Source organism: Talpa occidentalis, unplaced genomic scaffold (genome assembly GCF_014898055.3).
Source record: "Talpa occidentalis isolate TD23 unplaced genomic scaffold, MPIMG_talOcc4v2.1 talOcc4.13, whole genome shotgun sequence".
NCBI lineage: Eukaryota > Metazoa > Chordata > Mammalia > Eulipotyphla > Talpidae > Talpa > Talpa occidentalis.
In genome coordinates this window covers 69,410,566-69,550,585 of record NW_023601322.1, presented here as the reverse complement: position 1 = coordinate 69,550,585, position 140,020 = coordinate 69,410,566, and the positions used below count along the sequence as shown (strand labels likewise).

The 140,020-nt window shown below is 43.1% G+C and overlaps 5 protein-coding genes across 15 annotated transcripts in view; 3 read left to right on the top strand and 2 right to left on the bottom strand.

Annotated features, from left to right (window-relative positions):
- GFRA3 (GDNF family receptor alpha 3) overlaps positions 1-11,535 on the bottom strand; it is a 16,568-nt gene extending 5,033 nt beyond the window's left edge. Inside the window, exons 1-4 of the mRNA XM_037508231.2 lie at positions 11,451-11,535; positions 6,505-6,792; positions 2,560-2,652; positions 1,070-1,382 (exon numbers count right to left, since the gene is read on the bottom strand). Coding sequence (XP_037364128.1) covers positions 1,070-1,382; positions 2,560-2,652; positions 6,505-6,792; positions 11,451-11,529 — 773 coding nt within the window. The 5' untranslated portion in view covers positions 11,530-11,535. The remainder of the gene's footprint in view (positions 1-1,069; positions 1,383-2,559; positions 2,653-6,504; positions 6,793-11,450) is intronic.
- Positions 11,536-17,577: 6,042 nt separating this feature from the next.
- CDC25C (cell division cycle 25C) lies at positions 17,578-51,203 on the bottom strand. 7 transcript variants are annotated; one of them, XM_054694349.1, is made up of 17 exons: positions 50,994-51,203; positions 49,218-49,376; positions 48,807-49,016; positions 46,932-47,026; positions 45,885-45,930; positions 45,639-45,672; positions 45,137-45,226; positions 43,790-43,888; positions 42,319-42,471; positions 24,218-24,370; positions 22,222-22,323; positions 21,282-21,344; positions 19,906-20,004; positions 19,076-19,209; positions 18,579-18,690; positions 18,244-18,381; positions 17,578-17,833 (listed from the first exon to the last, which is right to left on the bottom strand). In XM_054694349.1, the coding sequence occupies exons 3-17, from the start codon at positions 48,998-49,000 to the stop codon at positions 17,801-17,803; spliced, it is 1,545 nt and encodes a 514-aa protein (XP_054550324.1). In that variant the 5' UTR covers positions 49,001-49,016; positions 49,218-49,376; positions 50,994-51,203; the 3' UTR covers positions 17,578-17,800. The 7 variants fall into 7 exon arrangements, with proteins under 7 accessions (XP_054550324.1, XP_054550323.1, XP_054550325.1 ...); XM_054694348.1 differs by lacking the exon at positions 49,218-49,376; XM_054694350.1 differs by lacking the exon at positions 49,218-49,376 and having other exon boundaries at positions 45,639-45,669.
- A 5,448-nt stretch (positions 51,204-56,651) lies between these two features.
- Positions 56,652-68,688, top strand: FAM53C (family with sequence similarity 53 member C). 2 transcript variants are annotated; one of them, XM_037509221.2, is made up of 5 exons: positions 56,652-56,950; positions 60,256-60,485; positions 60,867-60,924; positions 63,686-64,470; positions 65,376-68,688. In XM_037509221.2, the coding sequence occupies exons 2-5, from the start codon at positions 60,408-60,410 to the stop codon at positions 65,631-65,633; spliced, it is 1,179 nt and encodes a 392-aa protein (XP_037365118.1). In that variant the 5' UTR covers positions 56,652-56,950; positions 60,256-60,407; the 3' UTR covers positions 65,634-68,688. The 2 variants fall into 2 exon arrangements, with proteins under 2 accessions (XP_037365118.1, XP_037365117.1); XM_037509220.2 differs by lacking the exon at positions 56,652-56,950 and adding an exon at positions 57,364-57,405.
- Positions 68,689-71,487: 2,799 nt separating this feature from the next.
- On the top strand, positions 71,488-131,733 carry KDM3B (lysine demethylase 3B). The gene is made up of 24 exons (XM_037509212.1): positions 71,488-71,881; positions 87,072-87,239; positions 90,407-90,520; positions 91,947-92,052; positions 93,845-93,969; positions 95,735-95,809; positions 98,418-99,017; positions 103,128-104,364; positions 105,718-105,919; positions 108,915-109,129; positions 109,873-110,025; positions 112,456-112,563; positions 113,650-113,777; positions 115,481-115,760; positions 116,469-116,725; positions 119,847-120,113; positions 122,476-122,647; positions 123,061-123,151; positions 123,284-123,414; positions 124,073-124,192; positions 125,454-125,593; positions 125,846-126,022; positions 127,336-127,470; positions 130,323-131,733. The coding sequence occupies exons 1-24, from the start codon at positions 71,681-71,683 to the stop codon at positions 130,401-130,403; spliced, it is 5,283 nt and encodes a 1,760-aa protein (XP_037365109.1). The 5' UTR covers positions 71,488-71,680; the 3' UTR covers positions 130,404-131,733.
- A 1,690-nt stretch (positions 131,734-133,423) lies between these two features.
- REEP2 (receptor accessory protein 2) lies at positions 133,424-139,648 on the top strand. 4 transcript variants are annotated; one of them, XM_037509209.2, is made up of 8 exons: positions 133,424-133,605; positions 135,447-135,519; positions 135,816-135,892; positions 137,063-137,183; positions 137,418-137,531; positions 137,867-138,014; positions 138,111-138,241; positions 138,330-139,648. In XM_037509209.2, the coding sequence occupies exons 1-8, from the start codon at positions 133,574-133,576 to the stop codon at positions 138,396-138,398; spliced, it is 765 nt and encodes a 254-aa protein (XP_037365106.1). In that variant the 5' UTR covers positions 133,424-133,573; the 3' UTR covers positions 138,399-139,648. The 4 variants fall into 4 exon arrangements, with proteins under 4 accessions (XP_037365106.1, XP_037365107.1, XP_037365105.1 ...); XM_037509210.2 differs by having other exon boundaries at positions 133,428-133,605; positions 137,873-138,014; XM_037509208.2 differs by lacking the exon at positions 133,424-133,605 and adding an exon at positions 133,680-133,779 and having other exon boundaries at positions 137,873-138,014.
- Positions 139,649-140,020: the final 372 nt, after the last annotated feature.

Sequence of the window (140,020 nt, the reverse complement as noted above, 5' to 3'; positions counted from 1 at the left end):
CCCCTTAAGTTTCTATTTTTTTAAATTCACATCAGAGCCCATCCTACCTCCATGGAAATATGCTCATGGGATATGTACTAAGTCACAAGCCATCCTGGTGGCGCAGGCGGTTGGGCGGAGCGCCGTGAAGCTGTCTGCAGCCTCTGCAGTGCGGGTTCGATCCTGGCCAGCTGGGGAGAAATCCACATGGCATGGCAGAACTCTCCTGTCTCCCCCACTGCTCCCCTCAGCAGTGTATTTCAGTCAATCTGCCTGTTCTGTTCCCCGCTCTGTCTCTGGTGAATCCTCTCACGCTCCCACACATCTGGCCTGTATGCTGGTTCTCCTATGCATGAATAAATAAATCTTTAAAATTTTTTTTTTAAAGTAAGATACAAATATATTCACTGAATGTCTAACTTTGTTCATCTGTGTATTAAAAAGGCTGGAAGGATGGGGCCTCCCCGGTGGCGCAGCGGTTGAGCGCTGGGTTGCAAAGCTGCCCGCGGTTGAGCGCTGGGTTGCAAAGCTGCCCGCGGCCTATGCTGGCTACGGTTCGATCCCCTGCTGCTCCCCGGCCACCGGAGGAGGGTCCCACATGGCGCGCAGACCTCTCCTGCCGCCCGCTGCTCCCCTCAGCAGTGTATTTCGGTCCTTCTGCCTGCTCTGCTCCCTGCTCTGGCTCTGGTGAATTCTCTCACCCTCCCACGCTTCTGACTGTACCCAGTGTATGTATAAACAAAACAAACAAACAAATAAATAAATAAATAAAACATGCCTCTATTAAAAAAATTTTTTTAAAAAAATAAATAAAAAGGCTGGAAGGAAATTAGCCCCCAAATATGATAGATGATCTTCAGGGGATGGGTTCTGAGTGGCATTTTTTCATACAGTTTTATATTTTCTGAAATTTTAAACAAAGGAAAGAAACTATAATTTTTGAGAAGTTTCAGAAAATATTAGAGTTGCTATGTAGAGAAGTCAGTCCATGATCCTGGGAGTGGAGGAGATCTGACCCAGGAAGGTAGTCTGGAAGGAGTGCTGCGCACTACCCCTGCCCACCCCTGCCGCCCACACCCAGCTCTGGCACCTGCACAGTGAGTCAGAGAGGCAGAGGCCACGCAGATCTAGGCAGTTGGGGACGCTGGAGGGTAGCGCGCAGCCGGGGGCGATGGTGTTGCGCCGGCGCTGGCCGCAGCTCTGGTCTGCAGGCACACAAGGGCACAGCAGTAGCCCCTCTGCGAGATGCTCCGGGGCCTTTTCAAAGAAGGTGCGTAACTGTCGCAAGCAGGAGTGGCGCTGACAGCGGGACCCGGAACACGCCTCTGCATAGGCCTTGCGCAGCCGGTCACATTTGTCATTAAGAGTGCATAGCATGGCGAACTTGAGGCAAAGATCCGAGTCTGAAGGGAGAGGGGCACCAAGTCACCAATCCTCTCTGCGAACTGGAGCCCAGTTTCCCCAGGAACCCTCTAATTTAAGGATTGTGATGGGTGGGAACCTTCCTGTCTTTCATTGACTGATGCATGCATAAAAATTTCCCATACTTAGTCTTGTGAAATTACAGTGTTATTCCTATTACAGAATATTACATTAGTCAGAACAATGGAGTAACTAGAACAGCCTATTCACCTATTCCTTGAAATTATGAGTTTGTTTGTAACGATTTCTATTGTTCTTCTCTCAAAATTCTAACATATAGGGCCTCCCCTGGTGGGGCAGTGGTTGAGCACTGAGCTGCAAAGCTGCCCGCAGCCTCTGCAGCGCCAGTTCGATGCCCGGCCTCAGGGGAGGGTCCCACATGGCACGCAGACCTCTCCTGCTGCCCGCTGCTCCCCTCAGTAGTGTGTTTCATCAGTCTGCCTGTTCTGTTCCCCACTCTGGCTCTGGTGAATTCTCTCACCCTTCCATGCTTCTGACTGTGTCCAGTGCTTTTATAAATAAATAAATAAATCTTAAAAAAAATTCTAATATATAGAGCTCAAAGCTCACATCATTCTCAAAAAATGTTTGTGTGTTTGTGTTTGTGTGTGTGTGTGTTCCTTTCTAACTAATGCAATAGCCTTACTTTCCTGAAGAACATGCATCAAGGTCCTTGCCAGACAGATGGCTCCCTGCCCTGAGTCACCCCTGAGGACTTATATTCTCTTCCCATATTCCCCGCCCAATACCTCACCCATCTCATTAGAATCCCTGAAAACAAGCAATTTCCTAGTCTTCAGGGACAAAAAGCTATTTTCTTAGCTGCCTTGAACAAGGCTAAATGCTCCATTTTGGCACTTTTTTTTTTTTTTCTGGAACTGCAGCCACTCCCATCCATGCCTTTATAGAGACCCACCTTTTGGACCTGGGAGTCCTACTTAGCCCTGTTAGAGTGGCTTCCTAACAATCTTGCTCCTTGCTGACTTGTGAGACAGACCATGTTCACAGCTCAGACTCTCATCCTGACCCAGCACAACTTTAGTTACCTGATAGGCAAGAACTCTTCCCCCAAATCTCCCACTTGTGTTCCCTTGCAGCCACCCTCCCTCAGGACCCAGCCCCAACCCCCACTTCCCAGCCGCAGCCAGCCCTCCACACCTGGTTTGAGCATATTCAATTTGCTGAGGTTCATTTTCCAGGGTTTTCTGGTCACTGTATCTTCATAGGGGGAGATATCCAGTTCATAGTCACCTAGGGACAAGGTGGAGAGCACTAGAATCCTGAGGACCAAGCTAAGGGTGGGAGCAAGATGAGCTGAAGCTGCTGGGCAGACCTCAAACCCCATGAAGAAAAGCAAAAACCATAATCTCTACCTGCAAGCTGTGCAAAGGTAAAAGAAGCTGGAACATAAGAGTACTTAGGCTTGGCTTGGGCTTAATGATAAGAATAACAAAGCTACCCTTTACCATTTGTGAGCATACTGCTATGCTAGGCAATATGGTATAACTGAAGTAATTGGGAAAAAACCCTCTATATATACACATATATTTCACATATATATTACCAACCTCATTTAATGATGGGCACTACGGAATAAGTGAATTAATTTTAAAAATACAAATACATAGGGCCTTCCCGGTGGCATAGCAGTTGAGCACCATGCTGCGAAGCTGTCTGCAGAGGTTCGATTCCCCGCTGACCAGGGAGAACCCCACATGATGCAGCAGACTTCTCCTGCCTCGCCCGCTGCTCCCCTCAGCAGTGTCTTCGCTCCATCTGCCTGTTCTGCAACCTGATCTGGCTCTGATGAATTCTCTCACCCTCCTGCACTTCTGACTGTACCCAGTGCTTGTATAAATAAATAAATCTAAAAAAAAAATACATATACATATATGTGTGTATGTGTGTGTGTGTGTGTGTGTCCCCAATCTCATTTAATCCTGCTAAAAGCCTTTGGATAAAAAAGAAGAAACACAGGATAAGTGAAGTTACTTGCTCAGGTTCACATAAGCTAACAAGAAGTAGAGCTGGGATTTAAAACCTGAACTATTATCCCAGTCTCTGCTCCTCGCCACTTAGACATATTGCCTGTGAGGACATAAGCAGGCAAGAGGATGCTATCTTGTTTCCTCTTGCTCTTGAGGAAAGGGCCGTGGTGGACTCTGCTCTAGTGGAAATGAGGTCAGATCCCAAACTGGACCTGACTGAGAAAAGCAGAGACAGAAAAGAGACAATGACATAAAAGGAAACACATCTCTCAGTTACCCCATAGGGTATGGGCTCCTACAAGACTCACGTGGTCTTATAAATTCACTGCATAGTTCACACAAAGTAGGTGCTTATTGGTTGTTGGTTGATAAGTCTTGAGAAAAATAGAGGCAAGACACGTGAGCTTGTAGATTTGCAACCCAGTAAGCCTTTGTGAATATATCTTTAGGAGGGAAGGAATATGGATGATATCAGGCAAACAGGAGAGGGTGGTTTATATATTTGGGAAGACCTGGAAGCTCCCAAAGTGAGTGGGGGCCGGGGGAAGAGGAGCCAGGAAGATACCTCAGGGGAAGTTCTAAAAGAAAAGCAATTAGGATGAAGTGTTAGCAGGGGACAAGGTGTATATTAAATTGCATTACTGTTTCCAATTATTTGCTAGCTACCCTGCTGGAGGGTTATACAGCCCCCCTGTTGCCATTGACTCTTACGCTCTCTGAAAGCAGTGTGCTTTCCCACACATGTCAGACTCAGTCATGTAACACAAATCACAACTGAGCAGATGCTTTAAGTACCATCACAGGATTCTGCTGTAGCTCTTTTACCACTACCAGTCCAGATCCCTAGTTGAAGAGGACAGGTACAGTAAAGACAAAGCCAACTACTGAAAGCCAGCAGTAGATGTGTAACAGGAGCAAGAATATATTTTCTTTTATGAAAGTCAGAGCATGCGGGTTGGGTTGTTGTTACTGCAGCACATTCTTATTAGAACCTAGCAAATTCTTATTTTGAAATGCAATCATATTTACAAGTGGAGCAGCAGGCTGAAAAGCAAGAAAACAATCTACAATGTATAGTATTGGCTTTGGGACTAAGCAGTAGGTGGTAAATAAGCTGTTACTGGGGGCTGAAAAGCAGCTTTCATTATGCAGTGGCAAAACATTTGGTAAAATTGTTGCCTGTAATTATTTGGAAGTGAGATGATGTACTGAATGAATTGTGCCTTAGGGAGAAGAATCTGAGAAGCAGGCTACTAGTTTCTCTTGACCATTCCTGGCTGCATTTGGCAAAGTACTACCAAAAAGACGAAAGCTCAGAGAATTGGTCAGCTCGCAAATCAGAAGGAAACAGAAAAGGGAATTCTGAAACTTCAGCACTTGCAGGATTAAAAGATGCAACTACTTCTCATACTCAAATGGCAAAAGATAAAAATGAAAAATTCTTTGATAAATAAAGTCAATACAACTCAGCCTCAGAGCAAAGACCAAATCAAGTATGTGGCTCTTGTGCCCTTTGTGGAAATCTCTCATTGATTAAGATGGTATCTAATAAATCCTGCCTGTTGGACAAAAGTGCTCAGGGGGGAAAAAGACTGTGACTTAAGACTGAAAATGCTCCAATATTCCTTAAGTAGGTGGGAAGCAAGCTGAGGATGCTGCTCAATTCCTAAGGAGATTACATTCTTACAGCCCTTTCCAGACAGAGCCAAAGAAATGAATGGGAAAGGAAGGCTCCTCCAGAGGGATGGGCTTAGATCCTGGAGAACAACGTATAGAGTACTGATTCTCATGGAGCCAACACTGGGTCTTATTAAAGAACAATCCTTGCTTAGGGAAAATGGCCCTTTTCCCCCTTGCAACATTTGTGAAGCGGGACTTCAAAATTGCTATCAGTCTGCTGGGTGCCTCCCCTTTCTACCTTGATCATGTTGTATTTCTCTTGTCCCTATTCCATTAAGGTTTATTGAGTATGCATGGGAGGCAGAGGACTTGTCATTCTAGTCCATCAGTTTCTAGATCAAGAGGATTTCTGTATCCAGACCTGACAGAGAAATTATCATAAGATCCTAGAGTTGGAACCTGATGTCATCACGGATATAACTCCGAGGGCTTCTTTCTTGGAAAATGGGTAGGGGTATTTTGCTTATGACAGAGAGGAAAATGAATGTTTTGACCAAGGGGGGGACTATACTAGTTGTATTATCATTTTCAATGAGTCTATATCCTTACTTACTGCCATGTACTTTTCAATGTCTCCCGTGGGAGCGGCACACACTCCCTGCCAACACCATTACCAGGCTTGACCAGTGATTTGCTTTGTCAATGAAATGTGAGCAAAAGCCTCATATATCATATCTCAGGAAAAGCTTTTGAAGTCATCAGGTATATGGTACTGCTATTGTACCCTTTGCCATGAGAAGGAAACATCCCAGAAAGAGACTTCACTCTCAGCCTGGATCCATGAATGAAGAAGACATATGAAACAGCCAATATGGAACATGAGCAAGAAGGAAACCTTTGTTTTATAAGTTACTGTTTAGTTACTGCAGCATGGCCCAGTGAAAGCTGGTTAATAGAGGCAGTTTTCTATAGCAAGAGTCAAAGGAAGCTCCTCTCTTTGGCTCTTGGCGCTCTCTCTCTCTCTCTCTCTCTCTCTCTCTCTCTCTCTCTCTCTCTCACCATCTTTTGTCTGATTAATGAATTTCCTTTCTGTTACAGGCTGGACTGGAATGTCACTGCCCAATTTCTCAGAACTTAAAGATTACACAGTACTTGGAACTTTTTCTACAGGTTCAGATGCTTTCCTCCATCTCCTCTCCATACCCTTCTGTTCAGAAACTCCCCAGGTTGGGTCTCAACTTGGCTTAGAGCTTTGCCAGGAGAAAGCCACATGTTTTTAGGTATGAAAGTTGAATGTCAGGAGAAGTGAGGGTACTGTTATAGGGGCCCAAAAGGATCCTGCCATTTTTTTCCCCACTTCTTACTGATGTCAAATGCAAAGTTTCATTATCACTCCTGTCAGAATTTACCATGTGGTCCATATCCTGCAAGATTAGAATATAACCCCTAGAAGTCATCTTCCCCAACTTAGTCCTCTCTAGGATGGGGGCCTCACCAACGCTGCGGGCATGGTGAACAGTCCAATAGATGTCCAGGCAGACAGCTTGATTCTTCATGCGCCGGTGACATGTGCAGCTCATCAGAGAGCTATTCCTGATGCGCTGTGCTGTCTCTAGGCAGTCTGCAGGGACAGACGGCTCCTCTGGGGACAATGGGGTGCTGTTATTAGAGATGCAGGAATTCAGATGGTGGTAGGCAGCTCCACAAGTGGTATCAGCCTGGCACTTCTTCCTGGCCTGGATACAGCTGTTCATGAACCGGCCCTCTGTGGGGAGGGGATCCCCTGTAGCAATAGAGAGACCAGGTGAGTCTCATTAAGATCAGGGTAGCTGTCTAGGAGTACCAAGTATGAACAGGGTGGGGGAATTCCTGATTAAACTTTGGGCAGCAAGGTTTTGGGGTGGCAGAAAAGATCTTTAGGAAAAAGTATGAACAGAAAGAACCTAGCTAGACTTGGAGAGTCTACAGTTGTGATAATCTGGACAGAACAGATTCACCATGGTGTACAACCATCACTTCTATATCACTCCAATACATTTTTATCATTCCCAGAACCCCAGACCCACTAAACAGTCACTTCCCATTCTCTCCTCCCCCTAGACTCTGTAAATCACTAATCTGCTTTCTGTATGTATAGATTTATTTATTCTAAATATTTCATATAAAAGGAATCATAAAATTTCTCTTTTGTATCTGGTTTCTTTAGCCTAACATACTATTTATGAGGTTCATTCATGTTGTAGCACGGTTTTTGTGGATGAAAATTTCATTGTTTATCTATACATCAGTTAATGAACATTTGCATGTTTCCGTCTTTTGGTTATGTGACTAGTACTGCTATGAACATTCATGTACAGGTATTTGCTTACATACTTCAATTATTTTTGGTTGTATATCTGAGAGTGGCATCCCTGGAGCATATGGTAATTCTACTTTTAACTTTTGTCCAATTGATTTCCACAGTGGCTGCACCAACAATGGACAAATATCTAATTTCTCTTCATCCTTACCAACTCTTGTTATTTCCCATTATATTATTATTATTATTATTATTATTATTATATTATAGCTATCCTCATGGGTATGAAGTGGTACCTCATTTGTAGTTTTCATTTACTTGGTAGCCATTTGTATGTAATTTTTGGCAATAAAGATTTTATTAAAGTATAACATACAGAAAACTTCATGCCAACAAAGATTTACAGTTGAATGAATTTCACAGATTGAAATTCATGAAACCAGACACTGTAACCAGGCTCCAGATAAAAGGACCCAAATATTACTAGCTCCCCAGATCCTGCCTCTAATCACCATCATCCCAAGGAAATCAGTATCTTGATTTCTAACATGACAGATTGGTTTTGCCTGGTTTCCAACTGTTCATGTGTTTTTGGTGCCTTGGCTTCTTTTGCTCACCATTGTGTTTACTAAATTTACACAGTTAAGTGAAATTGTAGGGCCTCCCCGGTGGCGCAGCGGTTGAGCGCTGGGTTACGAAGCTGCCCGCGGCCTCTGCGGCGCCGGTTCGATCCCCGGCTGCTCCCCGGCCACCGGAGGAGGGTCCCACATGGCGCGCAGACCTCTCCTGCCGCCCGCTGCTCCCCTCAGCAGTGTACTTCGGTCCTTCTGCCTGCTCTGCTCCCCGCTCTGGCTCTGGTGAATTCTCTCACCCTCCCGCGCTTCTGACTGTACCCAGTGCATGTGTAAACAGAACAAACAAACAAAACAAATAAATAAAGAAATAAACATGCCTCTATAAAAAAAAAAAAAAAATATATATTAAGTGAAATTGTAAAAAGCTTATTTTCATTGCTATATGTATGACATTCCATCTGTGATTATAACATAATTTGAATGCTGACTGGCACTATATAGGGTCATCTCTTAAAGAGTTGTAAATCAGTGCCTCCCCTGGTGGCGCAAGGGGTTAAGCACTGAACTATGAAGCTAACCTCAGCTACCACAGCACAAGTTTGATCCCCGGCCAGGGAGCAACACACAGGGTACAGCAGACCTCTCCTGACTCTCCCACTGCTCCCCTCAGCCATATATTTCAGTCAACCTGCCTGTTCTGTTCCCCACTCTGTCTCTGGTGGATCCTCTCAATGTCCGCACGTCTGGCCTGTACCCCAGTTCTCATATGCATAAATAAATAAATCTTTTTTTAAAAAAAAGAGTTGCAGGGCCTCCCCGGTGGCGCAGCGGTTGAGCGCTGGGTTGCGAAGCTGCCCGCGGCCTCTGCGGCGCCGGTTCGATCCCCGGCTGCTCCCCGGCCACCGGCGGAGAATCCCACATGGCGCGCAGACCTCTCCTGCCGCCCGCTGCTCCCCTCAGCAGTGTACTTCGGTCCTTCTGCCTGCTCTGCTCCCCGCTCTGGCTCTGGTGAATTCTCTCACCCTCCCGCGCTTCTGACTGTACCCAGTGCATGTATAAACAAAAAACAAACAAACTAAATAAATAAATAAATAAACATGCCTCTATAAAAAAAAAAAAAAAGATTTAAAAAAAAAAAAAAAAAAAAAGAGTTGTAAAACAGATCATCTCATTTCTCTGTTTAAATCCCTCCTGAGGGTTTTGCCCCAGCCTTTCTTTCTGCTAGGAATGCTCTTCCCTCTGCTCTTCACATGGCCAGCCTCTTTTGGTAATTCAGTTTGAAGTTTAAATGTCATTTCAGAAAGGCCATGCCCAACTAACTAATGTGGCCCTCTAGTCACTAACACATTATTGCTCTAATGGGACTCTGTCATCACTTCAAGTTTTTTTTAACTTGATTTATTGATCATCTTCCTCTCTAGATTTCTATGTCTGTTGCCAGTACCTAGAAAAGCACTTATTCATTGTGAATTTTAAGAAATAAACAGATAGCAAAAGACATTCTGTGAGGCACCTCTAAAGTTTTCCTGGGCCCCATCCCTGTAGCTGCAATCAAAGAGTCCCAGAAATAGGAGGGGACTCAGGGCTTAATTGGTCCAGCCCCCTCTTCCAAACACACAATAACAACTAGATTATTTACTAAAGTGCATGTTTCTAAACCCCATCTCAGAACTACTGAATCAGATAAAGATTCTGGTGACAAAGACTGGGAATCTGAATTTTAGCAAGTTCGCTGGAGATTATTTTGCAGCCTAAAGTTTGAAAATTGGTGCCATCTCGAATGCATAATCAACAGTACTACTGATTTTTCCTTTTACTTCAGGCTTCAATAAGCCTCAACATGACATTGCTGCTCTTTTTATTTAAAATTTGGATAGTTTATTCATAATGCATTTTTACATTAATTTTTATTTTTTAAAAAATGACATAAAATTATCACACTAAAATATTTATCTTGACTACTGAGTTTCTCGGCACCCCCTTCACTCACTTCACCTAAGTCCCAGCCCCAAGCGGAACAATTTATTTCACTTTCTGGATCATAGTTTCCTCAAATGTAAGATGAGAATATTGAATTAAACCAGAGTTTCTCGATGGAGGGGATGGAGAAGAAACAGGTTAGGCCCTTTGAGGGGTATATCAGACTTTCCAAAGGGAATGTATAGTTCAAAAAAGCACATTTGTTAATTTTATATATGGAAGATGGAAAAAATAAGCTTTTGAAATTTGAAAAATATGTAACAGGTGTACTTCTCATTGTTCTCACTGAGCTAAATGTTGAGTCATAAAAATTTTGGAAAATAAACCTCTCTATTTCTTATCCTATAGTTCACCAAGTCTGAGCAGCAGTGGATCTAGGGGCATTTCATCTCAACAAAAGAAGTTGGTGGACAATTAAATTTCATCATAACTAAGTAGAACTTGTTCCACTAAATTAGTTAATGAGGAAGGTATTTAATGTTTACCACCAATTCTAACATGCAGATACACCTTTAAGGTTAGTGAAATTTCCTGGGCAGTCAGACCAGGATGTGGTATCAGATGTGATGCCTTACTCCCTGGTTTACTCTTGGAGTCAGTCTGGACGACCACTCCTTTCCCTCCTTCCTTCCACATTTGTCTGACAGCCAAGACTGCTTTTTCTGCAATACCACCAGTTGGACCAAGGTATTCTGTGGCTCAGGATTCTCAGGCTCTGGGCAGGAAATCCACAGTGAGATTCAGGCACCCACACCACTTTCAAAGGCCATGGATGTTTTCCCTGAGTTCATGGATTCCAGGATGCCCATCCTTGGAAGAATGGCTGGGTTCTAAAACCAGACCTTGAACAATAAATGCTACAAAATACCTATCTACAGGCATCTACAATAGGACAAGTCACAGTACTGGGCAGCTTGCACAGAAAGCCCATCTTGCCCAATAGCCAATTTTCTGCTCCAGTTAAAATAATAAAGTATATCCTGAAAAGTGTGTGTTTGTGTGCGTGTGTAGCTTGGTGTGAGCAACATTCTCAATAATACAACCAAATAACTATGGCAGCAGATTTTGGGCAGCAGTTTACAACACAAATTTGTAATAGGTCAGTTCTGACAAATACTTATCTTTCTTCATCTGTACTCAGAGTCCGTTTCCCTAGTCCTTAAAGCAGACAGAAGAGTTAAAGTCCACATGGGGCAAATGGCAGTCTGGCTTCTTATTCTCCCTGCTTCCTAGAGATGCTGTACTTTAGTGGCTTAGCTGTGGGTTCCTCTGTGACTGTGCAGGCACACCTCAAAAGAGGTAGAAGAGGGAGTCCTGAGTGATGAAATGCTTAGATGCCCTGACCATTGCTGGTACTCAAAAGCTACAACATTTCAAACAGATTTAGGCATGGAACCCAACCCCTCCCTGGCACCCTGGGCTTCTTCCTCCAGCTCCTCAGACTCGGAAGCCCAGGATCTGGAGCCTGTACTGTGTCTCAGCTCTCTGGGCAGCGGTGACCTGGACACCACCTACGCAATCCCGTTCTGTCTAACCCCGGGCAGGAGCAGAGCTGAGCGGACCTGCGACTGCACAGGGGACACTCACCCGCTCCAAGCAACAGTGGCAGCAGCAACAGCAGGAGGAACACAGGCAGCGCAGGTCGTGGGCTCCGGGGGCGAGCCATGGCTGGATGAGGGTGCCGGGGGTCCGCCCCCAGGGGCTCTCTGCCTGTGCTGGGGCACTGTTTGCTTCCCGAGAGGGAGCTCTGCAGGAGGCTCCTCTGCCTACGCCTCCCACCACCGCCTCTGCCCCTCCTCTGTGCAGCGCTGACACTCACCCACCAGGGTCCTGGGCACCGCCCTCCAACTCTGAAGCCAACACCCGCACCACCCAGCTTCTACTGGACAGAGAAAGTGGTAGGGGAAGGGGAGGGAGAGGGAAAGCACCGCAGGAGCCACAGGAGCCGCTGGGCTTGGGCACAGAATAGGGTGCCCTGCTGAGCCAGCCCACAGGCAGTCAAATACCAAATTGGCTTAAAGAAGAAATTCTGCCCTAGACATTACAGAAACTGCCAGTGGATACTATCTCATTTCCTAGGACCCATATGCCCACAGCCTATCCCACCATGAGATCTTGTAACAAAACTTGACCAAAGCAGCCCAAGGGCACTTGCATTTCTAATATTTTCACTTCTTAGAATTTACCCATATGTGATTTCATTTTCGCCAAATAAGAATCTTCAAGAGTAAGATTCAATGGTGTTTATTAATCACAGGATTCTGCAAAGATAGTTTGGATAGGTGAAAATGGTCTTGCTGGGAGCAGACCTGGGACCAGATCCCAGGACCTTTGCTAAAATCAGAGTCCTCCAAAATTCAGTCCCTTTAGCCCCATCCTCATGAGGGATGATGGTAGAATGAAAGCCCCCCTCAGACTAATCATCAGAGATTTTCCTGGAAGAAAGGTAAGTTCACTGAGGAAGATGAATGGAAAGACCATTTGGAAACCTCATCATTTTCAGGGGGGCCAATTACTCTACCAATATTAAACAGCAATGTAGAACACCGTGCCCAGAAACCAGGATCTCTATTCATACAGGACAGCATATTTATTGGGTCTAGAGATGATTTCCACCCACTCCCAGGGTAAAGCTAGAATGATTTGGAAGAATGAGAACTAAGCAATGCTTAGAAAATGAGAGGCGGGTGAAGAAAGGGAATGGAGTGTTTTACCCCCACCCCTCCACCCCAACCGTCCAACTCAAGTCCTTTCCTTGCTTACACAGCCTGCCTGGCGGAGGGCCAGGAGGGAGGGGATAAAAAAGTACAATATAAACCTCTGAGATTTATTGGCTGCTGCTTGTGAATATGGCCATCCTGCTGTGGCCTCTGGAGGGCATTTGCCGATGTAATCAGCCCAGAAAGAGAGTCATTCTGGCCAGGGGTGTAAATCACCCTTCACAAAGCTGGGACAGAGACATGTGCCCCTAGATAAGGAGACTGATGTGGCCTCTTGTGCCCTTTCCTCCCTTTTCCTGCCCAGGGGGAACTGGTTCCTGAGCTGTAATGCACTTTAAATGGAGTTTCTGCTTCGTTTTAATCTATATCTGCCTTGCCAGTTTTACAGGAGAGCTGTGAAAGCGAACATCTTTCTACTCAGCTTTTGTAGAGGGTCTGTGTCCCCTAGCTCCTCCTTACCTCATGTACATTTCTCAAGCCTTCCCTTCCAGTAAATTTAGGAAACCTGTGGCTGGGGAGCAGATCACCCCCACTTTCCATTCCACCCTGGCAGTAGTTTCAGAATAGGATTTACAAAACAAAAGAACCATTTCAGAGGGTTGGGGTGTTAGGAAAAGGCTGAGACCTGGAAGGAATCCACAAAGATGTGGGGCGATCAGAGTGGGGTGATCATAGATCACCTCTGATCTCCTCTTTCAGCCACCAAGCCATCTCAAGTTTTGAGAAGGGTAGGCTAGGGAAAGGCATTTGACCAGTGACTAGTCAAAGTGTCTACTCAGTGCTACCCCTAAGGAATGGACCAGGAGGGTAGGAACAAGATCAAACTGATAGGCTGAGATCAATGTCCAATTCCACCTGTAAGAGGCCAGCCTTTTTGAGAGAGTAATGAGACAGACGCCTGGAAACATATTTCTGTCTGGACACTGGGTGGAGAGCTATCACTGGGCCTTTAATGAGGATTGGTAACCAAGGCCAGGGAAGGGTTGAGATAGCCTCTACAAATAAATATGATTCCAAGACTAATATTGACAGCTCCTCCAGTACACCCTCTCCCCACCAACCATGTCCTCTGTGACTGCCAACACCTGCTAGATAAGCAGCATTGCTGTTGGGAACCTTGTGGATAATAACAATGAGCCAAGCCTTGCTACAAAGATGATGTTACTCGGCCATCATTCAATTCAGTAATGTCTTTTGAGAATGATTGTGGGTACAGCTTTGTGCCAGGTGCAAAAATGATGAGTAACAAACCCTGCCCTGGAAGAGTCTTGCAATCTGTCGATACTTATCAGGGCTCACAGATCCAAAGACCCTCTAGCTTACTCTACTTTCATTTGAAATCTTAGTTCTCTGTCTTCTATCAAGTGCCCTCTCACTATTGAGCTTTATTTCTCATTGCTTTCTTGATCCAGGATTTTAACAGTGTAATGGTGATAGGTAAGAGCACAAACTTTACAAGCTGCCTAGGTTCAAATGCTATTTCCAACACATGCTGAGTCACCTTGGGCATGCCATTTAATTTTTGTGTTTCGGGTTTTTGTTTTTGTTTTAATGTGCTTCAGTTTCTTCATCTGTAAAATTAATGCTAGTAGTAGTGATATCATCTGCACCAAAGGGCAGTTGGGAGGATAAACAAGTAAATTTTGAATTTAGCATAGTGCCCAGCACATAGGAAGCACTGAATAAATGGTCTCATCCCAGATGACTTGCAGAAGTTAATTGTTCTATGAACTTGGCCATCCCTTACCACCAGACATGCTGCTTTAGAGCTAAGGCTATAGTACTTCCTGCTTTTGTTTAATATAATAGTGGGCCAGAGTATTTGTAGGGTTGGGAACAAAGAGAATAATATTTTACTGTGTCAGTTTCTTGAGGGCAATGACTGTGTCATATTTCATTGTGGAACTTAGAATTGACAACCCCAGGTGTATTTAAAAGAATTGGTGTTTCCCTAACATTTACCTGAACTGGATGGAGAAACAGAATCTTCCAGATCCCCCTCCTTATACTCCTGATAGAGAAATGCTTCTTCCCTCTCTAAGACAAAGTTTGGCCAGATCCTGGGTTGAGACTGATAACCAGAAAGGATTTTTAGAGCAAAAGGTTTCGATTGTTTATTATTTGACTTCATGATGAACAAATATCAGTGAGTACAAGGATACTCGTGCAGAGCTACACCCTTTGGCGCAGGGCTATTGGGGGTCAGCTCTGCACTCGTATCGCTATACTGACTAGAATCTTCCTGCCTAGGATCTTAGCCCCTTAGCCTTAACTGCCAAACCCAAGCAACCAGATGGCCCTGACTTCTCCAGAACCTACAACTGAGGCCCTTACATAATTAATATTCAGTAAAGTGTCAAATTTAGAAACTAATGAGGACTGAGTAACAGCAAAGCTCAATAAGGATACAGATTCTGGAGCTACTACCCAGGTTCAAATCCAGCTACACCACTTAGTAGTTGTGTGATCTTAAACAAGTTACTTGATCCCGCTGTAGCTCATTTTTCATCTGAAAAACATGCATAATAATGAATACCTGCCTTAATCCCTATTTTCCTCAATTTCTTCATCATAAAACTTGCATAATTAGTACCTGCCTTACAGGATTGTTGTGAAAATTAAATTAGGTTATATATATAAACTTAATTAATAAAAAGCCTTGCATGCAGCAGGACCTAAGAAGTATTACCTACTATTATTATTGTTTCAAAAATAACGTGAATCAAAATCACATGGTACCTATACAGTGGAAGGCTATTACAAGAATTTCTATGAAAAAAAAATGTTGCCTCTTAGGCAAATATAATTTTTCACAACGTAGATAACTAATTAAGCCCTAGGGGTTTTGTTTTGCTGTTTTTTGCAACTCAGAACTTCCAGTTAAATAAGATTAGTGAGATGTGAACACATGTATACCAATCTCTTCCTAGCTGGTGGCCTGATTCTCTTTTTGGGGCGAATTATCAGGAAATGACCCAGGAGGCTAAGCCTGTGGGTCAGGGACCCCTCCTCACATGTGGAAGTGAAGGCGTTTCAGGTAGTTTCCTCTTCAGGCTACTATCAGTTTGGGCTTGCTAGGAATGTGTGGGTGAGAGAGGAACAGCATCTTTCCCTCAGCCATGTCCACGTAACGAAGCAGCAGCTTTTCTTTATCCCCCCCGAATTCCTTCTGAGCTTTGAGCTCAGGAGCCAGAGACAGGTCAGAGAGGTAGCTTCCCTCTCAACAGACAGGCAGGAGCTAAGAGATTCCAGCAACCAGCTTAAAGAATACAGCAGTGCCCTCTGCTGAAAGGCCTGCATGCAGCATCCAAAACAGCACTTGCAAACCTTATAATTATAGTTGGGCAAGCAGGTTCAGGGATACTAAACTCCTCCCTCCCACTCATTTTCAAAAACCCTCCCTGCTCCAGAATCTGGGAAAATGTCAAATTCTATTCTATTTCAGCCTAGGCTTCAGAGTCCTCTGTCCTTTTTTAGTTCTGGGCTATCACTACAACTAGGTTAATGCCAGAGAATGACAATGTTGAGCCAACTCCACCGCCACCTGGGTCAAGCAGGGCTGTATTTCACTATACAAACCCACGCCTACTCATCTTAAAGTGCTCCAAGAAAGGAAAGACAGGGGGCCTCCCCAGTGGCTCAGCAGGTTGAGCACAGCGCTGTGAAGCTATCCGCAGCCTACGCAGCGCAGGTTCGATTCCCGGCCGGCCCAGGAGATTGCCACATGGCATGGCAGACCTCTCCTGTCACGCCCATTGTTCCCCTCAGCAGTGCTTTTGGTCCGTCTGCTTGAAGCTGCCCGCAGTCTCTGCAGCGCCAGTTCGATCCCCGGCCAGGGTCCCACATGGTGCACAGACCTCTCCTGCTGCCTGCTGCTCCCCTCAGCAGTGTAATTTCATCAGTCTGCCTGTTCTGTTCCCCACTCTGGCTCTGGTGAATTCTCTCACCCTCCCATGCTTCTGACTGTACCCAGTGCTTGTATAAATAAATAAATCTTAAAAAAAAAGAAAGAAAAGAAAAGAAAGTCAGGGAAAATGCAGTTTGAGAGGTCTTCCTTAAGTCTAATTGATCTTATTTGATACCTTCATTTTCTTTTATTTCTGTCTACACATATTACAAATTTCTATTTTTAACCATTCTAAATGCTAATTTGTCTTTGTGAGACATGGAATGAAGAAAAGGGGGGAAGTCAAAACCCCATTGAGAATATAGAGAAGGAACATTTTGAGCTTAACTCAGACCTATTACCTGCCTTAGAGTTGCCAATTACCTTGGTTTCTAAGCCTAGATACCATAGTGCTGAGTCTGGGTCTCAGCACCAACAAAGGTCTTCTTTAAGTCCAGAGCAGTGGTTCTCAAGCTATGGCATGCATCAAAATCAACAGAATGGGGACCTCCTTGGTGGCCTTGGGGTTAAGTCTCAGCACCAGCACTGAACCTCTACAGCGTGAGTTTAATCCCCGGCCAGGGAGCTAACCCACATAAGGCAGCAGACCTCTTCTGTTTTGCCCACTGCTCCCCTTAACAGTGTATTTCAGTAGATACACCTGTTCTGCTCCCCACTCTGTCTCTGGTGAATCCTCTCACCGCTCCCCCACCCCCGTTCTTCTATGAAAAGTAAATAAAATAAATGAAAATCTTGGACCTCCCTGGTGGTGCAAGGGGTTAAGACACACCCTATGAAGCTCTCCAGAGCCACTGCAGCACAAGTTCTATCCCCGGCCTGCCAAGGAGCAACCCACATGGCACAAACCTCTCCTGACTCACCTGCTGCTCCCCTCAGCAGTGTACTTCAGTCAGTCTGCCTGTTCTGTTCTCCACTCTGTCTCTGGTGAATCCTCTCATCCTCCACACCTCTGGCCTGTACCCCAGTTCTTATATGCATAAATAAATAAATCTTTTTTTAAAATAAATCAAAATCTTATAATAAAGGAATAATTCTTTTAAAAGATCAATAGAAAGGGAGATTTTAAACCACAGGATCTCTGAGCCCTAATAATTTGAGGTTCTGATTTATTAGTTCTGGGATTAAGACTCAACTTTTGCATTTCAAACAAGTTTGGATGATGCTGATGGTCCAGGGTCAAACTTTCAGAACCAGTGGTCTACAGAAAAGCACACTGGCCTCAGTTATGAATGGAGATGGCGACAATGGAAGGAGTCAATTGGTGATCACTTCATTTATACAGATCTTCTAGGAGCAGACTAGGTTCACAATCATGAATCTTTTGTTCTGCAATGTTTATTTTCCTATTTTAAAAAGAGAGAGGGAAATAAAGATGAACAATATAGAAAAAGGAGGGCAACTCTCTTGCACATCCAGAAGCCCAGGGAGAAAAAGGGCTGGCTGCTTCATGAGAAGATACAAGAAGTTGGGAAGAGATATACAACCACTCCCTGAAGCAACACAGATCTCTGCAAGCCAAAGTGCAACCTTATCAAGCCAGCTCCAGGACTTTACTATCAGGTAGCAGCTCTAGTGAAACCTAACCAACCAACCCCAGGCCCAGGATTTCAGTGGTTTGGCCTGCTGGTATGCAGATATCTTTGAACAATCTTAGGTTTAGCCACCCAGAAGATGGCCTCTCTCTGCTCAGGGTTTCTACATGTCTTTGGTGTCTACTAAGCTGCCATTGGCTGATCCATGATCACGGGCTCACATCCTTCACCAGTAAGGCAATCTGCTCCTGCAGTTGCCGCTCCCCTTTCCAGGCTTTGCTCCGGCTTCGACACTTCAGCAGTTCAGCCTTATGGTCCTGGTGATGCATAGGGCAGTAGCTCTGTGGTTCACACAGCTCCTGAAAGGGAGAGATAGAGTAAAGGATCCTCTAGACTGTTGAATTCTGCCTACTAAATATAATAGAAATGCTGCCTGTAGTGGCTAAGAACGAGTAGCAGCTTCTTCTGAGAGGACTTTCTAAGCCCTGAACTTACATGCTAAAGCTGACTCCCCCACATCTGGGCTTCCCCTTTATTTACATACCACCTACTTTACCATATATTCTGGGAAGAAGTCTCTGTAGCCTCCTTTGAGGATATACAGCTCTGGGTAATACAAGGCAGGATACTGGTTCAGAGCCCTGTCCTCCTCTCTCAGAGAGCGGCACCTTTTGAGAAAACCCAGAGGTGAGTGGAGTGGAAAGAAGCAAGTTCAGGATTCCATGGGACATTCACTGGGCAGAGGAGAACACACTAGTTGACCCACAAAAAGGGCCATCTGATCTTACTGCCTTAACAAAACAAGGTCCAAGAAGCACCTCGCTTATTCCTTTCTTCCACTGGTACCTCATTCCCAATTCTTTTGTCCTTCACTGCTTCAAACTTTTGAGTTGTAGAAACCCCTTCCACTTACCTCCCTAAGCATTCTTCAAACTGCATTGAAGAGCATTCTTTCAATCAATCAGTCTCTGTCTGCTTCAGAAAGTTCCCCTAGTTTACATCCCAGCTCAAGATCTAGTTCCATAACCCACCTTACCCTCTGTAGTCACTCACATTCGAGGACCCCTCTCTGAGGAGAATTCACAGTGAAACACGATGATTATTCTTTTCTGAGTGTCCAAAGGGACAATGGGCTTCTTCAAGAAGAAGTTATACAGTTCTTCCTGACTGTACATGTTTAAGGCTCCCTGTAAAAATATTTCTTTAAGGGCTTGTGGACACCACCAACACTTAGAAATAATTAGGATACCATCTTGGAATACTTGGGCGAGGAAGGCTAGACTATAAGCATTTTCAGGGCAGAGACTTAATTATATTTCTGTATCTACCCCCAGGTCCTGGCACAGAGCATGGTATGTAGTAAGTGCTCATTAAATGTTTATAGAATTGAACTGCCTGATGTGTAAGGGATCATTGTGCAAGACTGTCTAAGAACACTAAGTGTTTACAAAGTACTTCTCTGTTCTTGAATTAATGTTTCTATTTCTAAAAAGGAGTCTTTGCCTCCTATAGAAAAGAGGGAGATAGATCAAGAAGGGACAGGAAAAGTTAACTGTTCAAGTTTACAGTACTAGGCCTCCCTGGTGGCACAGTGGGTTGAGCGCCGCATTGTGAATCTGTCTGCAGCCTCTGCAGTGTGGGTTTGATTCCTGGCTGGCCAGGGAGAAACCAACATGGCGTGGCATGCCTTTCCTGTCTCGCCCACTGCTCCCCTCAGCAGTGTATTTCAGTCGGTCTGCCTGTTCTGTTGCCCACTCTGTCTCTGGTGAATCCTCTCACCCTCCTGCACCTCTGACCTGTGCCCCAGTTCTTGTATAAATAAATAATCTTTAAAAAAAAAATCTTCAACCCCTCTCCTGCTAGTGAACCCAATGTAACCTCACCTGGATATGTCCTCCAAGGTACTCATATGGATAGCGGCAATCAATAATATAAAACTTCTCAATCAAACTCTGAAACTTCCCCGACAGTAAGGCAGCCACCTGCACAGAAACCATTGAGTGAATATCCAGCTCACTGTCACTCACAGTGAGAGTGACAGAAGAACCAGTCACATAGCTCCTGCTTTGCACTCCCTTTAGTTACCCAGAAGTCCACTGCAAGCCCAAGCTGGATTTGAAATGTACAATAGTTCACCCTACCACCCCACATAAGTGGATGAAAAAGGAAATGGCCTTTTTGAAGAAACAAAATAGCTGTATTGCCAGGACACCAGAAGAACAATATTCAGGCTACTCCTCTGGACACAGGCATGACTCGACTCAGACTCTCAGAATACACCCAAGGTCTTTTGTGGTGGCACAGGTTGCAGCCAGAGATCCCAACTTTGCAAGAAATGATGGGGGAAGTTTCCTACCCTCCATTATAAAAGAAGAAAATAAATCTTTTCAGAAAAGGGTATGGAAAGAAAAGGTTGATAAATACCCAGAGGAGGAAACTGAAGTTACCTGTAGGAGTGTGTAAATTGGTTCAACTTTTCTGGAGAGAACTTTATAAATACTTATAAACACAAATGCAATTATGTTTGACTCAGCAATTTTTTTAACATCTTAAGTAAACAAAAAAGTACACAGAAAGGTTGCACAATAATAATAATCTCAGCATTGTTTGAGGCTATCAAAATATTACAAGTAACTAAAGTAATCAAAAATAGGGGCTTTGGGAAAATAAAGTATACATGTCAGTATATTAGGATGTTATATATAGCCACTAAAAGGAAAATATAGGTATCTTTTCACTGATATAGATGTTTACAATGTCTTACTAAGCTAACTGCGTGTTCATCATGATCCTGTTTCCAAAAAAACATGCCAGAATAAAATCTGGATGGGCACAAGGAAAATATTACTAGTGGTCATATCTGGTGGTAAGATTACAAGAAGGACCACTAAATAATTATTGCACAAACTGGAATACTTTTGAGAGTGAAAGAGAACACTATAATACTTACACTGCAATAATAGGGGTAAATGGGATTTTAACATGTAAAGCAGGATGTAGGGCCACCCTAATTGAGCAACTTTTCCTCTTGAGGTCTTTGCCTTTTCCCTTCCTTCCATAACAATTTTATAATACCTTTTTAGTTAAAAACAAAAGCAACGGAAGAATGGGATAAAAGGTGATATCCTTTAATACAGCTTCAGTTGAACAAGGAGTCTATCTGAGTGTAAGAAATAGAAATGGAAGTGGGAATTTTAGGGACAGAACAGACCAGATGGTAGCTTATGTAACCAGTTACCATGTCCAGAAATCTGCTTACCGTTTCTGGGTTGACATACTTCAGATCTTGGTGTCTTCCTGACACGGTTGGCAGCACACATACCTAGAAATACCCAAGAGCTTAACTAACAGAGTTTCCTATACCCAAATTTGAGCTCAAAGATCAATGTATTGTCTTTTTTTCCAAATGACCTTTCAAACCCTGGATACCTTCAAAAATCAATGGTCTATATTATGTGCATTTATAGCAATCCATTTCTAAGAACTGATCCTAAGGAACTAATTAAGGACATGTGCAAAGCTTTAGATATAGCTACAAATATGTTAATCCTGGAATAGTTCATAAGAAAAAACTGTAACAATAAATATCTTACAAGATAGTATTTATCAAGAAATTATGGACAGCCAAAAAAAAAATCCTTGGTTCTGTTAAAAATGATGAAATGGCAAAGCAGAACTGTTTCTTGACATGAAAAGATAGTGATACATTAAATAAGGGAAAAATCCCCAACAGATTACCAAACTGTCTAAAACATTTTTGAGGAAAAACTAAAATGTATTTGTATATGTGCGTATGTGTTTGTAAAAATACATGGAAAAAAGTCTGGAGGAATATATGCCAAGTTTTTTATAGCAATAACATTCTTGATTGTGAAGATTTGAGGTAGATTTCACTTTCTACCTTTTCTGTAATGACGAGGTATTATTTACATAATTTTATAAGATTTTCTTTAAAAGCAAAAATGTTAAAAGCCTCACACTTACCCCACTGCTTTGGATTTTCCCAGAATGAATAAGGAATATTTTCTCATTGGGAAGAATTAGGGTCTAGATCTACCACTACAACATCTTCAGGTTATTAAAAGAGTATTTGGTAAGGCTGCATAATTATACTTAGTGTTCTCTGCAAGCAGAGAAGAAAAAAACTGAGATTCAAAAAATAACTCATTGAAATAAGGAAAGGGTATAACCAAACTTACCTTGGAGAAATCACCTATCAGATGTCCCTGGTTAGAATCTTCCTCCAGCATATGAATAATATTAATGTCAGAGAGAGAGACTGTCTTCTTTAGAGCTGAACTCTGAAGATGACAAGATTACACCCAGTGGTAATCCTCATGTTAAAGATTTAAAAACTAGGAGATAGAGTCAGACTCATTAAAAACACACAGGCCCTTTGATCTAATATTTCCACTTGTTTTCTCAAGGAAATAAAAAAATACGCACAAAGAGGCTATAAGGATGAATATCCAGGATGTTTACAATAGAGAAAATTTAAATCAATTAAATGTTCAATAACTGGGCCTTGGTTAAGCAAATCATATTGTATATATTACAAATTACTATTATGCAATTAAAAATATGATGTAGATTAATTGCATTGACATGAAAATAAATTTATGATAACATTACATAGGTTAGAAAACATGTACTCTATAATACTACTTTAATAAAAGAAAAAACTTATAGCTCATAGAAAAATGCCAGGAAGAATATATATTGAGTGTTTATAGTAATTATCTCTGGTCTGTAGGATGTGGACCTTTTGCAAAGATTTCTTTTTGCTTATATGCATCTTCTATTTTTTCTACCATATCATACACTGATTTTGTAAAATAGCCAAATGCATTCTGATTATTTTTATTTTTTTTATTTTTTTTTGTTTTTTTTTTTTGTTTTTTTTGTTTTTTTTTTTTTATAGAGGCATGCTTTATTTATTTATTTATTTGTTTGTTTGTTTTGTTTATACATGCACTGGGTACAGTCAGAAGCGCGGGAGGGTGAGAGAATTCACCAGAGCCAGAGCGGGGAGCAGAGCAGGCAGAAGGACCGAAGTACACTGCTGAGGGGAGCAGCGGGCGGCAGGAGAGGTCTGCGCGCCATGTGGGACCCTCCTCCAGTGGCCGGGGAGCAGCCGGGGATCGAACCGGCGCCACAGAGGCTGCGGGCAGCTTCGCAACCCAGTGCTCAACCGCTGCGCCACCGGGGAGGCCCCATTCTGATTATTTTTAAAGGAGGGGTAGAGGAAGAGGGCTAAGTCTTTCAGAAGGTGCTTTCACCAATCCAATGTGCTATTTGATATTGTTTCTGTTAGAATGCATGTAGAACAGCAATTAGTCTCCTTGCCAATAAAAGCTCCCTTGTATCTCCTTAGATATTAAAAAAAAATAACACAGAGGGCCTCTCCAGTGGTACAGCAGGTTAAGCGCAGTGCTGTGAAGCTGTCCCCAGCCTCTGCAGTGCCGTTTCGATTCCCGGCTGGCCAGGGACATTCCCACATGGTGTAGCAGACCTCTCCGGTTTCGCCCGCTGCTCCCCTCAGCAGTGTATTTCAGTCCTTCTGCCTGTTCTGCTCCCTACTCTGTCTCTGGTGAATTCACTCACCCTCCAGCGCCTCTGGCTTGTAACCTAGTGCTTGTATAAATAAATAAATCTATGGGCCTCCCAGGTGGCGCAGCGATTGAGTGCTGGGTTGCGAAGCTGCCGGCAGCCTCTGCAGCGCCGGTTCAATCCCCGGCTGCTCCCCGGCCACCGGAGGAGGGTCCCACATGGTGCGCAGACCTCTCCTGCTGCCCGCTGCTCCCCCCAGCAGTGTCCTTCGGTCCTTCTGCCTGTTCTGCTCCCCGCTCTGGCTCTGGTGAATTCTCTCACCCTCCCGCGCTTCTGACTGTACCCAGTGCTTCTATAAATAAATAAATAAATCTTAAAAAAAAAAAAAAAAAAAAAAAAGGAAAAAAATAAATAAATAAATAAATAAATCTTTAAAAAATATATATATATTAAAAAAACACAGATATTTATTGTTAATATTTTATATGTGGATACAGATGAAGAAAAGACAAAAGCTGGAAAGAACAGAGATAAAAATAAAAGTAATGAAGAAAAAAAGATATACCCAAGAAATCCTTATACCAGCAAAGCAGAGAAGACAATGAGATAGAAGATTAAACAGATTTTATTTTTAAAAGGTCTTACCTTCCTGAGTTTTTTGTGGTTAGAACAGTATTTCTTTTTTACTTTATCTGGTATTGGGTTGTCCTTGAATTTTACCACCTGCTCCAGTCTTGGCCTATTTAAGTCCTCTGGCAATGAAGGGGAGCGATACAGACAGCTTCTGTTCGGAGAAGTCTGTTGAGGAATATCAACATGCTGGATTCTTAGTCCTCAAGATGTGTCTGCAGGTCAGCAGCATGAACATCTGAGAGCTTGTTAGAAATGTCGAATCCCAGTTGTTAGGACTCACCCCAGAATTCAAATATGCATTTTAACAAGATGCCCAAGTGATTCCTAGGAACACTTATGTTTGAGAAGCAATGTTCTAAGTGAGCATCCTGTCTACCTCTCTTCATTAACATCTTTCTTTTCAGACTGCATGATATTCCATCTCACCCAGATGTTTTTACTCTAGCAAACCAGTCTCCACCTGACTGTCTTGTATATACAAATTCCTGTAGGAGAAAGCAAACACAAAATTGGTTCCTCTGGTTGCGTTATTAAAACAAACAAACAAACAAAAAATAAACCCTAAGTTGAGTTTCTCTACAGAATCCAAAGATAGTAATAATTGAGATTTAAGGACCCCAACAAAATTAAAGATAACAAGCCAAAAGGTTTACCTGGATGAAAAAAAGCAGCTAGAGTATATGTTACTTTTTTTATTAGTAGTTTAAGTGAGAAAGAAAAAAAATCATTAAGCCTCTTTAAAGGGGGTTGTTAACAAAGAAGAAAAAACAGCAAAATAGGCTTTATGCATGGGAAAAAGAAAACACTAGAAATAAGAAATCAATATTTTATTTTATAATAGCTGTATCAATTATAGTATTTGCCAGACCCAAGTTCCCCTCTAAGGAAAATTCCATTACTCATGGTACCAGATTAGATATAGATCACATCTTATATACCAATATTCTATACCTCTCTTTTCCCTCGGGCCCATGACCAGTCATCTCCCTATGTTTCTACCCACCCTATTCAAGCTACTGATGACTTGACCATATTACTGGTTGAACATACATATTTAGCCATCTAGAACATGTAAAAATAATCTGGGTCAATCAAAGTTCTCTCTCCTGGGTGTCTAACTTGGAAAATGACAAAATAATTGGGTAGCAACAGAAGACAAAGCTTAAAGGGAAGAAGTCAACAGATAGAGTGAAGATCACGTAACACACAAGGTCAGTGATAAGTGGAAGGCTAAACCAAAGGTATCGTGAAGGACTGAGAAGCAAGCTACCAAGGTCCATGACAGACTTGCCTTCATATAACGTCAATTTTGCTCTGAGAGGAAGGCAGGTGAAAGTCCTATGAGAATTTCAAATCTGTTGGACTTAGTGAATCTCTGTTTCTTGTAACCAAGAGCCTCTCTAAACACACCATAATTTTAAGCTAAAAATTCTCTTTAAAGAGTTTTGAATTAATTAGATAATGTGAAATATGTTCTTAGAATTATAGTTAAGTAATCTTTTGCCTAATCCAAGGTCACAAAAATGTTTCTCTTACGTTTTTCTGTTCAGAGTTTTATACCTTGAGATTTTATATTTAGATCTATGATACATTTTGTGCTAATATCGATCCATGGTATGAGGTATAGATTGAGATTTTTGTTTTTCATATGGATTTTCAATTACTCCAACATATGTTGAAAAAATTATGCTTTCTCCATTTGATTGCTTTTGTATCTTGGTCTAATTATCAATTGACTATATATGCATGGATCTGCTTCTCGAACTCTATTCAGTTGCATTAAAGGTTTAGATTTTTAGTAGTTATTACTATGGTGATAATGAAGGGTAATAAATATCTTTTTGGGCTTTAGACAGGCCAAGGGAAAGAAGTCAGAAATCAAAGACAGCCAAAAAATACTTTAACAAACAGAAACAGCAGCCACTGCTCTCACAGATTTTTTTTTTAAGCCAAGTGAAAAATTTAATTGGAGCAAAGATGAGAGTTAAAGGATGTCTACATGAATTATATTTTCTAAAAAAAAGAAAAATAAAGGCAGAGATAAATAAGGGGAGGAAGGAGAAAGGAAGAGGGAAAGAAAAGAAATGCTAACATTTATGGAGCACATGGCTGAATAATACATATTTAGATTGTGAAATCTCTTGGCAACTTTACATCAAACTAGTCGATTAGAGGGGCCTCCCTGGTGGCGCAGGCAGTTGAGCGCCGTACTGTGAAGCTGTCCACAGCCTCTGCAGCGCTGGTTTGATCGCGGCTGGCCGGCAGAATCCCACATGGCGAAGCAGACCTCTTCTGTCTCACCCGCTGCTCCCCTCAGCAGTGTATTTCTTCAGTCTGCCTGTTTTGTTCCCCGCTCTGTCTCTGGTGAATCCTCTCACCCTCCCGTGCATCTGGCTTGTACCCCGGTTCTTGTATAAAAAATAAATAAATCTTAAAAAAAAAAAAACCTAGCCAATTAGATACAACTACCAACCCCATATAAGCAATGACAAAAGCAAAGTCAAAGGGTCAGCAGTGAGTAAAGAAGGGGACTCAAAGGAAAACCAGTCTGTAGAGCCCTCAGCGTCCTCCAACCCAGTTCTAACATCTGTGCTGAAATAAGCCTCCCTGCTTCAGGATGAAATAGGCACCAGCTATGCCCTGGCCTTTGCTTTCCTTGATATGGGTAAAGGATCCATTTTTTCTAGTGTACTTCCTCCATATGCTTTTAGAGTAGAGTCTACTTCCCATAACAGAAGCGGTCAGTCAGGAACTGGAGCAGTCTTCTTCCCTTCCTCTGATTGCCCTTTGGGGTCACTGCACTGCTCAGGCCACCATGCCCCTGGTATCCCCTTCCATATTGGGACCCCCTATGTGCAGGGATGCCTTGGGCACCATGTTGTTGCTAAGACTACTGACAGATTCTTTCTAATATGTTTATATGAAAACAAATGGCAACTTATTGTAAAGAGTATAAATGCTAAGTCATGGAGGGATAATGATGATGTTACTTTAGCTTTGGTCTTGCTAGTAAGAAGTTTCCCAATTCCCAGAAACTGGTGTGGAGAGTTCCCAAGAAAAGTTGGCTTAGATTGCACCCACCCAACATCTACCCATTAGAACTTTTCATTCTTTAAGGAGTCATCTGACAGTTTCCAAATGAGGGAGTTTTAAGCACTGAAAAGGTCAGAAAAAAAGGAAAGGAATTTGCTAAGCTTGATTCTACCCCTTCAGGTAGAATTATTAAAAGATTTAATTGAATAATTAAATTTATTAAAAGATTTAATTGAGTAACTGAGGAAACATTACCATTTCCTCATGGCCTATACACACAGGCCTGTTTTCTATCTGTACTGTTCTTGTCAAGTTTATCAACAATGGGCCTCCCTGGTGGCGCAGCAGTTGCGTGCTGGGCTGCGAAGCTGCCCGCAGCCTCCGCAGCGCCGGTTCAATCCCTGGCCGCTGGTGAGGGTCCCACATGGCGCGCAGACCTCTCCTGCTGTGCACGCTGCTCCCCTCAGCAGTGTACTACGTCAGTCTGCCTGTTCTGCTCCCCACTCTGGCTCTGGTGAATTCTCTCACCCTCCTGTGCTTCTGACTGTACCCAGTGCTTGTATAAATAAATAAATATTAAAAAAAAAAAAAACGATTATCAACCATCTTCATGTTACCACATCTCAGTAACGCCTTTAATCTTATCTCTATGGATCTCAAAGTGGCTTCAACTAAGTTGGCAACTCCCTTCTTCCTTGGCTTCAATGGCACTGCCTACTTTGTTAGTATAGTTCTAGTATAAGCAACACCTATACTAAAAAAACTGTGATGCTTCCATCTCTCTGTTGCTTCTTCTCAATCTTTTTTGTCTGGTGTCTTCACCTATCAAACCTCTAGTAAATGTTGGATTCATCAAGAGAAAAGGGTCCTGGGGCCTTCCTGGTGGCACAGGCCATTGAGCGCAGCGCTGTGAAGCTGTCCGTAACCTCGGCAGTGCCAGTTCAATCCCCGCTGGCCTCGGAGCAACCCACATGGTGAGTAGACCTCTTCAGTGTCACCCGCTGCACCCCTCAGCATGTATTTCATCAGTCTGCCTATTCTGTTCCCCTTCTGTCTCTGGTGAATCCTCACCCTTCCGCACATCTGGCCTATACCCCAGTTCTTGTATAAATAAAATAAATCTTTAAAAAAAGAGAGAGAGAAAAGTGTCCTGGCCCTTTTTTCTTTTATCCTTCTCCAGACGTGATTTTTATGCCTATGAATTAAATTGTTCCTCTATGCTGATGATTCTCAAATTTCTATGTGGTCAAGACCTCTGCTCTTCCCTCTGAATTTCCATAACCACATATCTGCTTGACACTTTTTGAGTACTTACTAAATGGCACAGCAATGAATAAAAGAGTGAAAGAAAAAAAATGGGAGAAAAAATAAAATAAATATATTCTAATAGTAAATGCTATAAGTAAAAAAAAAAAAAAAGAAGAAGAAAAGGTAGGGAAATTATTGGGATTGGAAGTTTGTCAGAAAAGGCCTTTATGATAAGGTGACATAGGTGGAGAGATGAGACTGACCTGAGGGAAAGGATTGTGTATTACCTAGGACAAAAGTGTTTCAAACTCAAGGAACAAATGCAAAGACATTGTTGAGAATAATATGGTCAGTGATAGTCATATTGAATATAATACAATTTTTAGGAATATCAAAAACTAATTGAAGGAATACTATAAACCACCTATACCTAACAGACATCTAAAAAATACTGTACCCAACAACAGAATATACATTCTTCTCAAATATGCATGAAATATTCTCCAGGATACACTATATATCAGTTTATTAAACAAGCCTCAATAAATTTAAAAGTACTAAATCACACAAAATATATTTTCTGACAAGAACGGAGTAATAAGAAATTTATAACAAAAAAATCTGAAAAATTTACAAATATGTGGAAATTGAACAACACATTCCTAAATAACCAGTGTGTCAACAGGGAACACAGGGGAAATTAGAAAATACTTGAGATGAATGAAAATAACAATACAACATAACAGAATTTATGGGATGCAACCAAGCAGTACTTAGTTAAAAATTTATATCTCTAAACACTTCTAGTAAAAAAGAAAGAGTGTAAGTCAATAACCTAAAAGAAAACTACATGAGAAGAAGGAAATATGAAAAATTAGAATAAAACTTTAAAGTAGAGAATTTAAAAATTGAGAGTAATGACGAAAACAAAACTTGTTTCTTTGAAAAAATCAACAAAACTGACAAACCTGGGCCTCCCTTGTGGTGCAAGGAGTTAAGACGCAACCTATGAAGCTATGCAGCCACTGCAGCATGAGTTCAATCGCTGGCCAGGAAACAACACACATGGGGCAGCAGACCTCTCCTGCCTCGCCTGCTGCTTCCCTCAGCAGCATACTTCTGTCAATCTGCCTGTTCTGTGCCCCACTCTGTCTCTGGTGAATCCTCTCACCCCCCACACCTCTGGCCTGTACCCCAGCTCTTGTATGCATAAACAAATCTAAAAAAACCAAAAACTGACAAACCTGTAGCTAAACCAAGAAAGAGAGAAGACTCAAATTGATAAAATCAGGAATGAAAGAGGGGCCATTACTACCAATTTTATAGAAATAACACAAAACCGGGCCTCCCTGGTGGCGCAGCAGTTGAGCGCTGGGTTGCGAAGCTGCCCGCAGCCTCTGCTGCGCCGATTCAATCCCCGGCCACTGGGGGAGGGTCCCACGTGGCGCGCAGACCTCTCCTGCCACCGGCTGCTCCCCTCAGCAGTGTACTTCGTCAGTCTGCCTGCTCTGCTCTCCTCTCTGACTCTGGTGAATTTTCTCACCCTCCCGCGCTTCTGACTGTACCCAGTGTTGTATAAATAAATAAATAAATCTTTAAAAAACAAAAAAAAGAAATAACACAAAACCTACTGCAAGTGACTCAAGAAGAAATAGAAAATCTGATAAGATTTATGAAGAGTAAAGAGATTAATTAGTAATTGAAAAAACTTTCCACAAGTAGGTGGTGCAGGGGTTAAATACAAGGGGCCATCAAGTGATTGCCAGACATTGCAATATGAATTCAATTTCCAGCCAGGGGCATAACCCATCTGGCGCAGCAGACCTCTCCTCTCTCCCACTGCTCCCCCTGGCAATACGTTTCAGTGGATCTACCTGTTCTGCTCCCCACTCTGTCTCTGGTGAATCCTCTCATTGCCCCCCACCTCGTACCTCTGGCCCAGACCCCAGTGCTTACATGCATAAATAAATAAAATAAATCTTAAAAAAAAAAAAACAAACTCACCAAACCAGTCAATGAAACCAAAAGATGGTTCTTTGGAGTGCCCAATATTGATTAATCTCTAGCCAAACTTATCAGGAGCAAAAGAGAGAAGACACAAATAAACAATATCATGAAAGAAAGACATCATTGTGCATTGAACAGATATTAAAGGACACCTAAAGGAATATTATGAACAACTTTATGCCAAAAATTTGACAATTTAGATTAAATTGACAAACTCAGACACAAACTAAATGAAAAGGAAATAGACAAATTCAACAGCTCCATGTCTATAAAAGAAATTAAATTAGGGGCCTCCCTGGTGGCACAAGGGGTAAGCACCACACTACAAAGCAAACCACAGCCTCTGCAGCATGAGTTCGATCCCCAGTGGGCCAGGGAGCAACCCACATGGCGCAGCAGACCTCTCCTGACTCACTCACTGCTCCCCTCAGCAGTGTATTTCAGTCAGTCTGCCTGTTCTGTTCCCCACTCTCTCTGGTGAATCCTCTCACCCCCTGCATCTCTGGCCTGTACCCGGTTCTTGTATGCATAAATAAATAGATCTTTAAAAAAAAAAGTTTAAAAAAAAAGAGAAATTAAATTTGTTTAAAAAATAAAAACCTCCCACAAAGAAAACTCCAGGTCTAGATAACTTCATTCATGAATTCTTTCAAACAGCTAAAAAAATAAATAAACAAAACTAATTCTACACAAAATCCTCCAGAAAACTGAAAAAGAAGGAATTCTATCCAACACTTGATTGATGACAGCATTATACTGATATAGATACCAGACAGTTCAAGAAAAACAAAACACTAAGGATCAGTATCATTAGCAGAGATGCAAAATTCCTCAACAAAATTTTGCAAATCAGGGTCTCTCTGGTGGCTCAAGAGGTTAAGACACAGCACTATGAAGCTGTCTGCAGCCACTGCAGCACGAGTTCGATCCCCAGTCAGGGAGGTGGCCCGCATGGCTCAGCTGACTTCTCCTGTCTCTCTCGATGCTCCCCTTAGCACTGTGTTTCAGTGAGTCTGCCTGTTCTGCTCCCCACTGTCTCTGGTGAGCCCCCTTCCCCGCATCTCTGGCCTGCACCCCAGCTCTTGTATGTATAAACAAATAAATCTTTAAAAAATTTTTTGCAAATCAAACCCAGCAATCTATTACAAAGAATAATGTATCATAACCATGTCTGAAAATTAATCAGTGCAATTCACCATATTAAAAGGTTAAGAAAGCTCATATGATCATCTCAACAAATGCAGAGAAAACATCTAACAAAACTGGTTATATTATTATAATTAGTCTTTTTCCTGGTCCCTCATTTAGGTTTTCTAAATTCCTGCTATGAGTGAGACCATCCGGTATTTTTCTTTTTCTTTCTGGCTTATTTCGCTGAGCATGATCCCTTCCAGCGCCATCCATGTTGCTAAAGAAAAAATCAAAATCAACAAGCAACTATAAACCAGAGACACACTAGGGAGGGGAGGGGGGCAGAGGAGAGGTGGGATGGGAATTGTATGGGGAATATAACCAACATGAAAATGCATACATTGTGCAAAAATGAAAAATGATGTAAGAATTATATAAAATAAAATATATAAAATTTTTTTAAAAAAACATACTGGCAAATCACTGAAAAAAAGAACCAAAAAAACCTGGTTATCAGGGCCTCCCCTGGTGGCACAGGCGGTTGACCACCGCGCTGTGAAGGCCAGCCGGGGAGATACCCACATGGGGCAGCAGACCAATCCTGTCTCGCCTGCTGCTCCCCTCAGCAGTGTATTTTAGTCAGTCTGCCTGTTCTGTTCCCCACTCTGTCTCTGGTGAATCCTCTCACCCTCCCACACATCTGGCCTGTACCCCGGTTCTTGTATGCATGAATAAATAAATCTTTAAAAAAAAAAAAAACTGGTTATCAGTTTCTGCTAAAATCTCTCAGCAAACTAGGAACAGAAGGGAACTTCTTCAACCTGATAAAGGACATCTCAAGAACCCATAGTTAACATTGTACACAGTAGAGTAAAACTGATTGCTTTTCTGGTAAGATTAGATACAAAGCAAGGGATTCTCAGTAATTTTTAAGATTTAAAGGAGTCTTGATACTAAAAATTTTGAGACCTACCATTCTAGGAGAAAGGAGAAAATTAATGATACAGGGGGGAGAGAGAGGGAGAGAGAGAAAGAGAGAGAGAGAAAAAGAGAGAGAAAAGGAATACTGCATAGCAGACTAGAAATGCCTTCATCTGGCTCAGAGTTTTTACAGTCTTTACAATGACCTACAAGACCCAACATGATACACGCTCCTGCTATCTACTCTCTGTGCCCTCATCTACCTTCTGCCACTGCTTACTTTGCTCCAACTACACCGCTTTCTTGCTCTTTCATGAACATTCCAAGCATGCTTTCACCTCAGGGATACTGCACTTGGTTTTCCTTCTGCATGGAATAACCCATTTCTCCTGATAACTATTTGTTCGGCTCCCTTACTACTTCAGATCTCTGCTCATTCTCAAAATGTCTTCTCTGACTCAGGAAACCTAACAAAAGTATCGATTCCCAATCTACTCTACCTCAATCCAAATACTCCATATTCCCCTTGCCCTGCTTTTTTACCATAGTAATTTTATCACCTGCCGTATTATAAAGGTTTCAGTTTCTCTCCTCCTAACTACAATGTACACTCCACTAGAGCAGGGGCCTTGTTGTGTTCACTACTGTATCCTCAGCGTTACTGAATGAATAAATGCAAAATGAAGGGTAAGGTGAGGATTTATATAGGAGTAGGGGTACTTCATTCAGTATAACAAGAAAGATGGTAGATTATAACGAGTACAGGCAGACAAGTTGCTAAAATTGATAAGAAGTGTTGCTTCTGATGTGTTTTCTCTTTGAAACTAACACTTCAAGGGCCTCCCTGATGGCGCAGCGGTTGAGCGCTGGGTTGCGAAGCTGCCCGCAACCTCTGTGGCGCTGGTTCGATCCCCGGCTGCTCCCCGGCCACCGGAGGAGGGACCCGCATGGCGCGCAGACCTCTCCTGCCGCACACTGCTCCCCTCAGCAGTGTACTTCGGTCCTTCTGCCTGCTTTGCTCCCAGGTCTGGCTCTGGTGAATTAATTCTCTCACCCTCCTGCTCATTCATCAAATAAAATAAATTTTATTTATAAAATTTATTTATGTATAAATAAATATTTATTTATACAAGCACTGGGTACAGTCAGAAACGTGGGAGAGTGAGAGAATTCACCAGAGCCAGAGCGGGGAGCAGAACAGGCAGACTGACAAAATACACTGCTGAGGGGAGCAGTGGGCACGGCAGGAGAGGTCTGCGTGCCATGTGGGACCCTGGCCGGCTAGCCGGGGATTGAACCAGTGCTGCAGACGCTGCAGGCAGCTTCGCAGCCCAGTGCTCAACTGTTGTGCCAGTGGGGAGGCCCCCCTGTTGATTCTTTTTTTTTTTTTTTAAATAGAAGCATTTTTTTTTTTTATTTGTTTGTTTTGTTTTGTTTTGTTTATACACGCACTGGGTACAGTCAGAAGCGTGGGAGGGTGAGAGAATTCACCAGAGCCAGAGCGGGGATCAGAACAGGCAGAAAGACCGAAGTACACTGCTGAGGGGAGCAGCGGGCGGCAGGAGAGGTCTGCGCGCCATGTGGGACCCTCCTCCGGTGGCCAGGGAGCAGCCGGGGATTGAACCGGTGCCGCAAAGGCTGCGGGCAGCTTTGCAACCCAGCGCTCTACCGCTGCGCCACCGGGGAGGCCCCCCCCTGTTGATTCTTGATCCAAATACATTTTTAATTCATGCATTTCCCTCTGTCTCCACAGCCACCAACTTCGCCCACGCTATTGTGCCAGGACTGTTGTAGTAGCTTCCTGTGTTTATCTACTTTCAACTCTTTATTTTTCCTTTTCTTCCATTTCTTGATGTTTTCTAAACCATTCCTCATCCAGCAACAAGAGCTGTCATCATAAAACATATCCCATCATATATATCTGCTTAAAACCTTGCAAGAGCTTCTCAATACACTTGGAATAAAATCACTCATATAGCCAAAAGACCCTGCATGATCTGTCTGCTGCTCACATCTTCCTTCCCACCGTATGTAATGGTCCGCCTCACTTACATTGACTTCTCTGATTCATGAACATGCCAAGATCTTTGCAACTTTGGGACCTCTGCACCTACAGTATTTCCTTTTTTTTTTTTATTTTTTAAGATTTATTTATTTATGCATACAAAAGCTGGGGTACAGGCCAGAAGTGTGGGGGATGAGAGGATTCACCAGAGACAGAGTGGGGAACAGAACAGACAGATTGACCGAAGTACACTGCTGAGGGGAGGAGCAGGTGAGTCAGAAGAGATCTGCTGCACCATGTGGATTGCTCCCTGGCTGGCCAGGGGATCGAACTTGTGCTGCAGTGGCTGCGGACTGCTTCATAGGTTGCGTCTTAACCCCTTGAGGCACCAGGGAGGCCCTACAGTATTTCCTCCTCATGGAATGCTCTTGCTTCTACTCTTGTCCTTCACAACTAGAGTAACCAAGCTATTCCAGTTTGCCCAGGACTTTTCCAGGTTAGCATTGAAAGTCCTAGGAACCTCCTCAGTAATAGGCAAACCAGACAGTTCATTAATCTGTTCTCAACAAAATATCTGCTGTTTAATGAGACCTTTCCAATTATTCGCATTTAAGGTTTCCTTCTATTAGTAGCATCCCAAGCACCATGTTCTCATAGTAGTATTTTGGCAGGGCCTTACCTTGTATTTCAACCTTTCTGGTAACTCTCTGAGTTCCTTAATACCCTACAGAAAATCCCATTTCTGCTATAGGTAACTAGAATCAGTTTGTTTATATCAGTTTATATGCAAAAAAAGAACTCTAACCAGACAACTATTAACTTGATAAACATGTATTTTTTGGTTTTTGATGTCTCCCTGATAAGAATATAAACTCCAAGAGGGCATAAATCTAGTCTGTTTTGTTCACTATTATATCATCCATGTCCTGCACAGTGTTTAACATAAAACAGGCACTCAATAGTTTTTAAATGAAAGAATCAGAAATTAAAAAGGTTACACTAAGCTCCAGTAGGAGTTCATGCTTCAAAAGCTATCTGTTTTCATTTAGCAAAGAGTTAAGCCAGTCAAAAGAAAAAAAGTCTCCTAGTCCTTTTCCAATCTAAAACCTACTAATATACAAATTCTTATACAGTAGACCCTCAACTGAAAATGACTTTATAAGTCACAACCCAAGAAAATCAGACCATAAATAAATGTAATGCTTTTTATTTATTTATTTTTTTTTAATTTTATTTATTTGAAGATTTATTTATTTATTTATACAAGCACTGGGTACAGTCAGAAGCGCGGGAGGGTGAGAGAATTCACCAGAGCCAGAGCGGGGAGCAGAGCAGGCAGAAGGACGAAAGTACACTGCTGAGGGGAGCAGCGGGCGGCAGAAGAGGTCTGCGCGCCATGTGGGATCCTCCTCCGGTGATCAGGAGCAGCCGGGGATCGAACTGGCACTGCAGAGGCTGCGGGCAGCTTCGCAACCCAGCGCTCAACCGCTGCGCCACCGGGGAGGCCCTGTAATGCTTTTTAAAGACCATCAAAATAAATACCTAGCAACCATATGTTATTCTTCCATACAAATAAACAAAACTTCTAGAGTATTTTCTGGGGATAGTGGTGTGTGTGTATGTGTGTCATTCTATTTTAAATCTATTCACCTGTACAATTATCATACAATTCAGAACAATGCTTCTGACTATGAAAGACCTTCAATCAGCAAAGATTCAATTGTGTTCACTGTACTGTATTTATACCTTCATAAAAACAGACTAACACACTTTAGACAAATTTTCAACAGTAAAATTGAAAATAAAAGGTTTTTCTTTTTTTTAATTTATTTATGCATACAAGAACTGTGGTCTAGGCCAGAGGTTGGGGGAGCAGAACAGGCAGATCTACTGAAATACACTGCTAAGGGGAGCAGCAAGAGAGACACAGGAGAGGTCTGCCTTGCCAGGTGGGTTAGCATCTCAGCCAGGGATTGAACTCCTGCTGCAATGGTTGGTGATAGCTTGATAGTGCTGAGACTTAACCCCTTGCACCATCAGGGAGGTCTTAAAAGGATTTTCTTTTTAATCAATATTAAATTCAATTGACTCAGTTAATACCACTTGATTTTGACTGTATTAACAATATTTTACAAATATGAACAATATATATTTATAAAAACAACATTAAATGTTCATTTTGTATTGTTTTTTTCCCCCAAAAGGTCTAGCAACTGCTTCCCCATGCTAACTACCCTAAACTTGCTATTTTTCCACAAATCTACTCTCCATTATCAGAAACTGCTCAAAAACATTTGTTTCAAGAAGACTGCTATCAATTCACCCAATACCCATTGTGTCTCTTTCAGATTATATTCTGGTTCTGTTTTCCCACAAACCAGTAAAATTAAGAGCAAACAGGGTTTAATACTATTTTTTTAAGCTTTATTTATTTATGCATACAAAACTGGAGTACAGGCCAGAGGTGTGGAGGAGGGCTGGTGAGAGGATTCACCAGAGACAGAGTGGGGAGAAGAGCAGGCAGATGTACTGAAATACACTGCTTAGGGGAGCAGCAGGCAAGACAGGAGAGGTCTGCTGTGCCATGTGGGTTGCTCCCTGGCCGGCCGGGGATTGAACTCATGCTGCAGACGCTGTGGATAGCTTCATAGCACTGTGCTTAACCCTGTGTGCCACCAGGGAGGCCCCGGGTTTAATACTGTTTTACAGAGTACTGGCTTTCAAACTTTAATGTTTGAAAGGGATTGTTAAAACACAGACGGTCTGGGGTGATGCCCATAAATTTGCATTTCTAAGTAGTTTCTGCTTGATTCTGATACTGGTGTTCCAGGCACCATACTTCATAGAGGGTTCCAAATCTGCACTACCCATTATAGTAACACTAGCCACACTTGACTATTTGCATTAATTAAATTAAAAAATAAAGATTCAGTTCCTTAGTAGTACTAGTGACATTTTAAGTGCTCAGTAGCCACATGTAACTATTGTATTGCACAGACAAAATATTCTCATCATCTCACAAAGTTTTACTGAACAGAATTTACCATCTTCCTTAACAGTATTTCATTCAAGCTCTGGCTATTCAACTTTATCAATGCTACACAAAACATTATATGTCTCTAGAATGATTTTACCCCCCAGGTGTATTTTGCAGGAGACACTACTACTAAAAACAGACTCTGGCATCAGGCAGATCTTTTTTAAATTCTGGCTGTGCCACTTGCTAACTTTGTGACCTTGGATAAGAGACTTTACCTCAGGGCCTAATGTTATTCTCTTAAAAGGGGATAATACTCATCTTTCATGATTGATATGAGAATTAAATGTGATGATGAATGTAAACTCTTCAGCACTCATAGAAAACCTAATACGTTATAAACAATCCATAAAGGGAAGCTGTTCTTATTACCTGGCTCTCATTTTTCCTTTCCTCTACAGTCACTCCTGTTATCTTCAACACAGTAGTCCATACTACCATACCACACTCACACAATGGTCACTAACAACCCTTTGAAGAGTGTGGCTTCACAATTCCTCAAATACTTGGCATCAAATTTCTCTGTGCTGCACATTAAACTAGGATTAAAAAAAAAATCATCCTCTATTAGGCTACCACCAAGAGTTGAAATTTGTCATGTTTTCAAATTGATTAAAACCTCTTCTGGTTCACAAAACTTTCTAAATCAGATAGTTTATGCCCTCTCAGTAACTTTGAATCACATTACTTTTCTTACTTTACTGAGTCTACCCAATGATTTCTGGTTCCTTATCCAAACTTTGATCAATCATCATTTACTTCTCTGCTGCCTACACTGTAACCTAGGCTTCCCTGACCCCTTTTTTATCTATCATTGGCACCCTTTAACCTTTGCTTAATCACCCTTGGAGTTTCAGGGTCTCCTATTTTCCTTCCCGGAGATCATTCTTGTACAAAGACACTATGCCACACAGGTCTATCCCATAGGACCTTACAAATATTATTTTATTTTTTTTTACAAATATTATTTTATTAGTCTTGTAGTAGTTACCTTCCTCAGTTTCCAAATGATTATAATCTTTTCCACATCGGGACTCCCTGGTGGCGCAAAGGGTTAAGACACAACCTATGAAGCTAACCATAGCCACTGCAAGCATGAGTTTGATCCCTGGCCAAGGAGAAACCCACATGGCGCAGCAGGCCTCTCCTGCCTTGCCCACTGCTCCCCTCAGCAGTGTATTTCAGTCAGTCTGCCTGTTCTGTTCCCCACTCTGTTTCTGGTGAATCCTCTCACCATCAACCCCCGTACCTCTGGCCTGTACCCCAGTTCTTGTATGCATAAACATAATAAAATAATAATAAAAAATAATCTTTTCCACATACTTCAAGATCACCTAACGATTTCTCTCAGTCATCAGATTATTTAAACTTTCACTTTGCTGAGAACATCAAGACCTTCATCTATTAACATTCTTCATAACTTCACATGTTTCAGTCCTTATATTATAATAATTAAGCACTATTAATTTACAAGTACTGTTCTAAATGCTTTATGTGTAATTAACTCATTTGCTCATCATATCAACCCTTTAAATATTATTAAAACTATTTCTTTTTTTGAGGCATAGGGAGAGCATGTCTCACCCATAGTGACAAGAGTGGCAGGGCCAAGCTATGAATCCAGGCAGTCTAGTTCCACAGTCTGCACTTTCTATACCACTGTGCTCCATTGATTCCCATGCTGTTGACTTTTCCCTCTAATTCCAGATAATCTCAAGTTCCCCCTTTACTCAGGGTCAGAAATGGTGGTCAGATAGGGTTAGCTGGTTTTAGTGATTAGGTTTTAAAGTATAACATGTGAAAGGGGCCTCCCTGGTGGCTCAAGGGGTTAAGCACAGCACTTTGAAGCTATCGGCAGCCTCTGCAGCATGAGTTGGATCCCAGGCCAGCCAGGTAGCTACTCACATGGCACAGCAGACCTCTCCTGTCTCGCCCACTGCTCCCCTCAGCAGTGTATTTCAGTCAGGCTGCCTGTTCTGTTCCCCACTCTGTCTCTGGTGAATCCTCTCACCCCCCACATCTCTAGCCTGAACCCCAGTTCTTGTGTGCATAAATAAATAAATCTTTTTTTTAAAAAAAGTATAACACATGAAAAGAATATACAAAATTACTTATTACAAAGATGTTTTTTCAAAAATACTAGTTTAATGAAAAATACAGGTACTGGTATAAAAAAAAGACACATAGGTGCTTCCAGAATAAAGTCCAGAAATAAACCCTCACATACATGGTCTAGTGATTTTCCACATGGGTTCCAAGACTATTCAATGAGGAAAAGATAAAACTTTTAACAAATGATGCTGGGAAAACTGGATATCCACATACAAGGGAATGAAACTGGACCCTGGCCTTATATCACATACAAAAATTCAAAATAAATGTAAGAGGGGCCTCCCTGGTGGTGCAAGGGGTTAAGTCTCAATGCTATGAAGCTATTGGGCAACCGCTGCAGCATGAGTTCCATCCCAAGATGGGAGCTGACCCACATGGCGCAGCAGACCTCTCCTGTCTCGCCTGCTGCTCCCCTCAGCAGTGTATTTCAGTAGATCCACCTGTTCTGCTCCCCATTCTGTTTCTGGTGAATCCTCTCACCAGCCCCCATACCTCTGGCCTATACCACAGTTCTTGGATACATAAATAAAATAAATCTTTAAAAAATTAAAAAAAAAAAATGTAAGAGCTGAAACTATAAAACTCCCTCAAGAGTTTCTATTTGGGGGCCTCCCCAGTGGCACAGTGGGTTGAGCGCTGCGCTGTGAAGCTGTCCACAGCCTCTGCAGAGTGGGTTCGATTCCCGGCCAGCCAGGGAGAAACCCACATGGCATGGCAGACCTCTCCTGCCTCACCCGCTGTTCCCCTCAAGCAGTGTCTTTGGTCCGCCTGCCTGTTCTGCTCCCCACTCTCTCTGGTGAATTCTCTCACCCTCCCGCACCTCTGACCATACCCCAGTTCTTGAATAAATAAATAAATCTTTAAAAAAGAAAAAAAAAAGAGTTTCTGTTTGGGGTGATGAAAAAGTTCTAGAGTGGGATAAGCACATTTCCAACAACGTAAAAGTTCTTAGCAACACTGAACCATACACTCAAAAATGGTTAAAATGTTGTATTTTTGTATATTTTACCAAAATAGACAAATGAAAAAAAGGAATAAATATATAAAATTGATCCCTTTACTTGTGTCCTAGATTCCCCTTTTTGATTCTTGAATGATGTTATTCCTAAATGTATCTACTTCATTATCAATTTCTCAATGATCATTCCTTCTACCCAAGCTCTTTCTTTTTTTTTTTTAAAGATTTATTTATTTATGCATACAAGAACAGGGGTACAGGCCAGAGGTGTCGGGGTGAGAGGATTCACCAGAGACAGAGTAGGGAACAGAACAGGCAGATTGACTGAAATATACTGCTGAGGGGAGCAGCGGGAGAGTCAGGAGAGTCTGCTGCGCCATGAGGGTAGCTCCCTGGCCGGGGATCGAAATCATTCTGTAGTGACTATGGATAGCTTCATAGGTTGTGTCTTAACCCCTTGTGCTACCAGGGAGGCCCTCTACCCAAGCTCTTCCTCTCTGCCATGATCTTGGAGTCATTAGACTTCATTTTCGCCTTTACGTAGATGGTCCTAAAATGTACATTTCCAATCCTGTTGGTTGCAATTTCTCATTTAGTATTTCCATTTAAATTCCTGTTATTACCTCGAATTCAAATGACCAAAACAGAACATGGTATTCCTTTTAAGTTACCCTTCTTTACAAATTTAATTATGTCACATTTTTTCTACTTTACTCAGGTTAAAGTTAAAAGTAGTACCTCCCACACTCCTAGGCCTTTTTTTATACCATATCATCATTCATAGCACTTTGGGTGATCTAACATTATCTTGTTTATTGGCTTATTTGTCTATTGTCATAACTGGAAAAATATAAATAGAAACTACATGAAAATCAGTATTCTAATCTGGCTTAATCATGATTCTGTCCTCAGTCTAGTACAGTACCTGGCACAAGTCAGTCTAGTCAGTCTCACAAGAAATGTTTTATTGAATTATTATAGCTTACATTGTTTTTTACTACATACACAATTGTTTGTACATGTATTTTATATGTATTACAAACCACTCTTCATACTTTATCACATCCACAACAATCCTATTGAGGTTATTGTTTTTTATCGTGCTTTCCATTTTATAAATTAGAAACTGAGCTGTGGAGAATGAGGAATAGAATCCAAGTGTTCTATATTTGCCTTATAAAATGAATTTAAGAACACTCCCCCACACATATATTTGTTTTAAGAAAATGAAGTTGATTCAGAAATGCTAAATGTCTCAGAATCTATCTTTGAAATATCAGTACATGTCAAATAAACCACAAGCTTTTGATATTCCTGGGAGATGGGGTAGAAAAAGAAGAAAAAAGGACATATTGTAAACCACCTGAAAATCCCTGGTAGGTATATTCTGTCCATTACTATTATTCTAGAGACATCATTATACCAAACTACATTGATGGTGATCTACTCAAACAACTGACTGAACCTGTTCACGCAGCAGTAGAGTACCAAAGTGACCTGACATCACGTTAGGTGGCCCTTAAAGTGTAGAGACCATGTCTGCCTTGATCTCTGCTCACCTATCACTTAGTATAATGACTACAAAAATTAGAAACACAACTTTGCTTATTCAAGAATAAAGAAATATAAAAAATGCAAAGATTCCATCAGTAAGTGCTTACCTTGATCTCTTCGTGATCATGGAAGGAAAATTCCATCAATTCATCTGATATCTGCTCTGCCTGGTCTTCTAGTTCTGGATTATTAGCCAATTTTGGAGCTGTAATGGGACTGCCCAGATATTTCATTTCACTTTCCTCCAAGTTTCCATTGTCCTGTCAAGTATATTGACAATAGTAAAAACTATTCAGGAACCTTAACTTACACCAATATAAAAATTAACTAAAAATGGTTCCTAACTAATTAACTAAAAACAGTTTGCCTAAACACAGGAGATAGGGGTAGGTGTTAAAAAAAAAACAACAATAATAAAGATTCAAACATAAGAGCTAAACTACAAAACTCTTAGAAGAAGGGCCTCTCTGGTAGCATAGGGATTAAGTTTCAGCACTACCACTACTATGGTGTAAGTTCTATCCCAGACAGGGAGCTAACCTACAAATGGTGCAGCAGATCTCTCCTGTCTTACCGGCTGCTCCCCTCAGCAGTGTATTTTCAGTAGATCCACCTGTTCCGCTCCCCACTCTGTCTCTGGCGAATCCTCTCACCCCCCACACCTCTGATCTACTTCCCAGCTCTTTAATGCATAAATAAATAAAAATAAATCTTAAAAAAAGTTTATAATGAGCTTTATTATTAGCTTTTAAAAAGGATATAAAGTTTTATATGTGATAGAGCCTCAACTTCGTAAAACTATACACAGTGAAAAACTGAAAAGAGGGCCTCCCCTGGTGGCGCAGCAGTTGAGTGCTGGCCTGCGAAGCTGCCCGCAGCCTCTGCAGCACCGGTTCTATCCCTGGCCACCAGCGAGGGTCCCACATGGCACGCAGACCTCTCCTGCCGTGCCCGCTGCTCCCCTCAGCAGTGTATTTTGTCAGTCTGCCTGGTCTGCTCCCCGCTCTGGCTCTGGTGAATTCTCTCATCCTCCCGCGCTTCTGACTGTACCCAGTGCTTATATAAATAAATAAATAAATCTTAAAAAAAAAAAAAAAACTGAAAAGAAATGAGGAGGGGCCTCCTTGGTGGTGCAAGGAGTTAAGTCACAGCACTATGAAGCTATCTGCAGCCACTGCAGGATGAGTTTGATCCCCAGTCAGGAAGGTGACCCACATGGTGCAGCAGACTTCTGTCTAGCCTGCTGCTCCCCTCAGCAGTGTATTTTCAGTCTACCTGTTCTGTTCCTTATTCTGTCTCTGGTGAATCCTCTCACCCCCCCCACACCTCTGGCCTGTATCCCAGTTCTTGTATGCATAAATAAATAAATCTTTTTAAAAAATAAATAAAAGGCATTAGAATTTTTTCTTCATAAACAAATATAAAGATCAGAGGACATAAGTCGCCTCCCTTTCCCTGCCAGAATGTTAATTCTCCAAATACTTTCCTCATTCTCATCAGCTTAAAAAAATTTCAAAGGATCTGCCATCCTATACCCACATCTCAACTGACATTTAATAAAGATGTTTAGTGACTCACCATTAGAGAATGGGAAGACACATAAGGTTCCCCTGGTCTCTGATGAAATCTCAGATTCCTGGGTACCCACCACTCCAAGGACTTCAAAGTGCTGTTTTCCTGCATAACAGAAACTACGTTGGCTTGAGGAAGAGAAGTGTTATTAGGCCCTTCCAAAAAACATTTCATCTGATGAAGCCATAAATAACCCTTACAAAATATATTAAATGTAATTAGGGTTGACTCTATATCCCGAAGATACAAATTACGGTTTGAATTTGATATATGGTATGTAGATTTACTTTAGAGTATACTATAAGCAAAAGGAAGTGAGGGAAATTGAGAGCCTGACTGGGGACAGGATAGTGAGATTTTTAAGAAGTGATTATAAAGGGAAACTAGAAAGTCAATATTAAAACCAAGAAAAAGCTGATTATAACAGATAAAAACATGGGTATAACTTCGTCTGTGTGGGGAAAGAACAGCAGCTTTCTTTTATGGATGCTGACCTGGGGCAAAGGATGCGAGGTGTGAAAAGAAAAAGATGGCTAGAAAAGAGAATTAGTTGAGTAATTAGAGAATAATCTTAGTGATTAGGTGACTATGGAGAGGTCACTTTCAACTTGGAAATGACGACAATCTGAGGCTCCCACAAAAAAGCATGATGACTTCCTTAGAATAGGGGTTATAAAGCTAGGCTAAGGAGGAAATAAGAACTAAAGAAACACAGACTTATATGTGATTTCATGCAAAGAGTCTATGAACAAGTCATGTAAATTATTTCTATCTATTAAAAAAAAGTCCCCTTGGGCCTCCCCTGATAGCGCAGTGGTTGAGAGCTGGGTTGCAAGGCTGCCCACAGCCTCTGAAGCGCCATTTCGATCCCCGGCCGCTGGCAAAGGTCCCAGATGGCACAACAGACCTCTCCTGCCATGCCCGCTGCTCCCCTCAGCAGTGTATTTCGTCAGTCTGCCTGTTCTGTTCCCTGCTCTAGCTCTGATCAATTCTCTCAACCTCCCGTGCTTCTGACTGTACCCAGTGCTTGTATAAATAAATCTTTAAATAAATAAATAAATAAAAATTTTAAAAAGTCCCCATTCCTTACACTACAGTAACAGATATTTGTCCTTAGAGTAATAATGATGACTTGCTATGGAAGTCTTAGAGCTAGGTTTCTATCCTGGGTTCAAACTTAACAGAGAAAAAAACAAAACTAACAAATCATAAATAATTTTTTTCTTCTAATGATACAAATTGCTGTCTAGTATATTGAGGCACATACAGCTCTTAGAACTCATGATGATACTGATGAGTTGTTCCACTCAAATGCAGAAAAAGACAACATCTAGGTTTCCATTAAACACTCACATTTTCTTTGTTTGAGGATGAGCTATGTATTGCCTCTTTCTTCCTGTATCTGTGGTCCACCACATTCGGAGTGCTACAAAGCAGCTGTGCCTAGAAGAGATCTAAAACCATCAGCATTTTGGGCCTCCCCGGTGACGCAGCGGTTCAGCGCTGGGTTGCGAACCCTCTGCAGCACCAGTTAGGTCCCCGGCTGCTCCCGGCCACCAGAGGAGGGTCCCACATGGCGCGTACGGTCCCACATGGCGTGCAGACCTCTCCTGCCGCCCGCTGCTCCCCTCAGCAGTGTATTTTGTCAGTCTGTCTGTTCTGTTCCCAGCTCTGGCTCTGGTGAATTCTCTCACCCTCCCGCTCTTCTGACTGTACCCAGTGCTTGTATAAATAAATAAAAAAATCTTTATAAAAAATAAAACCATCAGCATTCTGGAGCTGCAGGTGAGCTGGAAACTCTCTGCCTCCCACCTGAGAAACAAACCCAAAACCCCAAAAAAGAGGAGTTACTCACTGGATTGCATTTTTTAACATGCTGGTGATGTCTGCTGTAGATTAAAAAACAAACAAACAAAAAAACCTTCAGTCAGTTAAGTCCCAAATACTACTGTTTTGTCATTCTTTAGCATCTTGAGCATCCCAAACTTTCTTTCTTCCATCTTAGGCCTTAGGGAGGCCTATACCTATGTCTCTTCTAATACAATGTGTAGGGTGTCCATTATGGTAAATATCAAGTTGTTCATTTAGCAAAAGAACTTACATCCCAGCTAATTTTATTTCCTGAGGTCCTAAGGAGTCCCAGTGACCTGTAATCAGATAGGGAGAGTAATTATTAATGAAACATCCTGTTTTTCCTTCTGATTTTCACTAGCAGTAAGCCAGGATAATTTCAAAAGCTGACTTTTTGAACACAAACACTCCTGGTAGGCAGCAACTTCATGATACAAGTTACCATGATACAAGTCATAATTTCACAGAAACAGAAATCTACATGCGACATTAAAAAGAAAAAAATTCTGGGAAGTAGTACACTACACTAATAGAAAAGAAAAGAATACTTATCATACAAGAATTCTGAAATGAGAACAAACATTAAAATGGTTGACTAGGAAAAACATTCCTTTTGAACACAGACCCTATAAAAACACTTGAGAATCAGGTGACAAAGTATTTCTTTATGTTGGTTTCTTTGCCTCTGCTGAGATTAGACTAGAAACATAAAGCTTGGCATCTTTCTTATTTTCTTCTTACTTTCTAATTTTCATTCCCACAATCAGTCAACAAAATTATTTCTTCCTGTCAAACTTTTAAATGCAAAGTGACTCTTATCAGGGTTATCTTTTTCTTTCCTTTGGCTTAATCTTTCTCATGAAAAATTCTCTAGTCACTCACAGAATTCAACTACAAGGCTCTCAGGCCTCCCCAGCGGCATAGGAGTTAAGTCTCAGTGTTATCACTGTTATGGGCCTGAGTTTGAATCCAGACCAGGCAGCCAACCCACATATGGTGCACAGAACTCCCGTCTCACCTGCTGCTTCCTTTAGCAGTGTATTTCTGTAAATCCTCCTGTTCTGCTCCCCACTCTGTCTTTAGCAAATCCTCTCACTTTGCCCTCCGCCCCTTACCTCTGGCCTACACTCCAGTTCTTCTACACACAAAAAAATAAATTAAATAAATGTACCTTAAAAAAAAAACAACTGCAAGGCTCTCTACCCTCTTTTACCACCTTCCACCTCTATCCTACAATCCTGTTATCTACTTTAAAAGTCATACTTTCTTTTAAGGCATTTACATCAGTAGTTCCTACCAGTTTCATCAAGGTATGGAGAGGTGGTGAGCTGAGTAGCAGATATCTCTCCACTGCTATGATTTGAAAGATCAAGGCAACGTTTTGGAGTGCTTCTGTTGAGACATAACAATACATCAAAATTTCCCTTCGGTTATATCTTTAAGACCAATACTTTTTTTTTTAAAGATTTATTTATTTATTTATACAAGCACTGGGTATAGTCAGAAGCGCAGGAGGGTGAGAGAATTCACCAGAGCCAGAGCAGGGAGCAGAGCAGGCAGAAGGACCGAAGTACACTGCTGAGGGGAGCAGCGGGCAGCAGGAGAGGTCTGCACGCCATGTGGGACCCTCACCCAGTGGCCGGGGAGCAGCCGGGGATCAAACTGGCGCTGCAGAAGCTGCGGGCAGCTTCACAACCCAGCACTCAACCACTGCACCACCAGGGAGGCCCAAGATCAACACATTATCCTCTTTACTGAATAACCCCTCAATGACTATCACGTCATATGAACAATGTAAAGAAATCTAATTGCTTTTTGGAAAATTTTCAGACTAGGTTGAGAAAATATCCCACTTTTTTTTTTAACTACCATAATGTATACCTCAATTTTCTCCTTACTGACATATTGAAATGAGTTTTTTTTTCCATTGAGGACCATAGTTTATTGGCCACAGTGGCTCTTTTTTTTTTTTAAAGATTTATTTATTTATGCATACAAGAGTTGGGGTACAGGCCAGAGATGTGGGAGGTTGAGAGGATTCACCAGAGGCAGAGTGGGGAACAGGCAGACTGACTGAAATAGACCGCTGAGGGGAGAAGCGGGCGAGATAGGAGAAGTCTGCTGTGCCATGTGGGTTGCTCCCTGGCTGGCCGGGGATCGAACTCATGCTGCAGAGGTTATGGATTGCTTCACAGTGTGGTGCTTAACCCCTTGCGCCATCAGGGAGGGCCCCACAGTGGCTCTTGACCCCACATAAGCCTTATGCACCAAGAGCATTCCTCAAGTCTCAAGTACTTCTCAAACATAACTCTGTTAGCTAAAGCATTAGAACATGGCATGATCAGAATTTTAAAGTATAATAACATTAATAAGTTGCCAATAGAAAAAATGCAGTAGTTCTCAAAGACTTTTTCCAGATATCACTTATTTTCTACTTTTCTGTCACAGAAGTCTGACGCTCAATAGGATCACACAATTAGGGCCTCCCTGGTGGCACAAGGGGTTAAGATGCAACCTATGAAGGGCCTCCCCGGTGGCGCAGCGGTTGAGTGCTGGGTTGCGAAGCTGCCCGCAGCCTCTGCTGCACCGGTTCAATCCCCGGTTCAATCCCCGGCTGCTCCCGGCCACTGGAGGACGATCCCGCATTGCGCATAGACCTCTCCTGCCGCCCGCTGCTCCCCTCAGCAGTGTACTTCGGTCTTTTTGCCTGCTCTGCTCCCCGCTCTGGCTCTGGTGAATTCTCTCACCCTCCCGTGCTTCTGACTGTACCCAGTGCTTGTATAAATAAATCTTAAAAAAAAAAGATGCAACCTATGAAGCAATCTGCAGCCACTGCAGCATGAGTTCGATCCCCAGCCAGGGAGCTTCCCACATGGCACAGCAGACCTCTCCTGACTCACCCACTGCTCCCCTCAGCAGTGTATTTCTGTCAATCTGCCTGTTCTGTTCCCCACTCTGTCTCTGGTGAATCCTCTCACCCCCCACACCTCTGGCCTACCCCAGTTCCTGTATGCATAAATAAATAAATTTTTTTTTAAAATGGATCACACAATTAGCCAAGGGCAGAGCTGAGACTTAAACTCTGATCTTTGAGTCCAGGTAATTTTTTTTTAAACGTGGAAAATTTGCCTGCAAAGCAAAGGCAATAGGTCAAAAAGAAAAGTAGATTTACCCAGACAAAGTGCTTAGATTTGCAGAATCACTAAAGAGTTTGTTCACTGGAGTTCTTGGGAGATCTGTACAGACGGTAAAGGAATTATCTCTCTCCAAGAGCAAGTTTAATATCTTCCTCTGATTGGACCTAAAGTTAGGTCTTGAGCCAGGGCTTCCTTCCTCTCTTGTGGATGAGAAGTGTTCCGTAGACATGACCTTCAAGCTCTTGCTAAGAAAAAAAAACAAACAAGTTTCCACTTCCAATCACGAGGCAGCTGGGCATTTGTTGGGTCCCAAGGGTGGAGGGTCCTGCAGAATGAAGACTTAAACCCAAAGATATGGCAAAACATCTGAAGTTCACAGCCAAGTCTGTGATGGTACAGGAAGGAACAACGGAAGGTGCAAACAGGAACCTAAACAGAATCCTCACCGTGGATAGGCTGATTGAGGGCATTAATTACTAGGAGAAGCCTTGTCACAAGTGAACAGAGGGAAAGCTATGAAATCTGCTGGCCTATCTACAGCAGGGAAACGCCTCATAAGGGCAACTTGACAGGAAAAAATTAGATCCATGCAGAGCTGCTGAGGCCTGTGAATAGGAGAGAGACCCAGTATGAAAATGCTTATCCAACCCCATTTTCTCTTACCTCTTACAATAAACTCAATCACATATACGCAGAAAGACCTGTCAATATAGAAGCAATCCCTACTCAGCAAGGGGCACTCTCTTTTATTAATTGGAAGGAAATCTCAATCAAAATGTAGTCTAGAAGTAGAATGGTGGTTACCAAGGCCTGGAGGGAGAATGAGGAGTTATTCCTGGGTACAAAGTTTTGGCTGGGGAAAATGGAAAAGTTCTGGAGATGGATGGTGGTGATAGTCGCACAACAGTGTGAATGTATTTAATACCACTTAACTGTGGCACTCAATGGTTTAAAAATGGTAAATTAGGGCCTTCCTGGTGGCGCAGCAGGTTGAGCGCAGCACTGTGAGGCTGTCCACAGTCTGCTGCACGGGTTTGATTCCCGGCCAGCCAGGGAGACACCCACACAGCGTGGCAGACCTCTCCTGTCTCACCCACTGCTCGCCTTAGCAGTGTATTTCATCAGTCTGCCTGTTCTGTTCCCCACTCTGTCTCTGGTGAATTCTCTCACCCTCCTGCACCTCCGGCCTGTGCCCCAGTTCTTGTATAAATAAATATTTTTTTTAAAAAATAGTAAATTATATTTTATGAACATTTTACAATACATTTTTTCAAGTGATCTATGAAAAAAGAAAAGAAACCCTAGCTAAGAAGAGAACATCATGGGGCCTCCCTGGTGGCCTAGGGGTTAAGTCTCAGGGCTATCACCACTATGGCCTGAGTGCACTCCCAGGTTAGGGAGCTAACCCACATGAATAATCCTCACAAAATACACTAAATGTAATTAGGGCTGGGCCTCCCTGGTGGCACAGGGGTTAAAGACAGTGCTATCAAGCTTTTGTCAGCCACTGCAGCATGCATTCCTATCCCTGCCAGCCAGGGAGCTACCCACATGGTGCAGCAGGCCTCTCCTGTCTTGCCCGCTGCTCCCCTCAGCAGTGTATTTCAGTCAGTCTGCCTGTTCTGTTCCCCACGCTGTCTCTGGTGGGTCCTTTCAACCCCCACATCTCTGGCCTGTAACCCAGTTCTTGTATGCATAAATAAATCTGGGTCCTTGGTGGCGCAAGGGGTTAAGCACCGCACTGTGAAGCAATCCGCAGCCTCTGCAGCACGAGTTCGATCCCAGGCCTGCCAGGGAGCTACCCACATAGCGCAGCAGACCTTTCCTGTCTCGCCCGCTGCTCCCCTCAGCAGTGCATTTCAGTGGATCTGCTTATTCTGCTCCCCACTGTCTCTCATGAATCCTCTCTCCACTTCACCTCACCCGCATCCCGCACCTCTGGCCTTCACCCCAGTTCTACTATGCAAAAACGAAAAAAGAAAACGATTGGGGCGATAGAGAGGGCGGGAAGGAGGGAGTTAAAGGTGGAATAGAAAAGGGGCTTTGATTCGTTTGGGGACACACAGCCAGTGACGCCTGACAGGAAGGAACTCAGGTCTCCTCCCTCGCCATAAAGCCCCTGAACTTCGTGATGATCCCAACTTGCATTTACAGGTTCTCTCGCCCGACCCTGAGGAGACCGCAGGGTCTACGCGATCCCGACTGAGCCGGCCCTGGCTTACCTCAGGCTGGAGTCTGAGACTTGTTTTTCAGGAGAAAGGGAAGTGGGTGTGGGTCAGATAAACAGAAGACGCAAACAGAAGGCAAGGAAACCTGAAGAAAGGGGGCCGTTAACCGGGCTGCAATCCTGCGCCAGAACCTGACAGGACGGACGACACCGCCGCGGCTCCGCGGGGAGGGCCGAGGCCTTGACCATTCAAACCTTCCGCCAATGACCTATCCCTTTCGCCTCTGCGGCGACCGCAGCCAATCTCCGCGCTCCCGCCCCGACTCCCTCAGCCAATCGTGTGGGTCGTACCGTCGAGCCCGCGTTCGGCGAGCGGCTGGATAAGCCGCGAACCTGACGCATAATTGGCTGTGCCTCCGGCCAATCACCGCGGCCCACCAGAGCGCTCCCTCCGCTCCGCCGCGCGACCCCGGGATATTTAAATAGTCCCATGCTGGCCACGATTGCGGGGTTAGTGTGATACCTGGGAGGGTAGTTTAGGTGGAATGGTGCCTTAAACGTTTCCTTTTCCCTGCTTCCTCCTCGTGTTCTGACTTGGACGTTTCTCTCTTAGTGTTAGTAGCCTCCCGCCGCAAAAGGAGCATTTACTTGCCTTTGCAGCTGATGGGGCGCGCGCGCGCGCGCGCGTGTGTGTGTGTGTGTTCGTGTGTGGTCTCTTTCAAGGGCTTTTTTAGTTTGGTGCCGCTTTCAGCGAGCACCGTCTGAGATGCTGTTATGCTTATGTGCAGGAAGGTAGGGCAGTTGAAGGTAAGCTAGGGGAGTTGAATCCTCTTGACACACTCCGAAGGATCCCAAACTTTGGTTACTTACGAAAATTGAAACATTGACTAGGTGATATTAAAAATAACATTTTAAACAAAAAACTATGAACCAGAGATACTTTTTGGGGGGTGGGGGGCGGGAGGGGAGGGATTGGGGTCAGAATGGGGGGGTTGCAATTGTATGGGGAATATAAAAATAAATTTATTATAAAAAAAATAAATAAAATAAATAAAAATGACATTTTAATGTTGGGCATTTGCTCTTAAGTAATCCTGTGGGTGTGGGAGTGGGTTTAGATGAAACAAGATAGGCCAACATTGGATGGTGGGTAACTGGGACTCCATTATATCAGCGCTCTCAAGGCTTACTGTACCTACCACACCCCCTGGGACTCTTGTTAAAATGCAGATTTCGGGCCTCCCTGGTGGCACAAGGGGTTAAGTCTCAGCACTGTGAAGCTATCTGCAGCCACTGCATCATGAGTTTGATCCCCCCAGGGAGGTGACCACATGGCACAGCAGACCGCTCATGTCTCCCTTCAGCAGTGTATTTCAGTTAGTCTGCCTGTTCTGCTCCCCACTTTCTCTTGTGAATCCTCTCACCCCTCCCTCCCAACCCCCACCCCTGCACTTCTGGTCTACACCCCTGCTCTTGTATGCATAAACAAATAAATCTTTATTTTTTTTAAAGATTTATTTATTTATTTATTTATTTATACAAGCACTGGGTGCAGTCAGAAGCTTGGGAGGGTGAGAGAATTCACCAGAGCCAGAGCAGGGAACAGAACAGGCAGATTGACTGCTGAGGGGAGCAGCCTGCACGGCAGGATAGGTCTGTGTGCCATGTGGGACCCTCGCTGATGGCCAGGAATCAAACCAGTGCTGCAGAGGCTGCGGGCAGCTTTGCAGCCCAGTGCTCAACTGCTGCGCCACCAGGGGAGGCCCAATAAATAAATCTTAAAAAAATAAAATAAAATGCAGATTTCTCAACTCAGTGACTCATTTAACAAGCTCCCAGCTGATGCAGATACAACTGGTGTCCTGCAACCATACTTTGAGTTGTGAAGCATTATGCTATTCTTCATATATCTGAAATTTTTTACAAAAAAAAAGTTTAAAATAACTTGGAAGTTCTTTAAAATGCAAGCCCCCCCCCCACCACTACCCAAATGATGACTCAATAGGTCTGTAGTGGGTCCTAGGAATTATTAAGGTTGGTGTTAACGTACCCATGCAAATGGTCAGAAATACACTCATAACCCGTGAAAGGATCTTGGTGGTGATAGTGGCTGTGTGAGGTGCAATGTAGTCTTGGGATTTGTCCCATACCCTTTCCATCTGTAGAATCTGCTTCCCCAGAAAGTAGGTGTGTAAAGATAAGGTGCTTGCCATGCCAAGGAAGTCTGAAAATCAGGTTGGAAATTAAGGGAGTATGGGATGAGCTGGTTTCTGTTATAATGACTATAATCACAATTCATGGGACAACTGTGTATTTCCCTGAAGGTGAGAGGTAGAGACAGATGAAGTTGTCCTACAGAAGCTTGAAAAACAAATAGGTTATGGCAGGGTCTCCCTGGTGGCACAAGGAGTTAAGTATCAGCACTGTGAAGCTATCTGCAGCCACTGCAGCATGAGTTGATCCCTGGCCTGCCAGGAAGCAACTCATATGGCACAGCAGACCTCTCCTGTCTCACCCACTGCTCCCCTCAGCAGTATATTTCAGTCAATCTGTCTGTTCTGCTCCCCACTCTGTTTCTCATAACCCGTGAAAGGATCCTCTCACCCGTGAATCCTCTCACCCCCTGGACCTCTGGCATGCACCCCAGTTCTTGTATGCATAAATAAATAAATCTTTTTTAAAAAGCAAATTAGGTTATGGCAAGTGCACACCTGGTGCTTTCTGTAGCAGTGCTTTCTGTAGCAGGTCCCCAAGTGAGTATTGGTGTAGGTGGTCACAGGAGTTTCAACTAAGTGATAATGGCCCAATATCAAGTGATGGAAAATACTAGGATCTGAGTGCTCTCACAAAGTTGCACATCACTATGAAAAATTTCCTGCAACTTAATCCCAAAAGTTTCCAAGATTTTTTTCAAATTGAACAAGTGATACTTGCCCCGTACGAATTTTTATAGCTCTGTTTGGTATTGACGTTTTTTATCTCCGACCATTTTTACCTCATTTCTCTCGTGCCTGGCTGATAGCAACATACTTGCCTAATTATGTGAAATGTATGCATGCATAGTCTTGTATTTATGCATGCATACAAACTAAAGGTAGAACATATTTTAAAAGAATGTCAAGTATTGTCTTCTATATCTATCTTGACTTCTGATATCTAATTTACCCTTCCTAGAAGAAAGAATATTAGGGAGTTGGGAATTTTAGTGTTTGAACTAAAGATTTACTTTTTCTGTTGGATGAGGGCATAAATACTACCTTATTCTTAGAGAATTTTTGATGAGTCTCCTGACAGACTGTGATAAAACAATGAGCTCTTCCCTTCGCCTTGATCTCGGCCTGACACATATTTGTCTTCGTCAGGTCACAGAGGTAACCAGGACTTCACCCTCACATGCCAAAGAAGAGGATGAACAGCCATCGTTCCTGGGATGACCATATCAGGCAGTGGAGAAAAGTCTTAGATTTCTGGGACACCCCTTCCCCCTCCAGCTGTCTCTGGAGAGCAGGGGAGCTGAGGAGTATGGACACTATTCCTGTTACTTCCATGAGTTGTGGACTGAACCCTACTTCTCTCCACTTTGCAAAGCATAAGCTTTAACAGACTAAAAAGAGTCTGAATGACGTACATGTTCCTCTGACTCTGCTATCAACCTAGGCAGGAAATGGAGAGTAGAGCCAATGGATTTCACCCCTTTGCAAGACCTCTTTGACAACGGTCTCCAGGTCTTGGAACTCTCAGAGAATTTGGGTGGGGACCAGAGAAGAGCCCAGGTTGTATTCGCTGCTGAAACCTATTGGAGCAGAATCAGAGATAGGGTCTGGCCTATGATGTCACAATTAAGGTAGGGTTCAAGGTAGTAGCCCAAGAACAAAAAGGAAAATGGGACATTATGTAAAAATGTCAAACAAACTTGAACTAAAAATGGCATAAGATTCAATTATAGGGCCTCCCAGGTGTCGCAGCGGTTGAGCTCTGGGTGGCGAAGCTGCCCGCAGCCTCTGCAGCACCAGTTCGATCCCTGGCCACTGGGTGAGGGTCCCACATAGCGCGCAGACCTCTCCTGCCGCCCGCTGCTCCCCTCAGCAGTGTATTTCCTCACTCTGCCTGCTCTGATCTCCACTCTGGCTCTGGTGAATTCTCTCACCCTCCCGCGCTTCTGACTGTACCCAGTGCTTGTGTAAATAAATAAAGAAATAAATCTTTTTAAAAAGATTTAATTATAGTTAGTAATTTGGGGAGGGGTTGAACTGCAGTGGGCTATTTTATACTTGATTAAAGGGCTATAATCTTCCTTTGAAATGAGGCTTAAAACCTGACCGGCAGACTTTTTTTAAAGTCTCAGATTCATTCAATGCATTGCAAATGAGCCAATACTAAGTTAACTTCTTATACTCAATTATTTAACTATAATAAAAAGGGGGTCAACTGGTGGTTAAGACCAAGGGCTTTTGGGCCTCCCTGGTGGAGCAAAGGTTAAGACACAACCTATGAAGCTATCCACAGCCTCTGCAGCACTAATTTGATCCCCGGCCAGTAAGCTACCCACATGGCACAGCAGACCTCTCCTGTCTTGCCCACTGCTCCTCTCAGCAGTGTATTTCTGCTGAAAAATACTGCTCTGCCTGCTCTGTTCACTCTGCCTGCTCTGAGTGAATCCTCTCACCCCCCATGCCTCTGGCCTGTACCCCAGTTCTTGTATGCATAAATAAATCTTTAAAAAAAAAAAAAGACCAAGGGCTTTTAACACCCCAGACTGCATGTTAACAATACCTTTGCCCAGTACATGGGCTGTCACTTAACCTCTCCAGTACTTTCATCTGTTAAATAAGGAGACTGTCACTTATTTGATGTAGCAAAAATGAGAACCCATTGAAAGGATGTAACACAATAAATACTCCACAATAGTAATTATAGGAAATTTCATGGGCCTTGCCCCTGCTCCTTCCCTTTTCCCAGGGGGAAGTATGCTGTAGAGCAAGGAAATGTGCTGTGCATCTCCCCTCCACCACCATTTTCTTAATAAGTACCCCCACTTTTCTTCTACTCTTTCTTAGTTTGCAGACTATGTGGCTCCTTCCTCCTTCATTCCCTGGCTCTGTAAGAACCCTACCAATGGCTCTACTTTCTAGCTGCTAACACTTATCTGTGTGTCCCAGACATGAGTGGGACACTAGATATTTAGAGAAAACAGATGTCTTTCAAGGGACTTGTTGCTAACTGTAGATAAAGATTACTGCATTATTGCCATTTCCTGATCAATTAAAAATCTTAAACTCTGCCCTACAAAATGATCACAACATGAGAGCACTGTTTAAAACCTCCCCTTTTTCTGTCTTTTTTGCCTGTCTCCCTGAATCTTTTGGGAACTGAAACTCAAATTTACACAAGAGTCAGAAATCATCTAGCTCTGCTCCCACCTCTTCCACCTACCGTCTACATTCTCTTCAAAAAGGATTTAAACTTTAGCTGAGATGGGAGGTTGTGGTAGTGGAGCTTTAATAAAAGGTGATTTCCTCTTCTTAAAGAGTAAATATAGCGCCATCAACATCCTTTCCCCATCTGCCTGTTTCCTCCGTCCCTCCCTCCCTTTCTGTTTTAAGGAAAGTGGTCCAGCTGTAACCACCGTACTCCCCGCCCCCCTCCACGCAAGCAACTGAACCGCCTATGATGTCATAATCACAATCCCATTACCTCATCCTGCTTGGGTGGGGGGGCGTTGAGGGAGAAGGAGTGAACAGCCCTCGGCCCTCCTCAGCTTTACAAAGTGTACTGAGTGACAGATAATTACAGAACCTACTGGGTACAGCCCAGTAACCGTTATAAATCCTAGGTTTATACGGTTCGAGTGGATCCGGCAGCTGGAAAAGGGGCTCTTGGGACTCAGAGTAGGCCCTGTAATCGGCGCTTGGACTACGTTTCCCAGAAGCCTTCACGCCGCGGACGAGTCTTCTGCTGGGGAAGGGGGATCCCGCCGGAGAGGCGGCCGTGCTGGGCGGGATGCGAGGGCAGGTGAGAGGAACCGCGGCTAATTCATTTTCGCGGCCCGCAACGAGCGGGGAGCTCTGCTTGGGCTCTTGTGGGAATGAAGGGCCGGGGCGAAGGCTTTGTTTACCTTCGTCCGACACGGCCTCCCCCGCGGGTTTGGAGATGTGCCTCCATCTGGGCCCGTCCACCTGCTGCAGTGTTTTGGAGGGGGTGACTCTATAGTGAGGAAACCACCCTGATCCCTAAATTAAGGCGTCAGCCTCATTTCCGACAGCGCTATGCAAGAAGGACTCTGAGAGAAACACGACGCGGGCCTTGAGCTTCCTCAGGCGCCTCAGAGGGATTCTGAGAACGGGAGTTGGCCCCCCACTCTCCTCGGGGGCCTGTTGGTTTGCGCCGGCGCTTTTTAAGGGCACCGTGGGGCGAACGGAGCGCTCAGAGCTGCTCCGGCCGCGGCCCAGGGAGCTGGAGGAGCCGCGGTAGGTGGTGGAGGGCAGGTGGCGCTGGGGCCTCGGGGCGGGCACCTCGACCGTCCCTCCCTCCTTCTCTCTTCCCCCTCCCCCAGCCTGGCCGCCCGCGCGGCTCGGCCTCGCTGGCCGCCTCCGCCGGGAGAGCACGGGACCCGGTGGGGGAGGGGGGGTGGAGCGCTAAGTCCCAGACCCTCTCCATCCCCTGCGTCCTGAGTTGGCCTCCCGCGGCCAGATGATGGAAGCTAATTGGGAAGAGGCGAGCGACAACCCCCTTGAGCGAGCCCTGGAGCTCCCCCCACCCCTCCGGGCCAGCGGATGCCCCATGCCCCACCCCGCGGGGACAGGCAGGGGCAGCGGAGGAAGAGGTTGAAGATTGGAGGGGGGGGCCTAGTCTTTTGCTTCTTCATCGGCGTGGGGGGAGGGGTGCTCCCCACTTGTCACCCCTATCCCCACCAGAGCCATATGGAGGAAGCGCGGTCAGGTCCTCACTTACCTGTTCACGAACCTCCCTACCTCCCTCATGTTTTCCTTCTGTCTACCCTAGAGGTGTGGGGCTGGGACCTGGAGGAGAAGGTCCCCAGGGAATTTGTGACTCTCCTCCCCCTTGGCCCGACTTGGTCCTAGGTTCTCCACGTTTCAGCACAACCTCCACATCTCTGAAACCGGAGTGTCAGGGGTGACTGCTACCCAATAGGAGATGGGGTTGGGGTCCAATCTTTATTTTAGAGGGCTGGTGGTGGAGGGAAAGCCTGGATTGAGAGTTAGGCCTGGTAGGGTTGTAGAGAGGGCCTAACGGCCTGCTGCTCTGTGAAAGCTTCAACCCCGTGCCAGTTGTTAAGCAGAGAAGTTTTAACTTGTTTAGTGAACATTCAGAGCTGTTTCTGCCCCTCAGATACACAAAATGGAAGGGGAAGGAAGGCGGGCAAGAGAGGGCTTCTTACACTTTTTTCAATGCCTGCTTGAGAAAGAGGAGGCCCCTCGCGGAGCTGGTTCGCCTTCTTTTGTGTCCTGGTTTGATTCCTTATGGCTTCCGTTCTGTTCCCCCTCTCAGCCTGGCCTGTTTTAGGAAACTCAGGCTGAGAGTATCAGTTGCGTGGTGGTAGTTGCATTGTTCCAATTACCGCCGTGTGTGGCCACATCCCAACAATTAAAATGCAGAAAAACACAAAATCACTCTCTTTACTTGCTCCCAGAGAGGGCTGGGAGTTTGCTGTTTGGCCAAACGCCTCCTGAAAAGCTTGAAAGAGTTTGCTTCACTCCTCCTCAAGGCTGGTCAGCCTGAGGCCTGGGGGTCTCTGGGGTAAAAGCCTGCAGTTAGGTTCCCTTTCTGCTTAATCTTTGAGGGCAGAGTTAAGAAACCAAGAGCAGAAGTGATATAAGCTCTAGCTTCTCCCATAAACAGCTGAAGGGAGCTGGAAGGAAACTGGAACTTAGTTCAGGATGGTAATAATTATGCATGAAAATGGTAGTTGACTATAATGATGTTTGACTTTTTCCACACTTTTTCCCCAAAGAAGTCCAAGTATATCCCAGTATATTTCTTTGCTTTTCCTTGTGGCCTCCCTCTGAGATGGGAATGGGGCAGAGATGATTCCTTTTTTGCAAAAATAGTGCAGTCTACCCCCAAGGTCACAGAGGGAACCTTTTTGTGCTTCTCTTGGTATGCGGGTAAGGGAGGTTGGTATCCAGCCAAACAGATAAGCTTGATTGCCTTTTTCATCTTAATGATAGCATCACTTGTGGCATTCTGAGGCCTTGTACAGCAGTAGACAGAAGGAGTGAGAAACAGTAGTCTATGGTGAACTAGGGATTTGTACAGGCCAGATGGTATGTTTTTTTACAGTTTGACATTTTGTGTTATATTTATGTGATAGATTAAGATTATCCTACCCATTTTACTTATTGCTAAATCGAGGCCAAGAAAAAGTTAAATTATTTCTCATGACTGGATCAGCAAACTGGATCCAAATTTAGGTACCTTGATAGTTTGTTCACTACCCTAGTGAAAGCTGCATATACCGTCAGCTGAGCTGTCTGCCTGCTGGTCATTTCTGGGGATAGGCAGAACAGTTTTGAAACTCAAGGTTAATCTCCCCTCTTCCTTTGGCTAAGGCCTCTTAGGCAATGGTGTGGTCTTTTGAAACCTGTTCTCCATAGAATTAGTTTACGTCTAACAAAATTGGCGATGATAGTCTTGATTAATTATATTGCTGGTGTTTGAGTCAGATCAGCCTGAAAACTTAGTTGAGTGAAGTCATGGAGTTGTTTTTAGCACTGTGGAGTTGAAATGTAATTGGAATTTCCTTGTCCTCTTTCCATTTTATAAAAAACTTTTACAGTATCTGTTGGAAAACAGTAATATATCAGCTATGCAGGTTAAAGGAGAACATAAAACCCTGTTGACTCATTGATCTAAGTACGCTTTCCTACAACCATCTCTTCCCTGTTCCTATTACTACCTTTATAGTTTAGGAAAAGGGTACCTCTCTGCTTCTGACTAGAAGATAAGGAAAATATCAGGCTAATCAGGATGAAAGTGACCATTTGGGCATTACTCTGTCTCACTTGAACTGTTTTCAAAGTGGTGCTGGTTTTCTGGGTAGACAGAGCAGAGCATGAACCAGGTTAGGAGCAGCAATTAGGCTTCTAACTCCAGTTCATTTTATTGGCTATCTGGAGTGCCAAGTTCAGAATGTTTCTGAGGCTATGTTAAGGCTTAGCAGAAAAGAACTATGATCAACTAATGATGTCTGCCAGAGGCCTGGCATAGGGATGCTGTGGTATGTGTGCCATGCATTTTCCATCTCTGGACCAGGTACATGTCTAATGTCACTTGGGGCTGGTCCCTCTAATTGGCAGACTCAGCAGGCATGACTGGAGAGGGAAGTCTCAATGGTGCTAGAATGGTGCTACAGTGGCAGAAGACGGCTCACGAGTGAGGTCTGGAAGAACAACAGGGAAGACATCCATCATTTGCTCCAAAGTGTGCAAGTCAAATCCTGGGGAGAATCATGATAACCCTGATCACTGAGCAGCTACAGAAGCAGACTCTGGATGAGCTGAAATGCACACGCTTCAGCATCAGTCTGGTAAAATACCAGTCTTCCTGCTTCTCCACGGCCCCTTCCCCCTTTTTTCTGAGGCTGTTTGTTGCTACTACTTCACCCTTAGTCCTGTGCTGTATGAGTCATGGTATTTGTACTGAAAGAGCCCACTAATGGCTCAAAACCCAGCCCAAAAGGAAGGGGGCAGGGATTTTTCCACTGATAGAGAAAGGACACCAAAACTTGGGTGGAGAAGGGTTTGAGAAGTTGAAAGGTGGATTATTTTACTAACTTCGGGAAGACAAAAAGAGAATACTTTGGAGCCCCTAACATCCCTATAGCCCATGAATTGCAGGGGTGAACTGAAGAGGGCTTCCTGGAAATCTGTGTCTTGAACCTGAATCATAGATATTCTCTTTCTCCCAGCCTTTGCCTGACCATGCAGACATCTCCAACTGTGGGAACCCTTTCCAGCTTGTGTCTGGTAAGGCATTATCTGTCTATATATATGTATGCTTATGCCTTCATCCACACATTTCTGTTGTTGATTTTCAGTGACGGGTTTTCAGTAACTGGCCTTCCTCTACTGCTTTTTTGCTAGGATCACCAGAGACTGTCACTTTTTTTTTTAATTGATTTCACCCATCTCTTTTTACTTTTTTAAAAAAAGATTTTATTTATTTATGTATATAAGAACTGGGGTGCAGGCCAGAGGTGTGGGAGGATGAGAGGATTCACTAGAGACAGAGTAGAGAGCAGAACAGGCGGATTGACTGAAATACACTGCTGAGGGGCGCAGCGGGTGAGACAGGAGAGGTCTGCTGTGCCATGTGGATCAGCTCCCTGCCCGGGGATCGAACTCAGTCTGTCGTGGTGGTAGCACTGAGCCTTAACCCCTAGGCCACCAGGGAGGCCCTGAGATTGACACTTTTGTCATTTACTGCCCCACCATGGAAGTTGTCTGTTTAGTTTACTTTCTAACACTATGAGGATTTTTATAATCTAATTTTTGAGTAGGTAGTACATTTGCATGGTTCAAAAGTTAAAAATTTTTTTTTGTTCAAAAATGTGAGGATCATTTCTGTTCTTAAATAGCAAAAAGTTCATACTGAAAAGTCTCCATTCTTCTGTCTCCTATCCTCTCGGCTCCCACCACCTCCCTAAAATTAACTCCTGTTACTTGTTTATTGTCCAGCCAATCAGATTTTTTTTAATACAGATAGAAGCAAATATAAATGTACATTTTTATTCCCACTTCTTTAACACAGAAGTTTCATGCCGTATATGTTATTCGGTACTTTTTTTATTTAACTGTAATATAGCTTGGAAATGTTTCCATTTCCATATGTTTTGTTGAGTATTTCTTTGTTTTATGTAGCTGCATATTATTGCATTGTAGAGATGTACCATAGTTTAACTGATCTCCTATTGGTATACATTAGGTTACTTCCAGTATTTTGTTATGACACATAAAACAGTAGTGAATAATCTTGTATTATGTCATTTTTCACATTTGAAATTCTATCTGAGCTATAAATTCCTAGATGATAAATTAATCAAAGGGTGTGTGATCATGGGGACATTCAGATGGATGCATTACTAGTGCACAACCCCATGCTGCTACACTAGTCTGCATCTCATTTTCTGGGGTACCTGGCAAGGAAAGTGAGTTGGCAGAAGTATCTTCATTCAGCGTCTTTCTTCAGTTTATTAAATACTTGCTGAGAACCAGGAATTGTGCTATAAATACATGGTCCATGTCCTTGTGGATATTAATAAGAGGCAGAACTGTTGACCAAAAATGTCATGAGTTCTGCACCAAGTCTGACTTCATACACTTGTCAGTTCCAAATATCTAACCCCTGCAGATTTCCAACCAACTTGCTAGAGGAGTAGATCCTTTGTCCCTTAATGAGCTGCCTCCCCAAAGTCAGTTTGGGTTAGAATGCAGTGAGTGAGAATCATTTCTTTTCAATCTCTTCCCCTTTCAGCCCTTGGTCCTTAAATGCAAAAATTATTTTTTGGATTTAAGAGAAAGCCTAAGGAAGGGGAATCAGTGTGCATGGGTGATCAGACATAGGACATGAGCAGCCTGAAGTTTTAGGGTTTCCCAAGCACAGTTCCACCAGTAAAGGCCTTCTACACCCTGTTTGCCCTCTCTGGGAATAAAAGTGATCTCTTTCCTGCTTGATACCTCCTTACTCCTCAGCAGTCCTAAACTCTCCTGTCTTGTTGCTGTTGACATGAGAAGAGGGAAAAAGCTGAGGGAGACATGGGCCCGCTCTTCACCTTAGGCTAGAGACTGAGGAAGCAAAATTAGGCTAGGTGGAGAAGAGTGAGGGGTGAGCAAGACACACACATTTGTTCTCTAGACTCCTTTTACTTCTGAGAACAATGGCAGGTAATATATGAGATTATTTTTCACTTTCAGGTGGTTCCTTGTAGTGGAGACAGTATAGCAGAAAGGCTAAGAGTTGTAGCCTTAGCCTCAGACAGACCAGGGTTTGATCCTGCTGTGTTCATGTGATTACTGTATGGCTTTGGGCAAGTTACTGGACTTCTCATTTGTGAAATAGGGATAGTAATGGTACCTACCTTATGAGATTTTTGGAAAACCACATAAAGTGCTCATTACAGTGTGTGACACATAGTAAGTGCTTAAAAATACATTAGAGGGGCCTCCCTGGTGGCGCAAGGGGTTGTCTCAGCACTATGAAGCTATCCGCAGCTACTGCAGCATGAGTTCGATTTCTAGCCAGGTTGCTAACCTACATGGCGCAGCAGACATCTCCTGTCTTGCCCACTGCTCCCCTCAGCAGTGTATTTCAGTTAATCTGCATGTTCTGTTCCCCACGCTTGTCTCTCCCCTACACGCTTGACTTATACCCCAGGTCTTGTATGCATAAATAAACAAATCTTTTTAAAAAATACATTAGAGAGCCTCCCTGGTGGCGCAAGGGGTTAATACACAACCTATGAAGCTGTCTGTAACCACTGCAACACAAGTTCGATCCCCGGCCGGCCAGGGAGCAACCCACACGGCACAGCAGACCTCTCCTGGCTCTCCCGCTGCTCCCCTCAGCAGTGTACTTCAGTCAATCTGCCTGTTCTGTTTCCTGCTCTGGTGAATCCTCTCACTCCCCACACCTCTGGCCTGCACCCTTCTTATATGCATAAATAAATAAATCTTTTTAAAAATTACATTAGATGCCATTAATAATATTTTTATTATGCTTGCCTTCCAGAAGGTGCTTCCTGGAGGGGCCTACCCCACTGTTCCTGTGCCGAGTTCCAGGACAGCCTCAACCTCAGCTACCAGCCCTCAGGCTTGAGTCTGCACCTCAGACCACCCAGTCGGGGAAGCTCTCCACAGGAGCAGCCCCTTTCCCAAGTCCTAAGCCCTGAGCCCCCGGACCCAGAGAAGCTTCCTGTGCCCCCTGCCCCTCCATCCAAGAGGCACTGTCGCTCACTCTCAGTGCCCGTGGACCTGTCTCGCTGGCAGCCGGTGTGGCGGCCCGCCCCCTCCAAGCTGTGGACTCCCATCAAGCACCGGGGCAGTGCTGGAGGGGGTGGGCCGCAGGTGCCTCACCAGAGCCCCCCGAAGCGGGTCTCCAGCCTCAGGTTCCTCCAAGCTCCCAGTGCCTCTTCTCAATGTGCCCCAGCCCACAGACCCTACAGCCCCCCTTTTTTCAGCCTGGCCCTAACCCAAGATTCTACTCAACCCTGCGCTGCCTCCCCCCAAAGTGGCTCCTGGGAGAGTGATGCTGAGTCCCTATCACCTTGCCCACCCCAGCGCCGCTTCTCCTTGTCACCCAGCCTGGGTCCACAGGCAAGCCGCTTCTTGCCCTCTGCCCGGAGTTCCCCTGCATCTTCCCCGGAGCTGCCATGGCGACCTCGAGGCCTGCGCAACCTTCCCCGAAGCCGCTCACAGCCTTGTGATCTGGATGCCCGCAAAGCTGGAGTCAAGCGGCGCCACGAGGAAGACCCCCGGCGGCTGCGGCCTTCCTTGGACTTTGACAAGATGAATCAGGTGGGACCAGTCGGTCAAAGGAAGCTTGGATGGGAGTTAGGGGTATTCGGTTCTGTTTTCACACTTGTGCCCCTCTCTAGCTCCACCCTCCTGTCAGGGCCTCCCTGGCTCTCCTTTCTGTTATAAACTCTCGAGGGTGATCTGTCATTCCAGTTTGCCCAGAAGCGTCATGGTTTTTAGCACTGAAACTCCCATGTCTTGTGAAACTCTTTGGACCTGAGGGTTCCAGAGAAACTTGAGTGAGATTTGTGTCAAACCTTCCAACAGTGATACCAGATTGTCCTGTTAAAAGCACTTGCCCTCCTCTTGAAGAAAGCGTAGATCTTAGAGGTCCATCATCAGTGCCCAGCCTCTACTTATGAGCAAGGATGGTTTGGCCACTTGCCCTTCACTGCTTCAAGTGCTCTGTGAGGGCTTAAAAAAAAATAGGCTGCTGTATCCCCTGTTTGACAAATGTTTTTTGATTTCCTAGTGTGAGTGTAGTTGTTGTATACACTTGCCTACTTTCTTCATACTCTTCTAGACACTGGTCACAAACCTCTTGGAGAATTTATTCACTTATAGATTCATTCAATCAGTAAGCAAACATTTACCTATTGTGTACTAGGGTCTCTGCACTTGACAGTAGAGTAGTGAAATAAGCAAGTGACATTCCATCCCACATAGAACTTATGTGACCTCCTAACCTTGAATCTGATCAAAACTGCGGGCTCTTTCTTTAGAAAACTGCATGTACACTGAATTTTCCAAATTTTATCAGGGAGTTCACAAATATCACCCTTAAAGCCTGGACTCCTGCCTTCAAAGGTAACCAAGAGGGACACAGAGAAACACAGCTTGGACCAGGGTGTTTTGGGAAGTTAGTGGCTTTCTTTGCCTTCTTAATTTTGTTGTTTATTTGGCAGAAACCATACTCAGGAGGTGTCTGTCTCCAAGAAACAGCCCGGGAAGGCAGCAGCATCTCTCCACCGTGGTTCATGGCCTGTAGCCCCCCACCCCTCTCCGCTTCCTGCAGCCCCATTGGGAGTTCCTCGCAGGTGCTGAGTGAAAGCGAAGAGGAGGAAGAGGGGGCCGTGCGGTGGGGGCGACAGGCACTGAGCAAGCGGACACTGTGCCAGCAGGACTTTGGGGACCTGGACTTGAATCTGATAGAGGAGAACTAAAACTGAGAGGCTACTTCCTGGGGCCACACAGACTGACTCTCTTATGGCTACTAACAAGTGTCGAGGCCCCAAGGCCAGGGGCCCAGCCTGGGAATGGGGGTGAGTGGAGGGCTCCGACTCAGGGCAGCCGGAAATCTCGCTCCAGGAAGCTCGACCATGCCGAGAGACTGGCCGGGACAAGATAAACGGAGCTGGTGGCGGGAGGGACAGCCCCAGAGCAGACCCTTCCCATGGCGGCCCTGAGTGTGAGTATCCCTGCCACTGGAAAAGCAATGGGCAGGGAAGGAAGGGGTCTGCTGACCCCAGCTCGGGGAATTTCACTAGCCCCTTTGCTTCAAAGGGCACTTGTGTCTTAGAATTTGGCCAGGGTGGGGGGTTCATTCAGCCTCCTCAGAGAAATTGTGTGAGAGTGTGTGTGTGCATGGGAGTGTACTTGAGAAAAGGTGTGTTTGCGTAGCCTTAGGGAAGGAAGGCAGTTGCTCCTTAACAGCAGAGCATCATGATACCCCCAGGATCTTGTTTTCATAGACAGCAGGCTTGTTCAAGGAGTCAAGAGGAGGGCACCATGTTTTTCTTTTTTCTAACTAGTTTTGGAACCAGGCTTGTAATCCATAAGCACAGGCTCTGCAAAGGATTCTTTTTTGGGGTACAGCAAGGTATTTTAAGTGCTGTGACCTCAGTTTATGGTCTTTTCCTCAGGCCCACCCCCTTCCTATTGCATAGATCCTAGTGTTGGAGGCTGGAGGGAAATCTACATATTGATTCTGAGCTGTCCTTTTTTTCTGATCAGATTGCCAAGGCTATATACAGTCTGCCTCTCTTGCTCTAAGTACATGCAAATGTGGGTATCTGAGGCAAAATTGAAGGGCTCCATCATTTTTTCCCCTCTCTACTAACTGGACCTTTTCTCCCCTCACTGTTCTGCTATTCAAGAATCAAAAACAAGGTTGGATGGCCCTTTTTAGGTCTTTAGCATCTATTAAGGCCAACCTGCAGCAAGAGAAGTGGCATTCAGTCCCCAACAGGCATGGGTAAGCTCCCCCCAGCACTGCCCTTTGGAAACAGGCTATAGAGAAATCTATTGTTACAAGATCCAGATTTTCTGATCTGCTTGAGAAAGAGGAAGGGGATGTCAGCATTCACTAGTTTGCTTGTCTTCCATTCCTGCCAGGAAATGTTTATTTGCCTCTAATTGGCCCTGAGAGACCTCAGGGAGGTTGGTGCTCACTAAGGGATTGGCTGAGGACATTTAAAGCAAAGACTGTGAGAAGCAGCTGGGAGTTTGTTGTTGTTGGATTGAATTTCCTTTTTTGTTTCTCACCCACAACTTGAGCCAGGGCAGCAGGTCCCACAGCTGCAGTGATGGGGTAAAAACTTGCAAGAGTCTAGGTAGGGCTGATACCAGTGGAGATGCATACTAAACCTGCTGCCATAATCACTTGCAAGGCATTGTCCAGCTTTGGTTAGACCCTGCATAACCAAATTGGACCTGCCCTTACTCTTCATCCGAAGAAGGGCATTTTTTCACTTCAATTTCCCAGGGTGTCATAGGACCCAGTTCTTCATGTTGGGAAGATAACCAAAAAGTCTGTTGTTTTCTTCCTTGTGGAATTGAACCTGTCGTTTTTCCAGGTCCTCCTGCATGTCAGATAGGAGCATCATGGAGGCCCTGGCCTCCTCCACTCCAGAGGAGGTGGCCCTTTCTTCTCAATCCTCTGGCACTCAAAGGTTCTACGCTTCCAGGGCTCCTCCCATCTCCTGCTAGTTACCATGTATTACCGGGGAGCTACCAGGTCTGTAGGGGCCTGAGAGAGGCTCTTGAGAACCCAGGGAAACTGAGCCCAGGAGTTACCCATCCTTGGTTTCATCCTTCCCCTGGCTCTTCTCCTTCTTTAGGCCATAATTTCCCTGGTGCCAGCTTCTTTCCTCCTGGGGCATCCTCATCCCTGGGCTCTCTGCTGCAGATTGGCTGTGCCAGCTTCTAATAGGCCACTGGCAATGCCAGTAGGGTCTCTACAGGCCCTAAGCTAAAGAAGTGAGGGCAGTAATTCTGCCTCCACCTTGACTTCCCCAAAGCCCTAGGGTACCATCCTTGGGGGAGAAGGTCTATAGATATCATATTTGAATTCCATTACTTTGAGACAGAAAATTTAAACTAGCTGAAACTATCATCTTGCTTCCTGATCTAAGCACCTGTGGCCCTGGGACAAGCCTTTTCAAGAAGTGGTTCATTGTGCTTTACACAGTAGATCTATTCCAACAGTTCTGTGTAAACCAGATGCAGTTTTTCAGTGCATTTGGACTGCTGACCATTTAAAAGCAGCCTGTGATTGCTTATTTTGTAAAGCAAACAACATCCCTCTACTTTAGCTGTTTTGACTATTTGGATTTTCACATATTGGGCTTACCCAGAGTGGAGCACACCTCTACAGGGCTGTGATTGACACTGGGTAGACATCTGCATCCGTGTTGTGTGTGTGGTGTGGCTGACCAGTAGGTGAGTATTCCTGCGTGTGTGAGTGAAGCCACTCCCAGGCTGGTGCTCTCCTCCTGTGCCCGGTGACTGCCCAGTGGCAGCTCCAGCTGCCCTTCACTCCCACCTGCTGCCAAAGTCCCTGTGCTAATGGGATTACAAATACAAAAAGTGGAAAAAATTTTTCGTAAACTTTGTTTTATATTAAAAAAAATCCATAAGTCTGTGTGTGTTAAACATGAGGTCCTGCCTCTGTGGCTGTGTTTGAAAAAATAAAGTTTTATTAGAATAATCCATTTTCCCAAGCAATCTTCTGTTCTATAGTGTTTTCCCTTCACAAAGAAAAACGAGGGAAGCAGGGAGAAGACAGCCTAACTCTTTCAGCCCCTTTCTCTAGGACAAAACTGGGCCTTGGCCTTTTGAGGGCTGTTTCTCATCCCTAGGCACTTTGTGTACTGGTATTCCATTGGCCAGCCTTGTGTTAAGAACTTGGTTATTTATGGTGGTCGATTTTGGTCTCTTTCCTGTACTTTTTACCCATCTTCTTTTCCCCTGCTGTCACTCTCACTTCCAGCAGGCTAAAGTCATGTATTAATACTTTGAGTATTAATACATTCTAGTTTATTAATACATTAAAGTATTAATACTTGAAAGTATTAATACATTCAAGTATTAATACATTCTAGTTCCATGAGAAATGCTTGGTGGTACACTTAGGAAATGTTCTGCATTGGTTTATAGACTTTCGCATGTGGGGAGAAAAAAAACAGGTTGAGAAACATGACCAGGAATCTTTCTTCTAAAGAGTTTTCACATGTGTGCCCTGGAGAGATGGAGATTTAGTCAGATTCCAAAGACTTGGGCAATCCTTCCATCAAAGTACTGCTTTTGGAAAATGATCCTAGCACCAGTGCTGCTCTTTTGTACTAGAAGAAGGTATTTTGCCTCATGCTTCAATTTTGTAATATTCCTTTCCTGAAAGAAGCTGTATGGCTTGCTCTCTTTCTTTAGACCTTTCTTGTCACCCCACCCTCCCAGTCGCCTTCAGGCAATGTTGAAATTTGCTCTTGAAGCAAATAAAATGGAGATTCCCCATTTTATGATATTTCACTTACCCTTTTTAGTCAGTTGTTTTGTCTTCTGGAGTGGGGCGGGGTGGGGGGTTGCTCTTTAGATCTACCCACACTTCTCCCTACGTTAGCATTCTCCCAATGCGTGTTGGTGAAGTGTGTAGTTGCTTAGAGATTCACACAGGAGTCTCTGTCCCTAAGGCATAGACTTTTTTGTTTTGTTTTTACCAGTTGTGGTACTGACTTGCCAGGCGGCAAGAGTCTATGCTTAGCTTCCATTTCCTGCTTAAAATTGGTGGCACTCATCACTGAATACCAATCAAGTATGCAAGGAAACAGGAGCAGCTTGACTACCTGGAGCAGAACCTTTGAGGTGGTGAAAAAACACTGTAGAAAGAGTGAATTTTCACCTGCCTTCAAAACAAGGGAGGGGCTTTGGGGTAATGGAGCAATGGATGTGATTAAAGAAGCTCAAGATTAAAGTTTTTCTTTAAAATTGCTGTTTGGTTTCACCTGCTATTTGAGCGGGGCTTACAGTTTAAACATCTAAAATGACAACCCCCTCCCACCCGCTTTTTTATCTTTCTCTTTTGTTGTTGGGGTTTTCTGTTTATTTTTTGTGAGACCAACTATGATTTTATTTATCATTCCTGAAATCCCGAGAATCTAGAGAATAATGTAAACTCTCTGAGGCCAAGGATTTTGCTTTATTTAGTGTTGTGGCTCCAAAACTTTGAAAAGTGCCTGATAAATATGTTGAATTTCGATTTTTTGCCTTCCCATCCCAGAGCTTATGCACATTTCTGTTTCTTCTGCAGAAGTAATCTTTGGGTACTGGGGCAAAAATTAGAACTCTAGGAGAAAATCCCAGCAGTGAATTTTCATAGAAAAGCTTCAAGACATTTAGATCTTGTGTGCATTCATCCTTGTTTTCCTACCAACTACAATTTGTGAGCCATGTGCTTTAAGAGGTATCTGTTGGCCCAGAAAAACATTCTGAATCAGGCCTCAGGTTGGCTATGGCAGATGGAAGTTCCAAGAAATAAGAAGAGAACAAGTCGAAGGAAATGTTTCCTTGGCATGCTCTTCAATGTTGGTGCTAGAAAGACTTCCCTAGATGTTTTGTACTTAAAGTCAATAGTTGGTGCTTTCTCCTACAAACTTTGCTATGAGGAAAGTAGGTCAAGGGTAAAGACAAAGTTATAGACAGGAAATAACTGAATAGGCACATAAACCTTGCTGAAAAGAAAGTTACTGCTCTTTCCTGTTGGTAGGGCAGATCAATGAAAGAAATAAACCACTTTTGGGGTAGTAATCATAGATTATTTCTAGATTTTTTTTTTTTTTTTGGTTTGTATCACCTTCCATATACGTACATACTCTGCATCCATAAGACCACAGAACTTGTTCAAGTCTCTAACTTTACCACCATTAATGACTGAGATTTCCCATTGCCTGGTGTGAGTAACAATTCAGGCTAAAAATTCATTATCATTTTCTATAGTTGCTTTTCTAATAGCTATCAATCTCCCATGCCTGTATTAAACAATAGGAGTGGTGGGGTTTTCTTTGCCCTCATCCGCTCTACTACCTTGGTAAGAAGACACGCTATTGAACCAGAGAAATGAATTTCTTTACCGCGGGTCTCTATAATTTCTCAAAAAATGAATTGAGAAAACCTGGATTTAATAACACTGGGAAACTAGTAAGGAGAAGAAGCTCAATAGGAAAGACACTCCGATGGTTTAAGTCAATACCAAGATGCTGGAAACAGGTTGGCCTTCAGCCAACGGAAAGAGTGGCGTTTTCTCATCCAATGTCTTTGATACATTGGCCAATTGGAAAGGAACCTATGAAGAGCTGATAATGTAAGATGGGATGGTGCCATGTTATGGGCTATTGAGAAAAACGATATTATGGTTCCATGGAACAATGTTTCCTTAGAGATGACAAGAAAACTTACTTTCGGGAAGGAATTCAATAGGGAATTGGGGCACTAACTTCTTAGCTCACAACATCCACCTTCTAGCTACCTAGCCCCTAAGTCCCCACCCCAATAAAACTTTGCTGTCCGAGAAAGGTAAGTTAACGCCTTTTCCGATACAGGACAGCCCCGCCCGCCAAAGAAAGTTGGGACCAGGACAGTGCCTTGGGGGGCTGAAGGACCCGCCCCCTTCCCCACCCCGCCCGAAACTGCAATTCCCCTCCCCGCCGCAGGGGGCACTGCAGGCCCCGGGGAGATTGGGGCGGAGCGCTGCGAGGGGCCCGGAGCTGTCGCCCCGCTCCAGAGCGCGGGGGGCGCTGTGCGGGGCCCGGGCTGCGGCTCCGCTCCCGGCCACGGGGGGCGCTGCGCCGTGCCGGTGGTTGGTGGTGGCTGTTGGGGGGGTGGGGGGGAGCGGCGGCCGCGGGTGGTGCGGAGGGAGGCCTTGCGGGCGGATCGGGCGCTCGGCGGCGGAGGCGGTGGGAGGCGGTGGGCGGGAGCGCGGGTCTGGCCGGCCCTGGCGATGGCGGACGCGGCGGCCTCCCCGGTGGGCAAGCGGCTGCTGCTTCTGTTCGCGGACTCGGCGGCCTCGGCCTCGGCCTCGGTCCCCGCGGCGGCAGCGGCGGCGGCGGCGGGCGGAGATCCGGGGCCTGCGCTGCGCACTCGGGCCTGGCGGGCCGGCACCGTGCGGGCCATGAGCGGGGCGGTGCCCCAGGACCTAGCGGTGAGTGGCGGCCGAGGCGGGCACTAGAGGCCGGGGCTGCGGGGCCTGCGGGCGGCCTCCCCGGGGCCTTTGTGAGGGGGCGGTGGGGCGGGGGTGACCCAGTTCCGCGCCCCCAGATCTCTTCAGCGCCCCCCGCCGGCCCCTCTGCACCCCCGAGCTCTGGCCGGCATGGCTTCCGCGTTGGGGTGCGCGCCCCGGTTTCCCCCGGGGGGCGGTCAGGGCGCCAAGAGCTGCTGCCTCCACCGGCAGGCCCCGCCTCCGGAGCGACCCCTTTCTCGCAGCCGCCCCCCCCACCAACACGCCTTCCGAGCCGGCGCCTGCACCCCGGGCTCCCGGGCCCCTCGGAGTTGGGCGGGAGCTGCCGCTGCCAGCTGAAAGGCGCGGACCTGGAGTCCCCAGCCGCCCCCGGGAGATCTGCGCCCTGGGCCATTCCTCCCGTGGTCCCGCGTGGGGCGGGGGTGTGGGCAATTGTGGGAGGCACCGAGGCTGCAGTTGGAGCTGCTTGGGGCTTTTTTATCTGGCAGTTACTTCCTCCTTGCCTGAGACAGGATCAGCCTGGCGGTCTCCAAAAGGCCAGCTCTCGGGACTCTCTCCCGCGCCTCTCTGCGCTTCTAGGTGACAGGCGCTGCCGTTGTGGCTGTTTTTGATAAGTTTGAGGTCGGTCTCAGCAGCCGAATGGGGTTGCTGGGTGATGCGTTTTTGCTCCCAACTCGGCTACTCCCCCCAACCCTAGAGAGGTTTTGTTTTAAAACTTTGTTTTGTGGCTTGGCCGCTTTGGAATACTTGTTGTATTTTGTGATTAAAGTTAACTAGCTAGCATTCGGGACCATGAAGTGTTATTTTTGTGAAGTGAGGCGGCAAAACTCTGTCTTTGAGCTTTGGCAAGCCCCTTTAGTTCCTCATTCTGATAGCGGCTCTGGCTTCTCTGCTGAGATGAGGCTACGAAAACTAAGGGGGATTTTATTGGAATATAATAGATCAGCAGGCAGCAGGTAAAATGTCTTAATGAACTTGCTTGCACCTGCAGATATTCGATTCGCTATAAACGGGAACGCATTTTGTGAGATGTGAGTGATAACTGATGGTTTCTGATACCCAATTTTTGTATCTATTGATCAGTGGTGGTCGATCTTCCCACACACCAAATACGCCAGCTTTATGGGTTGTTTGACTTGCTTCTGCCACTCGAGTTGACTCGCTTTGATCTTACTCCATCTTTCTCTAAGAAAAGGCTGCTTTGCCATTTATAAGGCTACAGGGGGTCGAATTTGTAAAAAGATGTCAGAAATACAAGGTGGGTGAGGGTGTTGATTAAGAAGGGGATTTGTGTTTTCTTAAGAAGATTACTTTCTAGGTTGGGCTTGGGAAGAGTGTTTCTTTCTATCCAGTAATTTACTCCCTTGGATGCAAAACAATCTTGAGATCCGCCATTATATGCATACATTTTGACCAAAAAAACCTAGTCTGCCCTCCCTTTTCAGTCGGAATTTTTTGTTCTAGTTGTTTCCTCCTTCAGGTGAATTGCTAATGAGCTCTGCATCTGAAATGGCTATCAGTTCACTTTGTTGTTTGCTGGGCTCCCTGAGGGCAGAGGTTTTTTAATCTCACTGAGCTGCTGGACACCTATGCTAAACACTCAATTATTTTACCACCGGGGCTCATGGAATTGGTTTCTCAAGCCAAGTAAAAAGTTGCAGTGATTCTTGGAAATTAAACCAAAATGTATATTGCAACTTAGTTGCACACAAACATGGAGCTGTATGCGTCTACAAGCAAACACAGATTTAGGTTTTAAAAAGATACTTAACGCTTGTTTACATGTTTATCAAGGGACACAGATGAGAAGACAGCCACAACAAAACTTCGAGCCTTTAGAACTTTTCATTACTTGCACAATTGCTCAAGAATTGCTGTTGCTCTGATAAGGTTCTATTAATGACAGTGACTAGCATAGAATCAGAACGGGCCGTTTGTTTTCCTTTTTCATTAAAGAAATTTCCTTTGGACTCTGGGCATGTGGGCCATTCCAATTTGCACCACACTTCGTAGTAAACACAACCGTCTTCCAATCAAAAGTGTTCTTCCTGTACTCAAGGGTGGAGTTTGCGAGCAGCTGGCTTGTGATTGGGCAGATTTTCATTCAGTTATGTTTAAGATGTTTTCAGGCATGCTTGGTTTTGAGTAATGCATAGCAGGGCGCCCCCTGTTAAGGAGAAGTAATTGAGGGTTGAATGAATGAGTTTTTGAAGTGATTGAAAACACTTCTTGATTTTAGGCTCCATTATATCCTCTTTCTACATCCTTTTTCATTCCTGAAATCTTTCAAAATATAGTCCTGATACATTTAATGAATCCTTTTTTGGAAAACAGTACAAAAGCCATGTGCTACGGTAACATGAAATGGGAAGAAAGGATCGGGTTCCTGACAATTGGGAATTTTGTTGATATGGGTTTGATAGGTGAGCATCTTCATCATCAACACTATGCTAACAAAAACTGAAATTTTTAGATAAAATAGGAAGACAGCTTTTTTCCCTCTCATGGGAAATACTAGCCTTATTCATATTTCAAAATAGTACTGTTGTGTTTAAAAAAAAAAGTTTTGTTGCAAAATTAGTTCAGTGAATTTTTAGGCATTTAACTCTTCATGTCTAATTTTGTGTTCTATTTGTGCTTCTGAATCATTCTTGGCCCATATAAGTTGCAGAGATCTTGAGATGGTCACATGCATACTTATGGTAGATATAACAAACACAGACTAAAAAAATGTAGATTTTTCCCTTTTTTGTTTAAAAAGCAAAACTTAAATTTCGTTAAATGTCAGATAACCATAGATACACAGAAAAAGCTAATAATCTCCATTTTGACCAGCCACTTACCATACTTACTTGGAGTCCGCCCCCTCCTTTTTTTTCCCCAGTTAGTATTATACCCTGGGCGTCATTACCTGTAGATCTTACTCATCCTTCTAGATAGCTACATTGTATTCCATAGACTGGAACTATTGTTTATTCTATTGTTGCCCCTTAAGATTTTTTTGTTGTTTTTTATTTGTTGCCCCTTATGTTGAACATTGAAGTTATTTAAAAATATTTTGGAGGGCCTCCCCGGTGGCGCAGCGGTTGAGCGCTGGGTTGCGAAGCTGCCCGCTGCCTCTGCGGCGCTGGTTCGATCCCCGGCTGCTCCCCGGCTGCTCCCCGGCCACCGGAGGAGGAGGGTCCCAGCCACCAGAGGAGGGTCCCAGCCACCGGAGGAGGGTCCCTCATGGCGCGCAGACCTCTCCTGTCTCACCCGCTGCTCCCCTCAGCAGTGTACTTCGGTCCTTCTGCCTGCTCTGCTCCCCGCTCTGGCTCTGGTGAATGCTCTCACCCTCCCTTGCTTCTGACTGTACCCAGTGCTTGTATAAATAAATAAATAAATCTTAAAAAAAAGTTAAAAAAATATTTTGGTCCTACAAAGAATGCTGCAGTTTATATACACGTACATATGCCTTTATATAATCAGGGTTTTGTTTTTGTGGTTAGCCATCCAGAGTGAGAGATTGCTGAGTTAAGTATAAATTTTTTATTAAGTAAGAAATGTGCCTGGGTGTTTCCTAATACAATTGTAGCATTTCATACTCACCCAGCAGTGCTACCATGTAGTGCTTGTTTTCCTTTATCCATGCTGTCACTGGTGTCATCAGTCTGGCAATTAATGGGTAAAAGATGTATCTCACATTTTCATGACTACTAGTGTTTTTTGTCTTTGCTTTTTATATTTATTTTGTGAATTATTTGTGCCCATTTGAAAAAAATGGGAGTTGTCTTCTCTGTGCAAATTTAATGCATATTTGGGATATCAACCCCTTCGCCTATCAAGTAAAGTTAGGTGTATTTTCTCAGTTGTCTCTGACTTTATGGGTTGCTTTGACACATAGAAAAGTAAAAAAAAATTATATCTTATGTCTTAGACTTTTCTATAAATGTTCTTCATGTTTTCTTTCTAATATTTTTGCTTATTCTTCCTTTAGATCTTTGTCCCATATGGAATATTTTTGTAACTTTTTTTCCTACTTAGTAATCAATTGTGGCAGCACTAATTTTATTAAATCATCCTTTTCTTGCTATATGGTAGAATTAAATGATGCTTTTAGTAGCACTGGTTTGTTTTAAATTTGTATCTTAACTATCTCACCTGTACAAACTTGCAAAAGGGGTGAAAGCATATCTGCTTTAGTTTTTTTTTTTTAAAGATTTATTTATTTATACAAGAACTGGGGTACAGGCCAGAGGCACGGGAGGGTGAGAGAATTTACCAGAGACAGAGCAGGGAGCAGAACAGGCAGAAGGACCGAAGTACACTGCTGAGGGGAGCAGCAGGCATGGCAGGAGAGGCAGGAGAGGTCTGCCCCGCCATGTGGGACCCTCACCGGCCGGCCTGTCGGCTGGCCGGGATTGAACCAGCCCTGCAGAGGCTGCGGACAGCTTCACAGCGTGGCGCTCAACCCGCTGCGCCACCAGGAAGGCCCTGCTTTAGTTTTTTATCCCTTAATTTTTCATCTTTATCTGGAGGAACGGTGGGTTCTACATTACCTCTTTCCTTTGATTTGAGATAATGTAATAATTGTATCACTGTCCTGGCCAGTAGCGTGTTTCTTCTATCTGGGAGTCTTCCAAGAGGAGTGAAAGCCTATCTGCCTCATTTTTTTACTTCCTCTCCAACCTTTCTTCTTTGTCTCCTGATAAGTAGACTTTAAAATACCTCTCTACTTTGTTTCTAGATAATGTAATAATTATAGTCAGATCCAGGATTGCACGTTTCCAGTATGCAATCCATTATGATTCTCAACTTACATTCAAACAAACAAAACTTTAGCCCTAATTGAAATGAGAGCTTAAGGCTTTTTTTTTTTTTTTTTTTTTTTTTTTTTGAGAGCTTAAGGCTTTTACTGATTATTCTTAAGTGTCTTTTTCTCACTAAAATTCCAAAAGTTAAACAAAAATCTGAGTGATATCATTCATCTCTGATGTTCTGTTTATAAAATAGAATGTTTTTTATTCTGTATAGTTTAGAGATATGTACAGTATTTAGAGAACTCTGATTAAAAATGAGGTTGTGCAAGAGAACATATTGTGTATGAGTCCCTCCCTCTAAGCACACTTTTCAACTTAACTCTTGTCTTAGAGAGCAGAAGTTCTATTTTTTTTAAGTGGTCTAACATTGAAACACATCCACCATTGAGTTTTTCAGACATTCATGTCTTTCGTATAGTTCATTTTTTTTTTAAGTTTGTTATGTGTGTGATTTTTATTAGCTGTCTTCATTTGTCTTTGTATTCCGCTTACTTTAGGACTGTGTAATGTCCACTGTTGATCACATTTTATACTGCTCATTTTGTCCAGCATCATCTTCTTTACTCCACATTCAGATCTCTCCTCTTAATTACCCATTTGTTTCTAAGAGTTGCTAAGCTATCCAACTCCCTGGGACTCATTCCCTCCTTTAGTACTCACTTGCCTTCTTCTGGTTGATTTAGTTTCCCCTCTACCCCCTAAATGGTGGGTAAGAAGCATGGCATTTTCTGTTAGTGTTTTTTCTTAGCAACAGCTGGGGTGGGTTCCTATAGGCTTTGCATCCATAAAGCCTGGGGGACAAAACACCTGTTACTGCTTCTCACTTTTCCAGTGTCCTTGACAGGTTGGTGGTTTTTTAAGCCCTCCCCACCTCCTATCCCTACTGTCAAAGTGTCTTTTACTCTTGTTCTGTTGATGGGTAAAATCTACCTGATTGTTTGGTAATGACTCCTATAATGTGACCTCTCAATTTCACCAGCACAGAAACTCCATCTTTTTATGTCTTCAGGGGTAATCAGACTCTGGGGGACTGAATCTCTCTAACCAAACTCTCAGGAGATTGATTTGTAGATCCACATGTAAGGTTATTAATTTACAGTGGGAGATATCCCTATCCAGAGATCTGCACAGAGTCCCCACCTTGTCTACTCAAGAGACCAAATTACGATAAGATGGATCCTTGGTGTGCAGAGAATCAGACAAGGAAAACTTGGTGATGTCAAAAGAATATTTACAGCAAGCAGCCCTGATTTGGTACTTCTCCACTTTCGTATTACTTTCTGACTTCCATTGCTGTGTTTCCCCTTTACCTTTTGTTGTAACATCATCTGTCAAAATCCTATAAAGAAAAGAAAGCCTGTCCATCCTTTTTTTTTTTTTGTCCAGAAACAAAGCTTTCTGTGTTTTTACCACCTCTGTATGATTCCTTTCTGAATCCCCAGCATGTTATTTATTTTTCCTTTGCTCCTTTAGCACTTCATGGATACCACTTAGAATATTTGTCCTGCTTTTTCTTGCTATATACATATGTACAAGATACATAATGTCCCCTACGCGATTGTAATTTCATCAGGAACAGGGAGCACATGCATTCTAATTTTTTTTGTAAGATTTATTTATTTATGCATACAAGGCCAGAGGTGTGGGGGGGTGAGAGGATTCACCTGAGACAGAGTGGGGAACAGAACAGGCAGATGGACTGACATGCACTGTTGAGGGAAGCAGTAGGCGAGTCAGGAGAGGTCTACTGTGTCATGTGAGTTGCTCCCTGGCAGGCCAGGAATCGAACTTGTGCTGCAGTGGCTGCAGATAGCTTCATAGGTTGCAGATTGCGTCTTAACCCCTTGCACCACCAGGGAAGCCCTCTAAATTTTTTTTAAAGATTTATTTATGCATGCAAGAACTGGGGTACAAGCCAGAGGTGCAGGGGGTGAGAGGATTCACCAGAGACAGAATGGGGAACTGAACAGGCAGATCCACTGAAATACACTGCTGAGGGTAGTAGCGGGCACGACAATAGAGGTCTGCTGCACCATATGGGTTAGCTCCCTGGTGTGGTGTGACCTGGGATCAAACTTGAGCTTTAACAGTGCTGTACTTAACCCCTTGCACCACCACGGAGGCCCAAAATTATTTCAAAAGGCTTTCTCTGGCCACTCTATCAATTTGCACTTCTAATATATTACAGAATTTTTCTCAATGATCCCCTATAGTAAGGTAATTATAATTGAGCTTTTTAAAAAGATTTATTTTATTTATTTATGCATACAGGAACTAGGGTATAGCCCAGAGATGCGGGGTGGGTGCGGTGAGAGGATTCACTAGAGACAGAATGGGGAGCAGGACAGGTAGATCTACTGAAGTAAACTGCTAAGGGGAGCAGTGGGCAAGACAGGAGAAGTCTGTTGTGCCATGTGGGTCAGCTCCCTGGCAGGGGGATATGCTGCAGTGGCTGGCGTTAGCTTGATAGTGTTGAGACTTCAATCCCTGTGCCACCAGAGTGGCCCAATTATAGTTGAACTTTTAGGGTTTTTTCTTTTTTATATTTCTATTGAATTTTTTTTTTATCAGGTACTAGTTTTTTTGGTCTTGGTATTATTGGAATCATATTTGAGACCCCAACCCAAGACACATTTTCCATTGGTTTTTAAGATTTACTTCTGGGTTGTTAAAAGTGTTGGATGTTTTGGGGGCCTCCCTGGTGGTACAGGAGGTTAGGACGCAGCCTCTGAAGCTGTCCGCAGCCACTGCAGCGTGAGTTTGATTCCTGGTGGGGGAGGTGACCTACATGGCGCAGCAGACCTCTCCTGACTTGCCCACTGCTCCCCTCAGCAGTGTATTTCAGTCAGTCCTCCTGTTCTGGTCCCCACTCTATCTCTGGTGAATCCTCTCACCCCCCACAACTGTGGCCTGTACCCCCATTCTTGTATGTATAGATGGATAAATCTTTTTTAAAAAAGTATTAGATATTTTGTTTTTCTATTTTGAAGTAATACATATCTGTAGTGCCACAACTCATTAGAGACTATTGTTTATATTTTCTTTAATAATATTTATTTTTTGCGTAGAAGAACTGGGATGTAGCCAGAGGTGGTGGGGGGCGTGGGTAGAAGATACACCAGTGACAGAGTGGGGAGCAGAACTACTGGATTTACTGAAATATACTGCTGAGGGGAGCAGAGGGTGAGACAAGAAAGGTCTGCTATGCCATATGGGTTAGCTCCCTGGCCAGGAATCAAAGAGTGATAAGCGCTGAGACTTAACCCCTAGGCCACCAGAGAGGCCCTGTTGTTTATATTTTCATGTAGTGTCTTTACATCTTGTTTTAGAATTGTTAAAAGTTGAATTAATATTGTATTTTGAGTTTTGCTTTTCATTAATATGGCAATTTTCCCCCTATGTTATTAAAGACTTGTATTGTGGGTCATTTACATTTTTTTGTGCTTTTCTGTATTTTCAGCAGGTAACATGTATTACTTTGATAACTGAAAATAAAACAAGTGATTTGTAAGAAAATCTTATATTTATTGGATACGTAATTGCATTCACTGCTCCTCTTTCATTGAATATTGAAATTGTTTCAGATTTCAGGCTGTAATCAATAATGGTGTGATAAGCATCTTTGTGAATAAAGCCCGTTCTTTATTTAGTCTTATTTCCTAGGATTATTGCCTGGAGTGGAGACACAAGAATATGTACTTATTTAAGGGCCTCCCCGGTGGCGCAGCGGTTGAGCGCTGGGTTGAGCGCTGGGTTGCGAAGCTGCCCGCAGCCTCTGCAGCGACGGTTCGATCCCTGGCTGCTCCCCGGCCACCGGAGGAGGGTCCCACATGGCGAGCAGACCTCTCCTGCCGCCCGCTGCTCCCCTCAGCAGTGTGCTTTGGTCCTTCTGCCTGCTTTGCTCCCCGCTCTGGCTCTGGTGAATTCTCTCACCCTCCTGCGCTTCTGACTGTACCCAGTGCATGTATAAACAAAACAAACAAACAAATAAATAAATAAAACATGCCTCTATATAAAAAAAAAAAAAAAAGAATATGTACTTATTTAAGATTCTTGATCCATAGCAGTTTTTTTCAAATCAGAAAAATAATCTGACCAATTGTATGAGCTGGCATAAACAATTCATGTTTATCAGGAGTACATGGTTTGCTGGGTATTTTTATTTCATCTAATTCTAAAGACAATCTTTTGATGTACTTAACTGTCCCTATTTATAGGCAAAGGAAATGAAGCTCAAGGAGGCTAAAGTAACTTACACATGTACACACACACACTTGAATTTTCATTTTTTATCCTCATGCTACTCAAGAACATAACATTTAATTTGTTGAAGAAGTTAGAAAGTAGGGGATAATTGATACAAAGGTATCTCTTGAAAATCAAAGGAACTTGAGAGAAAAAAATTATTTTGTATTTGAAAACAACAGTATTCTAGACATGTATCATTCCCTACCTTGGTTGTCAAGCTATACCATAGTTTTATAATATCATTTATAATTGAGTTCATATTTTGTTTAGCATGTAGGTAAGAAAATTGGAAAAGAAAATGTAGGAACCTTGGGAATTAGTCTTCTGTTTCCCTTACCTCTCACAGACATCACCATATTCTATTATTTTTCTCGAGTATATTTTCCTTTCCATTCATACAGTCTTATGACTTAGGTCCTCTCTTTCCTGGGTTATCATTGTTTTATAATTGGTCTCTCTGACTCCAGTTTCTTCCCTCTAAATTTTTTCCCACCCTGACCCCAAAATTCTTTTTAAAAATGTTAATAATATAAGTAATATTTGAATATATATTTTAAAGAAAGATTTATTGATCAAGCTGAAAATACTATTAATCTTCCTCAACCCCCCAAAATAATCTGCAACTTGCTTTTTTCCATGTGATGCATCTTGGATATCTTTCCACATTCATCTTATAGGTACATAAGATGAATCATTTGTTAAAACTTCTTTATATTTTCCCATAGTATAATAAAGTATGTTTAACCATTTACCTAACTGTAAAATATTTTGAAATTTTTATTTTCTTTTTTAAAGATTTATTTATTTATGCATACAAGAACTGGGGTACAGGCCAGAGGTGTGGGGGGTGAGAGGATTCATCAGAGACAGAGTGGGGTGCAGATCGACTGAAATCCACTGTTGAGGGGAGCAGCAGGCGAGCCAGAGAGGTCTGCTGCAACATGTGGGTATCTCCCTGGCCGGAGATTGAACTTGTGCTGCAGTGGCTGCGGACAGCTTCATAGGTTGTGTCTTAACCCCCTGTGCCACCAGGGAGGCCCTTATTTTTATTTTCTATATAAACCAACCAAGTGTTAAGAATTTTCCCCCAGGCCATCCCTAGTGGCTCAGGGGGTTAAGTCTCAGCACTATGAAGCTGTGGTACAGCAGACCTCTCGTGTCTTGTCCGCTGCTCCCCTCAGCAGTGTATTTCAGTAGATCTATCCCCTGGCAGGGAGCTATCCCACATGGTGCAGCAGACCTCTCCTGTCTCCCCTGCTGCTACCCTCAGCAGTGTACTTCAGTTACTAAGTCTGTTCTGCTTCCCACTCTATCTCTGGTGAATCCTCTTACCTCCTCTGGCCTACACCCAAGCTCTTGTATGTATAAGTAAATAAAATAAATCTTTTTTAAAAAAGAATTTTTCCCCAGTTGGCAATATCTTTCTGAAACATATTCCATATCTCCTCTTATCCCCTTTAAGACTGGTGCCTCCTCACATTTGTCCAGGCACCAGCCTTCTGAGAAACAAGTTGGCTGACGGGCCAAATGGTGTAGGGGGTGATTGGCAACTGGAGAGTGCAGTCAGTGTCTTAAAAGATGGCCAGACACATATTAAAAACAAACCAACCAGAGACCAACCTGCTGGTGAAAGGAGATACCTTTGCTAACAGGTTCTAGTTTATCATTCATCAACACCTAATCAGCTCTTTAGTTCACTTAACTAGCCTTCTGCTGGTCCTGAAACACTCAGTTTGCTTTTGTTTCTCTGCCATTGTACCTTTTCTGTCAGATGTGGCTTGTACTTTAAGATCTTTTATGTACCACTACTCTTTCTTGTTTCTTCTGTGAAAACATTCTAGTTTCCCAAGGCAGATGCCTTCTTTAGTCTAACATAGCATGTTCAAATCTTTTTTATTGCCCTTGTTATCTAGCTCTGTAATAATTTCTGTACCTCTCTGTTGGCTCATCTAGGATGTGAGTTCCTCCTGCCAAGTGCTACCATATCCACCTTGATATTCTTGGCCCTGGCAAGTGCTACACATATAAGAGGTGTTCTATTTTCGTTGAGTGAGTAAATAATGAATAATTTTATTAATTCTAGTAAGAATGGCCTTGGGGAGAACCAGAAACCAGACTGATGATTATATAATTATATGACAAACATGGATACTTAGAGTATTCTGATTACTACCAACTGATTTTATCAAACTTAGGGTAACTTGATTTTTTAAGAACTTGATTTAAATGCCATTGAAATGAATGTAAATAGCATGTAAGCAATAAAAGGAATTTGAAATGAAAGCAAGAGGTTTACAATGAACTCTCTTTAACTAACAAAATATTTTGCATCTAGTCCTTGAGTTCTAATTGTATATACAGTACTGTTTGCAACTTTTACTCAGATGCAAAATCTTTAAAGACTTTAAGAACCATCTCAAATTTTAATCCTGTTAATATTATGAACCTGTGTGGGTCATCTCTGACTCAGACCAAACACTGCCATTGATTTTTATATCCCTTTTTCCGGTCCTACAGCTTGGCCACTACCTTTTTAAGAATTCACATTCTATGTGTTTTGATCTGAAATGATTCTTTACCTTCTATATTCTAACTCTCCATTTTTCTAGTGGGTGAAGCACAGAGATAGGGTTAGAAAATAAGCCTTACTAGTGGGAGAACATCTCTACATTTAGCCACATTCTATATTGTTGTCAGAAGAAATTCATATCGTTAGCCTAGAGCTATAGCTCGACCCTAGAATGTATAGCACTGTGGTTGTTGTCAAGTTAAACACTTTATTCCAAATCCTTGCCCACACAAGTTGAATAATTGCTCTTAAACTAGGTGAACTCTGGCTCCCAAATACTTCAGCTTTTCACTGTTTTCAGATTTGTGATGGATTCCTGAGTAGTAACTTTCATAATGTTCAAGTTCTTGTGTACAAAAAGTGAAAATCATTACAGCTTTAGAATAATTGACTTCTGCAATTTTGTTCTTGTATTTGTGTATTGGTATGACTTAGATTTTGTGATTCATACACTGATTTTTAAAGTGGTTGGTAAGGGCCTCCCCTGGTGGCGCAGCAGTTGAGCGCTGGGTTGCGAGGCTGCCCGCAGCCTCTGCAGCGCCAGTTCGATTCCCGGCCGCTCAGCGAGGGTTCCACAAAAAATTAAATAAATAAATAAAGTGGTTGGTAAATTAGGATTGCACTGTGTCACCTAGCTGTCAGCCACCACAGAGCCTCAACATCTGGATTTCTAAGTCATGCCCATTAGGACACCGTGTTACTCAGAGTTTGACTCAGCCTAGGCATTGAATACTCCACACTCCTTTTCCTGTTTTGCAAAGTGTTCTCTGTCTTCCAGCCATCACTTGCTTCTGACTTCAGTTTATCTTTGTAATGACTCTTCTGCTATCCTAGGCAGCGCTTCAAAAATTCAAGTCATTTTTAGGTTTTCCCTTATACTTACATCTAGTCAGTCATCTGGCTTAGTGATAGAATTCATGGATTTTCATTAGCACAAGTCACTTCCTACTCTCACCACTAGGTCATGTAAAACCACTGCCTAATCCTTCCTGTCCCCCAACTCTAATCCATCTATACCCATTGCTGGCTAACTGCGTTTTCCTAAAACCAGCTGCTCTGTTCCTATCTTGACCTCAGTCAGAAACCTTCAATTTTTAATCACAATTGCATAGGTATACACATTACCATTGATGTGTATAAAACCCTAATTTTTTTATTCTGGTATTCTTAGTCTTCTACATAGACACCTAGTCTTTTTATCATTAACTTCTGCTCCTTCCACACAGTGTATTAGCTTCTGGCCATTCTAGAACTTGACTGGTGCTTTTCTTGGCCTTAGTGCCTATCAGTCCCTCCACATACCAGAAGTGATCTCACCTGCTTCTGATCATCCACTGTACTTTCATTTATGTTGATTCTATATCACTGCTCAAGTAGTGCTTTGCCATTGGCACAAAATGCTTTTGAATCCCTTATTTAATTTGCACAACCAGTCAGTGAGGTAAGACAGGTGTGTCTTATTAGAAGGAAGAAAACCAAGACTTGAGGGAAGAGTAAGTTGCCCAAGTTTTATAATTAATAGAGTGGAGCTAAGACTCAAACCTAGGCTTCCTGCAACATAAATCTCAACCTTTTTCTCCCTTACTTGGTGCCTGAGTCTGAACTTAAATATTTAAGTTTGAATTTATCTCTTTCCAATTGCCTACAAGTTATTTGAAGTTGTGTTTGATTCCCCTAGGATGTACATGTGTACATGAGTGAACTCACTTGTATATTAAGTAGTGTAGTTCAGGGTACTCTAATCTTTTGCTGTAAAAATCATGCTCCTTTCAACCTTGGTTATTGTTTGTTTTTTAAGTAGAAGTGGAGCTTGCTTGTATTATAAATTATAAAAATAGAGCTTTATATGATAAATTTAACCTCTGGGATAACTTTTCCACAGTGTGCCTCAGTTCACAAGTATTTATTGCCTATGAAGTTATTAAGCCTAATGCTAGACTATTATAGTTTGACACCTTTGAAGTTTAGTGTCCCAAATTTTCATATAATCATAACTTTAATTTTTATGTGATTGGAGGAGAACATTTATCAACAAAAGTTCAGTAATTGTGTTAATAGTTTTGAATTTTTTTCATTCTATTATCTACATATTTGAAAAGTAATGGTACATACCTGTGCAAGACCTCTAGTACTTAGTCTATAGGAAATACCTGGTGCCTCCAAGTTCTTACAGATAGATCTTCCTGGTAACTTCATGGTTCCCAGTTGGGAGTTAATGGCTGAGGAGATTCTGATGTTGTCCTACCACACCTCATTGTTGCCTTAGGAAGTTTCATGTGAAATTTCTATGAGAAATTTCTCATAGAGCCAGGAGGTTGGGAAAGTGTTGCTTTCCTCTTAATTGCTTTATGTTTTGCTTGTAGACAGTGAGAACTGTGTGACTGACCTCTTCATTGCTTTATGTTTTGCTTGTAGACAGTGAGAACTGTGTGACTGACTCTTCATTTTCAGATTGGCCTTCAGGAAGTTCAGAACCAAATAATACCACTCAGTTATAGCAGCTCTATACATCCTTAATGCCTGCCTACGTTCCCCCTGTTTTTCACTTTGATAATTATCTTCTTATTGTAGTTCACTTGGCTCTGATTTTTAATGCATATATTATCATCTTATTGCATTTGTTTCCCAAAAACCAACTAAAATTATTTGAAAATGGAATGGAATATAAATATATACTCTACCCTTTCATTTGTGGCCAGCTATATATTAGGCACTGGACATACCAGGTACCCCTGTGTATATGTCTTCCCCTTTTTTGCTAAGTCAGAATTTATGTGGAAAAACTAAACTTAGGTACATTGTTAGAAAAATGTAGTTTCCTTTCATGTGAATCTCTTTAAAAAATAAAAAAACACAAACTCTTTACAGTGTCTACCTAAGTATGTCTCAAAAGTGAAGTGTCTCAGGGAGGAAGCAAAGCATTGTGATGACAGCTTGCCTCTGCTAGCAAATTTGAGATCATTGCTGGCAGTAATACATAAGAAATCCACACACTGCACTGGTAGAACTGGTTTACCCCCCCCCCCACCAATATTATTTTGTAACACATATATTCCACCTATTCAAACTAATTTTGAAAGTAATTCATAGTCATTTTCAGTAGAAGTATGAAAAAACGGTAATTTTTTATTTCCAATATGTAAGACTGTGAGTTCCTTGAGACTTGGAAATGTGCTAGATTCCTCTCTATATCACTGAGCCTAGCATGGTGCCTGATACATAGAAAGCCCCTGTTAGTGTGCATAGATATGAATGGGAAACTCAGAGGTGCAAATTTCATTAGGGTCATTGCTAAAAATTACTAACTGGATAATTCATGTCCCCTTTTAACTCTGTTCCCCCTTTTCAGATTGGGGCTGAGGCCAGCTTCCTGGTGCTGAAGTAAGATTGGTTTTTATTGAAATCCATTAAGAGAACTTAAAAACAAGTTAGTAGAATTTTACTAGTCAGTTGTTCAAAACAGGGGGGTTGTGTTTATATATTTTAGTATGAAATTCTTCCAAATATGACCTTCAAACGGCTTTTTGTATCTTTGCAGATCTTCGTAGAATTTGATGGCTGTAACTGGAAACAACACTCCTGGGTTAAAGTTCATGCTGAAGAAGTTATTGTGCTTCTACTAGAAGGGTCTCTAGTATGGGCACCCCGGAAGGACCCAGTCCTTGTCCAGGGCACTCAAGTCTCAATTGCACAGTGGCCAGCCCTGGTAAGAGAATTTTACTGTCTAGAAATATTTCGGCTTTACTTCTATTCTATAACTGGGTTTTCTTTAAACCTGAACTCATTAGAGTACTCAAAGCTCCATGTTTTGTCCTAACACTGCCTTTCTGAATTTACCAACACAGAAATTAGGGGAGATCTTTTTCTCTTGTGTCTTCTGAAACTTTTTTACATTAGCTAATATTTGTTACTTTTTGTTTCTAAAGAATTTCTTCACTAAAAAAGAAAGGGACTAAAGTCTTTTCTTATAGTAAGGTTATGAAACAATGTTTATAATTCTTAGTCTTTTTTTCCTGATGGAAACTGTATTTTTTTCCAGCTTCATTGAGACATAAAACATTATGTAAGTTTGTGTACAATTTGACAGTTGATATATATGTATAAATGTCAAAATGATTACCACAGTAAGGTTAATTTATTCATTGGCTCACATAGTTACCTTTTTTTGTGTGTGGTAAGAACTTTTACAATCTATACTATCAGCAACTTTAAAGTATACAATACAGTATAGTCTCTATGGCATACATTAGATCCTCAGAACTTATTCATCTTGTAAATGAAGTTTGTACCCTTTGATTAACCTCACCCATTTCTCCCATACCTTCTACCCCTGGCAACCACCAATCTATTCTGTTTCTATGATATTTTTTTTCGATGTCACATGTAAGTTATGTCACACAGTATTTATCTCTCTGTGTCTGACTTATTTCACTTAGCATAGTGCCCTCAAGGTTCGTCCATGTTGCCATCAGTGGCAGAATTACCCATTTTTTATGGCTGAATAGTACTCTGTGGTTTATATCATGTACCACATTTTCTTTATCCATTCATCCATGCCAGACACAGGTTGTTGATATGTCTTGGTTATTATAAATAATACTGCAGTATACATGGGGGTACAGATAACTCTGTGAGATAGTGATTTCATTTCCTTTAGCTATATATACAGAAGTGGGTTTGCTAGATCATATGGTAGGTATATTTTTAATTTTTTGAAAAGCCTCCATTTTGTTTTCCATAATGGCTGTGCTGATTTACATTCCCACTAACACTGCACAAGAGTTCCCTCTTACCAACATCCTTGTCTCACTTAAAATCTTTTATCTTTGTTAATAGCCATTGTAGCAGATGTTAGGTATTGTGGTTTCAGTTTGCATTTTGCTAAAGATTAGTGACATTAATCTCCTTATCAAGTACTTGTTGGTCATTTATATACTTTCTTCAGAAAAAATGTCTTCTGAGTAATTTGCCCATATTTTAATTGTGTTCTTTCTGTTTTGCTGTTGAGTTGTATGAGTTCCTTATATATTTGGCTATTAACCCTATTATCAGATGTATGATAATATATTGCAAATATTTCCTCCCATTCCATGAGTTGCCTTTTCATGGATACAAGAACTGGGGTATAGGCCAGAGGTGTGAGGGGTGAGAGGACACCAAAGACAGAGTGGGGAGCAGAACAGGAGGATTGACTGAAATACACTGCTGAGGGGAGCAGCAGGTGAGACAGGAGAGGTCTACTGCGTCTGGTGGGTCAGCCCCCTGGCCAGGGATTGAACTCGTGCTGCAGTGGCTACAGATAACTTCATAGTGCTGTGACTTAACCCCTAGTGCCACCAAGGAGGCCCCAAAAGCTTTTAATGTGAGGTGGTATTCCTCCCACTTGTTTATTTTTCCTTTTTGTTGTTTGTGCTTAGCTTTTTAAAATTGTTTCATGAGGTGGGACAAAATTTAATTCTGACAGTATACATTTGTTTCTGTTAACAAAGTATAGAATAGGGCCTCCCTGGTGGCGCAGGTGCTTCCCTCAGCAGTGTATTTCAGCCAGTTTGCCTATTCTGTTCCCTACTCTGTCTCTAGTGAATCCTCTCCCTCCCAGCATCTATGGCCTGTACCCCATCTCTTGTATGCATAAATAAATAAATCTTTAAAAAACAAAAAACAAAGTATATGTTAAGGTACAGGAAGCAGATGTCTACAATTATCCTGTTTAAAAGTTTCATTGTAAAGGACCTTCAAATAAAACACTTCTGCTTCTGCTGGTAAAAAAAAAAAGTATAGAATAATTGGTCACTTTTTTTCTTTTATTTATCTATTTATCTATTTATTTATTTATTTATTGCTCAGAAGAACTGGAGTGTGTAGGCCAGAGTTGCAGGGTTGGGGGAGGGTTGAGATGATTCACCAAAGACAGAGTGGGGAGAAGAACAGGCAGATATACTGCTAAGGGGAGCAGCAGGCAAAATAGGAGAGGTCTGCTGTGTCATGTAGGTTAGCTCCTTGGCCGGGTATTGAACTCAGGCCATAGTGGTGATAGTGCTGAAACTTAACCCCTAGGCCACCAGGGAGGCCATCCTATATTTATTTCTCCTGTGTCTAACCAAATTAAATTAGTAGTATCTAAACCAAACATTTTTTTTACCTGTTTATTATACATATTACCACTTTCTAAACTAGTTGTCTTTTTTCATTTGTTTCTTTTTGTTTCTAATTGAACTTTCAGAAGAAACTTAAATGGATCAGGGCCCCTTGGTGACTTTTGTGAACTTTTTATTAATGAAATAATAATATGAATTTATCCATGCATATTTATACCAGTTTTTATTTTAGAAATCTCACAAAGATTTCAGGTATTCTAGAGATGGTAATGGCATAACTTTTTTTCTGGGAGTTGACTGTAATTTAGTCCTCTTGAAGCCTGGCAAGATAATTATTCAGATCTCTAGAGAGAATAAGGAATTTTTCATTTGTCTTGTCATTTTCAACCATAAATAAGAGTGTTTAGCTTCTGCTCTGGTATGCTTCCTTTGATTATCTGGCAGACAGATCCTGGCTTGGGAGTGTTCCCAAGGACTTATGCTTTAGCTTATTTATATATATATATATATATTTATATATATATATTTCTAGGTTGAGAGACATATTTATATATTTATATATTATATATTTATATATATTTATTTATATTTTATGTTATATTTATTTATATTTTTATATTATATTTATTTATATTATTTATATATTATATATATTTATATATATATTTCTAGGTTGAAAGACATTAGTAATGGATATTTTTCTCTGAAGTAGAGATTGAGTTGAATTCTTATTTTCTTTTTCAAATTCTAATCAATTTCTTATTGTACTTCACAGACTTTTACTCCCCTAGTAGATAAACTGGGTTTGGGTTCTGTGGTTCCAGTTGAATACCTTCTGGATCGAGAGCTTCGTTTCCTGTCAGATGCTAATGGGTTGCATCTGTTCCAGGTACTTAACACTTGTTCTAGTCCTAAGTTTATGTCTCTCTTGGCTAATTTCTTTGTTGATTATAAATATAGATGGTTTTCTTTTAGTATTGATGCAAGTGAATGAGGAAGTTAGACTGGGGTAGGTAGCTAGACTGGGGTCAGGATGCCCCAACCCAGTAAAAACCGATTCTTCAGAAAACCCACACAATGCCAAAGCAACAGACCAAAGCTCATTCCAGGAAAACAGACCAGGGTTGGGCCTCGACCAATCAATAAGAGACAACAGCACTGAGATGCCCGTCAGATCCCCATCCCCAACCCCTCTATACTCATATAAACCCCTGCTTTTTGCCCTCTCAATGGCTACCCATTCAGGATCCCTCTTTGCTCAGAGAGCTTTACTGTCCTTCTCCTCATCTGCCAATAAATCTCTTTCTGCCTAACTCTGGTCTCGACCTTAAATTCATTCCTTACTGAGACAAGAACCAAGAGTAGAGCCAGACCCCAAGCCTGATTCAAAAGAACTTCCTTCCAATAATTCTCTGCCTTTTAAAGTTTCTCTGCTTCTTTGTAAAGTACATTTGGTGGCTGAGATATCTTTCCTATTCTACAAGCCCACACCCTAACCTCAAATAACTTCAGACCATAATTCTGAGGGTCTGCTCAGAAGAGGTAGCTACTTCTATAACTTGAGCCTGAGGGGCCTACATTTATGTTAGTGGAAGGGAGGCTGAGAGTTTGGGCTGACTCCAAGAAGCATTAAATACTGAAAATTTTAAGTATTATATCTTTAGTTACAAAGAAAAAGGTGATAAGTTCATAGTTTAAATAAACTAGTATCTGTCTGAGTTAGAGCTTCAAAATTTATGGATGGTAATATTTCTCACTTTGTAGGGATCATGTCTAAAGGTTAAAAACCAGAGGACTTTTAAGAGTTTTTCTGTCTTATTGAGGCAGCCAAGAGCAGTATTTCCTAAACTGAGTTCTGTGAAATATTAATGATTATTTCTTTGTTGATAGGTCTTCCTCCCTCACTCCCTCTCAGCAACCTTACTTTATAATCTTTGTAAACCTCATGATTACATGAGTAGACACTTGGTAATTGTTGGATAAATACCAAAATAAGCCAAAAGATTTACATGGAGTAAAATGTTTTGTGGTTACATAAGTATGAGAAACACTGACCTAAACAGGTATTTTTCCTCATGGCTGCTCAGAGCCTTTAACACGCTATTGTATGTAGAAACATATAGCATTTGATATTTCTTAAATCTAATTGATCGTAGTAACATCCTTGTTTTTTGCATCTCATGAGACTAGGGTCCTACAAAATATTCTTTGGCAGAACCTGATACAGAGTTCCTCAGGGGTATGATTCTTCTTATCTGGTTAGATATCATTACTATTCATTTTAATGTTCAGTTTTCTTCTTTCATCATTACCAGATGGGAACAGATAGCCAAAACCAAATTCTTCTGGAACATGCTGCACTGAGAGAAACAGTTAATGCTTTGATCAGTGACCAAAAGTTACAAGAGATATTCAGCAGAGGTAAGAACAGACAGTCTTCTGTCACTGAATTCTGAATCAGGTGTGTTTGGTCAGTGTTGAAAATGGGGAGGATAACACACCACTCTAAACATTTGTGCTTACCTTCTTTTTGTAACTAGAGTAAAAAATGTCACCAGTTGACTGGATCTCTAGAATAGATTGGGAAAATACTGAGACCACTATCTCCCCTACACATTGCATTTCATAATACACAGTTTTGTGGCTGTTTTGTGTTTTAAGTATTTATAAGGACAAACCTATTAAACGCTATGTTAAGGTATTGGAGATATAACCATGAGCTAAAAAATCTCTGCCCTTGTTGAGCTTACTCTCTGTCAGGTTTTCAAGAATAAAGACTTTTAAGACACCAACAAGGTATATTCATAAAGTGAGGTGTCTACAGACTCATGCACATTAACAGCATGCTGCTTTTCAAGAATGAAAACCAAAAAAAAGATTGTTAACTTTTTCCAGGTCAGATACAGGTTTTATGAAAGATTTTACACAAAGGGCAGGCTATTGCTTCAGTTATCCTTCCCTTCATGTCACATTCACTCCTCTTCCTTTCTGAGCCTCCATGATAATCATGTTTGTTGGTGAAATAGGGTCCTTGATTCTCTTATCAAACTAAACCTAAACAGGTAAAAATAAGAGTACTGGCCTATTTGAGGAAAGGGAGTATCAGGATAGAATGTTTAATAATCAAGGGAAATCATGGAATAAGAACATAAGGAAAATTTGATAGACTACTGAGTGGACAGAATGATAGAGGGAGATGTATATGAGTATGTATTAGAAAAAATAAAAAGCTTAATTATAGCTCTGAGAAAATTCAAATAATGATTTAGCTATATAGTCTCAAATGTATAAGATAAACCTGAGAGAGAAACTGTCCTTTTTGGATGGGCAGCTAAAATTGCAGGGTAGCATTACCTGCTGATAAAGTAATATCTTTGAAACTCTGTGTTCCTAGGAAGACAAGTGCTATATTTGTTCAGACTATTATTAGTGCAGAGACTGGAAACCTCAATAAATTGAACTCTCTACCTACTGTTATTGAAAGTCAAATAGCAGAATGCAAGGTTGTGTATCATCTCTATGGTCACTTAACATAATAACACTTGACAACATACTATCCTCCCATATTTTTATGTATGTCAGATAGAACTGGGTACATTTTTTTACTACCTGTAGTCTTTGATTCATAAGTTTGCTTTCTCTTCCTTGTATTGTTTCGATAATCAGACAGTTGAGGTAAAATAGAATCAAGTTTGGGTGATTTTAAGGAATCTCCAAGTTAACAGAATTTACAGAGTCACTGGGGAAAAATAAGTTGGTTTTTTTTTTGGTTTTTTTTTTTTTTTAAGATTTATTTATTTATTTATACATACATACAAGCACTGGGTACAGTCAGAAGCGCGGGAGGGTGAGAGAATTCACCAGAGCCAGAGCAGGGAGCAGAGCAGGCAGAAGGACCGAAGTACACTGCTGAGGGGAGCAGCGGGCGGCAGGAGAGGTCTGCGCACCATGTGGGACCCTCCTCTGGTGGCCGGGGAGCAGCCGGGGATTGAACCGGCGCTGCAGAGGCTGCAGGCAGCTTCGCAACGCAGCGCTCAACTGCTGCGCCACCAGGGAGGCCCGAAAAATAAGTTTTGTTGCTGAGTATGGAACTCCATTTAAAGGACTGAAAGTACCAAAGACTTACACCATATAATTTTCCTTCTGTTTTAAAAAATACTTAGGAAATATAGCTTAACCAAAAATATTTGAAACTGACTAATCTCTCTTTTAGGTCCCTACAGTGTTCAAGGTCACAGGGTCAAAGTATACCAGCCTGAGGGGGAAGAAAGTTGGCTCTGTGGTGTCGTGAGTCATCAAGACTCTATCACCCGTCTTATGGAGGTGTCAGTAACTGAGGTAGGCGCTGTGTTATTTTGTTTAAGACCTGACCATCCCCTAACAGTGTTGTTCCACGACATGGAAGAAGAATTGGGTTCCGTCTCTGGATCATTTAATGACTATATGACACTGAGAAAGGCTGTTTAACTTCTTAACCTTGCTGTTCTCATCAGTAAGTTAGAGGTAATTAGATAACTTGCCACTGAACCTCACAGCTCTGATTTGGGAACTGAGATAAGGTATTTGAAAGTGCTTTGAAATCGGTAAAGCAATGTACAAATGTGAAGTGGTGTCATTTTATCATATTCATAAAAACTTATAGTCAAAAATCTGGGTCAGTTAGCATTTGCTTTTGTAGTATTTATACCTTAGATGCTGATATTCTCTTTTTCTGCTGAAAAAAATTGTCTCTGAAGTAATAAGTGGAAAGAGCATAGCACCTGGAGACCTGTCTAGGAAAAACAGTAGAATGTTTCGAAACAAAAGCTACTTATGACATCTTGAATTTGTTTCAGACTTTGCTTTAAAAGTCATATTGAATGTAAACATACATGATTTTATTTATGTCTTGACTTTTTATTACTAATCTTTATTTTAAAATTTGAAACAGTATAAAATAAATAGTGAAAGCCACCCCTTCCCCTAGGGAAATAGCACTCACTCCAATAGTAACCAACGTTAAACAGTTTGGTATGTATCCATATTCTTCATCTTATGTCTCTGTGTCCTGACATATTATCTTATATAATACTTATGTAAATCATACATTAACAAATGGGGTCATATGTTACATGGAGTTCTGTAATTTTTACCCTTTTTACTTAATTATAAATTATAAATGTCTTTGTGTCAATTTATAGAAACTGCCTCATCCTTTTAAAATAGATGCCTCCTCTTCCTCTAATGAAGTATCATAACTAATTTAATCTAAAATGATGGCCATTTAAATCATTGACAGTACTTTCACTAATTCAAATAATGCCACAGTTAATATCCTAGACCGTATGTCATTGTACACTATTTCACATTATTTATTGAAATAAATTTCTAGGCATAGAATTGCTGCATCAAAGGAAGTGCACATAAATCCGACACTCACATTGTTTTTATTCTTTAAAGTAGTATTTTTAATGATCATTGCTTCTGATGTTTTTCGATTTCTTTGTTATACAGAATAGGATTATTTAAGAGATGAAAAATTTGAAATTAATGTCTCTAAAAAAGACACTAGAACATTGAACTCAGTTCCTTTATTCACTCAACAAATATTTGAATGCTTACTATTTTCCAGACCTTGCTTTAAAATATGTTGTTAGGGCCTCCTCTGGTGGCGTAGGTGGTTGAGCACGGTGCTGTGAAGCTGTCTGCAGCTTCTGCAGCGCCGGTTCGATCCCGGCCTGCCAGCGAGGGTCCCACATAATGCCACAGACCTCTCCGCCTCGCCCACTGCTCCCCTCAGCAGTGTATTTTGTCAGTCTGCCTGTTCTGTTCCCTGCTCTGTCTCTCATGAATTCTCTCATCCTCCCGCTCATCTGGCCTGTACCCTGGTTCTTGTGTAAATGAATAAGTAAATCTTTTAAAAATATGTTTTTATTCTAGCAGTAAATAGATTGTAGAGATTTCTGCTTTCATGAGGCTTTCATTCTAGTCGGGGGGTAGGAACAAAGAGATAATTACATAGATTAGAAAAATACATGTGTTTTTGGTGGACTAGGCTTTACATCTTTTCTCTCTCTCTTTTTTTCTTTTTTTTTTTTTTTTTGCCATCCTGCTCCTACCGTAGAGTGGTGAGATCAAGTCCGTAGATCCCAGATTGATCCATGTGATGCTGATGGATAATTCAACGCCTCAGAATGAGGTACAGTAATGAACTGAGTCTGAGTAGACTCCTCAACTTGCATTATCTTGTTATGTAGATTCTTTATGTGTGTGTTATCCAAGGATACTCTGGCTTTCAGTTCTGGTCACTTTACATTCATTACTTTCCATGGTCTGGTCTAGTTAAGGGAGTATAATCTCAAGAAAGAAACCTAGTATCTGAGACAGCTCCTTTAGTCATGGCTATGTTCTCTAGCCATTTAAAAGTTCATAGCCTAACTATTTCTTCTTATGTTCTTTAAGGACAGATACATTTGAAAAATAGAGTAGAAAGTTAAAGACATAATAAGTGGTAGTAATATTCATGACCTAGTCTGTAATAAGAGAGGGAGGAGAAGCTGCATCCTCTTTTTCTTTCCATTAGGTGGTAGTGAGCTCCAAGGGAGTATGAAATTCCATATCCCAAGAAGAATCAAACCAAACAGGTACCTATTTCAGTGCTCAGCACACAGTGGATTACTCCATAATTATGAACCAGGCCAACTCTTGGTTCATTTAGAATTATCATGGTGTCCCCCACCCTCCATCCCCCGACCCCCTGCCAAAAAAAATAGTGTTGCAAATTGTTGCCTAACCAATCAAGAACTCCTGTGTGAATTTCCTTCAGCAGGACATTGACTCAGACAACTATCTGTGTATTTCTCATAGTCTCTTAACACCTCTAATACTGCTATGTTGACTACTTCAGCAAAGTATATTGTCCGTTCTCATCTTTATCCAGTTATTCCTGACCTGCTAAAATAAGATCACAGTAGGAAAAGAAGATTCAGGATTAAATTTAATAGCTCTTTACTACATATTATATTACCACAGATAGAATAGTTCTCTTGACTATATTTATATGGCTTTAAACACCTGTTACTTTGATGATGTATAAGTCCCCTTTTGTATTCTCTTCCTTATTTCATTCATATATTAAACACCTGTTACATGATAAGGTACATTCATCTGGCCAGATAAAGCTGGAGGGTGTTGGTCATAGTGTCCTAGGCTGCTCCTAATCACGTGTGTCCTGTTTTTTTAGGACATATAAGTTGTTGCTCAGGGAGGTTGCTGTGAGCTAGGCTCTGCCAATTGGCTAGATGAGTGAGTGATGAGATCTGTGTTTTTCTGCAACAGATGTTCCTTCTTAACGTTTATAGCTTTGCCATGATGTGACTCTCAGATAGCAAAGTGTGATTATTATTAACAGTTATACAATCAGTTCCATAGACAGATTCTACAGTAACCCTTCTTAGATATCCACGGTTATCTCATCATGAACAGGAAAAGAGAGATTTCACCGACCATACTTCTATAGTTCCATGACACTAAAAACTAGGTGGTGATAGGGGTTGAAGAAAAGGTGATGTTTTAAAAAAAGATCAAATGAAAACTATTTTTAGCAAATAAAAATAGCTCTTGAATGAAAGATTGAGAAACTTAGATTAATATTACCGACAGTATGGGGGAAACAAGTAAATCTTGAACTTTGGTTAAGAGTTGTAGTAGGAAATTAAAGGAGTTAAGACAGAATCGAAGACAGAAAAGAAATATAGAAGTGCAGGAAGACATATAAAATTTGAAAACATTTTAGTTACAACAGTGGCAATAATGATTGCAACAAATGTACAGATCTACACAATCTGTAAATATTCAATGGCAATAAAAGTAGACTTAAGTTGGTAAATGTAATGACTAAATAACTGTCACTAACTTTTTGCAGTCCTAACCCACGTTATCTGAATAAAAAAACGATATGAAGGTTTGAATAAAACTGAAAGGAATACCTGCTTCATGGTGGGATACCAGTCTAAGGAATATTACAGATACAAGTCCTTGCTGCATAAAGATTGCCTAAGATAATGTTAGCTGTCTCCCAAGACTTCCTCCCCTTTTCCTTAGGGAAAGATTTCATTCAGACATAAGAATTATTTGGCCTCTACACTAAGGCACAAGTAATATTGCATGAGTGAAATTATTTCAAGAGCTGAGAGGTTTGGCTGTTTGGTCTGTGGTAGCCTGCCTTTTTTATTTCCCTCTAATTGCTTTTAAACAATGTCTGGAGCCTGTTTGTGTCTTTATAGTGTCCATAGAACAATCTAGACTTCTGTTGGAGTCATCTTTCCTTTGGTCATTGGCTCACAAATGTTGGTTTTCCTATTGTGACTTTCCTATTAGTGACTTCTGGATTGAGGAGATCTTATATTTTATATTTCAGTACTTGAAGTGCCACTTTCTGTCTAACAAGGAAGTAAATAGATTTTATCATCAAGGGGTAAATGAGCTTTCAGAATAGCTTTCACAGTTTGTTTTGTAAAATAAATTCCACAAATTTTTTAAACCCTCAAAGTGTATTTCAGGAAGTTCAATGCATTTTGTTTAAGGGAAAGTTTGCCAAGTTTATTAATCTCTAGTAACCACTGTCTTGAATATGTGTTATGTAAATGGAATCACAGGAAGATTGGAGGTTTTTGACAAAGGGGAGTCTCAGAGATGGCATTGGAACTTGGCGATCTATGCCTGCTTTGATAGTCTGCTTCTGATTTATGGTTTTCACAGGTTGGAAAGTCCCTGATAATAAATCTTTTTTGAATTTTGTTTTGTAGGGGGGTACCTTAAAAGCAGTAAAATCTTCCAAAGGAAAGAAGAAGAGAGAGAGCATAGAGGGGAAAGATGGCCGAAGGAGGAAAAGTGCTTCGGACTCTGGGTGTGACCCTGCATCAAAGAAATTAAAAGGAGACAGGGGTGAAGTAGACAGTAATGGGAGCGATGGAGGTGAGGCAAGCCGAGGGCCCTGGAAAGGAGGGAATGCCAGTGGAGAGCCAGGGCTGGATCAGAGAGCGAAGCAGCCATCAACTGCATTTGTCCCTCAGATTAACCGCAACATTCGCTTTGCCACTTACACCAAAGAAAACGGCAGGACTCTGGTGGTGCAGGATGAGCCAGTAGGTGGGGAGACACCTGTACCTTTCACTCCGTATTCTACAGCCACAGGTCAGACACCTTTGGCTCCAGAGGTGGGTGGAGCCGAAAACAAAGAGACAGGAAAAACACTGGAACAAGTTGGCCAGGGCATGGTGGCTTCAGCAGCTGTGGTCACTACCGCCAGCTCTACCCCAACCACGGTGAGGATCTCAGACACTGGCCTTGCAGCAGGGACTGGGCCGGAAAAACAGAAAGGCAGCTGGTCACAGGCCCCAGGAGAGGTGAGTTGTTTCAGGGGCAGATTTTCAAGATTCGGGTTCATTCTTTTACCCTCTTTATTGTTAACACATTAAAAAGCACCTCCTATGCCACAGGGAAGGAGTATTTCTGAAACAAGCCTTAAATTGTACTCTGTAGATAGTCCTTTAACTGCTCATTGGGCAAATGCGTCTATTTTAATAACTTTATTAGCTCTTAACAGTCACCTGAACAATTGAGCTAATCAAAAACTGATTATACAAGTCAATTTAATGAGATGTTGAAATAGATCTGGTGAGGAATCTTTTTAATTCAGTGATCTGTTTAGTTCATGTAGTGGTCGAACCTATACCAGGACTACAAGACACAAGGTTAATGAATTAAGTGTTGGTGATGGTAAACACTATAATTAAGATGATGTGAAAATTACTATTACCAACCCATATTTTCAGTTCATCAATTTCTTTTTTTTTTTTTTAAAGAGGCATGTATTTTTATTTATGTATTTATTTGTTTGTTTGTTTGTTTGTTTATACATGCATTGGGTACAGTCAGAAGCGCGGGAGGGTGAGAGAATTCACCAGAGCCAGAGCGGGGAGCAGAGCAGGCAGAAGGACCGAAATACACTGCTGAGGGGAGCAGCGGGCGGCAGGAGAGGTCTGCGCGCCATGTGGGACCCTCCTCTGGTGGCCGGGGAGCAGCCGGGGATCGAACCGGCGCCGCAGAGGCCGCGGGCAGCTTTGCAACCCAGCGCTCAACCGCTGCGCCACCGGGGAGGCCCCCTCAGTTCATCAATTTCTATATTTTCCCTTGACATGAGGCTTCTTTCCATAATTTGATATGGCCATAAAAGTTTGTTGTTGTTTTCCCAACTTAATCTTTTTAAACCTTACTTGGAAAATTTGATGGAATTAATCACAGTAGTATCCATAGTACTGTATTCTTTCTCTGGTATGTATGTATTGTTGCTGAAATGGAACTTTTAAATGCAAGTTAATATCAAGTTAACTCTTTTTTTGGTCACCAAGGAATCTTTTTTTTTTTTTTTTTTTTTCCAAACTGGCTGTTAGCTCAAACTGGAATCTGAAATACAAAGATAAAATACTAAATGAATATATATAGGAAATTATATATAGTAATAAAATTGCTATATATAGTAAACTATATGTAGGAAATTACTGTGTGCTAAGTACTGTATTTTATAAACAAAGACTTGAAATTCCTATTTGAAGGAGCTCACATCCTAAAATGGAATCATTTTAAATATAACAAAACCCAATAAAAAATGGCATGTACATTTCATCTGACAACTTCCCCTCCCTAACAAACGCAGCATGTTAATCCCTAGTGTGCAGGAATAGGAAGAGAGGTGAAGTGTCCATGCAGAAGAGAAGGCTTATAAATACAGCTTTCACACTGTTCATGGTTACTTCATCAGCATTCCCAAGAGAACTAGGTGAGGATTTGTAGTGTTGAATTGCCCAAATTAATTAAAATCATCTCCATGTCAAAGGTAATACAGATATAAATGGGGATTACAAAATACACCAATTTTATATGCTGTGAAAAGAGATACAATGTATGCTATTATTCTTGGAGAAGCAAAGATGAATGGATGACATGTTAATTCTAAGGGCATTTTCCAAACTGCTTGGAGAAACTATATCAGTAACTTTGCTAATGTGTTAGCCTAAATATTCTTCTGGGATGTGACTTAAAAATACAGAAATGGATGTTTCCATTATGAAGTTGAATCTAAAATAGGGACACAGACCCCAGAAACTTCTTGCCCAAAAAATAGAGTTGAAATCTGTTTGTCATCACTTTCTATAAGAAAAGAACTTGGAATTTAATCATTGAAGGAAAATTAAAGACCATCCAAATTATTTTTCATTCATGTGGGTATTTATTTTTAAAGGGTAACTTTACTAGTGAAACTTGAGGTATACCTATGCTGGTTTCCTGTAGTCATGCAGGTGTCAAGGCTCCTGGCCAAATCCTCTTAGTGAAACAACAACAAAGTCTCAGGGCTGTGTCTGTCTATTCACTTCTTTTTTGTTGGGTAAGGGTTTAAATCAATGGTAGTTGGTTAATGGAAAATTTAAAAAAAAGAAAGAAATGAACTTTAAATTTTTAACTCTAAATACCCTGAAGCAGTCATTTGGAGGCTGTTGATCACCTTCCAGGTTCTCATGCCTCTGTGCCACCCTCACACAAAGTCCTAATATAGACTCCTCTTGCATATTTAAAGAGCACCTTAAATAAATTAAACTCCCCCCTTTTTCAACAACAGTCCTTTTGTTTACCTGGAATAATTTTTTACACTGTGGTAAAATAATACCTAACATAAAATAGGCCATTTTAACCATGTTAAAGTGTACAATGCTGTGACCTTTAGTATAGCCACAATGTTGTGCAACCATCACCACTGTCTAGTTCCAGGAATTTTTATCATCCCAAAAGGAAACCTTTTTTTTTTTTTTTTTTTCTTATTTATATAAGCACTGGGTACAGTCAGAAGCGTGGAAGGGTGAGAGAATTCACCAAAGCCAGAGCGTAGAACAGAACAGGCAGACTGACGAAATTCACTGCTGAGGGGAGCAGCAGGCAGCAGGAGAGGTCTGCGCGCCATGTGGGACCCTCGCCCGGTGGCCGGGGATCAAACCGGCACTGCAGAGGCTGCGGGCAGCTTCGCAACCCAGCGCTCAACCGCTGCGCCACCGGGGAGGCCCTTTTTTTTTTTTTTTTTAAAGATTTATTTTATTTATACAAGAGCCGGGGTACAGGCCAGATGCACAGGAGGGTGAGGATTCACCAGAGACAGAGCGGGGAACAGAACAGGCAGATTGATGAAATACACTGCTGAGGGGAGCAGTGGGCAAGACAGGAGAGGTCTGCTAACCATGTGGGCTGCTTGGAGGTAGGTGGGGATCGAACTGGCACTGCAGAGGCTGCAGACAGCTTCATAGAGCTGCGTTCAACTGTTGCCTGCGCCACTAAGGAAGCCCCCCCAAAAGGAAACCTTTATGCATTAAGCAGCCATGGAGTAATTTTTATTTCTAGTGTTTTAAAGTGAATGGTCAGGGAGACCATCCTCTACTATCTGAAAGTTAATTTTAATTTTATTATTATTTTTAGTAATCTATATGTAAGGATCTGGATTTTTTTAAACTAGCAACTGTTACATACATAACGGCTTATACCTTCCCATGGATGTTTCTCTCTGTGTGCATATATGGAAATGTAATATATATTCAAAAATGACCCTATCCTTTATTCACATGCAGATGTTAATATTGTCAGGGTAAAAGAAGTAAAGTGTTTTTTTCATTCTCCAGTTTGTTAAGCTGGAAGCATGACCACACTTCCTTTTTAGAGTCTTATTAGCTCCTCATGATAACAAAAGGGTTCAATAACCTTTAATTTAAGAGCTAAAATTCTTTAATTTTAGCATCTTTAGGTCTAACTATAATTAAAGCAGATATTCAATCTTTGAGTTGACTTGGACCCATAAATAAATGGCCATATTTCAAAAGAGTGCATTTTGGGGAATTCTAGACTAATAAAGAGAATACTTTTCCTTAATGTACAGTAAGATTGTCAGGAAGCTGAAGTCACTTTTGTAAGATGGGCATTTTGCAATAGCTGAAATCAATCAAAACCTTAACAATTGAGCCAGTAACAAGGTCACTAAGTATATTTCATAGTAAAAGCTGATCTCTGCTCAGGAACCCTTTTCCTCCAATTACCTGGTGGTATCTTGTCATTTCCAAATAGATAGATACTAAGTCAGTGGCCATACCATCCTGAACATGCCCAAGTTTGTCCATACAGATACTAAGAGGCCTACACAGCCTTCTACTGCTGCCACAACCAGTTGGCTAATCACCAAATGAGTGACAGGATAAATGAAATCCTGTTTTCTAATTCACCTTACTATAGATACCCTCTATGTAGTCTCTGGCAGGTTTCTCCCCTAGTGCTGATGAAATCTAATATTAAGGGCAGTTTTCTTGGAATTAGAGGCAGAAAAAAGTTGACTAGCTCACAAGAAATGTTGACCTAGATCCAAGAAAGATCATAAGGTTCTTAAGAGAAGCCATCATCACTAACTTAGATTACCTTCTTTTCAGAATTCAAGAAATTCTATTCTGGCTTCTTCTGGATTTGGAGCATCTCTCCCAAGTTCATCACAACCTTTGACTTTTGGAAGTGGAAGGAGCCAATCCAATGGGGTTCTAGCTACAGAGACCAAATCTTTGGGCTTCTCTTTTGGCTGCAGCTCTGCACCAGAGTCTCAGAAAGACTCCGACCTCTCCAAAAACTTGTTTTTTCAGTGCATGTCCCAAACATTACCCACCAGTAACTACTTCACTACCGCTTCAGAGAGTTTGATTGATGATTCCTCCAGTCGAGACTCATTTAAACAAAGCCTTGAGAGCCTATGTAAAGGCAGATCCGCTCTTGGAGCAGATTCTAAATCCGGCTCTAAGGCTGGCAGCTCTGTGGACCGAAAAGTGCCCGCAGAGTCCATGCCCACCCTCACGCCAGCCTTTCCACGGAGCCTCCTTAATACCCGAACCCCAGAGAGTCATGAAAATCTATTTTTACAGCCCCCTAAACTGTCCCGAGAAGAGCCCTCTAACCCTTTCCTGGCATTTGTGGAAAAAGTTGAACACAGCCCTTTCAGCAGCTTTGCATCTCAGGCATCAGGTAGCTCTTCCACTGCTACCACAGTCACCTCTAAGGCAGCACCCAGCTGGCCCGAGTCTCACTCCTCTGCAGACTCGGCATCTTTAGCAAAGAAGAAAACTCTCTTCATCACAACTGACTCCTCCAAGCTGGTGTCCGGGGTTCTGGGCTCAGCTCTTACCACCGGAGGTCCGAGCCTCTCAGCAATGGGGAATGGCCGCTCCAGTTCACCCACCAGCAGCCTCACCCAGCCCATTGAAATGCCTACTCTCTCCTCCAGCCCCACAGAGGAGAGGCCAACTGTGGGGCCTGGGCAGCAGGACAATCCCCTCCTCAAAACCTTTAGTAATGTCTTTGGCAGGCACTCAGGCAGCTTTCTGTCCTCCCCAGCTGATTTTTCACAGGAGAACAAAGCTCCTTTTGAAGCTGTGAAAAGGTTCTCACTGGATGAGCGAAGCTTGGCCTGCAGACAGGACTCAGACTCCAGCACCAACAGTGACCTGTCAGATTTGAGCGACTCTGAGGAGCAGCTGCAGGCCAAAACTGGCTTGAAGGGGATTCCGGAGCACCTGATGGGGAAGCTGGGCCCCAATGGGGAGCGCAGTGCTGAACTGTTGCTGGGCAAAGGCAAAGGGAAGCAGGCCCCCAAGGGCCGGCCTCGGACCGCCCCCTTGAAAGGTGATCCTGCTGGGGCTTTACTTGGGCTTGGCTGTAGCCCTAGATTCGAATGCCTTTTTTTTTTTTCCCTTAAGTAATGATTTTGGCTGATCAGTCTTAATTCCTTTTTTTTTTTTAATTTGTTTTTTGCATAGAAGAACTGGGGTGTAGACCAGAGGTGCAGGGCAGGTGGTGGGGGTGTGTATGTGTGAGAGGATTCACCAGAGACAGAGTGGGATACAGAACAGGTATATTTACTAAAACATACTGCTAAGGGGAACAGCAGGCAAGACATGAGAGGTCTGGTGTGCCATATGTGGGTTAGCTCCCTGGCTGGGGATCGAACTGAGGCCAACCATAGTTGTGATAGCACTGAGACTTAATCCCTAGGCCACCAGGAGGCCCTTGAATGCCTTTTCTGGTCTGTGGAAGTAGAGGCACTGTCTTTGATGGAAAGTTTGGTAATCTCTAGAATTACATAGCCAGAGATGCTCGGTAGGAGAACCCTTGTAGATCTTCTGCTTCATGGCAAGATTGTACCTAAACCAGCACAGTACAGGGGGACGGCGGGATCTCTGTTACATATAATGATAATGCCACAAAGAAAGGACCTTGATCTTATTTTCAGTAAGAACTCTTTCTTAATGTTTTTTTCATCCCTTTTCTACTTCACTTTAGCCCATCCTTTTTAGTTGCAAAGTACTAGTCTCCGTTCTCATGTAGCAGCTTTTGTAGAGAATCATCCCTCCATTTCCTCCTCCCTTGACATCTATATTAAGTTTTCATGCTCTTCCAAAAGCCATTAACTCCTATTATGTAAGGTTATGTTCAGAATGTATAAGGATAAGTGTTTAAGAGAAAGTCTGATGGTAAAAATAACTTATCGTTAGGAATTGGTATCCCATGGGAGCCCATGATTCTGTGATTGATAGAACAGTCGTCCTGAGGGGCTGGAGGCAAGAAGCAACTACCATCTGCATTTTGGATTTATTTTATTTATTTATGTATACAAGAGCTGGGGTGTAGGCCAGACGTGCAGAGGGGCAGGAGTGAAGGGATTCACCAGAGACAGTGGGGAGCAGAACAGGTGGATTGAGTGAAATACATAGCATTTTGGGTTCTTATTCATGCCCAAAGTTGCTTGGCCTAATGAGGCACTTCCCACAAATTATCCATGATCTTTAGCTCCTAAGTAAAACCTCTTTGCTCTTTCCCCTTCCTCTTTGTGAGGATGGACCTGAAGAGCACATGCCCAAGCAATGCAGAGAGGAGTGGCCCAGGTCAGGGCACTTGTCTTTGCCCAAGATCTTAATCTTATAAAGTCTCATTTATACCACTTATGATCCATCCTTTCTCCTCCCTCCCTTGCCACAGTTGGCCAATCAGTGCTGAAAGATGTAAGCAAAGTGAAGAAGCTGAAGCAGTCTGGAGAGCCCTTCCTGCAGGATGGGTCGTGCATCAATGTAGCCCCTCACTTGCATAAGTGTCGTGAATGCCGCCTGGAGCGGTATCGGAAGTTTAAGGAACAAGAGCAAGATGATTCCACTGTGGCCTGCCGCTTCTTTCACTTTCGGAGGTATCCAAACTCCTCTCTTTGCCTCCTTTAGTTTCCGGTAGTGATACAACTCCCACCCTTTTCCTGAATCTAAATATATTTCATTCACAAACTTTCTCATATTCCTTTCACATTTGCTCTTAGAGCCTATGCTGAGGATCTCCTGTAGTAATCATTTAGTTTGAATTGTGAAATGACCTGTAGCTTTGTCCTTAGAAAATTGAAGTTGCACAGTTTTGGTGTCAGCCCCTGAGCTACATTTTGTTATTCCTATCTTGATTCCATTTAAAAGCAGTGGTATAATCAGGACTCCATTTTGTCTTATGGATCTGCCTGACCACTTACTCCCCTTCAGTACTGGGATAACTGGAATCCCCTAGAGAGAAGGGGGAGTAAGATTAGGACTGTGAAGCATCTTTGGGATAGAGATAACTAATAAAAGTTATAAGGATAATCTTGCTTTTACCAAACAACAGCTAGTTACTCTTTTTCTGCTCAGTGAACCTAGAAAAGAAATTTCTTCTAAATGATATTTCAAGAATCTCAAAAATTTAAAGAAATCCAAATGATTTCTCCATGTAGTGTGAATTTACTTACTCAACAAATGTTTATTGAGCACATAATGTGTGCCAGCCATTGTTCTACGCATTGAGGATTAAACAATGTACAGAACTATCAAATTCCAATCTTTAGTAGGTTTGTACTCTAGTTGGAGAGGCAGGCAGTAAATCAGAAAAAAAAAAGAATAAATATATGATATGTCAACTGATAATAACTATGAGAAAAATAAAGAAGGGGAAGAGGATTAAAGTGTGATGAGACTATAGGGACTATAGTTTAAAACACAATGATTTTAGAAAGTGAGATTTGAGTGATGATCTGAAGGAAGTAAGGAGGTGAGCCATGCCTTGGGCGGGGAGACAAGTATTCGTCTCATATATTCTATAAGAGCAAATATCCTGTGGCTGGAATATTTTTCATGTGTTCATGGGGCTAAGGTGGCTAAAATAATGTAATCTAGTAGGTAAAGAAGTTGAAGTCATAGAGTTAAATTTGTTACTAGCAGATTTTAAAGGACTTATGTAAAAGTCTTGTTTGTATACTGAATAAGTCATTGGTGGTTTGAGCTGATGAGTGACACTGATGAATGTTTTAAGGATCACTGATACTATCTTTTTGAGAATAGATTATATTGAGGCAAAAGCTGAAACAGGGAGAAATTAGAAGACTGTTGGAATTATCCAGGTGAGAAATGATGAGGGGTGGTAAGTGAGAGATGACTGCAGTGAGGTAGCCATGAAGGTAATAAGAAGTGGTTGGGTTAAGGATATGCTTTGAAGGTAGACCCCACATGGTTTTCTGATGGGTTAGAAGTGAAATAGGAAAGAAAGAAAGGATTCAAGGATGAGTCTATGGTTATTGGCCTCAAAAGTGAAAGAATGGAATTACCATTTACAGATAAGGAGAGTTCTCTGAGAAAAATAGGTTTGGGGAGGAAAATTAATTTTAATTTAGGCACATTATATTTGAGGTGCCTCTTAGATTTCCAAATGAGATGTTGAAAGGGCAACTTCATCTACAACTCTAAAGTTGAGGGTAAGGTCACAAGAAAAAAATTTAACTCTAAATGGTGATGTTAACTAGGCTCATGGGGTGATCACCTGACAGTAATACAGTTGTACACCTGACAGTAATATTATAAATATTATTTGTCAGTTAACCTCATTAAGATAGAGATGTTGAATTGGCAGCTGGATTTACAATTCTACAGCTAAGGGAAAAGGTCCATCCTAGAGATTGAAATTTATATGTCTTAATTTATTCCCAGGTTTCACACACACACACGCACACACGCACACACACACAAATTAGATGTTACCAGTTATTTAAAGCTGAGTCTGAGATTATGTAGGCAGAGAGAAGAAGCAGTCCAAGAATTGAGTTCAGGAGCTTTCCAGTATTTAGAGGTGGCAAAGATGAGGCAGAACAAGTAAGGAAGACTGAGAAAGAAAAGCTAGTAAGGGATCCTAGAAGAAAACTGAGGAAGATATTTCCAGGAAGGACTAATGAACTAACGGTTAGTTGGCCTAGTTAGATATTGGAAGTAACCATTGGGCATGCATGAGGGGATGACCTTTACAAAAACAGTTTTGGTAGATTGGTGAGGGATTGGAGTGGTTTAAGAAAATAAAAGGGAAAGAAACTATGACAGTCAGTATAGACATTTAAGAAACTTTGTATTAACAAGCAGATAAATGGAGGAGAATGGGATTAGGATGATTTTTGAAGATAGAAAATTTTTCAGAGTATTTTGAGATAGCATGTTTAAATATTGACATGTATGCTTCAGTAGAGAAGAAAATAGATGACATAGAAGAGAAAATTAGTAGAGGGATGCCTGTGAAAGGATACAATGTTAAGACTGGTCTTCACCAGGGTTTGGTTCATCATTATAGCAAATCTGATGCAGTACATGGGCCCTGTTGTAAGATGTGGTAGTATAATGGTAGAAGTTTATGGAAGTTCTCTGGCTCCTTGTATTTTCTCATTGGAACTATTAGTAAGGTCCTACGGGGGAGGGGATGATACTGGAGGTTTGAAAACAAAGAAGATATGAAATAAGCATCTCAGAGAAGGAGTGCACTAGAAAACTACTGTGACTGCCAGGCAATATTCAGGGCAATATTCAGAGTTCACCCAACATAAGTAGACTTGAATTTAACTTATGACAGTGAACATGGCTCTCTTTTCTCTGATCATGTTGATGTGAATGCTGTTGTGGAATAGGTGAATGGAGAATCTGATGGCCATTTCTGGGGACAGTTACTAAGTGTTAACAAACCCTCTTTAGTAGTGCAGAGAATGCATACTGTGTTGGTCAAATATGGTAAAAATTCTTTACTTGAAACCTGAAAGTTTCTCTTAATTTCTTTTAGATCCTAGGATTTTAGGTATGTGTTACTTTGCTTGACTGCTGCTATTTATGTGTATTTGACTGTCTACCTTCCTGTCTCAGATTGATATTCACTCGAAAGGGAGTACTTCGCGTGGAGGGGTTTCTGAGTCCCCAGCAGAGTGACCCTGATGCCATGAACCTGTGGATTCCCTCTTCTTCCCTAGCAGAAGGGATAGACCTAGAAACCTCAAAATACATCCTGGCCAACGTTGGGGACCAGTTCTGCCAGCTTGTGATGTCCGAGAAGGAGGCCATGATGATGGTGGAGCCACACCGTAAGGCATTGTCTTGCTGGTGGTCCAGGCACTCCTAGTTGAAAACATTCACTTTCTTTTGCTTTGAGGGAGGAATGGAAGATGATGTTTTCTATGGAGGAATTAAAACTAATAAGACTTCTTTAAAGCAAACTAAATAGCTAAAGCCTATAAATCTATCTGGCAGTCCTCATTTTTTCAGCCTTTGGCAGTTAGAAAAACCAAAAATTCCTTCCCTGATGGACTTTGATTTCTGTGGAACATCTGCTATAATATGCATTTTGATCCCCATTTAGGTTTGATTCACTCAGAATATTTTCACTTTGCTTTGAACCAGTTTGTAAACAGTATTCTGTAGTTTATGACTAGATGAACTGCCGCTAGGTGCCGTGTTCATACCTTGAACCTACGTTATTCAGACATGTATGATATTTCGTGTCTATGAGATAGTGTACTGTATTTCTAGACCAAGAAAAATCATAGAGAAACTATGCCCTACATTTCTAGAGAAGAATCTTATTTCAAACTCATCCGTATTTCTAGTATCTTGATAGCATGTGGCCTTCTTTCTCTGTTGACACTTATTAAGAAATAGAACTTCCACATATTTTATTTCTTTTACAATTATACGAACAAAGAGTTCATGAATCTTTTGAGTTTCATTGGTGGACAAAGCAAATTGAATAGGAATCACTGGCTCTGTAGTCACTTGTTGTTGTTCAGATGGTCTGTCCCAACAAAATTCCTCTTCCTCTTTCCACCAGAGAAAGTGGCATGGAAGCGAGCCGTGCGTGGTGTACGTGAGATGTGTGATGTATGTGAAACAACTCTCTTCAACATCCACTGGGTTTGTCGCAAATGTGGATTTGGGGTCTGCCTTGACTGTTACAGGCTGAGGAAAAGCCGTCCACGCAGTGGTAAGTAAATTCCATCCTATGTACTTCTAAAGGTAACCTTTTCAGTGGATATATGGGACTTGGAAATTAAAGCAGGAATGGATTTGTACCCCCTTTAACTGCTAAACTTTATTCATCTTCGTTGTATTATGAGGCCTTAGAATTGGCAGTATACCAGCTTAACTGGGAAGGCTAAATAAATAAATTTTTGTTTCCCTTTGTTTTGCAATACCTCATTACATACCAAGAATCCACCTTACCCATTGACTGCCTCATTCTTCCTTTTTCAAAGATAGAGTGTAACCATTATAACTTAGTGGTTTGTAGCCTAGGCTACCAAAATTTAAAACCTACTTCTTAATTTTCAGTATACCAACTGTGATATTTTGTTTTTTATTTGTTTGTTTAAAAATTTTTTATTTATTATATAAGAACTGGGGTACAGGCCAGAGTTGTGGGGGGTGAGAGGATTCACCAAAGACAGAGCAGGGAAGAGAACAGGCAGACGGACCAAAATACACCACTGAGGGGAGCAGCGGGCGAGACAGGAGAGGTCTTCTGTGCCATATGGATCACCTTCCTGGCTGGGGATCGAACTCATGCTGCAGTGGCTGCAGATAGCTTCATAGTGCTATTTCTTAACCCCTTATGCCACCAGGGGGGCCCCCAACTGTGGTATTTTGAACTAGTTACTTGATCTCTCAGAACCTCAGGTCTCCTTGTCCCATAACACAAAGATAATATGAGAACTTCCCTCATGACATTGTCATAAGGATTCAATAAGACAATGTATCTAAAGTGGTTAGCATAAAACCTGACATCCATTAGGTACTACATGTCACATAGCTGTAAAAGCCCCCACTCTAGGGCCTCCTGGGTGGTGCAGCCGGTTGAGCGCCGAGCTGTGGAGCTGTCCGCAGTTTCTGCAGTGCGGGTTTGATTCCGGGCGGCCAAGGAGAGTCCCACATGGCACGGCAGACCTCTTCTGTCACGCCTTCTGCTCCCCTCAGCAGTGATTTTGGTCTGTCTGCCTGTTCTGCTCCCTGCTCTGTCTCTGGTGAATCTTCTCACCCTCCCACGCCTATGGCCTGTACCCCAGCTATTGTATAAATAAAAAAATATTTAAAAAAACAAAAATTAAAAAAAAAAATAAAGCCCCCACTCTCATCATGAAAAATTAGCTCCTATAGGGATTGCCCTCTTACTATAAACAAGAAGACCTGACAAAATATATGAAAACAAATTTTCTAGCCATTTCTTATAATTTAAATAATGGCTATCCTTCTTGATGGGAGACTCCCACTGCACTATTTATTTAAATTTTATTTATTTTTGTGTAGAAGAACTGGGGTGCATTCTAGAGGCAAGGGTTGGGAGGATTCACCAGAGACAGAGTGGGGAGCAGAACAGGCAGATCTACTGAAATACACTGCTGAGGGGAGCAGTGGGCGAGACAGGAGATCTGCTGCACCATACATGGGTTAGCTCTCTGGCTGGCATTGAACCCAGGCCACAGTGTTGATAACAGTGAGACCCAATCCCTAGGCCACCAGGGAGTCCCCCGCTGCATTATTTGTAAAAGAATTGAAAGCATGTCCACACAAAGACTTGTATTTAATGTTTAGAGCAGCTTTGTCCATAGTAGCCAAAAATTGGAAACAGTATTCCACCAACTGATGAATGGGTAAGCAAAATGTGGTATAGCCATAGCAAAATGTGGTATAGCCAGAGTACTACTCAGCTATAAAAAGGAATGAATTACTGTTACATGCAACAACACAATCATACTAAATGAAAGAAACCCAACACAAATGATTATATTGTGTTATATGAAATTCTAAAAAAAGCAAATTTTAGGGTCTCCCTGGTGGCACAAGGGGTTAAAATGCAACCTATGAAGCAATCCGCAGCCACTGCAGCACGAGTTTGATCCCCGGCCAGGGAGCCACCCACATGGTGCAGCAGACCTCTCCTGACTCACCCGCTGCTCCCCTCAGCAGTGTTTTTCAGTCAATCTGCCTGTTCTGTTCCCCATTCTTTCTCTGGTGGATCCTCCTACGCCCCACGCCTCTGGCCTGTGCCCCAGTTCTTGTAGGCATAAATAAATAAATCTTTTTCTTAAAAAAAGCAAATTTTAGTATTAGTTGATCAATGTTGGGCAGAGTTTAAGGGAATTTGGAAGAGGGGTGAAATGTTCTATGTTATGACTGTGGTAATGACAATAGCATACAGTTTGTATGCTTTTGTCAAAATTATTAAAGGGCACACTTTTAATTGTTGAATTTATTGTATGCAAATGCTATCTCAGTGAGACAGATTTCTTAAGAGTTAGCTGTTACCATTTTGGCCCATGAGAAAATTGGTGCTTAGGAGCTGAAATACTGACTTAATGAGAGGAATACGTTTTATGATCCTCATAAAATGAGTGAGGTTATTTCATTTGTGTTTCAGAGACAGAAGAGATGGGTGATGAAGAGGTTTTCTCCTGGTTGAAGTGCGCAAAGGGGCAGTCCCATGAACCAGAGAATCTCATGCCCACACAGATCATCCCTGGCACAGGTAAGAAAATTACTTTTTTAGATTGGTGGAAAAGAAATTTTTTTACATATAATTTACATAATGTAAAATGTGGTGAAATGGTTTATCTCAGCTTTTTTTCTAAACCTCACCAGATTTCTCTGATAATGTGAATCTTTAGATACATGAAGTTTTATACAGTCATTGCACATACTTTGCTGATTGGTCAGAAAGGTTGGTTACTTTTCTAAATAGTATTTTACATTCCTCTATGGTTGGCAGCCCCAGAATTTTGGAAAAAAAAAAAGCAAGTTCCCACCCTTCCAGAAAGACATTTGGTTTTAGGCTGGTAAACATCCAGCTGAAGTTAATCAAACCTCTTGAATCCATCAAAAAGGCAGTTTAACAGTAGGAATGAATGGTCATGTTTGTGTCACAGTCCCAGCTTACTGCAGTGATTCCTCCAGAAACTCCGTGTTTCCAGCTTCCACACTTCCATTAACATACATGCATTGAAGATGGTGAATCTGCAAAACTACTGCCTATATTCTCCTCCACTTAAGAAAGCTTGGAGGGGGCACCCCCTGGATCCTTTATACCCCAGTGCTTCCAAGCAGAAGGGCTCCCTGAGTGCAGTGGTAGGATGCCTGCTCCCTGCTGGTCCAAGCATTGGTTAAAGGTTTGTGTAAAGTTTACATTGGTCTTTTTTTTTTTTTTTTTTCACTTTTTTTTAGGTATAACATATAGTAAAGTACATAAATCTCGAGGGTACCATTCAGAACGTTTACATACTCTGAACATTAAGAAAACTACCCATGGTTTTTCCTGGAGGATGTTGCCTAGAGGAGGGAGAAATTGTGTAACTTAGTGGTTAAGAGTGCACAGAATTTTAAAGCTAGATATACCGGTGTTAAACTCTTAGTACTTTCATTTACCACCTACGTGTACTTGAGCAAATGACCTAATTCTCTGTGTCTCAATTTCATCATCAAAAATTGAGGATAAGTCTGCTACCTTACTGAAATGTGGTAAGGATTGAGGAAGACAATATATAAATAATATACTTAGCACGACATATGGCGCATACAAGCTTTCTAATGTTAATTATTGTCGTTATCTTTTTTCTAGCTCTTTACAATATTGGAGATATGGTACATGCTGCCCGGGGCAAGTGGGGAATTAAAGCAAACTGCCCTTGTATTAGTCGGCAGAACAAATCTGTGTTGAGACCTGCTGTCACCAATGGAATGTCACAGGTAAAGATGGTATGTTTGGGTATAACTGAGTGAAATGTAAGTTTTTAATGCCAGAAAATTCTCCATTTTTCACTCCATTAACCCAGGCTACTAAGGGCTTCTAAGGGAATGAGGCAGTAGAGAAGCATTTTTAGAGAGAGCCAAAAAAAAGTTACTGAGATTTTAATTCCCCCTGACTACAGTTTATTGTCATTGAATTTTTTTCAATTGAGGTATAATTAACATATAACATTATATTAGTTTCTGGTATATAACATTGTATTAATTTCTGGTGTACAGCACAACTTGATACTTGTATATATTGTTAAATGATTGCCACACCAAGTTAAGTCAGTTAACATCCCTTTCAACATCTATTCTGTTAGCAATTTTCAAATAATACAATATAGGGCCTCCCTGGTGGCGCAGCAGCTTAAGCGCTGCAAAGCTGTCCACAACCTCTGCAGCGCAGGTCTGATTCCCGGCCTGCCAGGGAGAAATCCACATGGCGTGGCAGACCTCTCCTGCCTTGCCCGCTGCTCCCCTCAGCAGTATCTTCGGCTGTTCCCCTCAGCAGTGTCTTTGGTCCATCTGCCTGTTCTGCTCCCCGTTCTGTCTCTGGTGAATTCTCTCACCGTCCTGCACCTCTGACCTGTACTCCAGTTCTTGTATGTATGTATAAATAAATCTCAAAAAATAAAAATAAAAGCTTCAAATATACAATACAGTATTATGCATTGATAAATAACACAAAGAGAGGCCTTGCATTTGTCAAGATTTATACCTTTAACTGTTTCAGTGATGAATATTGAAAAGGTTACTAGGGAAAGCGGTCTGATGCACATTATAATTAATATAGATAGCTATGTGATATTCTACTTATGTAACATGATATATACCACTGCAATGCAATCCTGTTACAGTACATAAATGTATCAAAGTAACATGTACACCACAGAAAATTTTTTCAATGTTATTGGGAATACCATTGGTGTTCAGTCCTATCTTTATGCTTTGTTCCTGTCCTTGTTAGGTGCAGAGGACAGAAATAATAATATTGGCATTCTGGGCTGAGATCATTCAACCCTGAAAGCAATCCCCAGCCTCCAGAGAGGCAGTGGTTTTCTCATTCCCTGTGAGAGATGGAGGTCATTCTGTTTTGAGAGTGACTAATTTGGAAAAAAAAAAAAAAAAAACAGTAAAAAGCACAGCTGCACAACTAAGTGCTTACATTTGAAGGCCCTTCCAGGAACACTACTGATAACCTGGTTAGTAAGAGATGCAGGTGTTATTGCTGAGGGATCGCAAGATGTATTTTAATAGATTTGAAATTTAGAGCAAATTGTGGAAAATTCAGTAATGAATAACAAATACTTATTGTGCATTTATGTGTGCCAGACAGTATGTTAAACTCTGCATGTATTATGTAATTTAATTGTCAGAACAGTTCTATGAAAACACATTTTAGTTACCAGTTTGCCACTGCAGTTATTGAACCTTAAGCATGTGAAACTAATACTTTTACTTGCAAATCTTGTTAACTGGCATGTTAAAGAACTCAAAAAATGTATGTTAAATTGATGAAAGAATGAAATAGCAGTTGATGGGACAGTTTCAAACTGTTTTGCCAGACATACTTAGTGTCAGCAGACATTGCTATTTGTGTTTTATTTTTTCTACGCCAAGGACAGTGCTCTTAATCATGTTGGCCTTCTGTGTTTTAGCTTCCTAGCATAAACCCTAGTGCCTCTTCTGGAAATGAATCCACCTTCTCAGGCGGAGGAGGAACTGCAGGGGTAACAACTCCAGATCCCGACCACATTCCCAAAGCTGACAGCACTGACGTCAGATCTGATGAGCTTCTGAAAGCAGACAATTCTGCATCAAATAGCAATAGTGAGCTAAAAGCCATCAGGCCCCCTTGCCCTGACACAGCCCCACCCTCCTCTGCCCTGCACTGGTTGGCAGATTTAGCAACTCAAAAGGCTAAAGAAGAAACGAAAGGTGAGATTATAAGACTCTGCCCTTCTTGTGGCTGGAACGCTGTTATTCTGGGATTCTTCAGTCTCTCACATAACCATCCACATTGATGAACCATGCCACTGATCATATAGAATGAGGGAATCTGTCAAATTATTTCTGCAAGTGGAGATTTTTCAAAAGACATAGGCCCACACTCTATCAGACCCCTTTAGTCAGAACTGATGCAGGATTTTGAAACAAACTTCCCAGGTGGTTGTGTTACTCAGCCAGGTTGAGGGCTAGACTTAGTTTTCAGTAGACACAAAAACCATCTGGGATGTTGTTTAAAATGCAGATTTCTACGCCCCACCAGAACTAATAAACGAAAAACAGAGTAAGACCAAGAATCTCTATTTTTAACAAGTACTCCCGCAATTCAAATGCACAAGTATTCTGGAGACACATTTAAAGAAACGCTGTCTTAGACAGTAGGGGCGAGGAAAGATGGGTGGGGACAAAAGGAGCTTTGAAATCCAGATCTGGGAAAGAGGAAGCAAAAGAGAATCTCCTTGGCCATGAGACCTCCTGTAGTCTCATCTGCTCTTCCTGGGCCCAAGTAAACCATATGTAGCTTGGGGACAAGGGAGACCAGAGTTTTTCCTCCTCCCCACTCAGCTGATGTGTAGGAGTCAGTTGCCTGCTGGGTTTTTCTTGTCACGTCTAATGCTATTCCCTGTTATGTTCTTGCAGAAGCAGGGTCCCTGAGGTCGGTGCTCAACAAAGAGTCTCATTCACCCTTTGGGCTGGACTCATTCAACTCCACTGCAAAGGTCTCTCCGTTGACTCCAAAGCTTTTTAACAGTCTGTTACTGGGTCCCACTGCCTCCAACAACAAAACCGAAGGCTCTAGCCTTCGAGACCTCCTTCACTCCGGGCCGGGAAAGCTTCCTCAAACCCCCTTGGACACAGGCATACCCTTCCCCCCGGTCTTCTCTACATCCTCAGCAGTAAGTGTCCTTTTGTACAATTGTAGCCTTTCTGTTTTCCCATGGAAGAACTATCAGAGAGCTGATAACTGGATTAGAGAGTATATGGGGTGACTTGTGTTCTTTACGTTATCTGCCGAACAGACAAGCTCTCTAAGCTTTGGCAATGTTTGAGAGCCTTTGAAATAGTGAACCTGGGGACTCAGTAGAGATTGAGACATTGAACAATTTCAGTCATTAACAAAAAAGAGAATTGTATTTTCTTGACAGTAACAGACCTTAAACTTTTTTATAACCTAAGCAGTGCAATCATATCTTCTTCTCTTAGCTATCTAATAGATGTCTCAAACTGAACGCATCCAAGACCACACTCCTGATCTGTCTGTAAACTGGTTCCTGCTTTAGTTTTCCTCTTGATCAGTGGCATTTCCATTCTTCTAATTGCTCAGCCAAAAATTTTAGTCATCTGGGGATTCTCATATTTCATATCAAAGCTGTCAGCAGATCCTTTTATATTCAGAGTCCACTCATTTCACATCAGTTCCACTGCTTCCTCTCAAATCTAAGCATTTCTTGTCTGAATTTTTGCAGTAAACTCCTTAACCCCCCTTTATTTCCTCCCCTTCCACTCTACAGTCTATATTCAGTACACTCTACATTCTATTTACAGTGTAGAATGATCCTTTTAAAATGTAAGTCATGGGCCTCCCCCCAGTGGCGCAGAAGTTAAGCGCTGGTTTGCGAAGCTGCCCGCAGCCTCTGCAGCACCAGTTCGATCCCCGGCCACCGGGCAAGGGTCCCACATGGCACGCAGACCTCTCCTGCCGCCCGCTGCTCACCTCAGCAGTGTATTTCATCAGTCTGCCTGTTCTGTTCCCAACTCTGGCTCTGGTGAATTCTCTCACCCTCCTGCACTTCTGACTGTACCCAGTGCTTGTAAATAAATAAATAAATCTTTAAAAATAAAATAAAATAAAATGTAAGTCATATCACCCCTGCCTAAAATCCTTCAAGGGCTTCCTGTTTCTCTCATAATAAAAGCAGAGTCCTTGAACAGACTGTAGCACTCCGGCTCTGTATGTGTGTCTTCTCACTTCTCTCACTTCAGCTACCACTCTCTTTTCTTGTTCACTCCACTCTAGTTGCACCTCCATGAACTTATTCCTTGAACATGACCAGGCATGCTCCCTTTACATTGGTCTTTTTCCCCGTGCAACCAGATGGCTTCCTTCATTATCAACTTCCTCTCCTCCCTTCTGAAAAGTCACTGCCTCAGTAAACCTTCTCAGATTGCCCTTTTTTAAAAATTACTTAATGTATTTATTTTCTTACATCATTATTCTTTTTGTATTTGATTTCTCCCCTTAGGTGTAGTTCCTATAGTTCTCCTACCACCACATCACCCATGAATCACTGTGTTCTCTCCCCTGTTTTGATCCCTCTGCCTCCCCTTCCCCTGCTTTATACCTCAGATCTGTAGTTTGCCTAGAACATCCTTTTTAGAAGTCCATTCCACTCCCATCCTCCACTCATGCCTGCTTCTTCTATACTTACTTTTTCCATAGCTTATTACCATCTGACTTAATGTGGTTTGTTTATTGTCTCTCTTGCCTCTCCTTAAAGGTACTTTTGACTATTTTACTCACCACTATATCCCCAGTACTACCATGTTTATACAGTAGGTGTTTAATAGCATTTAATGAACCATTGAATTCACAAGGTACAAAAGTTAAAAGATAGATACGAGTTTATAATGAAACATCTCCTTCTTCCCATTGTCTCCCAGATACCTGTTCCTCTTCTGAGGGTCACCATTGTTGCATGAGTACCCTTCCAGTGATACTGTTATAAGGGTACAGTTTTTTCCCTCTCCTTTTACACAGGTGTTCTACACATTGCTTTTCTGTTTTCATTTTATGTATCTATATATCTTGGAGATCATTTCAAACAAGTACATAAACATGCTTCTCATTCTGTAATTTGATGAATTGTGTGTAGTTGAGCTCTGTACAATGTGGGTTATTGGTTTCCCTTTTGGACAAGTGACTTTTTTTTTTTTTTTTTTTTTTTTTTTTATACAAGCACTGGGTACAGTCAGAATCGGGGGAGGGTGAGAGAATTCACCGGAACCAGAGTGGGGAGCAGAGCAGGCAGAAGGACCAAAGTACACTGCTGAGGGGAGCAGCGGGCGGCAGGAGAGGTCTGCGCGCCATGTGGGACCCTCCTCCGGTGGCCGGGGAGCAGCCGGGGATCGAACGGGCGCCGCAGAGGCTGCAGGCAGCTTCGCAATCCAGCGCTCAACCGCTGCGCCACCGGGGAGGCCCTGGACAAGTGACTTTTAAGAAAATTAGGGCTCTGATTTATCATTACTTGCTCCTATACTCAGTTCCTTTTTTTTTTTTTTTTTTTAATGTTCCCAGGATATTACATGATTGCACATACTCTACAGAGATAATGATTAGTGACATTCAGGCATAAGGTTATCAAGTTTCCAAAAGCCCTCTTCCTCCTTCAGTTCTGTCACTTTCATCTCTGGGCCTGAACTCACCCATCAGCTAAAACAAATGAGATATTGTCAATGGAGTAGTAGCAGGAGAAGAATTGGGCAGCAGGAGACTACTTTGAGAATATATAGTTCATCTTGGATACTCCTTATTGGGGTATATTCCCTGGTGCAAAACCAGTGCCTTGATAAGTCACTTCAATCACTTAATTGAAGTTTTCTATGCCTTGGGCATGCTGGCCAGACAATTTATTGATATAACTCTCAAAATAAACATTCTTTTTTACTAAGTTATAACATTTTGTGATCTTTGCAGTCTATACACATATGCTTAATACAGGATCAAATATAAAGATTTTTTTTAGTTTCAAATCTCTTGAGGCAAAGGGGATTTTTCTGTACTTTACTCTCATGAATGTAAAGCAAAATATGCAGAAGAGGAAAATTTAAGTTTGTGTTTTTTTTTTTTAAGATATTAATAGCCTCTCCCTCTAATGATAAAAAAAAAAAAATCCAGTAACTTTTATGAAACTTAATTAGGTAGACAGAACTCCTTCTTGTGAATACAAGTGTGAGACACTTTTAATGTTCTTCTCTGGATGCCTCAGTCAAATTTACCTGATGGTTTTCTATTCACAGGGAGTGAAGAACAAGGCCAGCCTACCCAACTTCCTTGACCACATCATTGCCTCAGTGGTAGAAAATAAGAAAACCTCAGATGCTGCAAAGCGGGCCTGTAACTTGACCGATACCCAAAAAGAGGTGAAGGAGATGGTGATGGGGTTAAATGTGCTGGATCCCCATACTTCCCACTCCTGGCTTTGTGATGGAAGACTTCTGTGTCTCCATGACCCCAGCAACAAAAACAATTGGAAGATCTTCCGGGAGTGTTGGAAGCAAGGCCAGGTAAGCAGGAACAAGCAGTTCCTAGGGCCAGTTGGCTGCCTGCCTGTCTGCTTGCTTGCCTACTGTAGCACAAGCATAGATAGAGTTCTCCTAGGTCTTTTGCCAGAGAGATTTAGATAAGTAAGTTCAATATAGACAGTTTTGCTCCTTTGAGTTTTCTTAGATTTCTTTTTTTTTTTTTAACATCTTTATTTATTTATTTTTAAGATTTATTTATTTATTTATACAAGCACTGGGTACAGTCAGAAGCGCGGGAGGGTGAGAGAATTCTCCAGAGCCAGAGCTGGGAGCAGAACAGGCAGAAGGACCAAAGTACACTGCTGAGGGAAGCAGCGGGCGGCAGGAGAGGTCTGCGCGCCATGTGGGACCCTCCTCCGGTGGCCAGGGAGCAGCCGGGGATCGAACTGGCACTGCAGAGGCTGCGGGCAGCTTCGCAACCCAGCGCTCAATTGCTGCGCCCCTGGGGAGGCCCTTAGATTTCTTTTTTTAAAGATTTCTTTTTTTTATTTTTTTATTTATACAAGAGCTGGGGTACAGGCCAGATGCACGGGAGAGTGAGAGGATTCACCAGAGACAGAGCAGGGAACAGAACAGGCAGACTGATGAAATACACTGCTGAGGGGAGCAGCGGGTGAGACAGAAGAGGTCTGCTTGCCACGTGGGTTGCTCTAAGGCCAGTGGGGATCGAACTGGCACTGCAGAGGCTGCAGACAGCTTCACAGCGCTGCGCTCAACCATCTACACCACCAGGGAGGCCCGAGTTTTCTTGGATTTTTAGATAGATTGTGAATTATTTTATTTCAGTGTTATTTAGCTCTAGCTCTATATTCTTAAAAGGGCAGTTGAGGGGCCTCCCTGGTGGTCCAAGGGGTTAAGACGCAGCACTGTAAAGCTGTCTGCAGCCACTGCTGCACGAGTTCAATCCCTGGCCAGGGAGGTGACCCACAGGGCGCAGCAGACCTCTCCTGTCTTGCCCACTGCTCCCCTCAGCAGTGTATTTCAGTAAATCCAGCTGTTCTGCTCCCCATTCTGTCTCTGGTGAATCCTCTCATACCCCACACCTCTGGCCTGTACCCCAGTTCTTATATGCATAAATAAATAAATCTTTAAAAAAATAAAAATAAAAGGGCAGTTGAAATTACTGTTAGATGATAATCTGGCATTGGTGACACCTTTAGAGGAAAATCCTTACATGTGATAGGGGGTGAGGTGAAGGTGGGTAGAAGTAGGTGGTACTTTCATAGGTAAATGTTTCAAGTCCACATGAGTGTGTATGGTATTGTGAAAACACTTCCTGATTTTTATTCATTTATTTTTAAAGATTTATTTATTTTTAAAGATTTATTTATTTATGCAAACAAGACCTGGGGTACAGGCCAGAGATGCAGGGGGTGAGAGGATTCACCAGAGACAGAGTAGGGAACAGAACAGACAGATTGACTGAAGTACACTGCTGAGGGGAGCAGCAGGCAAGTCAGGAGAGGTCTGCTGCGCCATGTGGGTAGCTCCCTGGCCAGTCAGGGATCGAACTCCTGCTGCAGAGGCTGCGGATAGCTTCATAGTGCTGTGCTTAACCCCTTGCGCCACCAGGGAGGCCCCTATTTATATTTTTTTAGGATTTATTTTTATTTATTATGCCTACAAGAACTGGGATATAGGCCAGAGGTGCAGGGAGCAGAGAAGATTCACCAGCAGACAGAGCGGGGATCTACTGAAATACACTGCTGAGGGCAGCAGCAGAGACAGGAAAGGTCTACTGTGCAATTATGTGCGTTAGCAGGGTATCAAACTCATGTTGCAGTGGCCGGCAATAGCTTGGTAGTGCTGAGACTTTAACCCCTAAGCCACCAGGGATTTTTATACTGTATAATCAAGTGTTTGAAGAAGAGGGAGGTTATGGAACTTTCTAGGTAGTTTTTCATTCCAGTGTGAGAAAGTAGTCTCAAAGATGCATTTGCCGGTGTTTTGTCTTCTCACTTTAAAATAGTTGTAGGGTACCTCCCTGGTGTCTCCGCGCTGTCACCTCTATAACCTGAGTTCGATCCCCGGCCCCACTCCCTGAACCTCTGGCCTACCCCCCAGTTCTTCTACATAAAAGAAATAAATTAACAAACAATAAGTAAATAAATAAATAGTGGTAGGTACTAGGACAGCAGAGGTGAAGTCTATTGCATGTCCTCCCAGGGTGAGAGTCAAGTATAAATATGGAATAGAAGTCATTTCCATTTGCTTTATCTGACATGAAACCAATAAATTATGAAACTGGAAGGGAATAATAAATCATCATGAAGAAGAGGCCATCCCCAGAAAACCAAAAAATAATTCCACATTGACTCTGATAATGATATATTTCTTTCCACAGCCAGTGCTGGTTTCAGGGGTACATAAAAAACTCAAGTCTGAACTCTGGAAGCCAGAAGCCTTTAGCCAGGAATTTGGAGACCAGGATGTGGACTTGGTGAACTGCAGGAACTGTGCTATAATTTCTGACGTGAAAGTTCGGGATTTCTGGGATGGCTTTGAGATTATATGCAGTAAGTAACTTGCTACCTGACTCAGTAATGGTAGACTGGGAAGTAAGCATCTCTGTACCTAGTCCTGCCCTTGGAATTATAAATTGTATCCTCTTGCAGGAGGGACATTCTGTGCCAGCCTTGTAGTTCACATGACAATTAAATGACTCCCAGAGTATGCCTGGGTTTTGAGTCTGTGATCCCACAAAGTGTGTGGAATACTTTCAGTCTGAGGAAAGGAGGTAGAATCCCTGTGAGATGGAACAATATAGAGTGTATTAAAGCAGTAGGTAAAAAAAATGAAGTCTACCTAATCCGTAATCAGAAGTTACAGTTCTGAAAATAAGAGCTTATTTTCCTAAAATATGAAGTCACTGGGAAATTGGTAGTAGCCAGTCCAGCAGATGTTTATGGAAATGTTTTCTGTGTTACAGAACGATTAAGGTCAGAAGATGGGCAGCCAATGGTGCTCAAACTCAAAGACTGGCCGCCTGGAGAAGATTTTCGGGACATGATGCCAACAAGGTCAGTGAACTGCAGTGGGTCATCTGCAGACACTTGTGCTTTGCTGAATCCATCAGAGTAACATAGAAAAGTGAACTTGGCCTGTGCTTTTTCCCCTGTAATAGCTAAGACATCTTTACTGACCTTTTGTAGGTTTGAAGATCTGATGGAGAACCTTCCTCTACCAGAATATACCAAACGAGATGGCAGGCTCAATCTGGCCTCTAGGCTTCCCAGCTACTTTGTAAGACCTGATCTGGGACCCAAGATGTACAATGCTTATGGTATGAGAGGCCATGATTGCCCCTTCTGTACACTTATTGTTCCCATTTCACCTGTAGAGGGAGATCTGTAGTCAGGGTCATGTATAAAGATGATAGTCAGCAAGTGACAGCCACTGGAGAAGTTAATAGTATCCAGGGTGGTTTTGGATATGTCTGTTTGTTAAACTGATTTGTATTACATCTTCATGTGCCCAGCCCATAAACTTACATAGTTAGAAAGTTTCCTCTGAAAAATTCCATTAAAAGAGACATGATTCTTCATTTTTAAGAGATTTCAGAAAATAACACTGAAGAGGTCTGAAAACCACAGCAACCAGATAACTCTTTATGAAGTTGCTGTAATATCTTAGGTCATCAGGAAAGCCAGTTTTCATTTGAATAGCATTCATGCCTGTGTCTGTTTTGCTTTTGAAGGATTTTTTAGTGGGTCGAATTGATTCTCGCTCCAAAACTAACAATAGTGTCAATGAAGCTAGAAATCAGTCTTAAAATATTAAATAAGAGAGGAGGAGAGAGTGGTTTATTAATAAACAGATACACTTCTCTTTCTCAATGTTAGTCATTTAAGAACATCTTTGAGATGGTTTTGTTTGTAGAATCTATGTGATTTCTTCAAAATATTGACCTTCAACCATGCATGTCTCCCTTTTACCTTTAGGTTTAATAACAGCAGAAGATAGAAGAGTTGGCACAACAAATCTTCACTTAGATGTGTCTGATGCAGTTAATGTGATGGTGTATGTTGGGATCCCCATCGGGGAGGGTGCTCATGATGAAGGTATGATTTCCAGAGTCCACTGCTGCAGGAGGTGAGGCTTGTCCTCAGGAGTAGAATTGGGTGTCTTCCTTCTCAGTCAGAGTGAATGGCTCTTTAAATGTCTGCTGGGCCTGATGTATAGTAGGTACCCAGTGACTATTGCTAGACAAAGGGAGATTTGACAAGGAAAGAGGTGCTGCTTGTGTATCTTAGCCAGAATCATTGTGCTTCTGGGAATGGCGCTCTTTTCGACTAAGTTATAGAGACACAAAGAGGAATGAAAAAGAAAGGGCAAACCAGTCTGCTTGGTCCATCAGCCACATCAGCTATGGTGTGAGACCGATGATAAAACTAGTTCACCTGGACAGAAAGGAAGTATAAAAGTGGTTATTCACTGCTTTTGCGCTCCCATCTCAGTATAAAAGTAGTATGTGTTGGGCCTCCCTGGTGGTGCAAGGGGTTAAGCACAGCACTGTGAAACTATCCGCAACCTCTGCAGCTTGAGTTTGATCCCCAGCCAGCCAGGGAGCTACCCACATGACGCAGCAGACCTCTCCTGTCTTGCCCACTGCTCCCCTCAGCAGTGTATTTCAGTCAGTCTGCTGGTTCTGTTCCCCACTCTGTCTCTGGTGAATTCTTTCACCCCCCACACCTCTGGCCTGTACCACAGTTTTTATATGCATAAATAAATAAATCTTAAAAAAAAAAAAAGTAATGTGTTAAGTCATAGACAACATAGAAAATTTTAAAGGGGAAAAATTAGGCACTCAAGATCTCAAGTCAGAGAAAATCAGTATCATTATTTTATTATATTTCCTACCATGCATTTGCTTTTGATTCTACGCTCCTAAGATCCTTCCATTATGCTATCTATTAAAGGATTATAGTAGACAAGGATTAGAGGCCAACTCTCTTACCTTGCCAGAAAAATTTTATACTTTGTGTCCTTATATCCACAGAATCCTAGTTTGAGGGGTCTTAAGAAAGCAATATAGAGTTCATCTACTTGTAGCAGGAAATAACCTACAATTTAAACATAAGATCAGGCTACACTATTTGAGCACATTTTAAAAGAACACTGTACCTCAAAAAAATGCTTACAGAGGGAAGAATTAGGATCACACTTAGATCAATTTGAGTTTTGATTCCTTGATTCTACCTTGTATTGCTCCAGGGAGATAAAGAATAGAAGAGATTAAACTTGTTTGAATTGGCCATTTTCCCTCACTCAGAAGTATTGAAATAGCTGGCTGCATTGAAACATATCATTTTCTCTTTTCAGAGGTACTCAAGACAATTGATGAGGGTGATGCAGATGAGGTGACAAAGCAGAGGATTCATGATGGAAAGGAGAAGCCTGGTGCTTTGTGGCATATCTATGCAGCCAAGGACGCAGAGAAGATACGGGAGTTGCTCCGAAAGGTATGCCCTAAGTGGATCTAAGGTGCTGAGACAGCGAGTCTGGGGTTTCTCACATGGAGTCCTTGGACATTAAAGGACAGTTTCCTCTTTGGTATAATACCCCAAAGGTGTGACTCCACACCTGGAGCTTGCTGAATAGAATAAATCAGAAATTGTGGCCCACCAGGGATGTTGCTACAAGTTGGGTGTGTGCTCTTAATTTATATGTATTTATTGGTTTTTCCTATCTTTGGATTCTGATCATGGCTTCAGGTTGGAGAAGAGCAAGGCCAAGAGAATCCCCCTGATCATGACCCAATTCATGACCAAAGTTGGTACCTGGACCAGACGCTCCGTAAGAGACTCTATGAGGAGTATGGTGTGCAAGGATGGGCTATTGTTCAGTTCCTGGGTGATGCTGTCTTCATACCTGCTGGAGCCCCACATCAGGTAGGTTCAAACTTGGGAGTTGGGCTCCACATTTCTCTGGGTTAATTTATTTCTGATTTTCTTTTTTTGCTTATCTGGCAATAGGCCAATCTGGGCAAGCTCAAAATGACAGCATTAGGTTGGTTAATGACTCTCAAGCTATGACTTATTTTTTGCTTTTTAACTTTTCTTCTCTTTTTTATTTTTTTTTAAGATTTATTTATTTATGCATACAAGAACTGGGATACAGGCTAGAAGTGCAGGGAGTGATAGGATTCACCAGAGACAGAATGGGGAGCAGAACAGCCGAATTTACTGAAATACACTGCTGAGGGAGTAGCGGGAGACAGGAGAGGTCTGCTGCGCCCTGTGGGTCACCTCCCTGGCCAGGGATTGAACTTGTGCTGCAGTGACTGCCAATGGCTTCATAGTGCAGCAACTTAACCCCTTGGGCTACCAGGGAGGCGCCTCTTCTGTTTAATTTTAAATCACCATTTTAAAGAAAATTTAACAAGAGAGACTCTTAAAAGAATAAGTGAGAGTCTAAGGTTGCATGCAGGTTAATGTGGTCTTCGTGAGCTTCCCCATTGTATACTGTAGCAAAGGCCAAAAATGCAGAACGTAATGGTGCAGCCCTCTCTGCAGATACTTGTAAAGTAGATCTCACACTCAGGTGTGGCTTTATAAGCAAATGATTACACAAATAGGGGCTGTATCATTGGTTTTGACGAGTAAATAATCTTCTATTAGATGATGGAGAAGAGATTCATTCTAAAACAAAAGACAAGAAAATGACTAGGTCAGATCATGCTATAAGAAGGTGTTACTCTGGGGGGGGGGGGAAAAAAGAAGGTATTAATCTGTTCCAAAATGTCTCCAACTGGAAATGCTCAATGAAGTAAGAAATTGTTGGGAAGGCAATACAGTTTGTTTTCTTAGGTGTCCTTTGTTGGAAGTATCGTTCTAAAACATTTGTTCATGTTGTTTTGACTATCCTTATGTTTTTACCACATGACAGTAAATGCTGTGGGGGTTTATTTTGTTTCGTTTTTTTTTTTGAATGAAAGTCCCAACTCAGCTACCCCTGCTACCACTTTTCAGTCCCCTCATTCTGCCTTCCTCAAAGGTAGTCTGCTTTTAACAGTATTTTTCCAGACCCTTTTCTGTGCAAATATGTACCTTTTTATTTATAAATTTATACTTAGTTTTTGTACTTTTTTCCTATTGAAATTAAATACTTGTATTTCCAATTTTTTTAATAACTTCATGGAAGTTTCCATGTATTATTGAATCTCTAATGCCTGCTGCTTTCGCTCTGTCCTTTACCCTCACAGGTCCACAATCTATACAGTTGCATAAAAGTAGCAGAAGACTTTGTATCTCCAGAACATGTAAAGCACTGTTTCCGCCTGACCCAGGAATTTAGGCATCTCTCTAACACTCACACAAACCATGAGGATAAACTGCAGGTAAATAACTCCTTCACCCCCTAACCCTCACCCCCATCCCATCATTCATCTCCTACTCATCTACATACAGAGGAGAGTCATTCTGCTGAGGGTACACTCTGGGGTTTATAACTATGGAAGAGGGATGACTAAGGGAACCATGTCAAGGAGGTTGGAGTCCTCCCTCCAGGAAGTATTTAATCATTCCTCTTCAGGTTTGCTTTAAAGAATCTTCTAACCTAATCACTTCCAGTGTGACAGTCTTCTATTTCTCTGTCACTAGGAGATACAGTGGTTTAGCGTAGTAACTGACCAGACCAGACAGACTTTCCCAGTCAGGTGGGAGAAGCACTGTGGTTTAAAAAACCAAGTGTATTTTAAACTTGGTTCTAAGAACCTTGGTTCAAAACAGCTTCTCACAGCAGATTCCTGTACAGACTCAATTTTAGAGCCCTGCTAGGGACTGTAATCTGTGTCCCTAAGAATGCATTCACATAGGTGAGGACTGTTTTCCCCCTTGTAGGTCCAAGCCACATAATCAGATTAGGTTTTCCTCAGCTCCTGAAATGGATTGGAATGTTAAGGGCAGGATTTCATTGTTAACACACCTTGGTGCTTTAGGAGTATAAAAAGATAGAATAAGGAAGCAAGATTACCCAGGCATAACTTCAGCAACCTGAATATACTCTCTCCCAGCCTGTCACTTCTAGCATGTTTTTCCCATCATGCCTGTGGCATGCGTGTGTTTTCTTTGGTGCATAATGAATGAGGTTAAAGATTTTTTCATGGTCAGGCCTCCCCGGTGGCGCAGCGGTTGAGAGCTGGGTTGCAAAGCTGCCCGCAGCCTCTGCAGTGCCGGTTCGATCCCCAGCTACTCCCCGGCCACTTAGGGTCCCACATGGCGCGCAGACCTCTCCTGCCGCCCGCTGCTCCCCTCAGCAGTGTACTTCGGTCCTTCTGCCTGCTCTGCTCCCTACTCTGGCTCTGGTGAATTCTCTCACCCTCCTGCGCTTCTGACTGTACCCAGTGCTTGTATAAATAAATTTTAAAAATAATAATAATAAAAAAAAAAGATTTTTTTCATGGTCACTGATGAAGTCAAATCACCTTCAACCCTGAGTCTGATCTGTTTTGCTCTTCTTTTTTCAAAATTATGGAATATGTTAATCATAAAGTTTTCATACAAAGTGGCCATTACATTAATAGATAACATTGATATTACAGATATAATGCAAATATTCAGGCATCCATATTTCAGACTCCACATCCATTAGGTCTCTACTTGTGACAGACATGTCACCTTCAGCACTCCCACTGCTTCATTTTTTTTCTGCAGTATTTTTTACCAACTAATGTACTATGTATTTTATCTGTTTCTTTCTGTTCCTACTATAATGTAAGCTTTCTAAGCTCCATAAAGGCAAGAATTTTACTGCTTTATTTACTGCTTTTCCCTAGCACAATATCTGACACAGAGTAGATACTCAGCAAAAATGTGTTGAATTAATTAAAATATTTTTGGTTAATAAAAATTTTCAGTGGAGAATAGTATGAAAAGACTTGTGCCCATCATACAGCTTTAAAAAGTATCAAGGGCCCCCCTGGTGGCTCAGGGGTTAAGTCTCATGCTATCAGTGCTATCAAGCTATCACCAGCCACTGAGGCATGAGTTCAATCCCCAGTCAGGGAGCTAACCCACATGGCGCATCAGACCTCTCCTGTCTCGCCCACTGCTCCCCTCAGCAGTGTATTTCAGTACTTCTGCCTATTCTCCTCCCCACTCTGTCTCTGGTGAATCCTTTTATACACACACACACACACACACACACACACTTCTGGCCTGCACCCCAGTTTTTGTATGCATAAATAAATAAAATAAAAAGAATACTACTTTCTCCCCCAGAGTTTTAAAAAATAATAATATATAAAAGCATGAAAAAGAAAAATATAAAGAAAGAAATTATATACGTATACAACAGTGACATTGTTGAAGCCTCCATGTACCTTTTCTCTACATTCTTGGTTAAAAAGTATCTTAACCTGTTCACTTTATTTTAATAACTGTAATCTTCCTGCTTCACATATAATATATTGCAGTTTTTTGACAAAGTGGAAAATATATATGTGTATTTTCGCTTTATGCATATATATATATGCATAAAGTGAAAACATGTCCAATAATCCTACCTGCCCACTGTTGGTTTAGTGCATTCTTGTTAGCTATAGGGCCTTAGGCAAGGTTCTTAACCATGAAACCTTGGTTTCCTCCATTTTTCATATGTAAAATGGGGATAGTAAAAGAATCTACCTCAAAATGAAGTTCACATAAAGACCCTGGCAGTAGACCCTGGCCCAGCACTGAGATAATAGTTTAAAATATAGACCTTATGATTATGCTAAGTGAAAGATAGTTACTGAATGGGTTCGCTCACTTGTGGAACATAAATAGTCGAAGAAAACAATAGCACAACACAACAGGAAGAATTCACAGACTGTGAAAAATATGCTGGTTACCAGAGGGTATAAAGAGGGTGGGGGAAGAGAGGACAGGGGAGGGAAGGTGATGGGGTATTGACACTGGAGTTTTGATAAAGGCTGAGTGAAGCATGTACACATATGGAAGTGTAAAATGGTGCTCCCGAAAGTACTTAGTTATGTAAACAATTGGAAAACCAGTAAAATTTGTGGAAATCTATAAATTTCCAGACCTTATATCCCCCATAATTCGTAAATCATCCTTGGGATTGATTTGGGAAGCACACAGTGAAGGGTCTCCTCACTAACCATTAAGCTTGAAGTCAGTGTTGAGCATCCATTTCCGTGTGCACAATGCATGGGGCTGCCTTGTACTGACTTCTGATTGCTTTCTCCAGGTGAAGAACATCATTTATCATGCAGTGAAAGATGCTGTTGGCACACTCAAGGCTCATGAATCCAAATTGGCAAGGTCGTAGGTGTGGAAAAATTCCAAACTCCCCTGTGAAGCAGGTCTTTCACTCACAACACATACAGGGAATGGCAAGATTCTCTGCTGGAGCAGAGGCCCTCACTCGGAGCCAGTGTGGTCAGTATTACAAACTTCCAGCCACTCCTTTCTACGCTGCCTCAACACTGAAGGTTGACACAGGAAAGTCGCACTGTTCACACACACAGTTTCAGACTCCAAGCCGAGGGTGCCACATTCCCATCCTGTGGCCTTTTGGGACTCTGAATTGCTTGAACATCGCTGGGCTTTCCTGCACATTCTCTTGTCATTTGAGATTTCATGGAACCCAGGAAAGTGGGCACACCTTTCTTTTCTTTTTCTCTCGTGCCTAGTTAAGTAGGAATGTGTTTGGAGGTAGGGGGAATCACATAACTGGTACAAGTAGGGGCTCGTTGCTTAAACATGCCTGGTGGAAGCCTGACTGTATCTCTGCACATGACCTCTGACACAGCTCATCCCAGGGGACAGGGTGAAGCCATTCCCCACAATCTCTCCCATGAACGCTGGAGTCTTAGCAGGACCCAGAGAGAACCCATTGCTTTTCCCAGGAGGCTCCAGGATTAGGAAACGTGTGTACTTAGTGAAAAATAGGTTTGTAGTGAAATAGTTACTATTTCATGAAAGTAGATATTTTTAGAATTTTTGAATACCACAGTTGTTTTCCTGGAATATGAGGAAAGGCACATTACATTTAGTCTTCCTTTCCGTAAAAAACTCTTTGAAACCAACAACTGCCCTTTATAGCACAAAATCAGCCAAAGCAGAATCCAAAAGAATTGGCTTTTTAGGATTTTTTAGTTTCTCCCCCTTCCATCTCAGTCCTATCTTGAGGGAACAGCCATCCGAGAAAGAACTTTGTCATGTCTGAACTGGGGTGTGTTCCTCGCACACACTGGTGACTCCCAGGACCGTTTTCACCCAGTACCAGCGTTCCCATGGGACTCCTCTTCCAGTTCCAAATGCAAAGGAAAGTTTGATTTCCTACGTGAGGCTTTTTGGTTCTTGGGTTTTTGTCCAGAAATATTTTCACTAAACTTTCCAACTCAGTGGAGTTTTATTAAGAATTTATTTGAAAATGATGGAACTTATTGGCCCATAGGTACATTGGGAAATGTATCTTCTTTCCAGCTGTACTGTAGTGCCCTGCAGGCTTGTTTATATGTTCACAGTTACTTTTTTTTTTTTTTTAAATAAAAGTCATTTACTGTAGAATACTTTTAATTTCACTTTCTGTATTTTAATTTTGTCGAAGGGCTGATTGGGATTTCCATGTTCTTATTAAAAATCTAACAAATCTGTTTGGAGTGGACTAAATCTTTACTGTGCTGAAAGCAAGGCCAGGTTGAGGTCAGGGTTGGAGGTGAAGGATAGTTCATTTTCTGTTCTTCGGTACATGGCTACATCCAATTTTTATTCTTTGCTTCCTGAATGTGTGTCCAGTTGGGAGAGAGACATGCTACAGTGAGGTCATTGTGGTTTGAGAGCTTGGAGGTGAGGATCGGGGCCACATGAGTTAGATGGTGGGAGGAGAGAAAGTCTTCCCATGGTGTATGCTCTGTGAACAGAGCAGGAAAGGTAGAGACCTGGCTACCCACACGTCCATCAGCCCACCTCAGACTTGGTGGGTGAATACCCAAATGGGATTTACTTTTGTTTACCAAGTAGCAATTAAAGTGGCTTGAGGGGTTAGGACAGTCTGTGTTTTCAATTAGAAAAGGCCCTTCAGAGGAGAGGAAGTTGTAAAGAATAGCAAGAGGGTCATCAGATGCTGCTCCCCTGAGCTTGATGGAAAACATCATCCAAAATGTTTGAGCCTGGAAATACAATTATCAAGGCGGAAACAGACCATTGTGTGGTTCAAGGATACTGAGTTTGAAGAGGACTGGAACTCAGATACAGAGCTCTAAGTTGTCCTTTCAGCCTGTGTGGGCACAGACTGATGCTGTGATCCTGAGGAGGATTACACCTTGACATAAAGGGCAGAAGAATCGCAGAAGCTTTGAAATGGGACAGGAAAGGAAAGCACTGCGGGGGAAAGGGTTGCAGAGGTTGGAGCTTTGTTGCTTTGGTGAAAATCAGGAGGCGGCTAGCCTACATTGTAGATATAAATGTCTTCAGAATTAGGGCACCCACTACACAGCAGTACCTGCCCATGGGGGTGGGACTGGAGCCCCTGGATCCATTTGCAACCTAGACAGCAGTCCTCTCAGCCCCTCTGAGAGGGTGTCACTCTCCTCCCCCAGTGTGGGGTATCCACCTTGAGAGCACAGGGCTCTGCTCCACTGCTAAACTTAGGAAGCTGCAACTACAGCTGATCAGATTGGGGGAAGGAGGTATTGGCTCGCGGCTGGAGTGACTGCTGATGTGCTCAGAAGGGGTGGGGTGAGCAGGTGCAGCTAACCTTTGATTCAGGAGTTCTTGCTGGCTTTACAAGGTCTGTGATGAGGGAGGCAGAAGGATTTAAGTCAGCAGTTGGGAAGAGTCGCCTGTTTCCTAGGTTCATATTTTAGTAGCATGACTTAGTGTTTCTGTGACCCTCAGCGAATCATCGAACCTCCCTACACTTCCCAGTCCCTTATCTTCAACATGAGGATAATTATAACCTCCGCCTTTTAGGATGGTGGGGAGGATTCACAGAAATAATGCAAGTCAAGCTGTTGGCGCAGGGCCTGGCACAAAGTAAGCACTCAGTAAGTCAGAGCTATTATTCTTCGTGGGATGCTTAAGCCTCTCAGCCTGATGTGGGCAGGGCAGCCTGCTGGGATTCAGGGTGGAATGCCATGATGGAATCGTGAAGGCCTCTGAGCATCTCACCTCAGCTGAGAACCCAAGAAAAGTAAACCAGCCATCAGAGGAAGGCAGGGCAACGAGGGTCAAGGGCGCATGCCCGAGGAAGCCGGTGCGGGGGGCGCGCCGCCGCCGCGGCCTCCCCTTTAAGAGCCGCTGCCGCCCACGGCCCGCGGCTGCGGCAAGGACCTCCCCTTTAACGGCGGCTCCGCGCTCCGCTGCCCCCGCGGCGGCTGCTGCTGCGGCTGCTGCTGCTTCTGCGGCTCCTGCTGCCGCCGCCGCCGCTTAGCCTCGGGCAGCTGCATCCTCGGGCCGGCCGGGTCCACGCCCCACGCCCCGCCCGGCCCCGCCATGGTGTCCTGGATCATCTCTCGCCTGGTGGTGTGAGTGCGGCTGCGGCCGGGCGCGGTCGGGTCGGGAGCGGGTGCGGGGTGCGGATGGCGGGTCCGGACGGCGGGTGAGGGCTGTTAACGCCTCGATCGGCTATTCCGTGACTTCATGGGGCAGAGTCACCTAAAAGCACATCGCCTCGCTGTGGGGTCCCCAGAGGCATGGAGGTATGGGACCTGGGACTGAGGGGGCCAATATTAAAGAGGAGCCTGGCAGGCCCGGTTTTCCATCCTTTTATTTTTAATTACCTTGTTCTTCGCCCTCAACCTAGGGACTGGGCAGCTGGGCTTGATTTATGAAGGGAGGTGGCACGGCCCCTCCCCCACTTAGCAGATCAAGGCAGGAGGAGCTCCTCAGACCTGGGCCCTCATCTCCCTAGAGAGGGCGGCTAATAGAAAAGAGTGGGGCGCAAGGCAGGGCCTCGTCATTCCATAGCTTAGGGCCTACCCTGCTGCTGGCCTCCCAAAGGGCTGGTCCCTCCTCCCTCTTCCATTGACTGTCAGGAGACTATGACTAGCACACGTGCTCTCAAGGCCACCCAGGGAGCCAGTTTGGGTCTGGCCAGTAGCATGTTTGGAGGACAAAGTGTGGGAGGTAACCCAGTAGAGGATGTGTGTGCTCAGCCTGGGACTGTGAAAGCCATGGAGGGGAAGACATTAGGTGGCCTTCGTTCCAGTGCCAGCCACTTAATGGAGCTATGTCCCTGCCTCCCCCAGGCCCTAGAAAGGAGCCCTGCTCCCACAACCCCAGACTTTGTCCTTGTGGGTTCCACCCCCCACCCCATCTCCACAGGCCAGTTTCCTGGCAGGTGCATGCAGGAGCAAGCGTGTTCACACATTGTCAACTGGCCAGGGCTCCCCGATTGGGCTCAGAGCCAACCCTGCTCCAGATCAGGACCTTGTCCCTCAGTTTCCACCATGGGGTACAGACCTCAGCATCTCCTTCCCCCCTCCACACCCCTCTTCCTATTCACTGTTGCCATGTGCTTGTGTTTTGGTTTCCTCTACACCCATAGGAGTCCCTTTCCAGTCCCACAGCAGGGAGAATCAGAGGCCTTATACCTCCATGTGGCCTTCAGGGTGGTGGCTTCTCTCTCGTCTGGACTGAACTCCCCACAGAGCATCAGTTCTCTCATCCCTCACCTGTGTCCTATATGTGGTCTCTAACAGTATTACCGTGAGGCCCCATTCTAGCCAGGGCCTCATGGCCAGGGCAGGGCTCTCCCCTGAGCCTGGTCCCAAAAGTGTTTACTTGGGAGAACAGACTTCTTTGCCTCCTCCCAGGGCCTCCTGCCCTCTGGGCCCTTTGCTTGACAGGTGCCAAGGACCACAGTGTGCCTCTGACTGCAGGGCAGAGTGTCCCATTAGGGGCTGTCAGGTTCCCTTGCAGACCTGGCCCTACCCAGGCTGGCTCGGAGACAGGGAGGTCGAGGGTAAGGACAGATGGGTATGAATGGGCTTGGTGTCTAGAGAAGGAAAACACTGACTATGGCAGTAGCCTATTCGCTATGATGTTTGTGAGAACCAAGTATCATGGCTCAAGGGACCACACTGGGCCTTCACTGCTAGGGCTTTTGGTTCCTCAGGGGCTGAGAAAACTGAGAAGGGAGGAATGGAGAAGGGAGAAATACCTAGCTGGCTGCGGCCTCCATGTTCCATGCTGCAAGTGCCAGCGCTTTGACTGCTTTGGTCTTAACCCCTGGTCTGAATTCGTCAGTCCTACTGATGTGGCACTCTGGAGTTCTCCCCTTACCTACCCAGGAATGACACAAAGCAGGGAGGGAGAGGCCACTACTCTTGGCCAAAGGGTCCAGTAACCATGCCTGCCTCCCTAGGCTCATCTTTGGCACCCTGTACCCAGCCTACTCTTCCTACAAGGCCGTGAAGACAAAAAACGTAAAGGAATATGTAAGTGTTGCACCCTTCATCTCCCACCCAGCCCGTGTGGCAGAAATAGGGGAGGACAGTGGGTGACAGTACAGATGGAGGTGACTTTGTGCCAACATCCTCATCACTAAAGAGACCCTGGTTCAGAGGGGTTCTGTATCTTCCTTTCCTCTCAGCCCTGGTGTGATCCACAGGCAAAGCTGAGGTCCTGCATGTTCCTGCCCCAAAGCACCTCCAGCATAGTTGGCAAGCAGAGGTTGGGTCCTGGGTGTTCCCCCCACTCCAGACCCTGCCAAAGCTTCCCTCTGTATCCCCAGGTGAAATGGATGATGTACTGGATCGTCTTTGCCTTCTTTACCACAGCTGAGACCCTCACAGATATCGTGCTCTCCTGGTGAGGTCCATCATCACCCCCCCGCATCCTGGGGTCTGAAGCCTCTGACTTTCTCGGCTAGCCAAACCTAAGATTGAGACCCAGGGTGGGGGTTCACTCACAGTTTCATGGGGTCCTGGATAACACCTGGTCCCACCTACCAGACTTGATCAGCAGAGTAAGAACAGATATAATGCCTACAGTTCTTTCTGGTGGCAGCCAAAGCACTACAATAGAATTCAGAAAACCTGCTTCTGCCAGATTTTCTGTGACTATGGGTGGTTTACAGCTCTCCAGGTCTCAGCTTCCCTATTTATAAAATAGACAAGGATGCAGTCTTATGAACACTGAAATGCTTGTGTTTCAAAGACTTTTTCAGGCGCTACTAGACTATATGCGGGCACTTGGAGGACAGTGAAGTTCTTCATCATCTCTCTATTCACAGCAGGAGCTCAAAAAGATTTATTGACTGAGCAAATGCCTCTTGGAAGAGCGCACTCACATAGCATGGGACATCAAAAGAAGTCAGGAGAGGGAGAAGACAAAAGATTATCACAATGATCTCTGACCTTTGAGAAAACAGTTTTAGCACAAGTAGTTTAGGAAACTTCCTAAAGATCAGAAAAGAGCAATGAGTTAAAAATTGAGGGCAGTGAGTAATGATTCCTCTTGACAAAGCCCAGGAGAGAGCTTTGATGAGAGCTTGTGAGGATGTGGGACACCTGCCTGAAGGAGTTTGTGGCCCAAGAAGCAGCAATGGAGAATGGAGAACAATCCTAAAACAAGGGGCATTTCATGGTGGTGAGGGGGGGATCCACAGTTGGATGTGCACAGCACTTAATGGCGGGGGGTGGGAATGTGAAAAGAGAAGGGGGTGAAGATGTAGGATGGGAACTAGAATGGTAGGGCACTCACCTTGGTGTTGACCTAGGATAGAGGAGTGGCTGGTCTCAAGCCAGAGTGAGAGGGCGAGGAAAGCCTCTGCTCTGAGGGTTCCCTGCTGGGGTCACTTCCCACCTGCAGTCTCAGCTGAGCCTCCCAGTCCCCCTGAGACTAGAAATGACCAGTCTCACGAGCCACATGGGGACTAGTGCAGTAACAGGTGGGGGGCCGGCCAGGGTCATGCAGGGCATCAGTGCACCACCTGACGCCCTGCCCCGGGCCTGCTGCTTGCCTCTGTCCCCCCAACAGGTTCCCTTTCTACTTTGAGCTCAAGATTGCCTTTGTGATCTGGCTGCTGTCCCCTTACACCAAGGGCTCCAGCGTGCTCTACCGCAAGTTCGTGCACCCGACCCTGTCCAACAAGGAGAAGGTTTGCCCCCTCTCTCAGCTCGATTCCCAGCCTGCTCCAGCCTGAGGCAGCCCAGTGCCTGCAACCACTTCTGGCTCTCCCCCTGGGTGCCAGAGTCTGAAGTGACTTGGCAGGGCCCTGGCCTCCTGGAGCAGGCAGTGAGTGCCCTTGTCCAGTGTGTGAACAAGGGCAGAGCAAGACTTGGCCAGCAGAGCCCACCCTTCACCTCTTCCTCCTTGCCCTCTGACCCCTCAGGAGATTGATGAGTACATCACACAGGCCAGAGACAAGAGCTACGAGACCATGATGAGGGTGGGCAAGAGGGGCCTGAACCTGGCCGCTAATGCGGCAGTCACAGCTGCAGCCAAGGTGAGATGGGGGCATGCTCAGGGTCCCACTTTATCCATCTCATCCCCCTGGCCAGATCCCTTTGCAACCTCCCTGTCTTCTGGGCTGTCTTTTGGGGTTTGAACAGCTCCAGTCCTGGTTCTGTCAGTCTCCAGCTAAATGAGTTCCACTCAGTGAGCCACAGTTCCTTATCTCTGCAAAGAGAAAGTATGACCCCACTGTCAGTGCTGTCATAGGACTGGGTGAGGACAGTGTGGAAAAGCACTGAGCCCAGAAGCTTCCCAGTGCACCATGGTGACCTCTATCTCCACCCCGCCCCTTCCTCCGGTTCTCCCGGTGCGTGGTGGTGACCCTAGGGCCAGGGGGTGCTGTCAGAGAAACTCCGAAGCTTCAGCATGCAGGACCTGACCCTGATCCGGGACGAGGATGCGCTGCCCTTGCAGGGGCCTGAAGGCCGCCTCCGACCCAGCCCCAGCAGCCTGTTGGACACCATTGAGGACTTAGGTACAGACCGGGCCCAGAGCTGGGTGGGGAGACGCGCGCGCAAGGAGTCCAGGTGGGAGAGTCGCCCAAGTGACCTGCTGTTGTTCACCCAACCAGGAGATGACCCTGCCCTGAGTTTAAGGGCTAGCACAAACCAAGCAGATCCCCGGACAGAGACCCCTGAGGATGACATGGGAGACAAGGCCCCTAAGAAAGTCAAATCTATCAAAAAAGTGCCCAAAGCTGAGGTGAGAGTCACGCTGATGAGCCACACTTGAAATGGGGAAAGGCTTGTGGCTGAAACTGAGCCCTCTGTCTTCCTCTTTCCTCCCACAGCCTGTAGCTTCCAAGACGCTGAAGACCCGGCCCAAAAAGAAGATCTCTGGCGGAGGCGACTCAGCTTGAGGTCCCAAAACAGCCCCCTCCCAGCCTGCAGTGAGGAGGAAGCCTCTAGAAGGGCCTCAGCCCCAGCCCCTGCTCCACACTGTACCAGTAGCCCAGGTGTCTCAAGCCCCAGGGCCCCTCAAATGGCTGTTTCCAATGTCTGCCCAGACCCTCTCCACTGGAAGGGCTTGGAAAAGAGAGAAGCCCTGCTGTGGGGTTGAGGGTACAGCCTGGACCAGGAACTGAGACTGAGCTTCCCAGGGGAGTGGAGGCTCCTCAGAGCCTGAACTGCTGTTCTCCCACTCCAGCCCCCACCCACCCAGTGCCTTGCTGAAGACCATGGCCATCCCCTTCTGTGAGGTCCTGACGTGCCTCCACTGGTCTACCTGGGTTGGGGGGGCAGAGGCAGTCACCACCCAGATAGACCAGACATGGGCCTGAAGGCATCTGGGAAAGAAGGAGCCAGTGTGGGAGGCCTCAGGGAGGCTGGGCAGGGGCTCCAGGCGGCAGCTGTGAATGGAAGACGGGCTCAGTGTGTGCTCAAGTGACCAGGACCTGGAGGCCAGAGCTGCAGCTCGGGGCATTGGGTAGGGCTGTGTGCTACATGTCCTCTTTAAACAGGCAGGGTTCTAGGGGTGTGCGAGAGAGAGAGAGAGAGAAAGAGAGAGAGAGAGAGAGAGTGTGTGTGTGTGTGTGTGTGTGTGTGTGTGTGTGTGTGTGTGCGTGTTTCTGGGTCAGTCTAGGGCTGGAGGATTTGAGATAAAGGACTTTCTCTCCAGGAATGACCTCCTCCAACCCTTCACATCACAGCCAACTGGCCCTTTTCCCCCATCTCAGCACTTCTTAAGTCTTTAGCCCATAAGTGAGTGAAGGGCCTCTCACCCTCTCTTCTTCCCTTGATCTCCTTTTACTTCATCCCATTCTTGACCAGCCGGAATCCTCCATCCCTCAGGACCCACTGTAGAGGCCCCTGCCTAGTCGGCTCTTCTCCTTTTACAAGGGAGTCCCTCCTCCTTTCCCCCATGGTCCTCTTCCTGTACCAAGCAGACTGGGCCCCATGTGAGCAGACCCCTGTCAGAGCCCAGCCTTGGCCCCACTCCCTGCCCCAGCTTCTGCCGCGGCTTCAGTCAGGGCCAAGAGGAACATGTGAGGAAGAAAAATTCCGGAGCTGGGGGCTCCCTATTCTGTGGAAAGAGGGTGCCCTTTGGACCTTTGGCACTGGATGAGCCAATAAACCAAACTCTGGCACCTCATTTGTTTTCGTCTCTGTGCTTCATTCTTGGGCCCCAGTCCATATGTGGGAATGATCTCAAGTGAAAAACGGCCCAGCTCAGGGGAGAGGGGAGAGAAGTCAGTAAATCCCCAGGAGCTCTGATCCCCAGGTAAGAAATAGACTTGAGCTGATTTATCCTAAAAAATATTTGGGGTGAGGGGGCTTCAAGATAGAGCCACGGGGTTAGAAGAGGTTAGGGCTTAAGAAATACTAATGGATGGGCCTCCCCGGTGGCGCAGCGGTTGAGCGCTGGGTTGCGAAGCTGCCTGCAGCCTCAGCAGCGCCGGTTCAATCCCCGGCTGCTCCCCGGCCACAGGAGGAGGGTCCCACATGGCGCACAGACCTCTCCTGCTGCTCACTGCTGCCCTCA

Coding starts and splice junctions, on each gene's coding strand:
- FAM53C (XM_037509221.2), top strand. CDS start 60,408: ATGATAACCCTGATCACTGAGCAGCTACAGAAGCAGACTCTGGATGAG. Junction 60,925..63,685: donor CCCTTTCCAGCTTGTGTCTG/GTAAGGCATTAT, acceptor CTTGCCTTCCAG/AAGGTGCTTCCTGGAGGGGC. Junction 64,471..65,375: donor ACTTTGACAAGATGAATCAG/GTGGGACCAGTC, acceptor TTTATTTGGCAG/AAACCATACTCAGGAGGTGT.
- CDC25C (XM_054694349.1), bottom strand. CDS start 49,000: ATGTCTACGGAACACTTCTCATCCACAAGAGAGGAAGGAAGCCCTGGC. Junction 42,472..43,789: donor TGTCTTCCCATTCTCTAATG/GTGAGTCACTAA, acceptor TATACTTGACAG/GACAATGGAAACTTGGAGGA. Junction 19,210..19,905: donor ACCTTGGAGGACATATCCAG/GTGAGGTTACAT, acceptor ATATTTTTACAG/GGAGCCTTAAACATGTACAG.
- KDM3B (XM_037509212.1), top strand. CDS start 71,681: ATGGCGGACGCGGCGGCCTCCCCGGTGGGCAAGCGGCTGCTGCTTCTG. Junction 93,970..95,734: donor TGGAGGTGTCAGTAACTGAG/GTAGGCGCTGTG, acceptor CTCCTACCGTAG/AGTGGTGAGATCAAGTCCGT. Junction 127,471..130,322: donor ACCATGAGGATAAACTGCAG/GTAAATAACTCC, acceptor TGCTTTCTCCAG/GTGAAGAACATCATTTATCA.
- REEP2 (XM_037509207.2), top strand. CDS start 133,721: ATGGGGCAGAGTCACCTAAAAGCACATCGCCTCGCTGTGGGGTCCCCA. Junction 135,893..137,062: donor ACAGATATCGTGCTCTCCTG/GTGAGGTCCATC, acceptor TCCCCCCAACAG/GTTCCCTTTCTACTTTGAGC. Junction 137,532..137,866: donor CAGTCACAGCTGCAGCCAAG/GTGAGATGGGGG, acceptor TGGTGACCCTAG/GGCCAGGGGGTGCTGTCAGA.